Genomic DNA, 144,179 nt, shown 5'->3' on the forward strand with positions numbered 1-144,179 from the left:
CAGATATAGGAAAAAAAGGAGACGTATATCTTTTACAACTATGTCAACTGATTACTTATAAAAATAGGTATTTCTGGAAGCCGGGGTGTCCACAGTATTTGAGAATAACTTTTGCTAAGTAGTTCAGTACCATAGTAATACTCTGTGTCAAATTAAAGTCATGCCCCACCTGACTCCCTCAACAGTATCTCCCTCAACAGTATTTTAATATTAGGGTTGTTAGACATTTTCCATAAACAGTATAAGCATTGACTTGCACATTCTCACTTGCATCAGAATAGATCTAACTTAATAAAACTACTTGAGAAGAAAATAATCCCTTCAGTTCTTAATGGATTTCCAGTGCACCTATTTTAACCAGATAGTTATTTCACTTATGAGGATCTAATATACACAAACTTTTCTGCTCCAGGGGACAGAGAAATATGAAATATGTTCTTCACATTGGATGCTCTAATTAATGTTTTTATTAATTGATGCTGGATTTCTTCTGTGTGCACGTGTATGTGTGATTTACAGTACCAGGGAGAGGAGCACATTCATTGCAGTACAGACTAGTGACAGAAATATCTAACTTGAAACATAGGCAAGTCCTCAGCTTAAGTCTGTTATACTGCAAGGACATCTTTTTTGAAAGGCAAGAGTGCTCAGCTATAGAAAATTTTTGTCTATAGCTGCATAGAAAAATGATAGCAGCACACGAGCTACGGCATAGGAGTGCGATCCAAAACTCTTGATCTCCATCCTCTGTTACTAGAGGTTTAGTGTTGAACCAAAAAGAAAAATAAAGTAAAATGTCTTTTGAAACATATACTTATTTCTAGTGCAAAGCATAGCAAACAAAAAAGTAATCAAGTTGGGCAATTTTGCTTTCCCAAAAGCAAAAATTATTACATGTCAGTCTATCATAGACAATAGGACTTACTGAGTGTGTTTTGGGTATTTTTCACCAACATATTTTCCAAAGCTTTGCAATTCATACCCTGCTGTGATGTTATCCCTCTTAGTGCATCCTCTTCTTGCTTTTAAAAGAAACCAAAGTATTCTGTGCTACATCTGAAATAGGTGTACCCTGAGGGGTGCAAGCAGTCCCTTATCCTCCCTGAGAAATTGTGCTAGTTTATAATTACAGTTTTATCAGCTGGAGGCTGCTCTTCCCACTTCCACATTTTCCCTGTCCATAGTAGTGCAATGTTGACACAGACATTATCTTTCTCTAGAGGTAGTATAAGTTTGCACTTGGGAGACAGATAGGGAAGCTGTGCATGCCCGCCAGGAGGAATTTGTGATAAAAGAACCTTTTACATCACAGATAAACTGCCTGTATCTTGTTTGTGCTGTACTTTGTTTGGAGTGACTGAGGCCTTCTTGTAAGTTCATACTCATCTGATCAAGATGGCAAATGGGCCTTCACTGACTACTGGCCCAAACAATGCCTTATGCTCAGACTGGACAACAATAAATAATCTAGTACACTTCTTAGTTTTGTTTAGGTTTGGAGGGTTTTTTTAACACCTTTATCTTTTAACTCAGGTTTTCTGAGGTGATCAACTCCTTGGTGATTTCATCATAACAAATATGGCTATTTAAAATATGCTCCCCTTGCATATTCGCTTTTTGTGAACAGGACAGCTTTCCAATAGCTTTTGTTTTTCCTGACTTGCAGTCAGTAAATTAAAGCCGGATGTTCAGTAGAAGTTCAGAACCAAACCTGGATTACAGTATGTTTATTCATACCTCTCTCAAGTCATTTTGCTGTGCCAGTCATAATGATCCCTTTCCATGAAGTGCTGAGCCATCCTTGCCAAGGCTAACAATTTGTAGGACTCAGTTGTACTGCATGTCCTACCAATGAACTCAGCCTATATATTGCTAAATAAAGTACTGGATAAGTAGATAAGCAAACTGTAGCTGAAATGGAAGATGCCCCCTGGCCTAACACAAATGAGCCTTTCCTGATTTGTGGGTCACCTCCTGATTAACTGTACAAACTATGGAGCACACAAATCTAATTTGCTGTGACAAAGAACAAATAATGAATTAATATTTCTGGATCAACAACTTAAGCAAGTTACCTGGTATTAGCAATATGAACTTCAGGGAAAAAGAATACATTTTTCCACACTATCTGTTAAAATTTTTCAGTGAATGTTTAACAGCAGCAGCAGCAGAGCAATTTTCGGCCTTTTGTTCCCCTAAGTGTATCAACACTTCCTTAGATTTTGTTAAACATTGCAGCCTGAAGATCAAGTTTCTGCTTTCTGTAATCACATCTCTCTTCCCTGCACACACATCAGTAGAAAGCAAAAATAACCTTGACAAATCCATGCAGGATTTCAGTGATTTCTACTCCCTCCCCAGTCCAGATTTCCTTTTTTTTTTCTTTTTTTTTTTTGCATGATGTAGAATGTCTGTTCTGGATGCGGGAACAGTCCTTTTGCTACAATCAAGTGTAGCAATATGTTCAAAGAGTGAAACAAGGGTTACCTGAAATACAGAAGGGATAGTTCAGTCTGAACAGTTCCACTGTTAGCAATTAAACTTTCTAGTCACAACAGACATATCTTAAAATGTTTCAAAGATGTTCTGAGAAGATTCAGTCATATAAAAATAAATGCAGAGGGAAGACAGACACAAGTTATCCCTGCTAGTGGCTTAGCTGTGAGGCTATATCTCCCTAGATGTTTAACAGATTGTTTCATACTGAGCCTGTGTTGTTTCTGTTTCAGAGCTATGCCCCACGTACTTTGTCTTGTCAGCTCTTAACTTCCAGTTTGATGATGCTTTGTTTGTGCTCCGTCAGAACCTTCATTAATTTAATTATCTACATTGTCTATGTATGAAATCTGTATAGGATGTGGGAGGTTCATTGAACAGGTCTTGATATTATTTGCTTGTTAAATGTGGCAAGAGACAGGTGACCTGCTTGGTGATGAGACTAAGCATCTTTCCTATTAAGTGAAATACATTTGACTTGAAAGCTCTTTTTGAAGAAAAATTTAACAGGAATTGACTAAGGCCCTTTGCAGTAGAGAGAAAGGAGTTTTTTGTGCATTGCACTGCACTGGTAGGTAGAGAGGCAAGAAGGTAACTTTTCTGGCTTTGGCGCTTATAGGATGCTGTCACATCTCTAGTTTCTCTTACTTAAAAGCTCAGCCTGATTTCTTGGAACCATCAGATATAATGGCCCCAGTACTTCCAATGTCTCACAGGAGTACTGCCAGTGGCAGTACTCCTATGCCACAGGATTTCATGTGAAAAACCTCCTGTATGTGTGATGGCCTCACACGATTTCCACTCCTATGCGCTGTTTCGCTAAACCGCCTGTTACTCCCCATGTGTCATAGCTCACTGTCTTATAGAAACTTGTCTACAAGGAAGACAACTTGCATTCGGGACTGGATCAATTATTACCATAATGGCCACGTAAGCAAAAATCTTGAAATGTGCTGTCACCCCAGCACGTGAAGCAGAAGAACCCAGTGATCCATACTCCAAATAAATTGAACAAACTGGCAGACTGCCCAAGGTCATACAGTGAAGCACTGTGTAAATATCATATCCTCTCTGAAACACCAGAAATCAGTTTAGTTTCTTAATAAATTAAGATTAAAATATCCTTTAATACTATTAAAGGACATAGGGTGATGTTCCGGCAAGAATTTTCTTGACAGAGCAATACGTAAAAGGACATCTCCTTTGCAAAATATGTTCAGGCAATGACCCAGCTAGTATAAGGTCTCATAATAATTAGAATCACACCACCAATTAATCCAAACATCTGAACTGGAACTCAGCCGTAACAATGTTCCACCTGACTGACTAAACTTCTTTTGCAGTTGCAGTGAGTCTGATGCTCCTGTCCTAGTAGAGACAGCATATCTACTGAAGAGCCTGATACTGTTGCTTTTTCCCCCTATTAAACAGTAGCACAACTTCTCCTTTTTTCCCCTCAGCTATTACCTAGCAAAGTAACAGAATGGAGAACAAACAGCAAAGCAACGGTGTGATGAAAGAAAACAAGGAGGTGAAGAAAAAAGTGGTGAGTGAATTCATCAAATCTTCTGTCAAAACATTTGTTTGCTATTTGGGGACTGGAGGTAGAAAATAACTATTTGGAACCTGTATGAATACTTTGTGGGTTTGGGGTTTTTTTAGGTGTATAGAGGGTAGCACGTGTTTAGCTTCTGTAACTTACCAATAGTGATTGTAAAAGGTCAAAAATGGTGTGTTAAGGTAAGAAATTATGTATGTGTACTAATCACATGCATATTATTTCTATTTGAGTATGAACTGAATTACTTGCACTGTGCTATTTAGAACGAAACTAAACAAAACACAGGTGTCTGATTCATCTCAAATGCACTCCATGTGTTCTAGAGGCTTGATTCTCCTAACTTTAGTCTTTTACTGCTTATGACCATTCAAAGAGATTATAAGTGATGTCTGGATCATCTATCAATATGTACAATTATTTTATATGTTAATGAGTAGCATCTGGCTTTGTATTCAAACACCTCTCAGTTTTATCAGAGCAAACGACACTTCAAAGTTGCTGCATCATAAACTTCTTCCAAACCTGCAGTGCTCTGTGGCAGTACATATTACGCCTATGTAGCACGTCAAAAGTGGAAACAGCTCAGATTTGCACCAATATTAACTGCAGTCATCTGGGAACAGTTCCCAGATGCACTTAATACTCATCATTGCCAACTATAAGGTGCTGTTTAACTCTTAGCAGTTCAAAATCCCCATGTTTGCAAATAGGTACCTTCAAACATAACAGCTGAAAGCTTTTATCTTCCCCAGGTAGAATGTCTAAACCCCTTCTGTTACACAGCAGTAGTGTGGCGTGTCAGTTCTAAACCTCCTAAGGCTGTGGAAGCATCCCTAACATCTTCATTGGCTACAAACCTTTTGGTATCCTCACTTCTCACCCTCGGCAACACGGGAAAACGCTTCCCTGCATCACTCCAGTGACCCTTGCTTACAGAAGGGTCGCCCAGGTCTCCAGTACGGACCGCGGCACGGATCTGCCCTGCCAGCCGTGGTTCCCCAGCCCCGGTGCCACTCGGCGGGGGCGCCGTGATGGACACCGAGTTGTGACAAATGTCGTGACCCCTTGCCAGCCTGGGCTGCTGGGTAAATCCCTGCTGAGGGATGGGGCCAGCCGGAAAGCCAGTGGCGCGGAGGCGGGCTGTGTGCGCTTGAGTTACGTGCGAGCTCGCGGAGAAGCGCGCTCGGGCTCTTCCATCCCTCGAGCCCTGCGCCGGCACCGACTCTCTCCCCTCCCCGCTGCAAAGCCAGGGACAGGGCCGCCCCCCCGGGCACCCCCGAGCCCAGGCGCGTTCCCCCCGCCCCGCCGCCGCCTCCCGCGGCCGCGCCCCCGCGCCCGGCGCTGCCTGCGGGAGATGCGCGGCCGCTGCGCGCCGGCGGTGGCGGAGGAATGGCCGGAGCGGCGGGGCCCGAGGGGGACACGCTGGTGGCGCGGGGACCGGGGGGCGGGGGCGGCCGCACCCGCGGAAGCGTAAGTAGCGCGGGGCGGCTTTTCCGCGCTGCGGGAATGCCCGCTGCCCTTCCAGCGAAGCGGGAGCCAGCCCGGCGGCGCGGGCGGGGGAGCTCGGCCTGCGCTGCCCGCGCCTTGGGGACGATTAGCGGGAGAAGGGTTGATTCCGACCCTCTCCGGCGCGGTGCGGAGGGAGGGACCTTCGGCTGGTGCGCGGTGGCTGCGGGAGCTGGAGTAAGAGCCCGGAGCTCCCCCGGGAGCCGGGCGGAGCTCAAGTTGCACAGCGGCGACGCCGAGCCCTTCCCCGCTTGGAAAGTTTTTGGTGCCGATGCAGGGGAGGCCAGCGGCGGGCAGAGCTAAAAGTACCGCGGCCGGGACCCAGAGGACGGGCGGAGGGCAGCGGCCGGGCCGGGGTGCTCCGGCCGGGGAGCGCAGCCGCCGCCGCGGGGGAAGCGGCGGCAGCAGAACAAGGCGAGGGCGCCGCTGCTGTTTCCCCGATGCTTCCCAAGACCACCCGTATGGGCAAGTCCTTAGGGCAAGGGCAGATCCAGGCAGAGAGGGCTGCAGGGTTTCCCTTTTTCTCCCGCAGCCCCGAGGGAAGAGCAGCCGAAGGGCGCCGGGTCCGCAGGCACTTGCCGGGAGAGCCAGCCTTCCGCGGTGCGTAACGGGACCCGGGTCCCGTTAAGGGTATCTGGTAAGGTTCTCCGGAGTCCAGCTTCCCTGTATCCATAGAAAGTCTTAGCAATAGCTGTTTAAAAAATTAAAGCTTCCTTATGCATGTGTCCAGTGTCTACTGCTAACGATTGTGTTTAATTTTAGTCTGAGAAGGGGGCTGTGACTGACCAACCAAAGTACAGTACTCTAAACTGTGTTTTGAAGACTGAAGTGAAAACTGAAATGCAAACTGTCATGCATTTAAAAACAAACAAACAAACAAACAACACAAAACAATTTGAGACCCACAGTAGCCAGCACAAATATTACACTGACCAAGAACTAGAGTTGAGAAAAGCACCTTCAGAGCACAGTGCCTTGGGAATTGCAATTAGACCAAAAATGTGGGCTTTCACAAGTAACAGTCCTCGGGTACCTGGAAGTCTTTGCTGTGAACTGTCATGCAGCGTTCCTGACTGAACACTTATTGCTGTGGTGACGGTCACACCTACCTGCCCTTTGGCTGACGGCAGGGACGCATAAGCACATGCATGGCTGTGAAGCCAAGGAACACCTGTGAAGAAGGCGTGGTTGCCTTCTTGTTTCCTGGCTATTGTAAAAGACATTGTCAGTTGGTTTTTTTCTTTCCTTTTTTTTTTTTTAATGTTGCCACAGGGTTAATATTTTTTTGAGCAACAATTTTTTTTTTCTTTTTTGCATTCTTGCTTCATTGTGCTTTCACCTTTATCTGGAGTTGCTGAAACCTGAGCAAATATTTAAAATAGTGAATGAGAAGACAGGTCATGGAGAAGTTGAAGTTCATGTTCCAAGCTCCAAAACCTCTGAATTGAGTGAGTCTGAGGTTTTCTGCAGCAGGCTGTATACTTAAAAAATTCATAGTATTGAAGTAGGTTCTAAACCCAGCTATTCAAAATACTTGAAAATATTATGAATGTGGGGTTTTCTAAGCACTTCTGTGATTTGCCTTGCATTATCTTCCACTTAGCCTTATGTGCATATAATTTGCCTGTGCTAAAAGGCTTAAGCATTCATTGGAATTTTTAATAAACCCTAGGCTATATGTTCCAAATCATTTTACTTGCAGGATTTTTCTGATGGGTCTAATGTTGTTGGAGTAGAGCCCTTTAGAAATATTGCATCGAGATTACTTGTGAACTCACACTTATCGTTTGTGAAACCTTCAGGAGCAGCTTGGTAGACTACCAGGAATTTTCCTCAATGAATCATTCAGAGTAGTAGCAATTCCTCCTGAGTCTAGGAATGCTTGTGCATAGTAGAGAAATAATAAGCACCTAATATGAGGTGTTGTAACCAGAAGCTGAATAAAGCCTCATGTCAAAGTTTCTACATTTTGTTACCAAAGTAATGGCACAAAGCTCTGCATGTGTGTGTGGCACACTCATGTTAAGAAGCTGACTAATAATAAGAAATTGTATTTGCCTTGTGTAGTGATCTCAGCAGGATATATTTCTTACACTAGGCTTTTCTCCCCCTGCACACTTCCTCCTGACCTGACCAAAACCAGGCTAGTTAATGAACTGTGTAATCTCTTAAAAGGTTCTCACGTCATGTGGAAGAAGTTAAAAACACCCTGCTGTCCTACAGGGTGCATTTTGAGCCCTCTGGAGTGGCAGCTATGAGTGTGGCAGATCCCACATGTGCCAGGTTGTACTCTGTAGTCCCTGCCTGACCACACAGGTACCTCAGTCCTTCTTCACAGGTTGCAGTGAGTCTCCACTGACTGTGGAACATGAGCTCTGGCACATTCTAACAGCCTCTTGCCCTGTTGTGCCCACGAGGCTGGTGGAGCTCGTTCCAGTCCACTGTCACTGCTGCTATGCCATGTGCTAGCTGTGAATGTTTTCTAAAGTGAACATACAGCTTTGTGCAGTTGACAGAATGTATTGATTCATTAATCTGTTGTGAGTGATATAACTGAACCTGAGTTTCTCAAGCCTGCTTAAGCAGGTCTGTCTCCTTTTGAAAGGGTTGAAGCTTCAGTGAGTGAGGAAGCTGGGCATAACTGACAGTGAGCTGTGCTTGAAATTCTAGGTTCTTATCACAGTTGTTTTTTTTTAAAAATTGAAAACACATTGAAAAGCCATCCATTTTAACATGTTCAAAGTTATCCTTCATGATCTACAAAACTACATCTGAAATTGAGCAGCCACCAAAACACTAACTTTAATGTCTCCTGGGACTGGCTGGTAGGGGTCTCTTCTGCCACTGTCTGTAATCCAGCAGGAGAACTGAGTGGCAGAAAGTAATACTGGGGTAGGCAGAAAGGACCCTGAAATGCAAAATCTCTCAGATCAAAGCAGTTCTACCTTTTATACTACAGCTGATGTGGAAGAAGAAATTGTTTGCAGAGGTTGGTTAAAACAGTATGAGGAGGATGAAGGGAGGAGGCCTGAGAAGGGGGAGGTACAAATGTGTCATTAGCAAAAAAGGGTAAATGCGTTTCCGCTGGAGAGCATGTGTGGCAGCAAATTACTGTCGGAAACTTGCATTTGGGTTACAAAACATAGTTGGTAGGCATCATTTTAAAATTTTTTTCGTCACAATTTCATCCTTGTGGGACTGGGAGGCACACCATCTCATGAGTCTTCACCCAAGCCAGGTCTACCCATAGTCCTATTGTATCCCATATACACTTCTCCTTGCTTTGCTATGTTAGTGAAATATTGTCAACAATTTCCTTTGCTGAGATTATGCTTCTGCAGCATTTTACTTTTAATAGTGGGGGCTAGTAGGATGCTTGCAGCAAAACTCTGTGAGGTTGAAAGAAGTTCAAATGTTCACTTATGCCTCGGTAGATGTTAACTGAGATGCTGTCACTTCAAATTTACTGTTTCTCAGATTGAGAAAGGAGAAGTGTTTCAGGCCATTATTCTGCAGCAAGGACATCTGCCTGCAGGAACTATGCAAAATAGCAGAAGGAGTGTTTAAAACCTGAGGTACATTAATTTAAGATATGCTAACAGTGGCTGCATCTTTTCTTTGTCTTTCAGAATTGGTCTGGGAGTCTCATTTTAGCCTCTTTAACTGGTGCTTTTGGGTCATCTTTTCTTTATGGTTACAATCTCTCGGTGGTGAACGCTCCTGCAGTGGTAAGTGACTGACAAAAATGGAATTTAATATCAGTAGAGGGCAGCCTTGTCCAGCTATTGCACACTCTTCAGTATCCTGCCTTTATAGTCCTCCTAATTACACAGTAGAAAAATATTACATCTCATACAATAACTTTCCTTTGCCTGAAACCTTCCTGCTCTCCATGAGGTTTTCACATAAATCCAGTAGCTATCAGGAATCTAAATGCCACTGTTGTGGTGCATGGGTGCACATGGTTTGCTTCTCATTCTCCCCAAGCCCAGACGAATACTATATCTCCTTGCACACTTTTGTATGATAAAGTATTTTTAATATCTGCCTAATAGGTATTTGGTAGCTGTATGCACATGTTCAGCAACTTCTGTTCACATGGTTCAGTTCTAGAGGGTTGCACAACATGTCATTCCCGTTGATTAATATTAAAAATAATGCCTCTGGCTTCCCCTTAAATAATAGGCCTCCTCTCCTGCATTTTGTGGTGATGTCTTGTTTGGTTCTGAATTCAAAACTGCTGGGTTGACCATCTGTTGGCTGCAATATGTGGGATAGATTTGATGAATAGAGTACTGTGGAGTCATTAGGCAAAACTTGTGGTGATTTCATTAAAATATCAGCTATCACAAACAATCTTAGCCCCAGGCTTTGTCAACAGTTTTAAGAACAACTTTGACCCGTAGGGTTATAGATGTCAAACCAGGTATATTTATATAAAATGAATTATTTATTATGACAAATGATCAGACAAAAGATCTTAATCAGAACTATTTACAACACCATAGAAAAGCTAAAACTATTAGTAGTGTATAGTATAGTGCAACTATATCAAAGCAATTATCTCAAAGCAATTAGATTAAATCTAGCAAAAAGAAGTAATTATTTAATTAATGTAACAGCTCAACAATGCTTGTGGGCAGATCTCTTTCTCTTAACCTCAAGGAGTATCCTTGAATGGGTGTCCCCACTTCCAGGGAGCATCTCCACACACTCCAGGAAGAGTATGTTAGAAGAACCTGCCATATGAAAGTGGACTGGGCTTTTATACTATAAAGTGGTTGCCTGTCAGTCTCATGTCTCCAGGTCAGCTTAGCATCTTATCTGTCATATCTTTGCCTCACTACCAGTATGCTGGTTTGGGGTTGATGAGCCAGGTTTGTCATAATTCAATACCAAAAGCAGCACCTGGGCCCCCTCTCAACCCACCACTGACAGATTTGCAAATAGGGCATTTTCCTGTTGAGTTGCTTGACTTCATTCCAGGATGAAGAGCCCTGCTACAGGGGGAAGTTAATTTAAGGCTGGAAAGTTGAAGAACTATTTGTAAATTTTTGTGTCCATTTTCTTTTGATGTTGCAAATTGTGTCAGCTCATCAAACTCCAGAAAAATACTCCTGTAGTTCTCACTGGGTTTTGCTACTCCTGTAGTTCTCGCTGAGCTTTACCTCACGTCATCTTATAAGGTAGAGTTAACCCAATTTCCTGATCGCTGAAAGGGGGAAATAAACTGTACAAACTCCGCTCAGAGCTGAGATTGCATCCAACTCAGTTCCCTGTTGTTCTGTGGGAAAGAGCAGTGGCCCATTGCAGGTATGATTCCCGAGAAACCCAGAATTAGAAGTGTCCATGGGCTTGTTCAAAGAGCTACCAAAAAAGATTTAATTGCATATGAGTTGAAGCTGTGTTTTTCTGAGCAGAATTTCTGTAGTTCATTTCATGGACCAATTGTAGGCAAGGCCTGTGAAACAAAGATGTGCTTTGTGCTCTGTGCAAGGAAGCAAAGCCTCTGCTACTTTCTGATTTGCACTTGCCCTCTTCCTGGGTAGGGCTGCAGTTCTGAATTTCTAATGCAAAAATGTACAGCCTGCTGTGTCAGCCAGTTCAGTAGTGGTCACTGTGTGTAAGTGACCTTTGTAACTATGTGTAAGACAAGGAAAATATTTCCCTTATATCTAAAATGTACCCATTAGATTAATATATATATATATAACTATATATATCCCTTACATTCCTCTTATTTTTCTCACCCTAGCACTACTACTGTAATGGACTGAAGCAGTTGAGAAAATAAGATACTGATAATGCATCAGCTACTGTTTCTTGTTGGCTTTGATGAGGGGCTAAAATTTGTGTATACAGGTTTATGACTTCAACATTATTGAGACACCTGATCAAAATCCCAAAGGAGCCTTTCCATAGAATTAAATGGATTAAAATCCAGTGGATTTGTTAGATCAGATTTGTTTTGTTTCATGTTCTTCCCCTCAAAACCTCTATGTGTTACTAGCTTCCAATTTATTGGCAATGGGAATCCAAACACAGGTGCTGTACATGTCAGAGCATCTGTATGTTACTATTGAGTGTTGTAGTTTGTACTTTCTTTTCTTGAATATTTCCAGTTATTTATGTCTCCTTGTAAATAACAAAGCTATGATGAGAAAATTAGTCATAACACAGGGGGAGAATAAATTACATACTATTTTGAACCATTATCATTAGCAAGAAATGCTAATAGTGTTGTAAAAGGTCTTTCAGTATTCATTACTATCAGTAATTAACTTCAAATAAACAAGATCTCTGAATCTAAATATAATCTGAGTATTGGTGTTAAAGAGATAAGATGTACTACTTGATTTACTGGCAGATTCATTTGGAAGCTTACTGTGAGATTCTTATAAATAGACAAAGCATCAAATTGACTTTTTTCCTTTTCTTTTTTTTTTTTTAAAGTGTTTTTTTTTCTATCTGTTTAGAAACACATAAGATAGCTTTGGAGAAATATCCATGTCCACCTTTTAATTCAAGGCACAAGAGGTCTACTAGAAACTCGATAGAAGGAAGACAGAAAGTTGTATGTTTTTACCTCCACCTTTCTTAGGTACCTTGCAGATGGAGAGGTGGTGATTCAAATTAACTGAAGTCCTCAAATCAAATATTCTGTGTGTCCAAGGTTAGACTAAAGTTTAAAATTCCTAGTTTGAATGGGGAAAACGTTGTGGCTTATATTGCTGAGTCCTGTTCCAGGATACTTTAGGAGTTATTACATGCTGAAGGAAATCTGAGAAGAAACTGGGGAAAAGAGCCAAGATTGAATTTTGTGATACCATAGAGCTTGTTGGGAAGCGGTGACAGAAAAAGGGTGAGAGCTTTTCACAAGCATGCTGTGTCCTGCTGTAGTGACTGCAGCTGCCTGGTGCTGTATCCTCGTCAGAGCACCAGGCACAACGGTCCTTGATTTTGGAATGGGAGCAGCATAAAAATGAGGAAGTCTGACTAACAAGAAAGTAAACAGGTAATGTCTCTGCAGACAATACAGAGAAGTTGTTAGAAAGCATCCTTCAAAAACCTGCAGTTGTGCTCATCTGAGGAAAGCAGAAAAAGAGTATAAACTCTATCACACTGAAGGCTAAAAAGTGAGATGGTCCTGGACATTCACGTCTACCGTTTCCCCACCTTTTTTGGGACCACCATGCAGTTATACGTATGGATTTTTTGATTGATTCAGTTTTATTGCGGTTGCATCTAGAATTGAGGGTCCGTTTTTTGGAGGAGAGCAAAGGTGATTGCTGCAAGCAAGCTATTGGGCTGATTTTTTTTTTTTCTAATTCTGTTTCCCTCAGTTGCATTCTTAATGTGTGATTTTTTTTTTTTTTACATGTATTATTACCATTTATTTTCTTTCAGTATATCAAGAAGTTTTACAATGAAACTTGGCAGAGCAGATACGGCTTCTCAGTGAATGAAAGCACTCTGACGCTGCTCTGGTCTGTAACCGTTTCTATTTTTGCCATTGGTGGCCTTGTGGGTGCCATTATTGTTACCCCAATCGTGAAGTTCTTCGGACGGTAAGTGTACTGCAAAACTTGTGTTTTCTAAAGCGGTTTCTCACTTAGTCTCACCAGAAGGCTTTACTTTTATTTTTGAAAAGCACCCTCTTCACTAGAATACAAATTAAAGTATCTTTAAATCATGAAAGCTCATTTCTGAGAGATATGAATTTCCAAGAGTGAAACTGGTACCTTTCTCTCTGGACTTACTGTGTGTCATTTAAGTCAAAGAAGCCATTTGCTCTGAACTGACAGCGGGTTAAGATGTCAAGGAGGTTGCTTTGTCAAGAATGTGAAAGGAAAATACTGTAAAATAGAAAAGATGTCACAAAGGACTGGCAGAGTCTTGTTTCATGAGTCTGCTGAGTACCTTACTGTAAACAAACAAAGCCATCAATATATCTCATTTGCTTCTTAACAATATCTGTTGTCATATAGTAATGAAAATTTGCACATTTTTCCTTCCTTATGTCAATTTAAAATAGAGTTTGAAGAACTAAACTAGGATGAAGTTCATGTTTGGTCTTTGCCAAGCTTGGGGATACTGTCCCTGCTCTATACAATGCAGTATTTGACCAAGTCTTGACCACAGAGAATTATGAGTATTTTAGGAATGTTTGTGCTGGTGTGTGTTTGCATTTTTGCTGCAGGTACTGACTAGATGTTTCTGTCAAATTTTTGTTTCATACAGTCTTCCAAAGAGAATTTTAAAGGTAATTCATTAATTGCCTATAGTTAGAAGAGCATGAAAAAAACCCTTCCACTGTAGTATTCATCATAACTGCTCATTTGGATTTCCTTAATTGCAAATTCTATATAATTTGATATTTTTTTGTCAGTTAAATCACAGGAGAACATCATCATGGAGGCTTAAATACAAGCATTAACTTCCACTGTTCTTACTTTTGTGGTTTACACTTTGACTGTTTCTGTACACTTTGACCGTTTGTACTCTCCTAGGTCTCTTTGGCATTCTCCCAACTCTTCCACATCCCATTTTTCACCTCAAAGAGTATATTTTCAAGCTCTTCCATTTCATGCTTACAGCAAGTCAGTATTCTCTGCTGTTATCCATTCTTCATTAATTTATTCTGTCACTTCACCATTTGATTTTCAATTTTTAAATATTTTTCATAGGCACATTATTTCTTTTTTTTTAGTTTTTCAACTTCTTCTGCCAAATCATCAATTTGGCTTTTACACACTTGTGTAATATATAAAACTATGCCTGATTAAGACAGATTAATTCCCAGAATATTGCTGAGTCTTCATTAAAATAAAGTGAAGTAAAAAATTAGTTCAAAGAAGGCTTGAATTTTCAGTGAAGAGTAGAACAGCTTTGCATGCAATTCGTTAAAGTGGTGGCTGATCTCTGTCATAGATACACCACTTCAATTGGAGCTGGTTGTGTTTCCAGGGCAGACCTTTACACTTGCAGATTCTGCCCCTGTTTATGATGTTTATCTCCATTAAGCCATGAAAACAGCTCTGTTATAGATATGGTGTATGAATGCTACAGTACAGATGGCAAAGGGTTGTGTGGATAAAGGCTACTCACCAAAGAGTGGTTCTTAAGTTTGCTGTTCACACTGCAGTGTGTTTTTCTGGTCTAGAAACTCAGACTGATGTGTCATTATAGTAATTGAGGAGCACATTGTGAAATGTTGACAGAACAATAAAATACTCTGCTGTTAAGTTGCTCAAGTGTAGGTTGGAGGGTTTTATGTATGATGAAGCTGAGCTCCGTTTACACTGACACAGAATAATGAGCTAAGGGGGATCAAAAGCATTAGTCAGAAATAATGTATGACTTTAAAAAGAACACTTGAATCACATTGCTGTAAGGTTAATAACATAATTTCCAAATTACTGGATTCCTAGTCCCTACTTACTTCAAGAGAGATATAGAGTAGTTTTTTGAAAGGGAACCTTCACACACATAAGCTTAAGTCCCCTGTGTCTTTGAAGCTTCATAATTTAAATTCTCTTCTTCTAATGAAGAGCAGCTGCTGTTGTGTATCCTGAGCACCCAGAGCAACGTACTCAAGGGATTGCTTAGACCACTGCTAGGGAGCCACATTCCCAGGCTGAGTATCACTCCAGGTCACTCTCCTTCCTTTTTGTGCCACAGCAGGTCACACCCAGTGCCTTCAGTGAGAGAACGGGCAGTGCAAGGAGTCAGGGTCAGTGTGTAACAACTTCTTTGTGCCGTTCCTTTCTTCTCACTCTTCCTGTTTCTAAAATTTTAAAGTATATTTTTGTGATTTAAAATTTTTTAACAAAGTAATAATTTTCCGTAGAGAATATTTTTTTATTTGAAAAATATTTTTAATTTTTTATTTAACCGTTATAGAATTATTTAAATTTAAAAGTGGGAAAGAAATATGTAAATCTGTATTTTGGTTAATTTGAACAATTTTTAGAGAAGGGTTGAGTTTTACTACTCCTGTGAGCCCAAGTGTTTTTTCTAACTCGACAGGTAGGAGGTAATTTTCCTCAATGTATTTTTTCATTATCATGGATTTAAGGATGAATTATAATGACGTAAATATGTCAGTGTTGAGTAGTTCTCAAAGTGTCAAAAAACATGTAGCATTAAAATGCCTGTAGTTATATCAGCTTGTTGCTATTTAAAGTATATTCTACAGTTCCTCCATACATCTAGACATCATCTACCCAGAGTACATTTGTTTATGTTTATATTCGTATACAGAATCTTGGGCATGTCACTTGTGTTCTTGGGATGCATAGAGTGGCTAATTGCTCTGCTTTTGAAGTATAGCTCTTCAGTTAGCTATGATGTTTTATTTTAAAGCTGTGGTATAGGTTTGAAACTGTATACATTTGGATATAGTCCTGTACTTTGGAACCTCACGACATCTAAGAGGCAGTGTTTGTTAGGAACTCTTTATTCATAAATGTTTAAGTATAACAGCCTATTATGCTTGGAATATGACTAGATTTAGCTGCCATGGTGCTGGTTTCTACATAAACTGTTTTTTCCTTTTAGGAAATGTACGTTGCTGCTCAATAATGTGTTTGCAGTGACAGCTGCGTTGTTGATGTCCCTCTCCTTGCTGGCAGGGTCGTTTGAAATGCTCATACTGGGCCGCATAATCATGGGTGTTGATGCAGGTAAGCTTTGGTCATGCTCTACATGTCTGAAATGCTTGTGCCATACATAAAATTCCTCCTCTCCCCCAGCTAGAACTTTCTTTACATTGAAGAGGTATTTTAGGGACTAGCTGTAGCCACACTGATTTCACTGGGACAAAACAGCAGACTAAGGGCTGAAGGATCTGATGTTTGGAGAAGACACTGGAATGAAAGCCAGCTACTGCTATCCATCCTGGTTGTTCTCCCACTTTTCCTCTTCCAGCCCTGGTAGATTTTATCTGTCTTCATGCCATGAAAACCCTTTAGCTGGGAGGGTATAGCACTTTCACCACTGCGACCTGGGTTCAATTCCCAGCCCCCCGGGCAGATGGAGCTCGTCAGCCCTGTAAGGCCATCCATCTAAGAGAAGGTCACTCTAAACAAACCTACGTCCTGAGACCCTCACTGCCACTGTCCAAGCTTGCTCGGCCCCGGCAGATGAACCTCAGGATTAAAGGGTGGGCTCAGTTCAGTGCACACTGGGTCTCACCTAAAAAATCCACTGCGCAGGCTCGAAGGGTTAATGACCTTTCCCAAATCTTCGCTCGCGAAGACTGGCCATACATAGCCTATTTATTAACACTGCTTGTTGCTGAGTGTTTAGAAGTTGTTGGATTCCATGCTAATACTGGCAGGATTAAGGAAGGTTTGGTACATCTTCAGTTGCTCCTAGCAATATAGTCTTCCCAATTTAAAAGTAAACCATTGAGGCACTGCAGCACTAGAATTGTCTTGCAGCTAAAAGTAAGGGTCTCGGCAACTTCTCGGGTCACTAGATGTGAAGTCCATGAGTCATTTTGGTGCTGATTGCTAATTTTTGTCTAGGTTACCACCAAACTACCAAGCTTCTGGAGCTATGTAAATATCGTCATTGTACTAACTAGGATCACGCAATTGTTTCTTCCTGGCTTTGAGCAGCCACCTCACCCTTATTTTCTGCCTACTATGAAGAGTTCATTGCAGATGTAAACCTATATCGAGAGGAATATCTGCTAATACTGTTTACAGTAAAAATATTTCACCTGACAGTATCTGCTCTATTTGATGGATACATTGGTTTGCGTTTTTTTCCTTACCCACACCAGTGCTAACACAACTTTGTTTGCTTTGGGATGAGCAAATTTAAAACATCAAATCTGTTCTCCTGGTGATTCTCATTTCTGAGTAACCTTTGGTGCTCCTCATCAAATTGCACCTACGCACATTTCGGTAGATCTGTAACAGATAATCAATCCCATGATTATTAAATGGTGTAAGAGTAATTAAACATACAGGGAAGATAATTCATATTGTCTGTGGACAGATATATTTCTGTTCTTTGCATGTTCTTATGCCACTCTAGTGAGCAGATTAGTGCTCAGACTCCTTCCAGTAGACATTTTTTTCATACCTGGCATAATGAAATGAAGTTTTGACTTAATACATGGGGGTTTTTCTTCTTTTGTAGGAATTTCCTTAAGTGCCCTTCCTATGTATTTGAGTGAAATATCTCCTAAGGAAATCCGTGGTTCATTGGGTCAGGTCACAGCAATTTTCATCTGCATTGGCGTTTTCACTGGTCAAGTTTTGGGGCTGCCAGAAATATTTGGGCAAGTAAGTACTTAACACATCTTTTCTGTCAAAGAACACAAGTGTGCTTTAAGTGTCATATTTTTTGTATTTTGACTGAGTTCTTTACAAAAGTGGAAAATAGAAACAATGGGGTTTTTTGTTTTGAAGCACTTTGAAAAGTGGTTTCCTCCATGTGTTCTAAAAGCAGGTACATATGACTAAATTTGGTAGATGTGGTCAGCAGATTTAACAGTTTGAGTGGCTTGTGTGTGTCCATGTGCAGGTCCCCCTCCTTCCCTTTCTTGATGTACATTTATTTTTGATGGTTTACAGTTTCTTTGAGTATCAGGGAAATGCTTAATAGCTTTTACATTTTTGATTTGTGATTTTTCAGTGTGAGATAGAACTGAAAAAGGCTTGGTTAGAGTTTGTATGAGAACCTGAATAGGAAGACCCTTGCTTAGTGATTAGTGTTCCTTTTAATGCACACTTTCTTTTAGATTATGAGGTGGAAAAGCAGAGCTAATATATACCTTTATGGAAAGATTATCTCTTCAGTTAATAGGTTGTCTTGCTGTCAAAGACTGAGATTAACTTGGTGACCACTGGATGTCATCATTGCTCTAAATAAATGAACTCGAGGTTGGTTATGGCTGGTGCTTGGAAATACAGAATCACAGATTTGTTAGAAGGAACCACAGTGGGTCATCTGATCCAACCAGATACTTTCCTTTCAGAGGTGAATCTTCAATGCAGCGTGGAGGAAATATCTGTATCCTCTCACAGTGAAACCTGAACTCAGAATCCCTTCTGACAGCCAGCAGAAGTAGTAAACTGTTGAAAAGTGAGGAGAGCTTTTCCTCCTCTATCCGTCCAAACTCAGCTCCTTTGTAAATACACGATATCATCCTCCCTGACACTTTTGTTTGACCAGCTCTCCTATTCTGTCCCTTTATCCTGTTAAGCCCTCCTGCAGACAAACAGTTTGATGCAATATACCCTTTATTGAATTATAGTTTTCTCCTCTGTCCCCTCCAAAGCAACAAACTTTAGAAAAAAGTTTTAAATGGCTTTTACTGACCTTCCTTGGTGGCTTCTACAGAGTTGCCTTCTCTTGCTTTGGAAATTAGTCTGTTGGAAATGAATGTATGAAATGTCAAGAGGCCAATCAGATTGTTTAGAATATATGTCAGCCCTTATGTAGTAGGTTTTTTTTTTTTATTTGGTTTTTTTTGGGTGTTGTTTTTTTTTTTTAAACATGCATACACTTTTAAAGGTGAGGTGTCATGTGAATTCTTTTTCCTTCTTAGGTCTTTGGGATATTTTGAATAGGAAATACTTATTCTTTGGTTTCAGCTCATTCTTGCTGTTTTTGTTTTTCACCTTCCTTTCATCCCCATTGTTGCTGCTACCAAATTATGGAGTTTGCTTCTACAACCTGCTTTAGTATGAAGTTAATTAATATGACGCTATTAAAGATAGACATTAATTAATTTATGTAAGAAGAAATACACTTTATCTGTAGAATTAGTTCTTTTCAAGATAGATAACATCAGCATGTTGGCTGATGTGAATTAGCATATTTCCAGAAAAATTATTGGAAGCAGCTTGAATTTTCTAGTTGGGAATGTGGGTGTATTTTTCTTTTTATCTCTGTTGGTTTCGGTCAAGCCAGGATTTTATTCACTAGCTTTATGTGGTTCCCATTAAACCTCCCTCAGTGTGACGTTTTTATTTTGTTGCTCTGTGGTTGTTTGTTGGTTTCCTATCAGAATTTGTTGTAAATAATAATAGTTACAAATTCATATCTTCTGTCATGGTTTCGTAAGAGTTTTCTCTTGAGCTCTGTCATTTATCTATTACTTGTAAACTGAGCAAATATCTAAGAGCTTATTAACTGTAGTATCTAAGCAGTGAAGAAAGGAGGGACAAAACCAGGGTTGGGCATCTTGCCAGAAGAGATTTGTTGGAAGAGGAGTGGACATAAGCAGGGCTTTCAGCATGGCTGGGGTTCTGTCTTGTAAGAGCAGGTAACAGGAACATTGCTTGTGTGGTCAAGTAGAGGGAAGGGAGACAAACTGACTGCACCATGTAAACACAAGGAAGAGAACTGCAGAAGGAATAGAGTGGCTTAATCTCAAGGACAATATGGCTACAAGAATGACTTTTATACTAATTGTGTGAATAATTGCATGCAGAAATTCATCAGAGTGATGTTTGGAACAGACTCCCAGCTGAAGTAGCTTGAGCAGAAAATTTAACTTTTAAATTGGAGCTTGATGCATTCTTGTGGATTATATGAGATTGCTGCCTTCAGTGGTTCTGTAGAAGTCTCTTCACAGAAAAGGGAAGTGTTTGTGTCGGCGGGGGGGCATAGTGTCAACAAGCATTTATTAACAACCTAAGCGATTACTTCCTCTAAATACAAAAGTGTTGCTTTAAATGTGGAATTATGATAAAAATAGCTCTGAAGCTCTGAGTGTTATTTGAGGAAAAAAAAAAATCCAATAATGGCAGTAAAATCTAAATACAGGCATTCTTTTAGATTCTGAATATATAGAATTTTATCCTATTTGTCTCCAAAGGTACTAATTTTAGAGTACCAAGTCTGAAGAATGTTCTCCTTTAGCATGCAATGCTTAGCAAGAGTGATTATCTGAAGGAGAAAAGCTGGAGTTGTGACAATGCTGCAGTGACTTGGTATTCTTTCTTTCTTTCCACTGCCTTAATTCCCTCACATACAAATATTCCAGCAGTGCTTTTTATTCAAGATTCTGATTCTTGTAGGCCATAACTTATGGAAAACTGTATCTGCTATGTCTCCACTGAGGTTTGGTAAATTACACAGTCATAAAGCCAGCTGGTGATCAGAGCACAGAGCATGACAACTTTATGTGCTGGTGACCTGCTTCTCTCCACCACGCTGACTGCTGAGAGCTGAGTGCTTGTTTTCATGTGCTAGCATCTTGTTTTAGTGTTCTGTAAGCCAGAGTTCTTAATTCTTCAAGATGCCATGGCAACTATAAATGACAACTTGGTGCAGGCCCACAGGTGTGCAGAGATGTTGTCTGCTGTAATGTGAGCACCAAATTATTGCTACTGGCTACAGGATTATTTAATTTTTGGTTGTATTGCGTGTGCAGTTTTCCATGTATCTGACTGAAGGAAAAAACAGACATTAAGATAAGGAGGTCTCAGATCTGTCAACTCTTCAAACACTGCCCTTCAGGTGTTTCCATTCTCTCTGTTTCTATGATTCTACAATTGAATCACCCAGCCCACTTTTCCTAAAAGATTGATCCCTGCAAAGCAAAGACCAGTGCATTGTCAAATTCAGTTTTGAAAGTTCAAATTTACGCTTACTGTCTTGGGGGAATATTTTGTCTGGCTTGATTATGACATATTACATGTAACTCTAGGTATCATTCTGACTATTTCATCTAGTTTCTCCTGCATGTAATGTCCTGCTCTACAGGTTTTCCTTAGCATGAAAACATCTTTTAAATTTTATAAACCACAAGACCGTCTCTTCTATTGGTTCATTTGTTTAATGAAGGTAGGCTTTAATCGTTCCTTAAATGATAGAGGATTTAGTTTATGAATACTTTTTCAGTAGTTAAAATGTTCATATTTTTTAATATACCTAGAGCCTCAGTATCTCTTTCATCTGTGTATAGATACAAGAAAGGGGAGAAAAAAAAAATTTATGGTATGTGTATGTATTCAGGGCAGGTAAAGCTGAAACTGTTGCCTGTTGCCAGGTTTTCCTCAGACTTCTGCTTTGAGCCCCCTTTCCTGTGCGTGGTGTGTAAAGCTTTGCCAAGCTGCGGTTGTTTTCTCTGGAGTTGGCCCCAGTGGTTGGCTGGCTCTGGCTGCTTCTCTGACCAAACAGCTGTTTGCCTTAGGTAGGCCAACAGAAAAATAGAATTTTTTAGGTTTACTTCAGCAACCCTATTTTATAGACTTCAAGTGTTTCTAGGTAATGCACCCAGGAGCTTGTCTAACTGCAATGTTGCACTGTTTCATAGTGGATAGCATGTCATCCTAAAAACCCTGCTTTGCTTGCATCCTAAGACTTGCTGAATAAACCCTATTACTGCTGTAAGTGTTTCCAGAGGGAAAAAAAAATAGCGTAAACAGAACAACATAAAATTCCTGATGTGTCCATCTCCTGAATGTTACAAGTTGTTTCGGTCATTCTGTTTTAGTGTCAAGCAATACAAGGTACAGAAGGGAGCAGCAATTATCAGAGGTGGGAAGTGGCTTATTGAGGAGAAGTCAGGGTTAAACAGTTCTTATGGGTAACCCCATGCTGGGGAAACACTCAAAGCAATGAAAAACAAAGTACACCTGAGAAGACTTAGAATTTGCCTTAAAGTGACATACTGTGTTTTCTAGACTTTTCTCAATCTTTCTTTAAATACATTTGGAATTTATTATGTTGCAAAACTTTGTGTAAGTGGTTATGGTTATGAACTGTATTAATTAGACATTGTCTTTGTCACAGAAGGAACATGAATTCATTTTAAATTACACTTTTTTGAGGATTTTGAACAGCTTTAATACATATCTTGCTAGAAATTACCTATTTTTTAAAAAAGGAGTTAGCTGGAAATAGGTCCGTGACATATGGTGACAATGGCCAAACTGTCCTCCACACAACTGATTATTTTAGCAAAGAAATTCTGTTAATGATATAAATATCAATATCAATTTCTGCAGTAAATTGAGCTAAATTTGGAAAGGGAAAATGAATTTCACAGACACTGTACTATGTATCTAATAAGGAAGCATCTCTGTGATTAGTCCCTTTCAAGTTAGTTCTTTACATGAGTGGACCTTGCGAAGAAATATTTGTGATTTTTTTAAAAAACATCAACTAAAAACTTCTGTAGATACTGTGTCAGACTCTAATTTTTCTTAACAGACCTCTTAGAAATGATGTGTTTAATGTGATAGATAGTTGTGTGTTTGGGAATGTTTATATAGGAATTTCTCATTTTGCTTTACCACATTCTTTTAAAAGTACTCCTTCACTTGCACTAAAATAGACAGTGATGGAATAGGTAGTTCTACAGCCTGTGCAGTTTGAAGGCTGTTCTGGAAAAAACTTTGATTTTACTTGTCAAAGCTTCATTTTCAGTGTGATATTTCCCTTTTTTTTCTTAACTGATCTTTCTTCCTAAGACTCTTGACTCCGATACAAGGATTCCTTAAGAACTGTCAGCAAATTACAGATGAATAAAGAAAGGAATTCAGAATTGCTGTAGGGACCTGCAGCCTGCAGGTGGACACCAAAGACAAAGTGGTCTGTTGGAGATGTGCTTGAAATGAATCTTATACATTAGCATGATAACACAAAGCATGAATCAGCCATTTTCCTTACGTTTTTCTGTGAGCTATTTTCTTCTGTATGTTTATCTTCCCCTTGAGCCACGATACTGATTATAGTTATTCTTCTTTCAAAATATGAGTGATAATTTATTTCAGAGTATAGAACAGAGAGCTCTTGTGGCAACGAGACAGGTGAACTCTTGCAGCTGCATGGAGGATCTTGGAAATCAAAGCAGCTTATGCCTTATACTGTTTACAGAATATAAAAAAGTGTTTGTAGCTTCCATTAGAGTAGGACAAATGCATCTACTAGTTTAGCATTTTCCAGGGTCACTTGAACTCTTGAAGTGTCCTGTTTGTGATAATTTCAAACATCTGGCTATATTTTAGGATATAAATTGCTAGTTCTGAGTAAAATCTTAAGAGAAAAACTTAGTGTAGGACATGGGAAAAATAAACTAGGAATTTGGCTTATCAGTTCTGTTCCCCAGTTTTTTTGTGGGTTTTTTTTGATCAGGATTTGATCAGGATTTGCCTAAGTTTATAGCAAGACTTTGAGAAGGTGGTTTCAACTACTCCTGGAAACTATTCTACTATCGAGTCAGACTTGCAAAAGGTGGCTCCAAGTTACCCTGGTCCCTACCAATTCATTGGACTGCTGAGCTTGTACAGTGTTTCTTAAGAGCATAGAAGCAAAGCTGCTTTATATTATTTTAGTAAAACGCAAAACTCTTCCCTGAAGAGTGTTTTAAAACTTCTGCTAAGGATACAGGAGACATGTTGGTGCTTGTAGGTGTCTGCTCAAAACCAGAAGGGGATGATGATGATATCTGCTAAGAATTACTCAGAAAAACAGCTTCTGAACGACAGTCTTAAAAAAAAAAACAAACAACCAAACCAAAGTAAAAAAAAAAACCCCACCAAACAAAAACCAAAACAATCAACAAACAAACAAAAAAAACCCCCTGAAACAAACCCAGAAACAGAACAGGAAAATGTTTTGGTGCTTACTCAGACATTGACCAATTTCAGCAGGTGGTTGTATGCCTTTCTGAGCCTGGATTGATTATGTGTGTCTTGATGGAAACCTGCCTGCACTTCCTGCAAACTGGTACTAGGCCTGCCAATTAAAAATTGCTTGAGGTAGCAATTTTGAAGATGGCAATCTTTTTTAAGATATTTTCTGGGTTTGTTTCTTTTCTTGCTGTGGGAAATTTCCTTCCTCTTTTCACAGTAACACATTAGGCACTAAGTTCCTTATTGCTGAAGCAATTTCCATGTCATTTATCAAGGCACTTGCACTTCATACAAGCTGTGAGTTGTTGACCAGGGGCTTGAAGGTCACCTCACCCAAGGGTTAGTGGATGCAGCCAAGGGAAGATGCCATGCACACAGCCTTGGTTGTGCTGATAAAGGTGCAGAAACACTGCCAGGACCTTCTAGATTGTTGCATATTCATAGTTCAGTAGTACCCACAGGAAGAGCTCTACTCTGTTACACCAGCCCTGTTGGTGGGTTGTGGTGGGTGTTGATGTATTTCTAATGGACACATTAAGTGAGGTATTTTGTTTGTATCTGTTGTGGATCAGCAGAGATTATGTATTTACCGGAGATTATTAATTAACTTTTTACTGGTTCCCCAAGACAGACACAGCAGTATTTATTCATCCCTTTTCTGTACAAAACTCATTAAGCAAAGCATGGGAAAACAGATGTGTGTCTTCATATTTGCAAATGAGTTTCAGTCCATTAAAGTTGTGCTGTGAGACTTCAATTCCTGAAGTTTTAACAACACATGGCTGATTGGCCATATGTAATATTGATATACTGCAGTTTTGCATTTGGGAAGGAGAACATCCTGCAGGAGAGGATTTGTCTGAATGTGGAAATGAAAGTGTGGTTATAGAAGAAAGAGCACTATGGAGATATATATATATTTAGACTTCAAGCTGAACAAAAGACTTTATGGCAGATGTTTGGATGCAAGTTAATCATCGGTGAGGACTGCTTTCTCATAGACAGCTGAAACAGTGCTCATATGACTCTTAAGTTTTCTACATAGCTGTTCTCTGCTTAATTCGGTCAGCTGAAAAAGCAGTAGATAAGCTTTCACGGAAAGATGTCCTTCAACAGATCTGAAGGAAAAAAAGACGTCAAAATGTTATGGAAGTTGATAGCAATTGCTTGTAATTTGTCATGCAGCTTTCTCCTGGTCCACTGAAGCATAGTTAAAATGTGTAATTAAGCTTAGAGCATTTGTTTATACTAATATTTAAACTATGACTTTCTGCTTCTTTGTCAGACTTAAAAAGGTGAGCTTTTCCACTTATTGTAGCTGACCTAATAACAGGCAACATCTGTCTATGAACCTTATCTTACCCTGTGTTTGTTGAACTCTGCTTCAAAAGATTATGAGTAAGGGAATGTTGTAAAGTTGCCTATCTCCTTAGTGCTTTTTATCTGATAATATTTATGGATCTATTATTAAGCAATAAATCTAAAATTATTTGACCTGTGCTTTCCTTCTGAGTGTGTTTCACTCACTGGGGAGATAACTACCATTTAAAGCTTTTTCTGGATGATTAAGATTTCAGTTTTAATTTCCATTGTACTTTGTAAAATTGACCATTATTGCAAATTCATGTCCTAAGATGTAAATTTGTCCCTTACAATTGGATATTAATGCTGTAGTAAATTGGTCAAGCATTGTACTATAGCATGCAGTCTATTGAGTATTTTGGGTGTATTTTCTAGACCTGCGTTTCTTAGTTTGCTTTTGAAATTGCTGGCAAAGGGAAAAATCAGGAGGTATATTCTTGATTAGTATTGTGAGGGGTTTTTTCAAACTTGAAGGAAATGTCAAATTAAAATTGATTATGTTTTTTTTTTAATCTAAACAAGAGTTATTGCCATGAAAAAAAGATTAAATATTTAACTCTATCAATTGTTTTTAAATCAAGAAACATGCTTTGGGTATTTTTATGATTGCTTGTTTGTTTGTTTTTCTTAACCTTGATATACTGTAGTCTTTTATAACTTCAGTTTGACAAAATATAATCACATAAAAAAAGATTTGCATCTAATGCAATTTCTGGATGACCTGGAACATTTTTCTTCACCTCCTGCTGCATCCCCAGAAGGATGCAGGTCTCCGGAGTTGTATGTGTCACATCTGTTAGTCCCACAGGGACATTAAAGGTGCCTGAGGATATCAGAATGACACTATATGCTCATTTGAGAAACTGAATCTTATCCTCCTCAATTTTTTTAATTTACTATTTTGTATTTTATTATTTATGGAAGCTAACCTGAGTCTACATGCATTGCTGAAAGGAAACTTTGTCAGGAATTTTGCCTAGTTCCAATCCTCCAATATTTCTTTCTAAAGAAGCTCAAGTATATATGCTGGCTGCTGCTAACTATTTGAAAGCTTATTGTTTCCCACTGCTTTTCTATGAAATTTTCACTTTTCTTGGAAATGAATAAACAACGAAGACAAATTGTGCCATGTAAGCGTGGAGTAAAAAGCTGGTTGTTACTCCAATAAAAAGTTGGACCAAAAACATCTCAGAAACTGGTAACAGGTACTTTAATTCTCCCTCTCAGTATGTACAACGTGATCTAACATGCAATGCAATGAACGGAAAATCATGGCACTCAGATGCCAGCCACTTTCAAGGCTGTTTTAAGTCCTGATTCAAAGGTAGTTTTACTTAATAGCAAAAACCTCCCACTGACTTCTGTGAATTTTACATTAGACTTGTACAGCCTCAAGTCTGGTGTCTTTCTGTACTGTTTAATACCTGGGAAGATACCGGGACTTGAGTAATCTTGTTGTCAGAGCCATACCTGTAGTAGTGACATATAAAAATAAATATCCATGTGGGTGCAGAGCAGAGGCAGAATGCACACATTATCTGGGTTGCCTATGTTTTAGATGAGAAGGTAAGCAATTTGTAACAATGCTACTGAAACACATTTTGTCAAAGGGGGTAACAGGAATGGTCATGCAAAGAGAAAATTGTGTCCGGCAGGGGTGTAACTGTGAGATTAGTGTACTTTGCAACCATGTAACTGTGAGATTAGTGTCCTTCGCAACCAGAGGAGGTTGTAAAGCAGTGTTTGGAGTGGTACAAGCTAAGATGAAGGTAGTTGTTCTGCACCTTACTTGAGTAGCTGGTCTGAAGCCTGAGTTATGAAAGTACTCTTTTCTCAGCTGCCTCATGATCATCACCACTGTGCCATACACTTGACTCAAGGAAGAAAAGACAGTTCTAATGCTAAGAAATTAGTTCCATCTCAGTGCTTTTTCAGTCCTTGGCCCCAGGCCAGTGTGATTGTCCTTTACTTTTAGGAGTACTTTATGTGGCATGGTAGCAGATTAACAGAGAAATGCTGAACTTGTGCAGTCTTCTCAGCTTTGCACACCCAAGTAAGTTTATTCAGTTTGTTCTGAGCAGGGATGTGATTTTCTTTTTTTTTGTGCAAAATGAAATATTTCTGATATAACAAGTTTTCGTGCCAAGTGTCTGTGAGAGAGGACAAAATTCAATTACTTGAATAAAGACACATAATATCATTTTGATGCCCATGGGTGCTCTAAGTGTCCCTGTGGGGACTGGCAGATGTGACGCAGAATATCAGATCTACAGTATCCTTCTGTAGCCACAGCAAGAGGTGAGGCAAGATGCTTCAGGACATCTAGAAATTAGACTAGATGTAATTCTTTTTATCTGTGCCTGTGATTATATTTTGCCTAAAATTTTAAATGTGTTCCTGCTTCTTAAAGAAACATAAAAATGAAGAAACTTCCAAATCACTATTTCCTGGCTATTTCCAGTATCTTGCATTGGATGCCAGAGGCTTTTGTCTCTTTGTTCCCCAATATGAAATGGGTAAAACTTGTAATTTTGCACGAGAAAGGTATAAAAAAAGGTCATTGCTCTTTATAAAGTGTTCAGCACTGTAGTAAGCCCATCACAACTAAACTGAAAGAGCAGAGGTTTAGAATAGATGTTAGGAAGAAATTCTTCGCTATGAGAGTGGTGAGACACTGGAAAAGGCTGCCTAGAGAGCTGTGGATGTCCTGTCCCTGGAAGTGTTCAAGGCCAGGTTGGATGGTTGGATGGGGCTTTGAGTAACCTGGTCTAGTGAAAAGTGCTCCTGCCCAGGGCAAGGCAGTGGAATTCAGTGATTTCTGAGGTCCCTTCCAACCCAAGTCATTCTATGTTTCTGGGAAATTATTTAGAGAGAGACAGAGAGAGTAGAACCTGTCAAAGTTGTGTATTTCCTTACTGAGTCTTTTTGATCCTGTCATCCATCTCATACTGGGATATTTAATTGGCCTCATTAGATCTTTCAAAAAACGTGTGTCCGTGTCCAGAGCAGTACAGCACTTCTTCCCACCTCTGTCGCATGACCCTGCGAACTATTCATTTCTCCCTGTTAAAATTCATCTATATATATATTGTTAACCTCTTCTGTGTTGACAGTCTTCAAATCTTATAAAAATCTTCCTAATTGCTGAAAATACTAAATGTCACTGGTGCTTAAATCAGTCATTGAGCTTGATATGGACCAGTAATTCAGCTGTCAGCAGTGCCTGTTGACATTTCCCCATACCGGTTTCTTTTCCACCTTTTGATGGCTACAGTAAATTCCATCTTCTCTACTTTAGCTGATGATTTTCTGGCATGGTAACATTTGCTTTACTGTATTCCAGTACAGCTTAATCTTGTCTCATTTGCAGTTGATAAATCCATGTCATGCTTTACCTACTCCACTCCCCACCAACATTCTACATCTGCAGGTTTGCACTTTATTATGCCAACCTTTGAATGAGTCTATGGTTGTCAAACTTGCTCTACTATTTAACTGTCTTCTGTTAATACATCAAAGCCAGGGTTTTCATGCTCCAGCCTAAGCAAATATCCATAATGTGACAGTTTAAAATTAAAATTTTACCATCTTGACATGTTATTTGTACCAATTCTGAGCAGGTGATAAATCAGATCTCCTGTAATTAAAATGTTTAATGCTCTTTTAAGTTTTTTCCTGAGATAAAATGGGATGTAGTTGTTTTCATTTCTCTCAGCAGTGCCTGTGTGCTTCTTCTTCTTACTGCTGACAACTGAGGTAAAGTGTTAATGTGTCTTCTAAGTCACACCTGCACTGTCTTTTGCTTGTCTTATTACTGCTTCTGGGCATTGTCCCAGTTTATGTCCTGTCCTAACCTTTCTAAAGAGGTTATGAAACCCTCCTTCTCCCTGCTTCTTTTTTTTCTCTTTATAGGGTCTAATTCAGCCTGATTTTCAGCAATTTTTAATTAAGCTTTTAAATTTATTTTAGTCCTACTATTTCTTTTCTGTAGTGGAATGAAGAATTTGAACTTGGATAATGTAAATTAAGAAAAAAGCAAGTAGAACACAGTTCCATAGCACTGAATAGGCATCACCTGAATTTTAAAATGGATAGAGAAGTTTCCCTTGACTTCAGTGACTTACTGATCAACTCATGCCTGCAATGGCAAATGGGACCATATTTATGAGTGTTTACCTTAAGGTTTTAGAAGTTAGCATGATAAAAAGTAAAACAGAAATCATTCATAGAAGAAATAAAGGAAACTTGGTGTCTTATGTGGTGAAAATAAATGGTTTTTCATTATACTGGTATTTATTGTAAAGGGTAAGTTCAGGGTGTTGTTCATAACTTTTTCAAAATAACGCTTTCAGAAGAGTTTTTGAGCGAATGTGACCAACTGACAAACCATACGCTACGGGAGACTTTAAAAGAAGTTTAAACTTATTCCAAGGAAGTCTCTGTAGGTTGGCAGAATGCTAATAATAATAGTATACAAAGAATACTTTTTCCTTTTTCCTTTAAGAAACATTCTTGACATTGTGGAAAAAAAACTACAGAAAATATGATGTGCTGATCAAGAGCAAGATTTTTATCTGGAAGTATTGTCAAAAATTCTTGTACAGTACATAACAAATGTGTTTATATTACGGGAAATTACTCCAGGCAGACATGGAACGAAGCTGATGAGTTATACTGCCTGTTTTCCTCAGTTATTCTTTACAAACCAGTACCCACTTTGTTTATGTGATTATTGACCATTCTTAAAGTTTTAACTTTAGTTTAGTTTCCTAGTTTTTAAAATAAGATACAGGCTTATTTGTTTATAAACAGAGTGTTCACCTGTATTGGGTAAAATTCTCCACTCAACTTCATTGGAAAAAGAAGAAAAAAGGAAGAGTGTCTTGAAGTCTTCATGGTAGAAGAGGCTCTTAGGATAACTGATTACCTCAAGCTTTAATCTGTTTGCAAAACACCCTTTCTCAAGTTGTTTTCCCATCCCAGGAGATTTTTTTAAAAAAACACCTCTATCACTTAAAGGGTAGTGAAAAGTTTGATTAGGAGGTACCACACATATTCTTCCCAGGAGTTATTTGGTTATCCTGGGCCCCATTTCAGGTTTGGGCATGGATTATATTTCATACTATGCAGTACATGGTGTTTTAGGCATTGCTGAACTGGGAGAGTGTAAAATAAAAACTGTCAACAGAAAATACTTTGGGGCCTTTTGACCTTTAATTTGACTTTGAAAATTATATTGAAATAAAATTTATCCAGCTCTGTTTGGGGAAATACAGACTCTGAATGGACAGATTCATTCTGGTGGAGGGACAGGATCTAAACCACTGGTGCCTCTTGGAGCTCAGTCAGCCAGGATGCAGTGCAGTCTGCCCCTGAACTAGCCAAGCTTTTGAAAATGTGCTAGACATGATGCCTAAACAGTAGACCCACTGAAGTCTCATCAGGCTTTTCAATTAAGTCTCAGATTAGAAAGCATTGAATTGAATAGATGAACACTGAACTTGGAGAAAGTGAAAAAAAAATTTCTTGTTGGTATTCAGTTAGAACAGAAGATATCTGAAGAACATGGACAGATTGAGGGCCTCTCTGTAGAAGAAAATAATACTGCTGACACCTTGCTCCTTAAGTGCTTGAACGAATCCTGTTTTGAGAGTAAGCCCAAAGAACCAGATGAGTTCTCTGCTGTCTTTCCCAGCCTATTCCTGAAAAAGCTTGGGTCAAGTTACCCTCTATAGCTGGTTTTAAGAATGCATTTGAGGATGTTAACAACTTTGTTTCAGTTGATATAAAAGAAAATTATCAAAGTCAAGTTGTATCTGAAATCAGCTAGCAGTCAAGTAGATTCACATCAATAGTGTTGGATAATGCAGAACCTTGTGCTCTATATCTGCACAGCAGTGGGGCTCTGGAAGGTTAAAATGCCTGGCTTCTACATGAGGGACTTACCAGAGAGTCTTCATCAGTGCTTTGCATTGGTGGGGGTGCTGCAGATGCCTCTGGTGTTTCAGGTCCTTGCTGGAGACTTCCAGCAGGTTATTTGCAAGTCAGTAGAAAAAATACTTTCTGTTTCACAGACTTTGGAAAAGGACTGTCAGTGTTTCATGTAAATATCTGAGGTAGGTTAGCTAATTCAGAGTGGGAAACAGTACAGTGTGCTATTCTTAGTTATACTACTCTAAAACCAAAGGACTTCTTTAAGGTCCTGTGATTTTGGGCAGAAGAATAGATGAAACCTATTTTTTATTCTTAAATTAGCATGGAAGCCAGCTTAAGAGATGGAATCATTGGCTGTAAGAGAAAGCATTCATAAACATCACCTCACAACAGCTAGCCAGATACTGTTTTTCTTGTAAAATGTATAGCTTAACTGTCTTTTGCTCTAATCATGTTGAACTGCATGTGTTGTCTTTTCTGAACATATATGAAAACTGTCCAACTATGTGTCAGTTGTTCCTGCAAGGCAAATGTTGTGTTTCATCAAGTAGATGTTTGTGGTGAGACCTGAGACCACCTTGGTTTGTTCCCAGAAGCTGTGAAATGCTGAAAAGTCACTGCCTGCCTTTTGAACCACAAAACTGTGCTAAACTGCAGCTTAGCTCAAGTGTTATCAACATTTTAGATTGATTAGTTTAGAGAAAGAGACAATGTGAAGGTGTATGTAACTATATGAAAACAGTTTTATAGGGTTTCTTTAAAGCTTATGGTTGATACTATTGTGTGTGTGTATGACTTGCAGAATATATGAGTATATATAATATTTTTACCTGTATAATTGTTGATGCTGAAGGAAAGGAAAATATCCTATATATTGCTGGGTTTTTTTCCACAGCTTTCCTGTATCTCTCTTTTCATTCTTATTCGGTTGATGGCTGGAATTCTGCCTTCCTCGGCCCTTGAGTAAGATGATGTGAGGGGGAGGTGTTCAAACCGCTTGCTAAGCTCAGGAAGAACACATCACTCTGATCACTGATATGTTGAATGATGACAAATTGCAGTGTTTCCCATTGAAGCTATTTTTCTTCCTAGTATCACTATGGGAGATTTTAGACAAAGAGACAACATGAAGGTATATGTGACTATACTGACTTAAGTTTGTATCTGTTTGCAGGAATCTCGGTGGCCTTACTTATTTGGAGCAATCGCTTTTCCTTCATTGATACAAGTCGTGATTCTGCCTTTTCTTCCTGAAAGTCCTCGTTACCTCCTACTTGAAAAGCATAACACAAGTGAGGCAGAAAAAGGTATGACATGTTACTTTCTTTCAACAAAGGCTGTTTGTTAAAGGAGTGCAGGCTGGACATATCTGATTCTGATATCACACTAAAAGCAGAATATTCTAATAGGAGAGATTCTCTTGGCAATAATTTTTCTCACCTTTTTGTTTGTCTCTGTATGCGTAAACATAACTGTTGCTTTGAAGTTTTTATAAATTAAATTCTCCAACAAACTAACCTATATAGCATTATATGTGGTGATACAGACCTAACCAAATCATCCTGCTGTTGTGCGTCAGCCACCATACACAGGGGTCATTTGGGAGTGAAAGGTGGTTTCAGTTGTTGTGACTCTCCCTTATCTACAGTCTTTGCAGTTTGATTAATAAAAACACAGTTCCTACTTTTTTTTCCAAGTAGTCACTGTGTTTGACCTTGTGCTTCTGTAACTCAATAACCTTCGTAGATCTAATAAAAACCTCATACATCTGTTTAACTGAAAATTTCCAGTGCTTCCATGTTACTTCTGTTTCACAGACACAGACCAGAATATTTTGTTCTTACTTTAGGTTCTGGGTATAAAACAATTTGCTTGTGTGATCACAGCTGCCCCAGTAAATTTACTATGGTCCCAATACAGCTGAGAGAGTATTGAAAATTTGTTCTTGCTTATTATAGGGACACATTAAAAACAGGAATGTACAAAGAAGGACAGAGTCTGATTATAATACCAAAATATCAAACGTAACTGTTTTACAAATTATTCCTAAAAACTTCATTTGAATGTAACCCTTAACATTTTCAGTCATAAACTAGTTGCTTGCAAAATTACTTGCAAAGTGTGAATCAACACCTGAAATATAAATTTAATAATCTTTTAGCATAAAATTAATGCAACGCTATCCTGTTTCTTTTCTTATTAAATTAAAAACTGGCCTCTTTTGTTCTGATGAGTGCTCTGAAAAAGAAATGGTGCACTAATGAAGAGACTCCCACATTATTTCAGTTTGATGTTGAATGAAGAACTCAGTGATTATTGGAGCCTCAGACATTTGGAGATATATTTCAGTGCTTAAAAAAATAGCACAAAAGCAACAAGGCTTTGGGGACAGTTCTTTAGCTTTACAGAGTTAGCAGAGATTTGAGGAGAGAGAGAACAGCTTTTCCAGGGACCATGAAGGAAAGTGCCGTCCTGCCAGCTGTGGTCAGAGTGCCCAGCAGGGATGCAGGACCCAGAGTGGGGCTGGCTGTTTGGTGAGTAACTTCTGTAGCACCATGGCTGGGCTGGGAAGAAATGCCTTTGGGTGCCAAGTTTAAACTGGCTGATTTCTGCCTGATAAAATTATAGACGTATTTTCAGAGCTATGGTTGGGAAAGAGTCTGCATCTGCAATGCTATTGCATAATGTCACACTTGTTATGAGGAACTATTGCAACTCCTGCTACAGTACCTGGAAATCTCAGCACTGACAGTGAAACTGGGCCTCTCATAGGTAGAGTTTAAAAGCAGTAAAAAAATGGCAGTAAAATAACACCACTTGCCTTGAAATTCACACCATTTACTGTTGCTGTTAATGGCCAACTGCAGTCTGGGATGTTTTCAGCATATGTGTTCTAAAAATAATTTGAAAGATAATACAGAGGTATTGGAGGTAGGTTTTGGAGTAGGAGGCAGTAGGAGAGCAGTTACCCCTGCTGTATTTGGTAGTTGAAGGAAAATGAGCTTTGGATTGCTGATCAGGAGAAGGTGGCTTGTGAAAGCCACAAATTTAGATACTCTGAGAAAAATGAAAAGACTGATACAAAAAACCTTTTCAAAGTAACTGCTTGTCAATAGAAGCTTTTGGACTTGATTAATTCCAGAATAAAAAAAACAATACTGAGATATGTTGTAGTACAGAGTGAAACTCATTTTGAGTGTAGTCTACAGCAGAATTCACAAAATAGGAGAGTGAATCAACAATCAAGACAAGTCATCTGGATGTTTGCATTACCAGCAGAAATGAGGGAGGAAAAGTCTAAGTATTAGGGAGACTAGAGGAGATATGAGTTATTAAAATGCCCTTCTGCTTGTAAGTCATATAATGACAAAGCAGTATTCTCCATTTTAATGATGACTGCAGTAATGCTCTTGAATTATTTGCCTCTTAGCTTAAATCTGCATATTAATATCGGAAATATGCAACTGTTTCTTCTGACTAAATCCCCTTTCTTTCCCCTAATGGATCAAGGCTATTCATGCAAATGTATTTTTCACTGTGGATTATACCTTGTTAGAGAAATATAAAACTGTTATTTGTAAATGGTCTGCTGTATCTAATGAAGATGACTACATTAGTCTTTATGAAATACTCTAAAATGTGCATCTACGTCAAAGCTCCTAAAATGGAGCTGACAACATTAATCTTCTTAATTGTTTTATAGCAATAACATCAAGTGGGATAATGTGGGTCATTGAGTTTCCACAAAGTTTTGCTCCTGCTTTGATCCCCCCCTCTTTCTTCTCAGTCTCAGGAAGGAGCCAGATTATAACTACCAAAATACAAGTGGTCTTTTCTGGCAGATGTCTTTAAGGGGAAAATAACAGACTGGAAGGAGGAGAAGGACCAAAATGTGTTGTGTAAGCAACGAAAAAAAATGAAGAGGTGCAGTTAGATCAGGAAGCATCATGTGTGAGCATAAACCACAAACCAATGAGAGAAGCTGTTCCGTGAACACAGGAGTAGTGAGGCCTCAGCTGAGCGGTGTCTCCTGCGCTCTGGTAGCAGGGATTTACCAGGTCTCCTCCTACCCCCTTTACAGCAGTGCAGTTGGTGCACACTGTGGGCAGCTGAGCCGATGTCTGACCCATCAGCCACATGGATGCCGTGTTCGACTTGTGGTTGTCTGCTATCAAAAGCAGCATTAACAGCTGAGCTTGGCTCATCTTCCTAGGGGTCATCATCCTTTATTTGAACCCCTGAGACCAAAAGGAGCTGAACTCTCCCTCATATTTCTGTCTTACTGCTGAATGTGGGAGAACTGATTTATGCGTTGTGGGAGGAGAAAAGTTAACTGGAGCAACGCATAATCTATAAACCTGCTTTGCTCAAGAAGCTAAAAGTCTGGTAATGGAGAGAGGGTACAAGCATCCCAGCTCTACTCCCAGGTCTCATAACTACTATTCCCCTCCCTTGGTAAGAACAGAAGGGAGGCAAATGCCTAGCATTTAACTGGTGTGATCCTTCTTCATAATGCTGACTGGACAGCGAAGAAGAAATGGGTATTTAAGTGCTTGAAGAGAAGGGCTTTAGAAGGAGATTATGGGAAGGAAGAGTAACAGGGATAGAAACAGGAAGAAAAGGAAAAACTTACTGCTATAGTTACATCAGTAATTTCCCATCCAAGCTCTAGTAGCTGCCTTTTAGTTGCATGGCAAGTGCACCCCTGACCTGTGACTGTCGCAATGATGTAATATAAATAAAATTAGTATTAGTCATGTGATAAAATGGAACACTTTTTATAACATTTTATAACATTTGTTATAAACACTTTCAAGTGGAGAGCCGAGGTGTCTCTTTTGAAGTATACTGTTACAAGGAGGAAACCTACATTTTCTGTGCAGCTACAGGAGCAGGTCTTGTCAATCAAAAATCAAATTCAGCTGACATCCCAGCTTGCTAGAGAACAAGAATATTGTTATGTCAAATAACTTAGATAAAATGTCATGGTAACATCTGTTGGTGACATGCAAAATCTGTTCATCTGGTATGTTCAGTCATACATTATAAACCCTGTGGTTATGAAAGAAGCATTACAATAGGTATAACAAGAAGTGTAGATTTAAATCTTAGAAAGATAGATTAGAGTTGATACCTTCTCACATGATAAGAGAGCAATGCCATTCCTGATTTAAGAAAGCAGGCAGCTAATTTTTTACAAAGCCCCTCATGGGACATGGACAGGAGCGATATTAAAACCAAATTCATACCAGCAACAAGTTACTGCAAATTCAGTGATTAAAATGAACTGTTTATGACTGACGACAAGGACGTATACGATTTATTTTTGTTTATCTGTGGATTTCGTATGTCTGTAAGCATTATAAACTATTCTTATTGGAAAGGAAGAGACAGCTGTGACTCCTACACTTGCTGGCTTATGGTATAGGCTCCGTCTCAGATGGTTGCTGACTGCCAAAAGCTGGAGTGCTTGTGGTGTGTCTGATTTGTTTCTAAACTTTTCTTAAAATTCCTGTCTTTTACAAAAGATATTAGGTTCACTGGACTTTAATACAACTCTGTTTACCAACTGTTGTGTTATTTTAGGGTGGCATGTGGATAGTTTGTTTTACCTGTACATCTTAGCTAGTTTCAGGCGAACCTGAACAGGCCTATTGATAGTCTCTGAAACCAGACATACGAGAAAGGTAAAGATGCAATCCTTAACTCGATGATAACTCATAGAAGATATGTGTGTTCTTTTCTTGGAAGAGGAAGGAGGTGACAAATGGGAAAAGCCTAAAGTTTTTTGCTTGCAGTTATATTTACTGAGATTTAATCTTAAATTTTACTATGGTACATGCTAGTAGATAATAAATATTTTGCTAGATTTAAACAGCATTATTACATTTAAATCTCTCCTAGCAAGATACATCTAAATTATTCTTCTGGCTATCCAGTACTCTAATGAAATTAGTCATATGTGAAAATAACTAGTTTTTTTCATTTTATCAATTATTTTTGTGTTGACATGGAGTTATGACAGGGAAATTTCTACAGTCAATTCAAAAGCATTGAGGTTGGGTGAACCCCATATGTCTACTGCTGCTCAGAACAGCAGCCAGCTTTATAACAGTGTGACACTGTGTTTAATATACTTAATCAGCAGGAAAGCGAAAGTGAATGCGTCCATGGGAAACAAATGACAATAATACTCATGCAGCTTATTTGTATTATTTTTGTTTGATTGTTTTTAAAGACATAAGCCCAAACTACCTGTGACCTCTTCTCTCTTTTTCTGTCTCCTCTTGCCTGAGGCTGGCTCTATTCTCTAAACCATGCAGTAGCATTTTGATCCACTAAAATTTCTTCTCAAAGTTTACGTGCTAATTCTGTCTGTAGGATAACAACTGCTTTTTTGCACAATCCTGGAAGTGCTGCAGTGGAAAAAGCATTCTCCATGTAGTTGAGTTCTTGAGTGTCCATCTTCAGTTAATTTAAAGGACTGATTGGTTTTAAAGATGGTATTGACTGATTTTGTTCAGATCTTTGAACCGCTTTCGAATGTTTCACCTTCACTTAGCCAAGAAGAAAAAAAACTAGTGGTGTAAATGGAAGTGTAAAGTTTCCCTTTGACTGGAACCATCCACTTGTTTTGCTTTTTATAAAGACAGCATCCCAAGATTCGAAAGCTGAGCATCTAGAACCTTCTGATCAAAGGGAATTAAATAGTAATCTGGGAAAGGTCTAAAAGTTGCTAGAACTTCAACTCCTTAGATGCCTTTAAGTGCTACATGTAAATAAGACTTCCCTATAGAGAGAGAAGCAGACAGTCACGGAGGGAAATGAGTCATTGCAGCAAGGAGAGGAACGACTGCCGTGCTTCTCAGTGACAGCAATGCAGGGGTTTAGAATGTAAAATGAATAAACTGAACATCATAAGTTGAAAGACCTTTGAGTTTTCCCATCTCCCTGCTAATGCAGAATTTATTTCCACATTAGTTATGTATAAAATTGAGATTCTTACGGTACTGAAAACGGGTAATGGAAGAAAATTAAAGATATAGCAGGAAAATGTTTTTCCAAGCAGATTGGGTACCATCTACTCAAAACTGTGTATGCATAGCAAAGCATTTTCTTAGCTTTTCTTGATTTGTTGGTAATTTCAGCAAAGCTTTTGATACTGTCTCTCACAGGATCCTTCTGGACAAAGTGTCCAACCCACAGCTGGATAAACACATCATGTGGTGGGTGAGCAGTTGGCTCATGGGTCGAGCACAGAGGGTAATAGGGAACAGGGTAACATCACACCGGCCACCTGTCACTAGTGGGGTTCCACAGGGCTCCATCCTGGGCCCTGTGCTCTTCAAATCTTCATAAATGACTTGGAGGCAGGACTGGAAGGGATACTAAGCAAATTTGCAGATGACACAAAACTGGGAGGAGCAGTTGACTCCCTCAAAATCAGGGAGGCCCCACAGAGAGATCTCGACAAATTAGAAGATTAGGCAATCACCAACCATAGGAAGTTCAACAAGAGAAAGTGCCAGATTCTGCACCTGGAATGGGGCAACCCTGGATGTTTGTACAGACATGGGGAATGAGATGCTGGAAAACACTGCCACAGAAAGGGACTTGGGGGTCCTAGTCAGTGGCAAGTTGAATATGAGTCAGCAGTGCCCTGACAGTCAGGAGGGCCAACCATGTCCTGAGGACATCAGGAAAACCTTCGCCAGCCAGTCAAGGGAGGGGATTGTCCTGCTCTGCTCTGCACTGGGGCATCCTCGCCTTGAATATTGTGTGCAGTTTTGGGCACTGCAATATAAGAAAGGTATTAAACTCTTAGAGAGTGTCCAAAGGAGGTTAATGAGGATGATGAAGGGCCTTGAGGGGAAGCCATATGAGGAGTGACTGAAGGCACTTGGTCTGTTCAACCTGGAGAAGAGGAAACTGAGGGGAGACCTCATTGTGAGGGTAAGAGGAGAGGCAGGCACTGATCTCTTCTCTGTGGTGAGCAGTGACAGGATCCAAGAGAATGGCCTGAAGTTGTGTCAGGGGAGGTTTAGGTTGGATATTAGAAAAAGGTTCCTCACCCAGAGGGCGGTTGGGCACTGGAACAGGCTCCCCAGGGAAGTGGTCACAGCACCAAGCCTGACAGAGTTCGAGAATTTTTTGGATGATACTCTCAGGCACATGGTGTGACTCTTGGGGATGGTCCTGGAGCCAGGCCAGGAGTTGGACTCAATGATCCTTGTGGTCCCTTCCAACTTGTCATGTTCTGTGATTCTGTGAATTTTAAGTATCCATCAAAGTTGCCTAGTGGCATCTCTTGACTTAATGCCACAGAGGGAAGAAAAAGAAATCAGGTGTCTATGTTTTTCCTGCTTTGTACTTGGTAATTTTGGAAATTGCAGGTTTTTGCTTCCTGGTCCCTGTAGAAATACAGCAAGCTCCCTTGTGCAGAAAACACAGATTGCTTTCTTTTTACTTGACTGCACCTATATTTTTGACTTGTGTGCCCTAAAGTAATGCTGAAAATTCCAAGGACAGGAAAAATAAAGAAATTTGTGCACTGACCTAGTTTACACTGATAAACCAGATGCTTAAAAATCTGAGAGAATCTTTTCAAAGAAGAGTATGGTGATATATGTCTGGTTGCTTGCATCTTTACTTGAATTTTTCTTAATCAGTGGTCTAACAGTACTGAGGAAAGTGTAATTTAAGCACAAGACATTTATTTTATCATACCATACCACAGACACACATTGTTCTATTTTTACATTTCCTAACACTGTCTTTAAATACATCACACTCATTTTAATGAGTGCTTAGCACGTTATTTATTAAAAAACAGGCAGTGTCATAAGGACAAAACTGCAGCTTAAAATCTGGGTTCTGAGGTCCGAATTTGTTAACTCATTTCTGATTGTACAGTCTGTGTGCAAAGATAAATCTTGCGCTGTTTCTGAGGGATTTAAAAATTCTGACCTCTCCTCTCACCAGAGAGAAACTTGTTATCACAATATATGAATGTTATGAATTGACTCAACACCCAGAGGTGGTTCGTCCCTCAAAGAAAACCACCCTTCTTGTTAAGCAGTCACATAGGGCCCATTAAAATGCATTAGAAGCGCTAAGTGCCTTGGAAAATATTGGCCCAGAGCACAAGTTAGTTCCCTGTGCCACCAGACTGGGGGCCAGGCAGCATGTGCAGTGTTGTGCATTCACCAAAATGGCAGAGAGGGGTGCTCCAGAGTGGCCACCGGTTCATTTGTGTGACCTATCCCTCAGAACTTTGAAATGCCACTAATTGGCCTTTTCACCTACTGGGTAAATTTAAAATTTTGTAACTTCAAAACCTAAATAGAATCTGGACATTTTAACCGTGACTAGTCAGTTTCTTTGGCTTTCTTCACCACCCAAGTGCTTTTTATGATCCAAAAGGATATAAACTTACTAAAAAATGTAGTCATTTATTTATATGCAGTGTTATGCAAAGCTGTGGATAAAAAAAATTCATTTGGCTCTTAGGAGAACTTAATTAACTTATTCATTTAATAAAAAAAACAATTTTAAGTGACCTGCTGAGTAAGGGATTGTTTTGAGAGTTAGCATCCTACTGGGTTGCAAAGCCTTGTTGCAGGGGTATATGTAACATAATTGTTTCTCTGCAGTCATTGTGAGATGATGAGTATTTTAACCATCTCTTAAAAATCCAGCCCCTGGGGTATGTTGATGAGATTGAGACAAAATATCAGCATATACAGTATCTTTAAAACAAAGCTGGTGGAGATACACCACATGCATTAGGAGGTATCTGTTTGTAGTACACCTAGGAGGAGGTGTGAGATGGAAAGCTTTTATTTTTCACAGTGGAAGGATATCTCAATAAGTCATTGATGTGTAATATTAAATGGTATGTTTCTAGGGAGATGGGGGTTAGTTGGTTGGTTACATTTGCCATGTAAATTTGCTCCTGTGTCTCCAGCATTGACAAATAGAAAGTCTTGAACTGCTTTGGGTAATTCTTTCTAATATTAATCATCTTGACATCTTGAATTCTTGTCTATATGCTAGTAAAAAACAGAAGTAACATGAAGAATAATAGCTCTTTCTTTCAAATGTCTGCCTTTTCTTGGTTTACCAGACTTTCATAAGTTTTTACATCTTACTACTTCTCTGTCCAATCTATCTCCAACAATGAAGTCACCTATATTGTTAGGCAGCAAAAGTAGCCAAGTCAAATAATGTTTGGATCTGCTTTGGTATTAATGTTTTTTTCAAATTACACAAGGTTTTCACTCTGCACTGGACCTTGGGCTATATTATATATGAAATAATATGAAAGATCTTGTAGGGAAACAAATAATTTATATTCTTATTGCAGTTTGAGACCAATAGCAGGGACGAGCTAGATTGTGCCCAGAGCAGAATGATATTGTTGGCAGAAGAATAATTAGGTTGTAGCCCATGTATGTCTCCTGTTTGTGTAACACATTTCCATCTCGAAGAAACAAGTCTGTTATAAACGCACCCAGTGCCAAGTGTCTGGCCTAAAGCATATTCCTCTCTTTGTAGCATTTCAGAGATTCCTTGGGAAAGATGATGTTTCTCATGAAATAGAAGAAGTTTTGGCAGAGTCTCGAGTCCAAAGAAACACCAAGTTAGTGTCGATACTTCAGCTCCTGAGAACCCGTGCTGTGCGATGGCAGGTCGTTACCGTGGTCGTCACCATGGGCTGCTACCAGCTCTGTGGGCTAAATGCTGTAAGTGTCCTTCAGGCCATGGCATCTCCTGGGATGCTTCTTTCCTTTAATACAAGGTTTGGACTATACCATTCAGGAACCTCTGACTTTCATTTCTTGGCGCTTTCTTACTAGTAGTGATTCTGTGACCGTAGCACATGGGAAGGTCCACAGAGATCTGTATTGTTCAGACTTTTTTTTTTTTTGGATCAAAAAAAGCATGAGGGAAGCCATATTGTGTTAACTTAGAAAGAATACATGAAAAGGTAGCACAGCAAAGAAAGTGTGCACAGCTTTCACTTCTGATACTCAAATTCTCTGTTTCTTGTCTGATATGCCCCATGTTTATCCATAGTCTTTTCAGTAGACATTTCAGCTTTCATTGGTTCAGTTCTGTATTTATAGAAGTCAGCAAAAGTTCCTGTAAGTGATTTTAAGAGGTTGCATTGCATGTTTGATTTCGTTGTTGCTTCAGTATTCCTGTCTTGGAAAGTGGAGCAAGAGAGGAAAAAGACATTAAACGGTCAATAGGGAATCCTACTGACTATTAATGTGTCAGAGGCTGATGGATATCAGAAGTCTCCTTTTGCATCTGTCTGAGCCTATTTTACCAGTTAGGAGAGGGTCACAGGACAGTTTACTTTGGAAGATCCCTTCATCTGGTCCAAGCCCTTGCTCAGAGCAGGAGTGACTTCAATGTCAGCTCAACGCTTTGTGCAGTTAAGTTTTAAACATGTTAAAGGCTGAAGAGTCCACAACCTCCCTGAGCAACCTGTACCAGGTGTTTACACCACTTACACAGTGAAAAACGGTTTCTTTATTTCCAGCCAGAGCTATCCTTGCTGCAGCATGTTCTCATGAAGCACCTCAAAGAAAAAGGGTTTTTTGTCATAGTTCAAATGTGCTACTTGCTCATATGCATGAAAGGCAATATTATTGCTGCTGCAAGGACCTCTCATTGTGGCTCTGCAGCTATTTTTTCCCCCATGGCTAATGACTGTAAATGCTTTTGTATCTATATGCACTAGTTCAGGCTTATCTCAGGTATATAGCTATATCTCATAGTCTTAATACTCCAAATACAGTGTAATTTGTCGAAGATCACTTAAAAAATTCATGCAATTATAACTCTAGTATCTAAAAGTTTTTTACAAAATGCTAGAAGGGAATTAGAAGATTTTTTCATTTTGCAGGGTGAACTATAATAACAAATGTATAGGTGGTGTTTTCTTCTAATGGTAGGATTTCAGAGCTAATGACAGGCTATTTTATTCCTCATTGTGGATACTTTTTTTGAGAAAAGAAACAGTTACCTTGTCATCCAGTCTTTTTAAGACTTATCAATGTATAAGTGAAATAAAATGACACATAGTAAGAAACAGACTGTTCAAATAATGAAGCAGCTAAATTTTCAGAGGAAATAGAAGAGTTTTGTGACTTCAAGGATCCTTAATAGATGACAGAAATTGTCCAGTATTCTGTGGCAGAACAAAGCCACACTCTCATAGCTTGACTGGGGGCGTGGGAGAATAGTGAGACATATCCAGTCTGAAACAGATGCCAGAGTTGTTTAAAAGTGGCACTGGGTGGCCACTTTCTGAAAACATGCCTCAGAAAAACTCTGTCAGGAAACCTGTGTGTTGAGTTGGCTATTTCAAGTCTTACCTTTTTTATTATTACTTTGTTTCTCCTCCTGTGCAATGCCACTAAACATGAAATAGTTGTTAGTAATAGTTAATGGTAAAACCAAGCAAATCATGAGAGGTCAAGAGAAATAGCTGGACCAGCCGATTAAGAGAACAGGCTTCAACAGCTTGTCTCTTCTGCTTGGATTTCCTGACTGATCTTACTCAAGTCACCCGAAACTCCAAGATTAGAGGACAGGCCCAGGTGTGACAAATATTGCAGAACCTGGGTCTTAGTTTGCCTGAGTGCATCTGAACCAACCTGCAGGGTGTAAGCCAGCATCAGCCAGGTTTAACTGGCAGTGAACACCCCTTCTCACTCATCGCTCCCATCATTTGCTTTGTCTATAGTGCCCTGTTAGGCAGTCTGGTCTTTTCCACAACTACCATCTGGACAGGGCATATGGGAAAGTTGGAATTCTTTCAGGCGAGAATCTCAGGTCGTTCTCCAGGGAAATTACCAGCTGTAATCATCCTGCTGGTATCTGAGAAACTTGCTTCCTTTTAAGGCTTTTGCTTTAAATAAAAGTTTGTTTTGATTAAAAACAGTACATTTGTCGGTTTGCACACGGAACAGAAACCACAGTGAAGTTCTGATCATAATAATGTTTTCAATTCTAACAAAATACCAGACAGTCTGACCTACATTGACATAAATAATTATTTTGTATTAGTCTCTTTTCATCTGATAACATTTATCTGATATATGTAAGCCATAATAAATTCATTTATATTCTACCATTTTATCTCAGTTCTAAAGAAGAAGTAAAACTATAGTGAAGTTTTCACCGGTTTATCCTTTTCACCGGCTGCATATTACTTTAAGGGAGTCATTCCCAAAGTGGGATCCCTAGGCTTCTGTAGGATCTCCCCTTAAGGCAGAGGGCTGTACTTCAAGTAGAAAGAAATTATGCTGGGGATGGATCTGAGTAGCAATGCATGTTTTCACTATGCAAAAGATGTACCACAGTGTGCTCTTCACAGTTGGTATGGAGAATACCTGGTACCAGGTAGGGCAGGAAGGGGTGAGTATGCAGTATGCCACACTGCATCTCTGTTGTTGCCCATCTAGTTTTTGAACCTTCTGCACCATTTTCAATAGCTCTTTCACTCCAAAACTTTTAGCCTAATCATTAGCTAATTTTGTTAGCTAATGAAATCATTAGCTGACAAAAAGCATGTTAGAAAAATAACTTAAGTGAAAGTAGAACAGACATCTTTAGCCTAGTAAGTTTGCCAATGTATTTCCCTTTTCAATGATACATAAGCTGAAAAACATTCACTTTTTAGTTTTCAAATGTGTCCATTTTGTTAATTTTTATCCTAATTTATATTTGCGCTGTTAGAGAGAGTAGTAAGTCAGTGAATCTTATCCTGTCTTTGTTCTGCAAGTTTTTTAATCTTACCATCAGTGGTCAGTCATACTCTTCTGTAAAAACAATTGCAAAATATCTTGTGTACTAGTTGTTGCATTTTGGCAGGAGTTAACTGCTTGAATGACTCTTTGGCCTTTTGCCTCTCTTTTAAGGTGTGAAAACCTGCAATATCTCTATCATTTTTAGAAGTTCCAGCTGCTATACAAAAATGATATCAATAATGAAATCAATAATGAAATACCTAAATTACATTATTTCTAACTTTATTGCATGAAATCAGTCTTGTAACTTGTAGAACGAAGAAGAAAATTATTTTTATCACAGTTCTTATCCTACTTTGTTGTCCTTATATACTGTGTAGGTATATGGAAAGTGAATGTGTTGTCATCGTACTGGGTCCCCAAAAAATTATCAGTGGGCATTAGCATTTCAGAGAGAACTTGGTTTTGCTTCAGTCTATGCTCTGTGTCAGCAGGCCAATGGTCAGTTAACACCAGCATGTGCTACATGAAGGCAGATTACTTCATATAGAGAAGTTTGCTGATATTATTCTCATCACTGCTCTGGTGCGAGCTGATGTGTCAGCAGTAGGCATAAAAGTCTTCAGTCAGCTTCTCCTTATCTGTAGGGTGATAAGGTGACTTATTCCTGGTGTTTTATTTTGTTTTGGTTTTATGTAGGTTGAGTTGGATTTTCTTCTTTGATCTGGGACAAGCAGCTTTGCTGAAGGGCTAATTTGGAATTTAGAGTTACTTTTTGTTTTACAAAACTCCTGGGTTAGTATCTTGATGAACAGATGTAGCATGTGCATAATATGCTAGCAGGTAGCATGATTTTCCTCATGTGATCATAACACTCCCATTCATTAGACAAATCTTTTGTTTAACCCTGTTAGGGTGTATCTCATGGACAGCATATGGGGAAAAAATATCACTGCTACTTTTATGTTTAGTACCATCATTATCTCTGGCTTTCAGTTTTGTTGTCACTGGTAAATTATCTGTGATTTAGAACTTTATTTTCTTTTGATAATCAGTTGTTTCATTTTCTCTAGTAAATCAATTATATTTTCAGTCTCCAAGGCAGTCTCTCCTTCTTTTATGCTTTTGGCAGCCAAAATCTTTGGCTAGTTCTTTGCTGTCACCTTCAGTCAAACACAAATATTCTATGGTTTTCAAACTTTATTTGTGATGTGAATAGGGCTTTAATGATTACCAGACTTGTTATTTTAGAATATTGCTACTATTCTCTGCCTAGATATTGTCACCACTGGATATGGTTTTACTGACCAAACATGATTGACTTCCTCTAAGCTATGCAACCTGTGTTTCTCTCCATTAGTGACAGCTACTTCTAGTCTATAATTTCTTTCATCCTAAAAACAGCTTTTTACTTTTCACCAAGCAACTCTCATTCTAAAAATAACTTTTCTTTCTGTGGATAATAAAGAAATATTAGGGGAATGACTTGACTGCTGATGTCCACACTGCAGTGACGTTAAGCTAGAGATAAATCTCATACCTTCTGTCCAAAACCGAGCAGCTCCTTCAGTGCCTCTCAACATCTCTTTCTTTTGTTCTCCTCTGTTGTTATGTGCCATTAAAGTATTCCATAAAGCCACACAAACCTGCTGGTTAAGCAGCGTGGCTCAGCCACATGAAACCTATTTGTATCCTCTTGTTCAAGTTTAAAGTGAGTTTCTTTGATTTACTCCTAAAGTGAATTAAGCTAAATTGAGTTAAAGCTGTTTGTAATTCTGCCTGGTTCTGCAAGCAGAAGGGCAGCGGCCTTGTGACTAATCCTGGAATTTGTACCTTCCCTTCATTTGTTGTCCCTTGTCCAGCCCTTGGTCATTTGAGAGCGCTCAGAGGTTTAACAAGTCTGGCCTCTGGCAGATTAGGTGGTTGAATTGAATACCAATATATTGTAGTTCAATCCATAATGATTAATAACTCATTTTATTCTCTCTGATACAGATCTGGTACTACACAAACAACATCTTCAGTGAAGCTGGGATCAGTCATGAAACAATTCCCTATGTTACACTAAGTACTGGTGCTGTTGAGACTCTGGCTGCTGTTTTTTCTGTAAGTATGGTTTTAAAAATCCATTAACATCCTTGATATTTAAGTTACTGATTTTATTTCCTTACACAGGTTAAAAATATAAAGAGAATAGTATATTGATTAAGTGTAACACTTGATAAAGTGATTGAAAATATTATTTCTAATTTTAATCCTAAACCCGGTTTTGCATCTTTGGGATGTTTTTTCTAAGATGCTCTTTAGTTTTAGTTCCATAAAAGGAACATATGAGTTGGTATATCCTGAGGTGCTTTGTATGAGCAAAGAGGAAGAAGACAGAAACAGCAAGGCCCAAAATGTATTAAGTGGTAACTCATAAATGATTTTACCTGGTAAAACAACTTTACCTGGTAGCAGTTTATTCACATCTGAGAGTCTTCTCATGTGTCTGTTTGTAAGCAGACGGTGTTGTTGGAGAAGGCTCAGGCACAGTACAGGTAGGTGCGTTCGCTGTGGCTTGCAGAAACAGCCACCCAGATTGGCGGAAAAGTGAGCCAGCATGCTAGAAAAGGGTGTCCCATTTCTAGGGTGGTGTTAAATTCTGCTCTCTCACTCACCAAGGACAAGCAGGCATCCTTTCGTAACGTGTGAGCTCCTGAGTAGGTTGGGGACCTTCACTCTGCACTGAATGGAGAGGAAACAATAGGAAAAATCATCCATGCACATTTTTTCTTTCCAATTTCAAACTGGAAAAGTTGACCAGGAAAAAAAAATACACTAAATGAGCAAACTTAATCTGAAAGTTTTAGTAGGTGAATGCACGATTAATTGCTAAAGGAAATGCATTTCTATTTGCACTGCAATAAATAAGAAGCAATGGGAGAGGTCTTAGGAATGGAAAGTTGCAAACAAGCAAGTACTGTTTTCTTTCCTTGCTAGAATTTTTCCTTATCTTCATATATTTATACTAACTGTATTTGCACTATACTGGACACACAAGCCAAGCATTTTTAAATGTCAGAAGAATGGTTTTGGAAAAAAAATCCTTTTCTGTGGCAGAGCAACTGCTTATGACCTACAAAATGTTAAACTAAATCTAGCTATCAAGTATATTTTCTTATTGCCTAGGACATAAGGACTCTAAAGGTCATAAATATCTTCTTGATCTTTTTGAATTTCCACAAATCTATTTTTGGCTAAAGCTTCTATTTTTAATTTCTTTTTTAACTAAAGAGACATTGATTAGTAGGGAAATATGGAAGTCCCTACCTGTTACAGTTTCTTCTTTGTGATACTGCACAAACACTCCTCTGTTTAAGATATATGTAAAAACAATTATGATAATTCTGCCACTGATATAAGTGAAGAATACACCTCTTTTATGTGAAAACAGATGAAAATTACATGGAGATGATTCCCTGATATTAAAGCCATTATATAAATAGGGTCTGTCATCTGTGCTGTCAGTTTGTGGGGTTTATTCAGAGCGCACTGTTCATACATAATGAGGTGGATGTGTCTGCTTTGGCTCCTGGTATGTGTAACTTTTTGTTCTCAAGAGAAGTGTTTTTAATACTTTTTCTGTTTAAGCTACCTGCCGTGCTTCTGGAAATGCTGATGTATGGATATCTCTTCTCTCTTCAGATTTCTCAGGTCAAGAGATGCTGCTTTGTAGCCTTAATTTTATTACAGTAATCTTCAGAGATGTTTCATTGCTGCTGTTTAAAGCAACAACAGTGTGAATTTCATTTTTCAGTTGAAGGTTTTGCAGCTTATTTATTCAAGTAACTTCCTCTAATTTTCTTCATTCCTAGCACTAAGGATGGGGCATTTCTTCCCCCTCTTAACCTATCCCAATGACTCTTTATGCCATTTTTGTTTAATCTATTTGACAACATTAAATGTTAAGTCAGATGTGCGTGCCTTTTGTACCACTCAGGAAATAAACAGAAGAAAGCAGAAACAGGACTTTATTTTCCTGGTCTTTTTAATATGTTGTGCTTTCTAGAAGAAGCCAGATTTTACTTACAGTAAACTCCAGGATTTCAGTAGAGATAATCAGTAACAGAGATATAGTTTTTGTCCTTGTAAATTAGATAGGAGAGGCCCACAAGAAATCACGTACCATCTGTGATAATTATGCCTAAATGAGGTGGCTATGAGACTCTGAGCCTCAGTAAGAATACTGAGGTATTGATGAGCTCCATTGATGAATGCCAAAGGAATAGATTGAAACAGACATATTTCACAGAAAAGCAAAGTTAACATTTAGGAGAGAAATACTGAAACTGTGAAAAATTTTGAAAGTCTCCCTTTAATGTGTCTCCTAGGAGCAGCAGCATATAGTAATACTGTTGATGTGGTTCGTGAGGAAAGGCAAATAACATCCCATCATTTTATAGCTCTGTATTGCCTCAGATCGCTTGATATGCCAGCTAGTAGCATGCTTTGCCTACAGCTCCGTTCCTCTTCCCCTCGAGCAAAAGCCATGTTACCAAGCCATTGAAAAGTGAAACACCTGTATCATTATGTTCCTTCCATTCATATAATTTGGCTACAAATTCTGCTTACACTAGCACTTCCTGGTTTACTTCACAAAACACCTCTGTTGTAGCATTGCATGCTTGATGCCCTGGCTTCTCTATAGGGAGAGAATATAAAATTCCTGTATGTTTTTTCGTTAATCATAGAGAATTCCACCCACTGTACTGAACACAGATTCAGTTTAGAGGACTGACTAGACAATCTACTTTTTAATGAGGGTGCCCATTAATTTCAGTTTACTTCTGAAGAAGTTTGGTGTCCTCTGGAATGACTGACTGAATGGATTTGCTACTTGTAGGCATATTACAGCAATATGCCTTATCTAACATGAAACCATTCATTAAAGTAGGATAGAATATACCTAAATAATTCCCTGTGATTATTAGAAGTCTGTTCTATAAATTCTGCAGTAAGGGGATTCCACAAACTTAGTTATTCTTTAGTAAGATTGATTACTATGGCTATTTTTTAATTTTTACTGATTGAGGTTATTTAATTTAGTTGTTATCTTACTCTTAGTGGGCAAAAAGAACAATTCGCCAGTGCCTTTCTTTAGCAAGGCAGCAGGGTGAATGTAAAGAGACAAGTAAGCTTCTGAAAAGGTTCCTTCCCTCCTCCATGAAACCAGCATAGAATAAAAAGGAATGTTATTCAAATTAAACATCCCACATCCAATTTTGCCATCTGTGACACCACATTTGGTCTTTATATAGTGTTCACAGAAAGAGACTAGCTATGGCTATATTGAGAACACTGTGCCTTAAGCATTTCCCATGAGGTGATGCACCAAGGTGTTACTAAAAGCCTGTGACAGAGACAAGCCATATGAAGCCACAAGTGAGTTAAAATACATTTCAGTACTAGACCATAAAAGAATACAGGAAATCCTTTGCAGTATCACACAGAAGTCAAGGAAGCCAACCTTCTTAGGCGAGATGATTTTATTCTGCTTCAGGATCTCGTGAGAAAGAGCTCTTAGACTTGGTCTGTGTTTCTTCTAATGTTAATAGATCTTAACATAGGAGGGATTCCCTGCTTGGGCCATGGCTCATCTTAAAACAAGGGTACTCCACATACTTCCATGGGTATTCTCATCCCCAACACATTTCCTCCATGGTTTCCAAAGGACAATGTAAGATATCTCCGTTGAAACTCTGTGGCTCTACTGGCATCAGAACAGGAAGAAATATATATCAGTGAAAGCCAGTCATATCAAATGAAAAAAAATGGGGTGGCAAATACTTGCATCTCAAGAGTTCTTAGGGAGTTATGCTATAATCTGATTTTTAGTAGGATTTTTAAGGCAGTCCCATGTGAGACTGTTCACACTAGGTCAGAATCAGCCTTCACCTGCCCATAAACCCCAATAGGATGTAAGTAGAGGAGAGTGCAAGAACATGGCATTCCTCCCTCTTTCTCCCCTCACCCGGACAAGCTGTTGCTCAAGGATTACCAGAATTTGAAAGTTATATCTTGGCCTGTAATAGCCTGGATAGAGTCAGCAGTAGAAAAGAAAGATTGGCCAACCAGCATCTCAGATCATGGTATTTGTTGATGGACAGAGGCATACAGGCACATTTTCACTGCAGGGTGGACTACAGAGTGTGACTGTGTTAATGCACACTGCATTCATCCACAAGTGATCAATGGAATTGCTGTTAGACAAAGACGTGATTCCTTTTCAATTGTTTTAATACATGCGGACTTATGACTAGACAAGGCTTACATGTGTTGAAGTAACCATGTAGTGCCTTCCAGGAGAAAAAGTCTCATTATGAAGGTCTACCTTATGATGCCACTCCTAACACCCAAGGTGTACATGATTAAAGGCTGAGTTTATGTAGTACAAATCCTTTTGCAGGATATATTCAGAAATCGAAACTCTTAAAGATATTTCCTGCTGCTGAGGATTAAAAAACATTGGTTTTGAGTAATGTTTGTATCAATCTGTTCAAGATGATCTTCATCAGGACATTCAAATACTATCATTAGAAAATAAAGCACCAGCCACAATAAGCTGTCATAGATTAAGGTTGGGATCTAGTCTAGCTTTTATAGCATGAACATGGCATAAGACAAAACTTAGGGCTTTTAACAGCTAAATCACCAACAGAAGGAGTTTTGATTCAGAAATATCTACAGTTTACTGAAGGGACATCATAGGAACAAGGAAATGAGGTGCTTTTGTGTTGCCCTAGGGGCTGTTGCCAAGCACTGCTGAGGCAAAAGCATCTGGCTAGATGAGTTCCTGTCTCAGTCATGCTGGTCTGGCAGGCATCGACTATGGAGAGCATCTTTAGTGAGTAGAAAATTTCTCTTCCGACTGAAGCTGATTAAGGATGCCTTACTGCAAAATACTTCAAACTGAGCTTGGAAACTTAGCAATCAATTCTACCCTTTGCTGAGAGTAATCTCCAGCCTGGCAGCTACAGAAGGTGTGTAGGATCTTATCCTGTCACGACTTTAACACAGATGCAGGCAAATGCAGCAATTTATTTAAGGCTTTTGCTTATGTGGTCAAACTTGATACTAGGCCTGTAAATTCCAGTTTAGGTACTTAAATACAATAACCCTTTTTTGTTTTAAAATGTATAATTCATAGAGTAGACTGATGGACATACATCAAAATACAAAGCAAAACCCCTCAATTTATAATGCTCAGTCTGCTGTTCTGCTCCTTTTCCTGGATGCAAGATACTACACATTGTGTCATAAAGTTACAGAAATGAGATTATACTTTTTCATCCTGATACTTAAAATGGAATTAAGAGTATTAGCTTGCTACATTAAGTCTGAAACCAGTCATACAGTCTAACTCAGACCTTTATCCAAAATATGTCAGAAAGAAAGTGTGGCTACTATTGACATTAACATACAGAGCAAACTTGTTCACAGAGCTTCACATCAAGAAAATCTGACAGAGTTTTCTTAGTATAATCTAGGGCCAGGATATAAGTAGGGAATAGTTTTCAGTGACCTCCTATTTGGGCTGTAAAACTTGCCTAGACATTCATTTTGTCCAGACGAGCTTGTCTGATCTTTTTTTAATGCACTCTGCTTTCATTATGTCAGCCTTGGTATCTGCAGCTGACTCAAGTGAAAAGGTTGACATTTGCTTCTTTAACTTTATTCACAAGTGTTTCCTGCCAGACAAAAGTAAGTTGTGTGAAATGTTAACGTAGTTTGCATATCAGTTGCCTTATTATCACCAAACATTTGTGCTGAGAGAATTTTGATTACAATATTTTTTTACACATTTTCAGTAATTTCAGCTATGTTAATTATCATGACTGGGTATAGGGTTCTGCAAAGGCATGTTTATGATCACACATAAACAAGTATCAGCCTACACAATTTGGCACATAACTCAGTGTGCTATCACTGAAAACAGTTGTAAGGTTCTTCTTTTGTCTGTACTAGAGCATATACTGAATTTCTTGTTATTTCATTTACTCTACTGTATAGTATATTTTGACTTGTTATAGGTCTTCAATAGGTAACAGTTACCAATGCATAGCAGTGGAGCATTCAAAACTATAAATACTTGAGAACTCACTGGTGAATCATCTTCCACTTCTTATGAGTCATAAGCATCTTAGTGGGTTTTGCAAGTTAACAAGTTTTGAATTAGTATAATCATAACTAAAAAAATTAATTGCTGTCTGTTTATAACCTCAAAACCAGCATTTTTTTCACCAGGGAAACTTGCTGTTGTGGAAGATGTGTTAGACCTTGCTTTTCAAGTATTGCTGAATCCTCAAAGTAGAAATGATTATAGGATTCCCAACAATTCTGAGACAACATAGTGTCCCTGTGAGTAAGGACAAAATTCCTGATTATTTTTCCTGTGAAGGAAGTTGGTCCATTCCGTAAATGACCAGAAGCGTAACGAACAACAGCAATTATAAATTGTTTGGGTCAGAAACTACAGCTAGTGCCCAGAAGCTGAAGCATCCAAGTTCCTGAATGGTTCTGTATTAAACAGATAGCATTGATGAATGCTTGGGAAACCTGGCATTAGCTCAGGAAACAGAATGTCATGGACTTGCTTGCACATGTATTTGCTTTATTTCTTCCCAAATTATCTCTGAGTAAAACAGAATTCAAATATATTAGAAACTACTGTTATGTTCTGTAAAAAGGATATAGAACCCACAGATCTGCTGTAACTGTATCTGTGCTTGGTTGGTCTCAATTAAAACGGGGAGCGCCTCACCAACCCACCTAGTTTTACACAAATATGTCCACAGTGTAGGTAGACATAACTGCATGCACATGTTTTTTTGAAGGACTTGTCCAAGCTGTTCTCCCTTACTGGAATTTGATTTGCTTTGAGCTTTACAACTGAAAACTATGTATCGGATCTTCACCATGTTTTGTACGAGAGGCATCTACGACCCTTTTTGCCTCTAAGAAAAGCATAATCCCTTCCCCTGTTTTAACATAAAACCCACCAGCTGGGGAACACTGAAATTGTTTAATCATGACCACCAACCCAGTATTGAAAAAAATAACAGAAATTGCCCAGTATGTCAAATTACATGTGCAGCATTTATTGCTGAATGTTTAATTCATACCAAATTACATGTGCAACATCTGTTGCAGAAGTCTCTGTCTTACAGACCCATTCATCCTTCAGATCCATAAAAGATGTCTCTTGGTTAAGTGTATGTGTGATGCAAGATATTTCCATTGAAACTCGGTGGCTCTTACTGGGGTCAGAACAGGAAGAAATATGTTCCAGTGACAGCCAGTCATAGCAGGTGAAGAAAATGAGGTGATAAATACTTGCATCTCGAGAGTTCTTGGGAAGTTATGTTATAATCTGTTAAAATCCGTTGGCAAGATGGATTCATTCATCATAATGGAAACTACTTACCATCTTGTAAAGGTTTCAACAGTGAAGCAGTTGTAATTTTGAAACATTTGGTCCTCGTGAGCACAATGTGAAATCTTATTAACATCATGCGCATCTTTTTGAAATTCCATAATTCTATTCTGGAAGCTGTGGAAACTTTCCAAGTGAGTATATTTCACCATTCAAAGAAACGAGGAATGCTAAATCTTGCCACAGAGCTGCTTTCAGTGTTCTGCAGTGTAACAGTGCACATCTCTGGTGTGGAAGTTCAGCTCAGGGTACAAGGTGAACACATGTTGAAGCCTGTCCTAACATCTGATGGTCAACCCCACACTGAAGAAGTTCTTGCCACTTGAGGCAAGTCTCTCGGTGACTTTGTACTTTCCTCCAACACATTTCATCTCAATGCTCACAGGGGAATGGTGTGTCCTGTCTCCCAGAATTAAGGGTGTTAGTCCAGGTTTCATTTTAGTTGCTCATTTTATCTTTTGCTCAAAGGATATGTGGAAGATGGATTTCAGCCTATAGTAAATAATCATATGACAGTCATGTGAGTCTGACTCTACCTTATTTGAAATAGTACATTTTGGGCTTTGTAAAATTGTTTTATTTTTCTCATAAGAAAACAAACTGTAATTGTAATTTTAGTAATTATCAGCATGAAAATGACATCATCCATTATGACCTAAAATATGTATTAGCCTATTTTAATGAGTCAGACTAGCAAAGACAGTTTCATGTTACAGGTTTTCAAGCAATTCTTCATTTTGTTCTTCTCTATTCATATTTTTGACTTATATTCAAGTGTTAAATAGAAATTTAAAATGAACATGAGTGCACAAGTATCAGTGTTACAATCACTTGTCTGAGCAAAGTTTTCTTCTGGGTGGATTTCTTTGGTCTGGATATTCTAATTACACTATCTGTCTAAAATCATGACTCAAAAAATTCTAGTTTAATCAAAATTTAATCTATGCTAAAAAGCTTTAAGACTTAAATTTTAAATGTTTAATCTTAAATCCAGAGAGATATCAAAATTATGAAGCAGTCAAAATACAAAAGCAAGAGACTATCGTTTGCTTCAACATTGGCATTTAAAAATTACATATTGTAAGAATGTTATTATAGAAATTTGGTGCAAATTTGTAAGCCATTCAATCAATCTACAATTATTTATGGCTCGTAAAAAAAAATCAAACTTCATTTAGTTATCATCATATTAATTATTTTTATATGGCTAATGTACATCACTTGTTTTATTATTAAATTGTTGCTCAAAAAGGTAAATGTAGCAATAACTTTGAAATCTACTATGCTAATGGTGTTAAACATGAATTTACCCGTTGCACATTTTTCTATCTATATGGTTATATTTGTTCTGTAGTAGGAAATTTGGACATAACACAAATGCCAACTACTGCTTTGATGGTTTCCTTGTCTTTTCAGTGGTCTCAAATAAGGATGCCATGCTGGCTTGTGTTTTCAAAGAGGCTAAATTGTGTAAACATAATTGTGAGCACAATTACGAACATGTCATAGCTTATAAATAGTGTAAAACCAACTCTCATGCTTTTATTTTTAATCTTCACGTTTACTGGGAGAACATATCACATGATCCAAGTTCTTCAGTGCTTTATCAAGAAAGTCAAATGCCACCTTTTGTTTTCCAGGGCTTGGTTATTGAACGGCTTGGGCGCAGGCCTCTTCTCATTGGAGGTTTTGGGTTGATGGTTGTCTTCTTCTCTGTACTTACTGTCTCCCTGACTTTACAGGTAACGCTTCAGTCACTATATATTTTTACTCTCTCTTTGGCCTATTTTAAATATGCTTGGTACTGGTTGGCCTCGACATTCCTACATAAGTGAATCCTTTTAATCAGTTTGGCATAAGGATTGAACAGTCTCTTTTGCTAATTTATGAATCTCTTGACTTGAAAGTGCTATCATTAGTCATAGCAGCTTTTGCATTAAAAAGCAAGAGGGGCTTTCTCACATTCTGTCTCTTTAACTCAGAGATTTATTCATATTGTGAACTATTACGAAGACAATTTTACCCATAGTTGAGTAAATAGTTTTTACACATTCCATGAGTTTATCTTTGTGATTCACTCTCTCTGAGATTTCTTTCTTACTTTATATGTCATCACTATTTTAGGTTTGGATTTTTTTTTTCCAGTAGTGAAAAAATTTCATGTTTGCTATTTCTTCAAGTTACTTGTCTGTTATTTGTATAGGCAATATAAAGATTTAGCCTTTGGGGAACATTTGCACTTAGAAAAAAGAGGAGAATAGACTTTTTATCAGGGCCTGTTGTGATAGCACAAAGGGTAGTGATTTTAAACTAAAACAAGGCCAATTTAGATTAGTTATAAGGAAGAAGTGTTTTACAATGAGAGAGGGTCAAATGATGGAACAAGTTGTCCAGAGAGGTGATTGATGCCCCATCCCTGGAGACATTCAAGGTCAGGTTAGATGGGGCTCTGAACAACCTGATCTATTTGACAATGTCCCTGCTCATTGCAGTGGGTTTGGAACTAGGTGAGCTTGAAAAGTCCCTTCCAATCCAAATGATTCTATGACTATTTATTCTAAGTTCTCAGATCTTATTAGCACTCAATTCCCCAGCTGTTTCAAATGATCAGAGGAGGATTATTAAAACAGTTTAAATTCTACCCATGAGTAATTTTTCCTTTATTGGCTTCCATTTACATAACAATGCAGTTTGTTTCTCTTCCTGAGGACTTTTGAGAAGTAAAACTGGCATCTGCAATGGCATGGGTTTGAGTGGTCTTTCATCAAGTTGCTTTCCTGCTGTTATTGATACCTGTGTGATGCCATTAATCTGACTTTCAAATCTCCTTTCTTGTTCGAAGAGAGTCATTAAGTCAGTGTGACTGGCAGGTGTACACCACAACATTACAAAGCTTTTGTTTGACTTACCTGTACGTACAGCACAATAAAGCTTTACTTCACATACTGCAATCAGGACAGCCGTAAAACAGCTCTCCTCCAGAAGAGAGATGCTATTGCAAATCTTGTATGCTGAGTGAAAAATTCTCTTCTAGATCTTTTGAAACCTAGTTTGATGTGTGAAGACCTTCAGCTATTGTAAATCCATGAAGTCTGAATGGCTTTCAGTTTTACATCCTTTCATCCAAAGTGTCTCAATCTGTTAAGTATTAGAGATTTGCTTTGAACAAAAGACCAGGATACAAATAGGCTTGAGCCCAGAGGAATTTGTCTACTCTGTATTTGCACCTTCTCTTTCTCAGAGACCTTGGATTTCCTCCTAAACAAGAACTCCAGATTGTGTAATTTTGATAGATTTACAAACCTTTTGGTTAACGTTAATGCCTAGGAGACCATGTTTTCAACAGAACTAAAAGAATAACTCAGACTGGAAGAAAAACCACATCACAAAATGAGGGTCTTTACTGAAAAAAAAAAAATTAAAATGAATTTTTATTTATTTATTTTATAATTAATTCTCAATAAAATATTTTAGCAAGCATATTTTTACAGTGCCATACGAGGTGATATTTTCTGATAGTACAGTTACATGTATCTTAACCAACTTTTCAAAAATAGTAAAATTCTAATAAAAATATCATTCACACTTTACTGGGGAACAAACCTCTCCTGTCGGAGAGAGAAAGAAATGGGGATCCATGGTTTTTTCCCATCTTAATGGTATTAGAATCAGGCATACGTGATTAAGAAAAGTGTTCTGCTAACTCCATAGAAATTGCTCATCATGTTTCAGGTTCCTATCATTTAGAGGTCTGAATACAGAAAAATCTACTTAGAAGTAGAAGAAAGACTGCCTTGGGAGGAAAATAAGTGATGCTATTTACAGTTCCCTTAAAGAAGCATTTATAGTTTGTTCTGATTTTACCTCTACCTATTGTTTGCACACATGGCTCTCCTTGTCTGCAAAGTAAGATTATGGTTGAAAAATCCCTGGGCTGTGGCTTCCCCAGGGGCAAGGTTCAGATTCAGCTCTCACACCGTCTGACAGGGTGTCGTGTCTAGTCTTCAGCCCAGGCTTTGACTGGTGAACTTTGAAGCTCTATGGGCCATCGTAGTCGCTCTTTCTAAAAATGACTGAAATATCTGAGGAGGATGGAAGTGCTTAATCTGTTCGTTGGAAAGAAAACCTCTTTTCCAGATTGGCTTGAACTTTAGCACAAGAAGTTGCGAATTTTTAGAGTTCTGACTTCTGTGGTGCATGAGCTTGTCTAGTGTTTCTCTACAGGGATTCCACAGAGACCAAGATTTTTAATACAAGTCATTGAGTAAGGTCCTACAGAAATACTGTGATTTTCTAAAGTAACCCTAGACTAAATTCTGAAATAGATAAAGAATAATGGAAAACATTATCTGTGGTTTTCTAAAAAATATTTTTGTAAATATTTGTGACACATACAATATGCTTAACATGAATGTCTTTTATCTACCCAGAACACTGTGCATTGGCTTCCTTACCTCAGTATATTTTGCATCCTTGCAATCATTGCATCATTCTGCATTGGACCAGGTATGTCTTTATATATTTTTTCATGTTTCTTTGCACATCAAAGCACAGATATTTTTTCACTGGCATTATGTCAACAAATCACTTGTGTGGAATTTCACTTTACCCTTATCTGAATACTACAATGGGTCTAAGTCAATAAAAGATAGAAACACAAAGTGATAGGAGTATTCTTGACAAAAAAACCTGTACACATGTGTTCTCATTTAGGTGTCAGCATAATTGAGAATTAGGGCCTAAAAAATTAAAATCTTGACTCTTATTGTAGGATCACTGTGATTGTTCAAGATCTACAAAAACACTCAGACTGGAAGCTGTGTTTTATGTAAAAATTGTTGTGTTAGCACCTCAGTGCTGGTGGAATTCAAATGGGGCACTGGTGGAGAGGGAGGAAGGGAACAGCTGTGTGTGTGGTTCCTTTGTTCTCTTCCTTTTCAAAGACAAAGAAGCCCCAGGTGAGAGGGTTTACTCATATTCTCTTTAGGAATATGATAGAAAAGGTAGAAGTCCTTATAGTGGAGCTGCTTCTTTTCTGTCAGTTCTCTAGAGATTGTATGCATTTCAGAGCTGATACCCTCAGATAACTGCTTCTGTATGTTGTAGTGTGTTTATCAGAGCTACTTTCTCAGCTCAACTTTGATTACTTAGAGATGAGTAGAACTTTATAGACAATCTGGTACTCACAGGTTGTAATTTTGGTATTTCATTTTCTTTAACAACGAACATGTTTGTGGTATAAAAAATTGATAAAGCCAGACCTTCCTCAGAAATGTAGACTAAAAAGACAAGAGCAACAGTCAAATCTCAGCAAGGCCTTCTCTGACTGGATAGAGGAGAAAAAAAATTATACTGAGATGTCGTGGTTTTGGAATGGTATTCTCCAATTTAGTGTTCCCACTGAAATTACTCCAAACCATACATCACTTGCTCACTCCCTCCTTCCCCTCCCCTTCCCCTGCGGGATGGAGAGGAGAACTGGAGGCATAAAAGGTAAAGATTATGGGTTAAGATAAGAATAATTTACTGGAAACAGCAATGAGGTAAGAAAACGAATAATAACAGCAACAATACCAATGACAGAGGGTACAAGAGAGAGGCAAACAATTCACATGGAAACCCCCTGACGATACCCAACCACTCCCACTGCCATGCCCTTCCCCTGCCACTGGAAAATAACATCAGATGGTATAGAATAACCTCTGAGTCCTGGCCATGCCACTCCTGGCTACTACAGATATTAACTCTGTCTTGGCCAGACCCAGAACACGACAATATAAAGCACTGGAAGACTTCACTGAAGAAGGCCTTGAAATGTCTGCCCTTGGAGCTATTCAAAACTCAGCTGCACAAGTTCATGAGAAATTGCCCCTCCTAAGACCAGCTGAACTCCAGAAGTCTCTTCCAGCCTAATTTATCCTGGGATTCTAATTGAATCATATCTTTGGAAAACATATTTTAATAGAGATGCAAATACTTGTCTGAGTGTAGTATTTATCTAAATAATATTGCTCTAGCCTTCAGATACTTAAAGAGAATTGAATTCTGAAGTTATCAAATAACGAAATGTTAATGAAAATTATTTGCAGATAGATAAAGAAAAATGTAATCCAAATTCAACTGACATACAAACTAAGATGTCAAAACAGTGCTTAAATTTTCAAAGATTCTCTTATAAGTTGTCCTCCACAAAAAGGGGAAAAGTCAGCTGATTTTTAGGAATTTTTTCACAGTTGCTCAGCGGTAAACCAGAAAGTAAGACTTCTGTTCCCTTGAGTTCTCAGAGCTTTTTTCATGCACTATTTATTGCCTCTTTTTCTTTGTAAAGAGTTTGACACTAAACATTAATCAAATGTTTATACATTTTCACCACTGGAATGGTTTAATTGATTGTGGTTTATTTGGGGGAAGAAAGAGTTGCTGATGTTTAATGTGACTCTAATGAAACATTGTTGTCATTCTGTGGATCCTCTTTTGGAAAGCTCAGAAAAAAATATGCCGCTTTAGAGGAAAAATTGGGAGAAGACCAAGATATTCCTTTTCCCCTTGTTTTTGGGAAAAGAGTTTGTCACTAATTTCTGTGCAAAATACTGCTAAAATACTGAAAAAATATTGCCATCCCTTTGTCCTTACATATCTCAGTTTCAGCTACGTCCACTGTATTGCTGACATATATTTTGTAGACTGAGGTTGGTTTGGTTTTTTTTTTTAAGAATTCTGTGAAATAGAACTGTCCTTAAATTTTGAATACCATAAAAAATGTCAAATGCTGAATTGAAACTTCTTGAAAACTTCCCTTCTAGTGTTTTAAGTAGCTCAGACAGTTTAAGTGCACCTACTTGCAGCATCTAGTTTTGGGTTGTTTTTAAAAACTACAAATTAGAGTTTGAAACAAATTGTAGTTTTTTTCCATATTACAGATACATTCCACCTAGAACTTGCAGATTTGCAGATGTTTGTACGAGTTATGTTTTAAGCATAATGAAGATTATGTGTTACTCCTTCACCACACCGTTCTTCAACATGAATTCTGGTTTTCTTCATTTAACTTCTTTCCCTTTACTATTTTAGCAGACTTTAAAGTCAGATTTAAAAGGCAGGTTTATCTTCAGATTTAAATTCTCTGTTCTCTTTAGTGGGCCCTAGGAGATCTGAACTACTTTACTACCTCTTAGCTGGGCAACTTCCAGTATTAGCCACATTTAAAGATGGTTGAATGAGAAGAGAGCATTTTTTTTTTTCCGAACAAAGAAAATATTACCAAAAATGAGACTTCCACTTTCCATCCACTGCTTTTTGTAGCACAAGACATAACTTCAACATCTGAGTGCAATTACTGTGTCAAGTTTTGACCCCCCCATCCAAGACAGGAAATGCATCAGTAGCCTGTGGCAAGTCCATTGGAGAGTAACCAAAGCAGTGTCAGGACCCCTGTGAGAAGGGACCGGGTGAACTGGACTTGTTCAGCCTGGAGAAGAGACAGCTTTGGGGACATAAGAGCAGTGCCACTACCTATGGGAAGGGTGTTGCAACGCTGAAGTCAGTCTCCTGTTGCTGCGTGGTGAGATGCTCGAAGGCCAGAATGCACGTGTTGAAATGGGAAAGATTCAGTGAGGCTGTAAGAAAAAGCTTTTTGCTTATAGGCAGTCAAGCAAGCTACTGAGGACATTGAGTCTTTAATTACTACACAAAGATCAAAACTGAGTAGTTAGTACTTCTGCTTTTTTCCAGTGCAGTGGCTGTAGGAAAGTGTCTAGAGTAAAACAGAAACAGGGCAAGTAGGTGAGACACTTTTCCAGAACCAGAGCACATCTTTTTCAGTTTAGGGTCTTCCTGAGTCATAGCTTCTAACATTTTCATAGTCTTCCATGGATTTGTTAATTCTCTGTCTGAAACTGCAAAATTTCAGCATTTCTTGACAAAGAAAATTACATGTTGATCACCTCTCATGCTCATGTCCTTTGTTGTTCTTTGTGTGATGCCCTCTGGGTCTTGCAGAAACAGAGAAACTTATCCCTTTTCCCCCTCTCCAACTTTCTTGTGATCTTGTAGACTTTTACTTTGTCACCCAGATTTTTCTGGACTGAATAGCTATTTCTTATTGCCACTTTCTCAGCGATATTTTATGACACCCCTTTAGCAGGAAAATTTCACACTTCAATATCTAGTATTCTTTTGTAGCACTTTGGTAGCTTAATGAGACAAGATTCAAGTTCAGGAATAACTTTCCCACCTTTCTGTTCAGTAAAAGGGTTTTTGCCTAAGAGAATTAAAGCATGTTCTTTATTATAAATCTGCATATTTTATATATATTTAGCTTTTTGTAGAAGTTTTGCCATTTGTTTGTATTGGTTAAACAGGTACTATTGTCATGGTGTAACTAATGCTCAGTATCTTAATTCCACCTGTAGTTACTCAGAGCATTTCAGCATTCTTCAGAGTAAAAACACAAGGTTTGTAATTACATAGGTACAGAACTTAAGCAAGGATGAATTTAGTTTGTGTTCATTGAGTTATTGGTGCTTGGAAGAATTATCTCATCTGAAGATGGTAAATAACATGAGGAACCGAGTTTATAAAAATACTGCTCTAACTTTCTAGAGCATAAAATTGCTTTTAAAAGTACAACATTTTCTCTCCTGTTAGAAGATCTGATACCTTCTCCATAGTTTACGTCTTGTGTGGTCTTCCACTTTCTGATAGCATACGAATGACTCCCATCTGCTCCTGTAAAGCTAGGGTCAGCTGTTACTATAAACTGTGGAGAGGGTTTATTTGTTTCACTTTTCTGAACTCGGCTTTTCAGCTTGCAGATATTTTTGAGGACTGAAACAGTAATGTTAGCAACAGGTATGTTCAGGCATGCATGTGGTTCAGTAAATTAAAATTAAAGGGACCCCTATGTTCAAGATAATCAATCCGTGATCTGACAGAAAAATACTCTTCAAAATTGCTTATTGTTTTATAGATTAGGAAGCCATGCTGGTCAGACAGTCACTTCATTGTGCCTATTTCATTAATTATATACAAGTGAAGATATTGGTTTGCAGAGAAATATACTGCTTTCCAGTATTACTTTTGACTATGAGAAAAGGTTATTAAATAATTTCAAGTTTTCCTTTCTGTAAAATGGCAGAAGCTTCATGGAAATGTTTTTTCTTGGTCTCACAGTTGACCTGAAATAAATATAGGATATGTTTCAGCTGAAGAATTGTCATCCAACAAAGAATAAATAGAAAGAACTGAGAGTGTTGGTTCTAGCTCCTAAGGATACAACAAACAAAAAAAACAAAAAAAAAAAAAATAGAGAAAACAAATAAAAGAAAAATAGTAAGAGAACATTTTCCATTTCTCCAAAGAGTATATGTGTTGTTCAGGTTAGGCATCACGAGCAAATACATTGATTTGTAATGCCCTTACTGAGTGGGTAACAATATGCAGCTCCTTGGAAATTTGGATAGTGATAGACAGGCTTAGGTACATGTGAAATGTCTTCTTTATTTAACTTTGCCTTAGACAATATTTAAGGAAAAAGGAAAACCTAAAATTTATCGCCACTTTCTCAGTTCAATTTGTGTGGCTGTCTCTTCGTGGACACTGAACACTGTCATGTTAAACTGTGCCTGCAGAATCAATCTCTTTCTGGAAAGCAACTCTATATACTGACTTAAACAGAAAAAAGAGAGAAGGTTATGCTTATTTTTAGTTGTTATCTTGAATTCCCCATTCACCCACTGTGCCTTTGCAACAGTTGCTGTGCCAACAAGTGATTTTTAATTTTTCTGGGAGAATTGAAAAATGTGCATTGTAGTTTTACAAAAGCTGCTGCAGATTGGCCCCTTTTATCTACCAGCCAAATAGTTTAAAACAAACAAATAAACAAAAACAAATGAACCCTCCTCTCTGACCGAGAATGTGTGCAATCCAGTTTCCTGATTTGCCTGCAGGGATGTGACCCCACCTGTCAGTGAGTCTGTTATGCATTTTGAGATGAGGCACTTGCAGTCCTTGTTTTAGATGTTTTTTTCCAATTTGTATAAAACAACTGAATGTTCATTCTCTGAACCAGAGAATGTTTTTTCTGCCATGTGTCAAGATGTGCCAGATGGTGGAACATGTGGAGAAAACAACCCCATCAACTGACTAACTGGGGATTACAGCAACGTTGGCATGGACTTCTAGATAACCTTCTTAGTGAAGCAAGCATAACAAAAACACAGTCAAGGCCTTGAAAACTTGAAAACTTGGCATAAAGCATTTCCATGCATTATCTTTGTATGAAGAGATTTATTGATATTTCTTTCTTAGAAGCATATGCTGTTTAAGTCTAACACCTTTCTATGGAGTTTTGATAAAGGGACAAGGCACTTCTGTGGAGAAGGGAAGGAAACCAGGGTGAGGGAGGCTAGGTATGATGACTGTCTTTAACTAAATAGAAAGATGGGAAGAGGTGGACTGTTTCAATAAAATACCTTGCTTTGAAGTAATTTTCTTTTAACAGTTTATTTCAGAAATTGAATAAGTACTGTTGCTTTCAAATCTTTTCACATTTTCTGGCCCTGGTAAACATGGTGAACTAGAGCACTGGACTTATTTTATCATTGGAAATAAGCAGAAATAACACTCAACCCTATTGTGGCAGTAAGATCTGTAAAAAATGTTTGTGCAGCACAAGTGTGTTGCCAACTCTTCAACCACTGTAGCTGAGAGGGAGGTCACCCACATATGTGCACAGCAAAGTTTCCAGCAATGTTCCTTCTTTCATCAAACATTCCCCAAGAGTTTCTTGGAGTCTTCTGGAAGGAAAAAAAATCAGCTTTTATTACAACAAGCCGTAACACTCAGGGAAATTCCAGAAATCTGAGGATATGCTTTTATATCCATTGTCTGATCATGGTAACTCAAGCCATCTTTGTCCTGGAAATTTGTGTTATTTTGGTGGCAATTCAAGTTTGAGATCAATGATTTTGTTGAAATCTGACTCAAGTGTTTCACATTTTGCCCATTTCTAGTAATGGGACATATGTATCTGTATGAGTTGGAGAGGAAAAGAGGCTTGGAGACTCAGAACAGGGTAAGAATTTAAGAGTGTCTGAAAATGCCAGTTATCTAAGAGAGAATATAAGAATAACACCTCTAAGTATCACGTGGAAGTCTTCCTTATAGCTATTTATATTTTATCTAAGTAATTTGAAAGATTTTTCTTTTTATATTAACACTGTACACATTCTTGCACATGTTTTCTCAGACCTAATACATCATATTGTCATGCATTGTCTCTCTGTACTGTAATGTGAAAAATGCTCATTGCATTGTCATGTATCATGTCACCATTTTTGAGATGATGACTTAGAGCTGAATGTTGGAGCACAAAACTGTTCATGCAGTAGTTAGCACAGAAAAGCTGCAAAGAAGGGCTACCATGAAGGTGAAGAAAATAGATTTTTATAGGAAAAGATAGAGAATAACTTCATAGTGTCTAAAAGAAAAGGCTGAAAATATTATTTCTGTTTCTAAGTACATGGGCAAAAGGGAAAACAACACTGAGAAGGGAGAATAATCTGAAGGCAAATATTGCTACAAAAAATAACAACAAAGACCCAAACTTAAATGCTAGCTGGCCATGAATAAATTTAGAATGGAAATTGGAAAAAAACTCCTAGCTGCTACAGGAGACAAGTTCTGTATCAGCTCCTCAATGGAAAGAGCAAAATGAGACTTGAAACAAACATATTTTATAAATTAAATACTGTCTGAAACAGCTGAGGATTGGATTTGAACCACATGACCTAATCTGATCCTAGATTCCTTTATTTTTGAAGTCCCGTGTTCTTCATTTATCTGTGAGATGCTTGATCCTCTCTATAAAGTCTTACTCTGTTTCCATTGTCTGAAAGCCCACGATGTCTGCAGAGATGTGCAGGTGGCCAGAGAGATTTTCTAGATGGTCATTGCATAAAGCAGATCATCATCTGACTTCATTTCTATCACTAGCTGCTATTTTTACATCACTGGCACTAGAGTAAGAAGAAAGCAGGAGTCTCTGGTTAAGTGGTTTCAGGTATTCTGACTTTTCTATCTTATGCCATGTAACATCTTAGACGTAGTTATTCTGGTCTCAAATCCTGTAGAATTCCTGCTGAGTTCAGTGGGACATGGCTAAGGCTGAATTATGTGTGATCAAACTTGAGTCTGTGTGATTTTGTCTTGATTTCTACTTTTAAAATAGGTTTCTATTTAGGGTTGACAAAATCAGATCAGTGGTATGTTTCCAGTCACACTCTGATCATAAGAAAGGGAAATCAATAAAATTCACACTCAGATGGAATTTGAAAAAAAGTAATTTTATGGTAGCAAGATCTTTATTTTTTGATTGTTGTTTTTTATAGCAATTGTATTTTCAGACACATCTCAAAAACCTTAACAAACCAGGCCATTCCAGAAAAATATTCCACTTACGTTTGTCTCTTTTTTTTTAGAGTTTTATCCTATAATGGAGTTTTATAATATTTGTCATGGCTTATGGAATGTGAGTGAAGCCTTCCCTAGCACAGCTGAAAAAAATAGAGACATAATAATAGTATATCCAGCATGTTAAATTGACATTATAAATTAAACAAAACTTAGAGGAAATCATTGTTGTGCCCCGAGGTGTATCAAAGATATTTTGGTATTTAAAGTTTAAATCAGTCTGTGCTCTTGCCCTGAATGCCAGCGTGCAGCTGTATTGACAGCAGAGCTGTTGTGATAAAAGGGTCACTTTGAAAGTCATGAGGTTTGTTCAATCTGAAATGTCATGAGTGAAGAAAATAAAAATCAGCTCTTGGATGTGAAACACAAACAGAGGTGTGATAGCACACATGTAGACATAAAAGTACTGAAATGAAAGGCGGCGTTGGTATTACTGCCTGAAACAGGCATTTACAGAAGCTTTGTGTGAAGTTTTAGTTTCTCCACTTAGAGATGTAAGAATTTCTAATGCTCATGGCCTCCCACAGAGGCATTATGCTAGTCCACTTTGAGAAAGAGTTTGAGCTTGCTTGAGTTAAAAAACCCCCACCTTTTTGTAACAGAAAAGTCTATGATGTTAAAAAGAAACAAACCCATGTTGCTCTATATTTAATTAAAAAGTAGTAGATTTGAAAGGTTAATTTTCAAAATTTATTTTATTCTCTAAACAAGAAGCCTTTACAATCTTTCCAGCAGACAAACATCCTCTGATAGTGCCAAGTGGTTCCTGCATCGGATATGGAGAGTATTTTTGTAGAAATACCCTTTAGTTTTTCACAGGTATTTAGGAAAATGTTTGGTTTGTTGACAGTTGTACGGTTTTTGTGGACACAACAGTAGATTTAAAATATGCCATTCTAAAATCAGTTAAATACTCCAAATGTGAGTTACAACTCAGCTCAGGAACTTGTAATAAACTGAAGACAGCACATACTCATCTCAGTCGAAGATTGGCTGAGGGAACTCCGGCCCCATTCCCAGCCCTATTGTGACTCTGTTGCTGCAGACTGCCATCCATCCAATGCAAGTATCCCTAGGACTGGTGTTTTAGCCTCCCAGCTGCCAGCCATCATGGCCTGCCATATTAATGCCATTGTCTTAATCTGTGTGGACTGTGAAGCACAGCCACAGGAGGCCTGATTTACCTTTCCTTTCCTTTCCTGGTTTTCTCTAGCAATAGAAAAAGCTTCTGCCTACGCATGGGGGCAGAAGTATTTTCAAATACTTCTATTGAGTCAAGTAGTTGAGAATTTCCCTTTTGATTACCTTTGAGGGAACAAACTGAGTTTTGGGGTTGTTAAGAAATAAAACTAGAATTGCTTTAAATCTGGCCACATCTTCATTGATTATTTTTTATTTTTTTTTGAGGGGGAGGATAGCATGACCCTTGAATATATTAAATACAGCATCACTCAACATATATTTTGGGGTTAATACCTGTTTTATATTTTGTTTGAATTCTTCTCCAAGAGCAGCATAGAGTAAATGTGTAACTTTTAACAGTTCTGTAGCAGAGGTGTTTTCAATTATTTATAATTAGTGGCAGTTCTAAGGAAAAATTAACCCCGGGTATTTGAAAGGTAATTGTATCTGTTGGATAAAGGAATTGCTGGAGGTGACACCTGGAGTTCTTAGCAGCAGGAAAACTTACAAACTTTATCCCTCTAACAATAGATTCCACAAATTATCTTAATTGAAGCTTTCAAAATGTGAATGCTTTGACACTTGACAGTGCTCCTCCTACCAGAACTAGCAGCTTTTCCTGAATAATCATGTATTACTTGCTGATGGCTCACAACTGAAGAAATTTACTGCTGAAAAAATGCACCCATGTGTTTTAAATCTTCATGTAACCATGAAAAATTAATTTATTCTGAAGCTGTGTAAGTGACCTAGGTACATTATTCAGATTAATGGGGATTGGATATGGAAAGCCTAGTAAAAGAAAATATACTGCTTCTTCTGTGAATTAGTATAAAATATTTATACTTACAAAAGTGCAAACTAATAAATTTATAGAACAGGAGATGTAGAACTAATGAATGTAAGACAATAAAAATATTTTATTTTCCTTATGCCCAGGCATCGTGCACAGCAAAGAAAAGTTCTCTGTTTGTCTCATCTGTTTCTGGTTAAGCTCCATGGCTGCAATCTAAATGCAAAAGTTTATTAGTTTTATGTTGCAATTAAAGTTGGTCTAGGGTCTATACAGTGTTTCTTGGTAGCCAACATACTGCATAGAAAGCTAAATAAGTAAGAGACCAGTAAGAGACTTCCAGAGCAAAAAATAGGTCAGAAGGACAACTGCATGACCAAGGGTGGTCAGATGGTGTCAGTTTGACCGAGTAAGCAGTTGTTTTCTTTGAATCTCCAGATGTTATCTGTCCTACTCCAGAAACTTCACTTTTTTGGGAACACTGTTATGCCTTTGGATACTTCTTTCTGAGTTTCATCAGAAAGAAGGCTTATATCTTTTCACAGGAAGACTGTCACTTTCTTTCTTCAAGCTGGTACTTCTAATCAAAGGGCTTCTTATGACTCACCTCATTTTCCTTTTGTTTGGTAGCAAATAGATACTGCTATTTGCTAAATTTGTTTTGGTTATCAGCCACAGTAAGGAAAATAAAATATTTTTATTTGTCCTACATTCATTAGTTCTACATCTACTTCTTTTCATACCCTGTCTACCACCTTGTGGCAGCAGCCAGATTCTTTAATTACTGGCATTTCAGGCCATGTGTCCTAAAAACTTCCAACAGTTTCCAGAAATCATAAACAAAAAATGAAGACATGGTCTGTTCCCCATCTTAAACAGGAGAAGGACAGGGAGAACTCTTCAGTCCCGGCTTCTCTGAAAATTTTGTCCACTATTTTTACTCTTGGGGCCCTTCAGGATGAGTGCAGCTACACAATGACATAAACTGTGCACTGCTAGTATGATTGATTTGTTTGTTAAAATATTTCATGAGGAAAACCTGACATGCCACACTGAGTTTTCAAGACTGTTTTAGCTTTCATAGGCTCACAATCACTAGCATTCTGTACTAATGGACTGTCAACCTGAATTGCTGACAGGGAAATCACATCTGATGGCTTTTTATTTCTTTCAGAAGATTATTGTAGAACTAATAAGCCTAGACTAGATAAGGGTTGGGATTTTTCCTTCTTTTCAGTCCTGACATAGGGATGCAACTGTATGAATATTTCTCTTACCTAGGACTGAACACACTTGTGAGTCTTTAATTCAGGCATTTCCACAACACTGCCATCTCTGTAGTGGGAGAATACATATGGGACACTTCTGTGCTATTATTGAAGTAAAAACTCTCATCGTGGTACTTGTCATTGAGATAATTGTTTTTAATAATGCAATATGAACAGAAATCATGTTAATCATTATCGTTACTGAGAGTAACTATAAATTTAATTCTGTCATGAAGACTCATAGCTCAGTAAAAATTTTTTCCTCACATTCGGATAGAAGAACAGAAAGCTGGGCTGTAATTAGGGTTGTGATGTGATGAAGTGAGTCTGAAAATATAGCAGAAATGTTTAAAAGACTATTTACATGTAGTTACAAGTTGAGTGTATTTATAATTGTATTTTATTCTTCAGTAGCTAAGCCAAATTATAATTGCAAAGCAAAAAGAAATGTTGCTAAGTACCACAACAGAAATTTAATTCTGATGTTCAGTTTCTACAAACAAAAGCCAACACAAAAATAATCAAACAGCAACAATAAAAAACAAACAAACAAACAAAAAATTTAACCAAATACCCCAATAGATTGAAAGTGTTACCAAAACAACAAAAAAAGAATGTATTCATTTTGTCCAAAATTTGGTAGAATGGCCTAAGCACTGCTGGTTTTTCTTACAATAAAAAAGGCAAAAGAGGAAAAGCTATGAAAAATTAAATACATTCCTCAGGCTTCCAGGAAACAGCTGTATTTAAAATGGAATTGTTATAGGTCATGTAAAAAGCAGTATCTTAAAAGTACTGAAATTGTTTGGGTTCACCAGTTATTCAGTAAATATTTTGCCTTCACTGAACAGATTTTCAGAGAAAAATGATTCAGTCAGTAAAGGACTGCTCATAAAATTCTGCTTCAGAGCACTGACTTATGGAAATAAAAAATATAGGAAAATGCACTAGTTAGTATTCAAGAGGACAAGAATTTCACTGAAGAGGAAATTATCATATGGTTCAGATAAGTGTATTCTTGTGTCATTTGCATTACAAAGTTGCAGGGAATATCTGCAGTAGAAATAGTTGCCTAATGGACCTAGAAAGAATGTTGTGTGGTTTTTTTATGTAATACCCTTGTTGTATTTCAACCATTTTAGTGTGAATTACCTGAGAACAAAGAAATAACATTTTTGCTAATGATTTTATGACAGAGCATATCAATATTTTTGGTTTGCATAATTGCTTATTTTGTTTTTTTAATTTACCCTGAATGATATTGGGTTGCTTTGCAGTAACAAAGTTCAGAATACCTCCAATCCTTCTATATGCTGTTAGAATAACAGGTTTTATAGATGCTAAACCAAAGGGCAGTTAATCAATGCAATAAGTCTTTCACACAATATTGTATTAAAAATATTTTAATAATTATAGGTACTAATTATTATATTATTGGGTTTTCCAAGATTTTGTATTATTTGTGTGTTTTAATTTGATCTTATGGTTTGTACTTTTGGTTTGCTATAGACTGACACAGCTTTAAATGTTCTTTATCCAAGCAGCCTTTAAGGCAGAAAAGATTCAAATCAATGTGGTTAATGAACTATACCTTTTCCACGAGCAAAGTGCCTGTTTTGCTTAATTCTCCTGTGGAGAAGAGCTAAAGAGAGATAGCAGAGTCTATAGTGTGAAGCTGTGACTCAGTACATGTCTATCACACCTTCTGCTCCCAGTTCTCAGCGGGATTAGCTGGGCAATACAGTTGTCATATCTGACTAATGTTGTGATTTGGTGGCGTATTATTCTATCAAATACAAAGTACAAGTTAAAATAATCTCAACAGGTGACAGAACACCTCTATAAAGACTGAGACACGCATTTTGCAAAATTCTTCTCCTATCTTTAGACCCACAGAGATGTAAGAAAATCAGTAGTTGCATTGCATCCCTCACTGGCAGTATTCCTGCAGCATATTTTCCTATGGGATTTGACATGGACTTTTGGGGAGTTTGTTCGTTGGTTGGGTTGGGGTTTTTTTTGTTTGTTTGGGGTTTTTTAATAGCTAGGCTCTGGCTGGAAACTAACAGCCTTTTGCTCTTTCACTGAAGAATATTGAGTTGTTTTTCCAGCAGTTATCTTCCAGGATTTTTGCCTCACTTCCATTGCTTCTTTCCCACAGTTGCACTCTAGAGAGCCCTTACAAATAGCAAAACCTTTAATTGAGACTACTTTATCTTCCAACCCTATTAGGATATACCAGCCTTCCCTGCATGCCTTGCCTTGCAGACAAAAGCCATTTTGCTTGATCATATCTAGAGCTGCACAGACTTATTTTTCCCCCAAAAAACATCGGGGGGAACGTTGTTGCAAAGTAGTTGTCTGTTTTCTCGAAACATCTCCCTTTGAAGATTCCTCTCAAAGCATGGAATTGGAAGGTCTGGGGGCTCTTGCTCTAATCAGACTCTTGGGATTCCCAGACTCCTTCCTGTATGGGCAGGATTTGGGGTGCTGAGTCGTGCAGGGGGTCACAAGGCTGGGTGGCCGTGGGTGGTCCTGCTGGTGGGACTGGACGCCCTCTGGCTGCCACTGCCTGAACACACAGAGGTTTGTCTTGGGTGGGTATTGAAAGATGAGCTGCTAGCTCAGGGATAGAGTTCCGTTCTCCTTATTGGTTCTTAGAGCACAAAGTTTCCAGCACCTTTAGAGGTGTTTTACCACTGTGATAAATCTCCTTGGTTTGTATTAGGCATTTATTCTTTTAATGGTCTCCTTTCATAAATCATATATATAACCATAACTTCAATTTCCACTTAGGTACTAGATAAAAATAGAATGAGGAGTTCAGCATTTTCCTTCCTTTTTCATGCTTTCTGTTTTCAGATTTTTGCACTGATTCATGTAACTTCTGCTAAGCAGTATTTATTTGTAAATGCTCACTGAACAAAACGGTAAATATGTGTACTTAATTCTTCGTAAGAAAATACGTTGATACTTTTGTAAATTTAAATAATATTTGAAAATCTGTAGTATGGATACCAAGAATATTTTTTTTGCTCTAACATTCCAAATTCATACATAAAGAATTGCTCTAACATTCCAAATTCATACATACATAGAGAGCTTGGATTTTTACCAGTACATGACACTGATTCTATGTCACTAGACTAATTACAAAGAGAAACTAATAAAATACACAGATTCAGAAGTATTTATTCATGTCTAATTGTGTCATGTGCTTAATCTCCTTTCATTAAACAGTTTATTGATATACAAGTCCTGCAATAAGACATTTGTAGTTTCCAATAGATGTAGTTTGCTAACAGGTATAACAATCTTTCTTTACTGCCACTGCTCTATGTTAAGATCTTCTTCCATTATATTCTCTGCAATGCTGAAAAGAACAAAGTATTAGAAATTAATCACTATAATTATGGGGTCAATGCATCCTCTTCAAATTCTTGTTTGGAAGCTACCTTGCTGAAAAACTCCTACAGGAAATCTTAATACACAGTTTTGTTTCTGTGATCAGAGCTAAAATAAAGCTAAAATTGTTTGGAAAGCCTTCCAGAGGAAATGCCAATGCCAGGTTCATCCTCCGTGAGAAAGATCGTCAGGTAGCTTTTTCGGTGAATTATTTCACCCACATTCAAATACACATTAAAGCTGCAAAACTCATGAAAAAGTGTTTAAAGACTGTTCCAAAAATACAGTGGTTTGGTTGGATTGCTTTTGGCAGTGGTTTCCAAGCATCCATGTTTGAACACAGGCCAGTACAGACCCATCTGGCCTAGTGATTATACAGGGTGCCTTGCACAGAGACTGACTCTGTAAGGAGTGGTTGGTAAGATGCCATAATATTGTGATTTCTGCAGCCCAGATCCAACTTATGCACTCAAAGCATAACAGAGCTTCTTTCGACCCCATGCACTCAGATTTGTATCTCAAAGAACAGTAAGTTCCAGGAGGAAGGAAGACCTTGAGCACATCTCTGACAGGCTGAAATGGCTGAGCATGGAATCCTGGGGCTGTAGGCTCAGCTATCTCAGGTGCCTTCACTGGCTGTATCTTTCCTTCAGCTCATCCAAATTTCATTTTCCACTTCACTCAGTTGCAGAGTGTGTTCTTCACAGTGGTATGGTCCTTGGCAGGCATTCACATGCCCTCCTCTTCATCCTCCTAAGGTCAAGTCTGTACTCTTCCAGGTGTATAGCAATATACAGCAATGGCCTGGCTTTGTCCAGTTTCTCACATTTCTAGACCTGACCTGTCTTTCACATAACTCAAGTATTGCTTTTCAGGCTCCTTGGTTCATCCATGTGACCTTTTTAAGTCATCCCTACACAGAAACTGACTTCCTCTATTTTGTGATGCTGTGGATAGGCCTGTCTATGCCATGAGAAACTCAGAAGGTCTGTCTGTGCCAGCCTTCCCATTCCTCCACAGAACTTTTGAAAGTTAGTGATGATTAATATGTTCTTAGAAATTACACTGGAATTTCAAGGAACCTTTTCAAGGACCCTTTTCCAAGATAGTGCCCATGCATTTTCATTTCCATAATATTTATGCTTTCTGATAAGTTTCTGTTCTTTTGTACTTTTCTTTTTTTTTTTTTCTGCCTCTGGCTTTTTTCCTCTCTTGTACAATGTGTATTTTTCCAACTGCATTTTCCAACAGCATTTTTTATTATACTGACAAGAACAGCAACACCTTTGTAGATTGTCCTACAGCAAAGGCATGACAGAATAAATGATCATAAATAAGTCATCTTACATGATTTCTGTGTTTCTAGTCCTTCAGTTCCTCTCAGCAAGGGATAAGGGTCCTGGAAAACTGCTACCACATGGCATTTGAGACCTAAAGCAGATGCTGACAGAACATGTGTGACTGCTGCCATTTGAATCAAATCCCAAGTATATGATAGGATGGCCAGTGGAAGCCATCAAGGATTGCTAGACCAAACGTTGCTTGAATTTTGTTCAGTTATGCATGTTCAGCTGCTTATTCTACATGTTCAGACTGCTGCTGGGAGAGGTTAATTTTTTTAGTCACAGAATTCTGATACTACGTATGTCTTGTAGAAAGACACAAAGCTGCAGTTTGGAAGGCTTAAACTATCCATATTTCAGTTTCCTCTGTATAAAGTAGGAGTAAATACATTTGTTTGCTCTCTACTTTTTTGGTGTAATCTGTACTGGCAGTCTTTGGGACAGAAAGTTCAGTTGAAGCTTTTTCTAATACTTTATATATGTTCTCACAAAAAGTCACATTAGCTCATGAGAGAGAACAGCTGTTTGCTGCATCACATTGCCTTTCTTTTATGCACATATTCATGGTCTCTGCATCTGAAAGATCTGGAATGAAAGAATATCTGATAACGTGTCATCTTCACGTCATGTTACGTGTTTATAAGTGCCCATCTCACACTGATCGTAGGACAGCTTCTGGTGTGTGTGTTTAAGCTCAGTGCCACAGAGCACAAGGGGCAATGCATTGCTATAATGCACTTAGAGATGTATTCACATATGTGCAAGAGTAAGGGCTGTGTAAAAGATGAGCATATAGATCAAGCAAGGACATGCAAGGAGAAGAACCAGTGGTTGGATAAGTCTTTGGTGGTGTTTTCATTGTAATTCATATATGTTTTGTAAATCAGGATTGTTACAGAGGTTTTTGAAAGTAAATGCTTCTATAAGTATATTTTTGATTGTTCACACTAACTTGTTAAAATGCTTAAAACAGAGAAAGGACTTACATAGTACATGTGTACATGGATTTTTCCTACAAAGCTAAATGGTGAGACAGGTAATACCAGCACACATGAGGAGGCAGAAACTGGTAGAGGCAGAATACTGATGTTACTAGGTTTACAGTTCTACAAACCGTAGTGAGACAATTCTGCAAGTAGATACATGTTAATATGTATCTACTGAAATATGTAGCCAATCAGCAAATACAATCCATGTTTTATTCTCTAAAAATAGAAATATTTCTATTGAAATATCCAGTGGGAATGAAAGAAGACAAAGATCATAAATTGAGACTTCCATCTACTAGACAGCTACTCCCTAGGGGTTACTGTCAGGCCAGCAATATGCCAGTGCTGTACAAAATAGTCCACTGCCTAAGTGGAAGGAAACATGAGTGACAAATGTGGTATTAAGCTGAGCTTGTTATTATGGAGGTCAGAGTCCTTGGCTGATGGGAGAAACAGACCTTGCCAGAAGTGCCAGCAGTGTATCTTAGTAGGAGAATGTATTAAATAAGCATCAATGACAAGTACACTCAGAGAGAGGCAAATGTTTTGTCTTTTTTATTGCTGAAATAAAATGGGTAATAATTGTTAAAAAAATACTGTTTAGTTTCTTTGGAGCCATCTTCCCAATTGTTAAGGTCTAAAAGTATTTTGGAGTATTTCTGAATTTTCAGAATTTCAAGCATTTTAGTAGAAACAGGCATTCTTATTTTTACTAAACAGCAGGTCACATAGTACTCTGGAAGCAGTTGTGTGGATTCACTGCTCTGTTACCTGCTTGCCATCCCTGAAAAGAATGTAAAACATGAGATGTTATGGCATGAAAGAGAGAAGTGTTACTTCTCTGAAATATGATTTTGACAAATCAGATGTTACTGTCTCAGAAGCCCCTGCATACACCTGAGCAGAGAGCTGCAGAGCAATGCTGGTCACGGGGGTGTGCAACACGGAGCACATTCATCTCTGTAAGTCAAACTGCTGATGGCAGGGGGAGTTTACTAAAACCACTGTATTGTTGGACTCTGTGTTTCAGGTGGCATTCCATTTGTCCTCACTGGAGAGTTTTTCCAGCAGTCCCAGAGGCCAGCTGCATTCATGATAGCTGGAACAGTCAACTGGCTCTCCAACTTCGCAGTTGGACTGCTCTTCCCTTTCATTCAGGTACTCAACACTCCCTTCTTGTCCTGCTAATCCTACCTGACAGATCACCTGGTGAGAACTGTTTAAAAAGACCCTCAGTAAATTCAAATAAAAAGGAAAACTACATTCTCTGTGCATATTAAAGCTTTTTGAATGATTTTGCATCCAAATGAAGTAGCCTTGGGGAATTTATCATTATGTGTCATAAAAATATCCTATTTTGTGATTACAAAATTAACCAGTTTATTTTTAATGAAGGTAAATTATATTTCTGGCTTGAAGGGGTTTTTCTGTTTTTTTGGTCTTTAGAACATAAAAAAGAGAAAAAGTTTAGAATTTGCACCTTGAGATGAAAGCAGTGTTACTCAGACTTTGATTTTAAAGCTTTTTCACAAGATCAAACTAGAACGTCTTCTCTTTCCTGAGCTTTCCCTTTTTTCTATTTCAGTCAACCTTATTCTCAAAATTCAATTTATGAGTCACCTGTTTCTTTACAGAAAGGTAATATCCTCTTCTTTACAGCAAGGCAATATCCTCTTCTTAGCTCACTTTATAAATCTAAACCAGGAAAAAAACCCTTCAAAATTCATTCACAGAATGAATGCCTAATCCTGTCTAAGTATTTAAATACTAACCTGATTGCTTGAGAAACAGCAGCCATTTTTTTTGATCATTGGTGTCCTTCCACAAAATTATCAAAAATGTTTGAGAAACAAATCTGTTAACTTTAGAGTTACTAAAAAAATCAACCAGTAGTTACTTCTCCAAATGTCACCAATTAACGAATTTGAATGCCTAGATTTTTGCCCTTCAACCATCTGTAGATAAATATAATAAAACTGTGCCTTGAATCATACATTAAAATGTACAGACAATATTGAAAAGCTAGTATACAGATAAATTTTTGACAAATAAAAAAAAAAAATAAAAGAAATTAAATGTAGCTACTTTTCCAGCCCTCATAACTACCTATCTGAGGTGCTGAGGTTTGACCAGGGACACTTGATAAATCAGAAATTAGAATGTATGTATATAGGTGCAATGAGCTGAAGCAGGCAGAGGGGACATCAGCAGAAAAGTGTAATCTAAAAGTCTGGAAAACCTCTGGTGCAATAGAATAGGCTTGTGATAAACTAGTACTCTTCATTAATGGTAAATTTGGAGGGACAGATTTCTGTAATCCAATGGTGTAGTGGGACCATAAATTAATTACATGTTATCTAGAAAGAGGTTCTGTTCACTTTTTGTAGTGTATTGCATAAATACAAAGGTTTACTAAACAGTAATAATTAAATAATTTCACGTGTTATTTTCATTACATGCTGATGTATTCTTATCTTATATTCCAGGTTGTTCCATTAGATTCTTAGTCATTATACTTGTTTCAGGAGGCTCTGCTGTACTTCTGCTCTATTTCTTCCTTATTTTTACACTTGATATTTTCCTTCTCATGCCTCGAGTGTCATTTACTCAGCAAGATTGTCTTTTGGTTTTCTTTATTATTTCCTTACTGTATAATAATATCCCTTGACTTTTTTATTATGCAGTATAAGAATTTGAATAACAAGAGTGTTCACAGAAGCCTATGCATAGATTCCCTCAGCCAAGCTATTTTAAACTTTTTCAAATACATCAGATGTTTAAATTAACTACAGTGCCCCCATATTAAGGTAAATGGCTAAAGTTCCCCTCAAAGATGAGAAAATGAAATGTAGGCTATCAGAAGATTAGATGTGAGAAAAAAATGCTCTTAATTAGAAGCAACCCACTTCAGGTATAAAATATAAGGATCTGTTAACTTTTTTATGAGGAGATAGTGAATATGTGAGGGTCGTGAGGGTCGTGATTGAAATTGCAGTTCATGACTAAAAATGTATCTATTTTTTACTTAGAAAATATGTTTCATACATTATACTTTAGTGCTCTGTCCTTCATTGTCCTGCACTTTCAGCAGAACCTTAAATTGTGTCTGGAACTGAAGAAGGACAAGGGGTAAAGGACACATACTCTGTCATCCATTTTATTCACTGGATTATATCAATTCAAAGCAAAGTCAAGTTGAATGCCTACATGAATAACAGTTTTGCTGCTGATCATTTTTGTAAGACATCTAACCATTATCATTTGACCTCAACACTTCAATATCCTGTTTGACCCCCATCTCATGATTCTAATCTTCATGGCAACTTCCAAATGCAAGCACCCATTGCCAGTGCCAAGGGGCTGTGACATTGCAAGCTGAGAATTTAGGATCACATCTGGCATTTGCCACAAGTTCTGTTTTAAAAATACTAATGTGTTAAGTTTGTTAAATTGATTCAGAATTTGTTGATTTGCTCATTAATTTCTAGGGCTATATCTGCCCTAGAATATCTATTTTGCTGTTTCCAGTATCACAGTCCTGCTTAGAATTTAACCTTTGCTATAGAATGTGTTAAGTCTGTAAGCAGCCATCATTAAATAGCACGTCATGATGTTCCTCTCAACTACTTTTAGATTTTTCCAGACTATGGTGTTCACAGCATGTAAGCTATTAGCAGGAAGACTGTTCTCAGCTAGATGACTTTAAAAGTGGCAAAGTGTTGGGTTCTTGAAATCAAAATCAGAAATCTGATCATTTCAATGTTAGGGTTTTTATTTGTTTTAGTTTACTTTTTAGCTTGAAAAAAAGTGAACTCTTTTGCTTGTTCATTCTGGGCACTTAAAGTCAGTTCACAATAGCAAAAATCAAGTATTCTTTACCATTTTCTTTAAAGGAAGGTGGAGGAAATGCCTGTACATTCTGCCTAATGTGCGTAGCAGCCACACACAAGCTGGGAATATGTTTGTTAACCTTTTCCTTGTGAAAATGTGGCAGAGCTGCAGCTACTTAATCATATACCTTCCTTATGCAGCTATATCTAACCCTCCTCAAAGTCAGGCCTGATTGCTTGCCATGTCTGCAGTCTGATTTGAGGGGGTTGCCCAGCTCCTTCACCTTTCATGCTTTTTTGTGGTAATGGTATGTGTGTCTTAGGTAAATCACTTCTTGGTTTTCCTTTTTCTTTTTTTCCTTTTTTTTTTTTTTTTTTTTTTTTCCAAAGCCTTGATAAGCTGCAGAAAAGAGAAGATAGAAGAGAAAATAAAAGTGAATAGTTCAGGATTCAGCTGGCTGGACATTTGCAGAAATGCTGTGTTTTAAATGGTCTCCTTAGAAAGCTGGTATGCAAATAGAAAGTGAAGCATTTAAAAGTTTATGCTTAACTATTAAATATCCTGTATAACAACAGCCCTCATCAGCCTTGAAAAATCCAATGTAAATCCTGCTTTGAAGGGGTTTTATTAGCCTGCTGAGTAAGTAGGTGCTTCCCTCAGGAGATTGCATCAATAAGTGTCTGCTGTTCTCTTGCCCTCCCTGGAGGGGAGGTGACCTTCAGTAACCCATCGGAAGCCTGGCCTTTCAACGATCTTCACCTGTGTATCTGACCTTGGCTCTGAATGGTTATCTATCAAGAGACAGAGCTGTTGTTATTTAGGAAACCACCTGAAACTTCAGGCACCTTTGAACCTTGGATGTTCCTGCAGGAGGTCATGCTTAAGGAAATGTTAGGTGAAATTGGCTGCAAAGCACAGTGTTGTAGTGCTTTATTCTGTCTTCCTTCTGACCCTGGGGTTTCTCACGGTGCATGTAAAATCATGCCTTCAGGTCTTGCTAAGAAAATGTGTTCCTAGCTCTGGCAAGCCTTTCTGGTGTTGGGGGAGGAGAAGCAGCTTCATGAAGGTGGCAGCGTGTTCTGAACTTGAACAGAACAGGTTGTCTGAAGAGACTTGCCTGAATGGATGTGGCAGGGGGGCATGGATGGGGCTGGCTCAGTGCTTCTCACGTGGCCAGGGTTGATGCTGCTCCTGCTGGGAACTGAGTGTGAGGAAGTAACCCGTCCTTACATGAGAAAACAGAAGTAGCAGAAACCGCATACTTCCCTTGTATTCATTGTGTGTTTAGTTACAACTTCCATTCAGAATTGGCTTGCCTTTGCTTCTTCCCCTGCCATTCCCTTCCTCTTTTAACCCTTGGGTGTGGTATATTTTGTTAAGGAGTCAAGTTACTCTTCTGGTGGATACAAGTATTCAAGTTTTTGAACGCTGAGGATTCAACTCCATGTAGTTAGTGAAATGTCACAGAGCATAGAAACAATATTTACCTTTTCAATTTTATCATACACGTTGTCATTATTCTTGTATCATTGACAGTGCACGTGTCAGAAAAGAATCTTGAGACCACATCTGTTGGCCCAAACACACAGAGTTGCAGTATATCTGGACTTAGTCACGGAAGACTTTAGTTGAAGTTCTTACTCAGATTTTTTACTCCCACCCCAGCTCAAGATCAGTAAAACTCTGGGGTTTTAGTTCCAGAGTAGCAACAAGAGAGTCTCATCTCTACACAGTTGGAAGGAGTAAAATAATGAAGAGAGACTGTGGATTAGTTAGGAGACTATGGAGGTTACAGATGTCAAAGAATAAACGAGGGATACAGGTTTCTTGGGCATAATATGAATAATATCTAATATAACATAAATAAGAGAAAGTATAGTCATTTCATGGAAAAAAGACAGATCCATTTTTCTGTCAGATCTGTGTATCAGTACCTGTTCTGTAGTAGCCATTGTTCAATAACTCAGCATTTAATGTTTTTCCATCACATCATCTTACCTTCTGAACCCCCTGATGGGCACATCCAATATGCTTTGGCCAATCTACTGCTTGTTCCAACCCCTCAGATCTTTCCTCCACCACCAGGCAATTCAAAATATATCAGAAATAGATAAAAATGAATTAAACATCTAGGCTGAACTGTATACCGCTCATGTCCCGCTAAGGGCTTTTACTGAGTTAGGATTTGTGATTTAACATTTTCCTTCCACTTTATCCTGTACTTCTGTCCTACATCCTTTATCAGTGTGCAGTGCAGGTAGAAGGTTTTGTGCTTATAACGAGTAATTTAATTAACATATGATGTTCTTCTGTGCCAAATGCAGGTTTGGGTGATACGAGTTGAACTCTGAATGAGTTACAAAAGTTTTATGAATACAAGTGGTTTCCTTCCCTGTGAGTGTAAAATAATAACTAGCTTTAAGGAAATACTGTGACTGAAGACTGGCCGGTGAGAAAAGGGTTTTATGTGCAACACCCTGCAGTGCTGCTATCTGGGAATTATGGCTTCGTTGGGCAAATCCTGCTGGCACAAGTGCACAGTCTTGTATAAATCCTATAATCTCCACTTGTAGGATTTAAAACAAAATTTAATTTTTATCTTATTCTCTGTGGAAATTCATTTAGAGGTTCTTGAGGACTACTTCTTAAGGGATTGCAGAAATTAAGGAGAGTATATTTATTACCAATAAATGTAAAATAATTGCAAATAAATCACACATTCGTGAGACTGTTCAGTTCAATTAGAAAATGTTTACAGAGACGTGAATCAAAAAAGATAATAAACACTAATTTATTTAGATCCTGGAGAGCAAAGAAATAAAGAGGGATAAAAAAGGTGGAACGAAGTTGTGGCTGCACCACCAAGAGATGCAGATAACTTATTGTATTTGTTTGCCAGGCTTATTTGTTCGAGGCATTAATTGTTCGTTGTCATAATGGAGAATATTTCATTCAGTAAAATTTTAAAAAGTGAAAAACATGATTCTGGATTGAAACTCTACCATCCAGCTGAACTACAATTATAGATGCAGAAAATCCAGATGTAAAATTTGCATTCTTAGCATAACAGGATGATTTATGAGGCACTGCGAAATCATTTTTTTCNACTATATCCATTTGCTTCTGCCTCTGTATAAGCTTGAAAGTTCTATCTGTTCCCATGCCAGAATATTTTCCCCCACATCACTCATGCTGTTTGTCTTGTGATTGTCAGGTTGCTCAGAACTTCATGCTTCTAGAATTTAACGAAAAAACTTTGATGATCTCAAGAGTCCATAGACAATATCAGAGCATGCACTTTTCAGCTTTCCTAATTACAGGCAGGATTTAAAAGGCTGACCTAGGTAGTGAATTATCCACAGAAACAGAAAACACTTTAACTAGGCAGGCTGGCAATCAGCCATGGTATTAAAAAGCAGCTGCAGGAAAGGTTTTTTACATTTTTAGTTTCTTGTTTCACACAGGAATTGATGTTCTTCTAGCACACCATGTATAATGTATACTGAGCAAATGAAACACAAAAGTAATGCTGGGAATTGCATACACCATGAGCACCCAAAGCAGGGAGCTAAACCAGCCTGCAGTGTAGGACTGGTGTAACCAACAATGATGGCAGTGTGTTACAAAAATGTGCAAAATCAGGGTTGCATCGTTGTCTAGTTCTGCCTTAATTGTTTCAGTTACATACCTCTAATGGCATCTATAAAAATGTATGTTTAGGAAGCCACATCTCCTTCCTCTGTCCCCACTGAGGAAGCAGTGGGGTAACCTCAGCCTTGCAACACCTGAGGTTATGTGCAAGGAATCCAGGTCTCCTTGGGTTTGCTGTTCATACAAGGCACCACAGAAAGGTCACCTTATTTTTGGAGCTGGAGATACCCTTTTTGGTTTCATTCAGGCTTGTTACTAAAAGTCAAATGGATTTTTGGTTTCAGGACAAAAACGGAGTGTAAATCTATAGAGGAGGAAGGGAGGTTTCCTCAAAGGCTGGCAGTTCAACAAAGCACAGCTTTGTTGAATATTGTAATAATCAAATGTTTTTTTCGCAACTGTACTGTTGAAAGGTAATTGAAAGCTATTGAAACGATTTAATAATCACCGGGCAAGAAATATTTACGTTTCAGTGAAGTACAACTCTCATTAGTTGGTTGGAGCCTTTATAATCTATTTAGAAATTAATTTCTTTGTGCCTTCTCTCTTTATTTTTGCAGTGAAGTAAAATCCAAAACATTAAAATACGGTCCATACTTTGTTTTCACTTAATTCTTAGACTTTCTAACATGAAAGTAAACGCATTTTAGGGATTTCTTTTTTCCTGCTGTAAGCTCCCATAACCTTATGAGTGATACAAATGTCTACCATTTGGGTTTTTATCTTGTTCATTTTGCAAATCTCAAAGCCTGTAACTACAGTGATGAAGGTGCCCCTGGCAATGGCAGCTTTTCGATGGGTTGTGCACAGATGCCCAATATTGCAGAAGCATGCAGCAGTTTTTGTACCTAGGAATTGTGAGGCGGTGTGCAGAACAACCCAGTGAAACATCTGCCTCAATTCCACAAATGCCACAGCAGTTCCAGGCTCTGTTCAGCACATTTTAGGAGCCCTGCTGCCACCCCGCGCCCGCAGTGCCTGAGCTCAGTCTGGTGTCTCCCGGCATTGCCCAGATTGCAGCTCCACATGCCTTTGCCAGAAACCTGCTTTTCTGTCGACAGGCCACAGGCAGTGTTGGAAGAACCAACAATTCATGCATTTTTATGAACTTCTCAGCACTCTGACTTGCAACGAGTGCCAGCATGTACTCTGCTTGGTTAAAAATTGCTCCATACACCCCATTTTTTCTTTCAAATCACTCCTGATGTTGCCTTTCTTCTGGATTTTTTTCCCTTTTGTCATGACTATCTCCTTTGTTTTCTATTCACAGGCTGGTTTACAGACCTACTGCTTCCTAGTGTTTGCTGCCATCTGCTTTGCGGGAGCGACCTACCTGTTTTTTGTTCTACCTGAAACAAAAAATAAGACATTTCATGAGATCAGCCAGGCATTTGCCAAAAGGAATAAAGTAACTTTAGAAATGCAAGAAATGAACCATTACGCAGGGGAGAGGAAATCGAGTGCAGAACAAGAATCTGACTTCACATCTTCAGTGGACAATGGGGAAACCAAAAAAGAGATTGTGTAAAATCAGGATACTCTCTCAGGGGATGAGGGCAAACATGCTCTTTTCATTCATAGTGGTGCACAACCTGTATTTTTTATGTGGCATCATGAACTGATTCCCCCTTGAATATGGTTAAAGCGAATATGGGTAAATTCATTAGCAGCTGGGGTGATGGTTGAGGCAATGAGAGGCAGGAGTATGGAATCAACTGGCTTGGAAAAGACCTCTGAGATCATCAAGTCCAACCCTTGATCCAACTAGACCATGGCACTAAGTGCATGTAGTAGCAGCAACAGATTAAAGAAATAAGAGACAGGGTTTTCTTGGCACCTGTGAAATTGGTGCTGTGGTGAGTGGGATGGGGAATATGGACTTGTAGAAGTGAAGTGGCAGTGGGGAGCCAGGGTTGTGAGCAGCAGCTGGCTGAGCATCCCCCTGTGCTCACAGGGAGGTGTGTGTGCTGTAGCCAGCAAGAGGAGGAGGTAGCAGGGAAGAGATCCCAGGGGGGGTCTGCTAAGGATCAGTGCAAGCGAACCTGAAATGTCACCAGCATATATTTCTCCACGTTTCCCAAGATATCATTCAGGTTGCACGTGAGAACTGAGGAACTGAAAGAAGACTCATGACACTTCCCTGACCTCCCGTTCCTTTTCCAGCTATTTTCACCTTCAGTTGTATTTTCTGAACATCTCCCACCTTACCACAAACAGGCAGCTCTGGGTCCAGATGAGTTTCCTTGTGACTCTTGCAAATCGTGATTGACTAGTAATAGTAATAGTTTCTGGGTTTGTTGGCACTGCATTTCTCTGAAGATATATACTTAAATAATTTTATTTTTTAAGAACAGACTCAGAAGCTTTACTATGAAAAGAAAAAACTAAACCTCATGATGAAGTGAGAAAACTCTGGTGCTATGTGTAGGGCATAGTATTAAAACAAAAAATCAAACATGCAGTGTTCAAAGGGTTGGGGTTTTCTGAGTTTTTGGGGCGGGCTGGGAGGGGGTTGTGTTTTTTTGTTTTGTTTTGTTTTTTGCTTTACTTTTCAAATTCCTTTTAAAGTAAGTCTTAGGAGCCAAAATTTCTCTGAGACCTGTTAGTTCTTAACACTCAGATCTCTCCAAAGGAATTTCGGTGCCTATTTCTTACTTAAACACTAATTTTTATTTGGGCATTAAATTCCGAAGCTCCAGGCCTAGTTCACATTAATAAGTTTCTAAGCTGTGTAGTGCTTTGTAAAACTTCTTAATTTCATGACAGGAAAACTCAGCAGGCTCTCAGTGGTTAGGTGAACCATTCATGGGACTTTTTTTTAAATGAACATCATCTTTGCAGTTTGCAATTTTGATAATAGTTTTTCTTGATCCTTCTAGGTACCTGGATGCTGAGGGGTAATGAGCACTTTTAAATTAAATTGCTGTCTTACATGAAAAGTCAGTAAGTCTTAGAGCTGCTCTCAGGTAGGAGTAAGACACAAGAAGAAAGTGCAGCATGTAGGCAGAGCCAACTGCTTCCACAAGTTATATTTACTAATCCAGAAACCCATACATTTGGAGCGTTTTTTATAAGAACATATACATATGTATTCATATGTATACATATATGAATATATATATATATATTCCAAGTATAGATATATTTTAATAATTAATGGGTTAATATTAGTGTCTTTGAAGTGAAAGAGGGTAGATAGAGATTGGATACTAGGAAGAAATTCTTCACTGTGAGGGCGGTGAGGCACTGCCACAGGTTGACCAGAGACATTGTGGATGCCCCATCCCTGGAAGTGTTCAAGGCCAGATTGAACTGGGCTTTGAGCAACCTGATCTGGTGGAAGGTGTCATTGCCAATGGTGGGGGTTGGAACTAGATGATCTGTAAGGTGCCTTCCAACCCAGGCCATTCTGTGTTTCCATGATTTATATTTATATATTTATATTTATACACACACAAGATGGAGAATTGTTTTCCAGTATCTGGGGTTTTTTTCATACTTCCCCAAGTGATAAGCTGGTTTTTGTTTTGTTCTACACTTTAAATTACACTGTAAATTAAAATCAGAGATCCTAATGTTTAGCTGTTACTACTAAATTATGTATATAGTTTTATACTGTGATTTATTTGTATGTGGCATATTTACTGCACACATTGTAAGCTGACATAATAGGGCAATTTTACTGCTAGGTAATAGAAAAAAAAATTGATGTAAGCCTTTATGCCAGAATTTATGCTTTTTTACTGGGATGGGGGTACAGCAGTAAGAAAATGAAAATATATACAAGAAAGAGAATTAAGAATGAAAAAATAAAATTTATGAGTTTGGTGCTACTATTAAGAGAGAGAGTGAATCAGGATTATACCAACTGATAATCATAGATAGAAGCTAATTGTGGAGAAAACTGAAGAAAAATGTCTGTTTAATAAGCACTTACAAAATTTTATATATATCAAATGAAAATATTATCTTTCAGTGCCTTTAGTCCCCTATTCCATGAGTTACATCAGTCTTGCTAAGTGAATGGCTATTGAAAAAATGAGTGTGAATGCCACCCCTCCAGACAGTTTTAGGAAGAAATTCTTCCTTTTCTGCCTGCAGGGTGAGACTGGCAAATTCAGACCTTCTCATTCAGATTGACAATTACATTGCAGTTAGGGCTACTGACATGGTATGATGTAATCTGGTTTGAGTCAAGGTGGCAAGATTGGAAACCATTATTATTAGAATTAGAAGAATTTAGCACTTAGTGCTGTTCATTAATGTTCATTATAGACATTTTAAAAAATGGATAACTTCAATTAAATATCATGATGACCTGATATGGCAGTTTTATGGGGCTTCTACAACAAAATAAAATCATCTTACAGTTGCTTACAGTTGCATTTGGAGCCTAGGTCTGAATGTGTGGGTAGAGATGGCTCAACAGAATTTCCTGTTATACAGCTCAAGGGGCTGGTACAACATTAACAACAAGGGGTTATGTTTTTCTCTTCTGCCATCCCATTTGCCCACCTCTTGCCCTACCTGAGATGGGCACACGCTTCCTGTGTGGCTGCAAAGAAAGCTGCTACAGACTGAACGAGCCATGGGATGATGGTTCCACATCTCCTCAGTGTTTTGTTGCCATCTGTGGTACAAGGTAAAAGCAATTCCATTCTCCAGACCGAGCTGGTGCTTTGCTCACTGGCCAGGGAAGGTGGCTGCAGTGTCCTCTGCCTTGCGTTGTGGAAGTTTCAGATGTGCCAGTACTGCAATAACTTTCTCATCTCTCACCCTAATGAGAGTTTCGTGTTGTTCTTCAAGTTGTTCCATAAAGTTTTTTTCCATTGTTGTGTTGCTGTAGTTTCTCCAGCAATGAGAGGATAAAATGGAAAATATCAGCAATTTATCATTTGTTTTTTCTTGTTGAATGTATCAAATTGTCTATAGCGTGTGTGTTTGCCAGCGAGTGTTGTGTGGTGCCACGTTCTCTTCTCCTGTCTGTGACACTGGGGTGAGGTACTGCAGTGTGGTGTTTGTATGAGTACCACAAGTGTGTGTGATCAACTATGTCTGTGCACAGTGATCGCAAAATAAACCTTTGGAATTAAAGTAAAAATTATGTAGATTTTGTTCTGGGTAAATCTGAACCTCTACAGCTGCACGTTTTGATTCCCTGGGGTTTTGTGTGTCCCAGTACAAGTCTGTTCCATCCTTGGGTCTGGATGACCCAAGTCATTGTAGAATCTACAATTGGGTGGTTGGGAGTTAAAGGGAAGAAAATCATCCCTGAATCTGTATATTTTTTTAAGCATTATTTAAATTTTGCTTCTCAAATCAGATTCCACACTTCATTCTTTGGTATATTATCCTCAGCTTTAAACATCAGTGTGAGGAAAACAATTAAAACTGGTTAGTGGTAGTAATAGTTGTTTATAAGAATTGTTGAATCTGGTGAGGCTTTTTTGTAGAAAGCTGTCTTTTGCAATGTATAAGTTTGAGTTGCCAAAGGTCTACTTTCTGATGAGAAATTCAGTCAAATGACTATTTCTGCTACATGGATATGCAAAACCTGAAATCTGAAATATGTATAGAAAGTTGAATTTCATACTTTAGTTTTTTAAGCCAATTTTCATTCCACAAGGATCTGCTTTCTAGTGGGGGAAGATGTGAGTAATAATCCATATGGGATAATTTTCATCTTCAGAGTAAAATGAAAAAAAAAGTAAAAAAGAACCCACACTAAATCCAACTCTTTGAAATTTGCTTTCTTTCATTTGACTATTTTTATGTGCTTTTCCTTAAAGACATCACCATATAAACTACTGGATCTGCCATCACCTCACACAGTAGGAAGAACAAATCCAAGTAAAGCATTCTTAGGAAACACATGTGGACTTTTCATTTCAGTCTAACTCCAGTAAACAGAGTTCAGATACAACCTCAAAATCTAAAATAGAAAGACCCAGACTAAAGCAGGTTTGTTAATGCAAATATTCATGCTGTTAAAACATTCAGGCTTGAGTCCCTACTTAATTGTCTCTGCAAGTGGTTTTATTTGAAAGTGAGCCCTGTGAAAAGGTGAATTTCCAGGCAAACACTTGGTACTTGGACTCCTAATCAAGTTATCACAGCTCAGTAAGCAATCATGCATAACCTGAGTCACTACAGCCCTCTTCCTTGCAGGCTAAGCTGCATTAACCTTGCTTTTTCCATGACCTAAGAGAAACACAGGCAGTGGATGGTCGAGCTCTTTCTTAAGATGTTCCCTCTAAAGCTTCACTACTGTTAAATTCTTTTAAACCTAGGATTTTGAGTTAAAACAAAACAAAAGCACTGAAGAAAAGCTCTCAGGAGACACGTATGCAGTGACTAGTGAAGTCCATAGAAATCTTCTCCAGTGGTTACAACTGCACTAATGTACCCAAGAAAGACATGGTATACTTACAGGAGTTGGGAAAACCAGCACATTTTTATCTTCTTTAGTAGTAAACTAATGGCTTATTTCCTCAATCTGGGAAACAATATTATTATTCAGATGCTGTAAAAGCACTAATCTGATGTTTTTCTTCTGAATTTGGGAGCGGGTGGTTGGTTGGTTGAAGATTTGTTGCGGTTTTTTTATCTAAGTGAGAACACTAGTAGTCTGGTTCATACACCAAAGAAGAGTGCCAAGAGTGAGACCCCTGTAGTAGCTGGCTGTCTTAAGATGATTTACAAAAGGTAAAAAGCAAAATATAACTCTGTCAGACCCCTGAAACACAATCCATTAAGAGCATGATCTTGTAGAGGTAGGAGATAATTTGTCTGTTGCTATGTAAGCTGCCATGCAGAGACATTGACTTTAGTTTCATTTTCTCTTGTTTCTCTCAGGACAAAAAATCAGTCAAACTAAATGCGATGCTCACCTCTACATTTGTTCCACTTTTTTTTTCCTGACTTGTTCCACCCAATTATATAAAAATTTTTACAATTCACATTTGAAAACCAGAAAGCAATAGCTACTTAGGAAAAGCAACCATGCCAAAGATTAAAAAAGTGATAAATACAATTTTCTCTGCAGGCTGACATTTTCAAATATGTATTCAAGAATTAATTAATTAAATCCAAATTTTGTATAATTTCATATGTTTGGATTAAACTCTACAGACTATGTATATGCATATGTGTATATATAGAGATACTTTTATGTTATCCCATGGAAAAAATTCAGCGGCTTTAATTCTTAGACATAAAAGAAATTGGACCATTTGGAAATTATGTCAAGTTCTGAACTAAACAGGTCAGACACACAGGGACTCAGATGCTTCCATAAACAAACTTAGCTAAAATTTGCATGATCTTAGGTTTGGAAAAGTTGTCTAGTAAGGCTGTCTCCTTTTGGCTGGCCTTAGATTTTTCATCTTGCACCTTTCTAAACAGTTAGGTAGAGACTACTCTGCTCATTTACTTAAGTTTATTTTGAGGCATCAAAGGAAAATATCAAAACTCTTTTCATTCAATTAGAGAATAATTTTTATTGAAGACCCTTGAGAAGCAGGATGTATCAGCAGAATGCTCAGTCTGGGCCAAGCCAAATATATTCTTGTATATACTCTAGTATATACTCTAGTATATACTCAAATATATCTAGTGATATATTTTGTACACCAGTCTCTCAGCCTTTCAGTGGGGAGGTTTCATTGCCACCCACTCCCTTTTTAACCCTCCTCTATCCCTACCTTCCCCCTGTGGCTGCACTTGGCCTCTAGTGCCAGCACATCTTTAGAAACAACTTGTTCATCAACTGAGAAGTGAAACAGAAAGTGGCAGAAAGGAGAAAGTCACTTCTCAGCAGGATAAAAGGATGACACTGTGCAACCTGTGGCCCTCTTGCAGACAGATGCGGCTGCAACTGTTAAACTTTTTTGTAGATTTTGGAGGGGACATAAATGATGCAACCACAAGGAAGGTGGAAGAAACTCTGAGTTTTTGACTGAGCAGCTGCTGACAGAGGAAATCTGTGTCTGAGAAATCATCCAAGTGACTTAGACATTGCCGCTGCTGATTTAATTCATATAATACATAGGTAGGTATCTGAGCTATGACTGAACTAATGATAAAAGCACTGCTCACTTTGCAACAGTAATCAAAGAAAACAAAGGACCAAAGGGATAGGAATGGAACAACAAAAGTATTGAAAGTCTTCTCCCCCTCTATAAAAAGAGACTTAGGAGGAGGCAGATTATAATTATTTTAAGTTTTCTAATGGAATATGAAAGTCAAACAAAGTTAAGAAGAAACATAACTGAGGAAAACAGGATGCAAGACAGAAGGATGACTTGGTTTTACAGTACATGACACAGGATTTATTCAATGAGCAATTAAAAATTAATTTTAAAGTAATAGAAAAATTCAGAAATGCAGAACCAAAACAATGTAAAACCCTAATTCATTGGCACAAATTAGAATTAATTAATTTTTTTTTGGAGTAGATATTTAAATTGATGGTAATTGTCATATTTAACTTAGACACCAGAAATAAATAAAAGAAAAGCTACAGCTAATAAAATGTGAGAAATTTCTCTAAGGAGCTTAGTTGCCTATAATTGGACATTAGATCCTACTTTCACCTTGTTTTGAAATGTACAGATAATTTATGGACATAAGCCAACACTTTGTCTGGACCATTGCTCAGACATGCTGTTACAATTCTTGCAAGTTGCAGTGAGCACTATTTGCTGACCCAAGTACAATAGAAGTGGGAAAATCACAGCACTATCCAATAAATAAATAAATCAGACTCTAAGTCTCACATTGTTTAAAAAAACAACCCCCAACCCTAAGTTTTTTCCACACAAGGGAGCATTTAGATTAAAATTGAAACATTATGCCTACTGATAATCATTGGGAAATTGTGTGCTGAACTTTCTTTACTCTTCCAGGAGGCTTGCTACATTTTATTAACTCAATTTTGCATGGCTGTTACTTGGTACAAGTTTCAGCCTCTTCTCATTGTTGACAGACTGGGCTAATAAACATTAGAAATGAATGTTAGTAAGACAGAAGGAAAATGGGAACAATTCAGCAACAGTAGGAGGAGAATCAGCCTGTCTGGCAAGCTCGTGTGTTTGCTATGAACCAGGACAGCTGGCTTTGATTATTTAAAAAACCTAATAAGTAGCTTTTTTAGATATTCTCAAACTATTTACTAAATGGGGTCAACTTTGCAGTCCAAACCACCGGCTTGAAGAATTGGAGTTCAAACAGAGTAGGTGATGTCGGCACCTGGGATGTAGGTGGTGCTGAAGAGATGATCATTCTGGAATTCAAAACCACTCACAGCTCTGACAATTTTTGTTTTAAATTTAGAAGTGACAGGAAAATTGTAACACATGATACATGCTTTCACTGTCATTAAGTTACTCAATACTACTTTAAAAATCAGAATTTGAAGGCAAAGACGTTTCTTTTTTCTTTCAATTAAAGGATGTTGACAATGCTTTCTTCTGTACACAATATTAGACCGTGGATGACTATTTAATGGCCATTTTTGATCAGTTATACCATGAGCAGTTTCCCCAGACCAACAGTGGAAAAGTCTTTCCTGGCCCACTTGACAAGGAGATGTCTTTTAGGTTGCTCGTACTTCAGGATCAAAAGAAAAATGCCAAAATAGTCAAATATAAAAGCCATTCAGTTCTGGAGCTCCAGACCACAGTTCCTGGAGAAGTTTTACCACTAAATATTGGAGGTCAGATCTGAGGTAGGTAATGGTGGGCATTTTACCCTTGCCTTCCATCACAGGTCAGGATTTTACTCAAAACTTTTACACAACGTTGACTCTTCACATAAATGCTTGTAGCAGTGTGAAAAGTATAGGTTATCAACACAAATGAGGGCTAGTCACAAGATTAAAAATTAACAGGACTGGGTCCTTGTTCGGTTAACAGCAGATATGGCCAATCTCCCCAGTTTGTGGTCCTATAGATTTATTATGGAGCTGACCAGGATACTCCTGCTGCCACCTAAGAGTGAAATTAAAACCATCTCTACAATTTGCTTTCTGCTTTGAGAATCTGCTTGGTAGGACTTAGTACAACAACGGGATTGGCCTGGGCATTTATCTGTAATATTTCATCTGACCTACACGCACAATTCGAGCAGTGTGAGACCTGCCCTCCTTACAACTGATTGGGTAGGACCAAGTTCCTGCATGTTGTCACTGCTGGCAGCAGATCAGAGATCCAGTCCCTCTCCCTCAGCCTGGCAGAAGTGCTTAGTTTAGTCCTTTCACAGTTACTTAAAGGACAAAAACCTTACAACCTATTGAGCTGGTACATGATAAATGCTTAATCTGCTCTATGACCTTTTGTGGAACTCGGTAGTTGCTTTATTCTGATCATTTTTGGTGTTCTCTTCATTTGTGTATGTGTCTTTCATAGCCAAAGAACTTCTGCCCTTGCCTCTTTTTAAGCTGCAGAAACCCAGGAGATCAGATTCTCTTGCATTATAAAACAAAAAATAACCTTGCAGGGTATTTATTTAATAACTCACCAAATAACATCTTCACAACCCCTTTCAAAATCTATGCTTTTGTTAGCTGGATTTACTGGGGACTAACAGAGAACAAGGATGAAGCACCACAAGAACAAATGTCATAAAAGTCCATGAAGGTGTTGAAGATGGAAGAGGGAAGAGTCCCTCTTCCTCCAGCTGCCGCTGTCCTGCAAGGAGCCAGTTCATCTGCAGGACAGCTTTGGGGGCTGTGAAGTTCCTGCCACATGACAGGAGAAGGAACAGCACCGCTCTACCTCGCTTATGTTTCCAACAGCTTCTCAGAAAAAAAGCAGACTGTGAAGGGGATGTGAGAAGCAGAAATAGCAGCTAAATACCAGGCTCTGCCCAGCCAGGCTCTGCCCAGCCAGGCTCTGCCAGCTGACCCTCCGACCTAAGGTGCATCCTTAGCCCACTAGATTTAACACACAGCACAAATGTCTATAAACCTTTCTAGCCCAAGGAAAAATCACTGCTTGGAAAAAAAATATACATAATGCTCAAAAGTTTGCTTATCTTCAGGTGTGACAGTCCTCTGACAATGACACGGCAATCAAATACCAGTTTGGTTAGACCTCACTCTCACTTGGTGGAGTAAATACAGTTCTGTCACTGTAGTGACTAATGACTCCGCATCAGATGAATCCTGGTGCAAAACAGAAGGAAAAATATACATTAGACAGCTAAATATTAGTCAGTTATTCATTGTGTATATTCATCACAGCATGAAGAATGCTCATGGACTTTAAATGTCTTGTGTTGTTATGATGGTAATTGCTTTTTTAAAATAATTATTAAAATTAGATAATTGCTCTTTCCAGCTGTTTCTTCTGCAATATATTCAAATAACAGTTATGCACAGGGAAACATGCACCTCAGACTCAAGAGAAGTCTTGCTCCTGGGTCAATAGTACAGCTTTGTGATTCATTTCCAAAATTACAAGTGCAGAGATCTTTTTATTCAAAATGGGGAATGTATCCAAAAATGTCCTTTCATTGCAGTAATTGCTTTCAGTTACCAGATCCATTCCCAGAATAATGGAAGCTATATGCACAGTAGGGGATATATATGTATTTTCATGCACAGTTCTTCATACTTAGATGCCTATAGATGTAATACAACTTTATCTGCCCTACAACATTAAAAAAAAACCCAAATTTCATATTCTAATAGCAGTATTCCAGTAAACTGTATCTCCTTGAACATGTGGATTAGATGTCTTCATTAAATTGTACAAACTGAAGCACTTCTCCAGACCAGTTCACAGATTTTTAAATTATTTATGTATCTGTAAAGAGTCTAGTGATTTGCTTTCTTTAGTTAGTAAAGAGAATTTCTATAAATCATCACTTGAATAGTTCTAGTCCTTGAAATATAAATGCAACTGTGCACAATTAGTGAAGAGAGATTCCAGGTCCCTGCTGGTTTGGTTTTCTTCTGCATTCATTCCCAGTTATTGATGCAAAGTTTGTAATAACCATCAGTGTACTCCTGTGTGAGCTGTGTGTGCAAATCCAGGACCAAATAACAATACGCTGTGAAATACAGCTCTTGCCAAACTGAGAGCAGTTTAAAAAGCCACTGAAACTAAGTTTTTGTGAGTTATTTTCAGTCTGGTCCTACACTGAACATGTTCAGAAATTCTCACACAGCTTAACTAACAGCTTTGAATGCCTCATGAATTTTTATGATCTTGTTAATACTGAAATAGTGAAGTTCTTTCTGTATTGTTTAGTTTATATTGGCAGTAGAATGGGGAGTTATATTAATCTATCGATGCCTGCATCTTTTTCTGTATTCCAGCACAATGTTTATAGAAAAAAAAGTTGTGTGATATAAATCCAGAGTCTTTGGGATTTGACAGCTAAAGCCTAGGTTTACACAAGACTAGATGGCTCAGGTACAGTAAAACATTTTGTAATTTAGTCCTCCAAAGCAAAATCCACTGTTTTTACACAAACTGGAACTGTTTTTCTTGTTTGAATTGCCCAAACAGCTTTACAGCCGCTCAGTGGGTGCTCTTAGCCTGCCTGACTGGGTCAAAGTCCTGGCTCCTGATGAATGTTTTCAGAGGAACTGCTAAGGGTATGGAGGGGGAAATCACATTCTTCACCCTACATGTTGACTCCATTTCAAAATGACACCAAGCCATTGAGAACATGCTTTTTCTTAGTCTCGGCGTCTTCTTTTAAGCACAATTCCCCCAGCACCTTCAACTCTCACACAGTTCCAACCCACTTCTCATATTGTCCATCAATTACATTGTTTTCTACTTTCTATCAGCTTGTGCCTCATTGGTGTAAACAGTGTTTTTACAGTCTGCAGTCCTGCAGGTTTTTGATGGGAATTGTGATTTACACATTTTCAGTTTTCAAGCCCACCATGCATGTTTGATTCCCTACTCAGGGTTCATAATGAGGTGCAGTTCAGTCTTGCAGGTCACAAAACAAAGCTGCGCTAATGTGAAATCAAACCAATATACAGAGTCTGACAATGACAGAATTACTTACATTGGAAAACACCCTTAAGATCACCAAGTCCCACCATTAACCCAGCACTGCCAGGTCCAACACTAAACCATGTCCTTAAGTGCCACCTCTACACATCTTTTAAATACCTCCAGGGATGGTGACTCTACCACTTCCCTTAGCAGCCTCTTCCAATGCTTGACAACCCTTCAGAACAGCCTGCCCAGCATATTAACTGAGTCTCATCTGATAGGTTTTGAGGAAGAAGGTTTTGTGGTGCTGGCAGACATCAGCCTCTGAAGAAAGAATGAAAGAACCAGGGCTCAGCATAAAGAAATCCACCACATGGAGAAATATATATATTTCTACATCTATATATAAGAGGTTGCTGCAAAAAGGGAAGACATAAACTGTGCTCTTGCTGGATTCAATAAGAACTAGTGGGGTTCAATTGCAATTTTTTTCTTTTTTCTTTTTTTTTTTAATACCACTAAAGTCAGCATGACAGTGGAGTAGATGTCTGTGGGAGCTGGGGAAGGTTTTTCTCTGGTTGTGCCAAAAAATATATTGTAGAAAGTGATTTAGATGCAATTAATCCCTTTCTAACAAGTCACTAGAATATTTCCATAGTTCTCCCACGGCCATATGCAACAATCTTCTAGTGCTCACACAAGTTCAAATTTCTGGACTTCAATCATTGGCAATGTGATACAAGGCAGGATGAAGCCAACTGTAAAGACTATGAACAGCCAGAAACCACACAGTGAGCAGGAATGTAATGACAATTTCTCTTACTTTCTGAAGTGCCCTGAATCCCCCTGACCCTGACTGGGAATGAGCTGTGAACAGGCAACTCTCAAAGACACAGATCAGACACAGGTGTTTCTAATTCCATGTGGAATAATCTGTGCTCCAGCTCCTTTCATCTTTTATCCTTTTCTCTTTTTCTACAACATAATCAAAGCCTTTCAGTGCAAATTTTTTAACTGACAGAATACAAGAGATAATTGTTGAATTTTTGAGTGACTTCACCCAGAAAAACCTCTCTCCTGATAATCCTGATAATATATTTCTGTCTCCAGCAGAAGCATGCAGTATTGATTATAGTTTTTTGACATGCTCAGAACTTATTTTATCCTGAAATTGTTTTACAGTGCAGCAGAGAAAAAGCCATCGCCATACTGAGTGTATCACTTTTAGCTAACAGTGCTGCAAAATGTGGCTAGCTGCTCTCATCTATACATTATCCACAGAGCCAGGGTCTAACTGTGCTCCTTCTGAATGTGATGGGAAAAGTCAAAAAAAGGAAATCAATAGGAATAGGAAAAGCATTTTAATTAGCATCTCAAATTCAAAATGCTAAACATATTGATCTGGAAAGTCTCTGATAATTGCAGCTGAGCATCACAATATAGAAATGCCACAACACTCAGTTACACTGTGTTTTAAAGCCATGTGTCAAAAAAAAAAAATTGCTGCTGAATAATTTTATTCTCTTGGCTCAGCTTTAGTGGAAGCAGTGATTTGTGTTGATATTGTGGAGTGAAAGATTTCAGTTTATGTCCTCTGGATGGAACCAGTGGGTGATGTAAATGCACTCCTCATTAAGACAATGTGGTTAAATGAAGGAACAAGCTCTACCATAAACCATCTAGAACTTTCCAGGCACCTTGCTGTGCGCTAGGAACTTGGTAGGCACAAGTTTAATCTTCCCAAATGAGTCACGATAATGCACACTCATGTTGAAAATAAACAGAAAATGGAGTCTCTTTGGTATATATACCAAATCCAAACATCTGCTCCACAATAAACATACACTGCACAGTTGCTGAATATTAGTGGTTTCATCAGCAGAGATAATCAACTTTGAATAGCTGACTACCTACTTCCAGTAGTTACATAGTGCTTTACCTTAAATAGCTCTCTCTTGGGAGAGAGACACCCTGTAAAGAATGTTTTAAAGATCACCTTCCAACAGCGTGCTAACATCAGCCCAGTCATAGCTGTAATGTCTATACTGGGGTGAGCTATGACCCATGACCTCTCCCAGCATCTCACAGTGCTTCTGGCTAACACCACAAAAGCAATGCAGTTGCCCTGGCATGAGACCTGCTGCAATGGCAAAGGGTGAAACATGACTGCAGAGAGGTTGGGAAAACTCAGGGACCCATCTGCAGATCCTGCTCGTCTTCTGAGAGCAGAGCTGTGGGGCTCCCAAGGAGCTACTCGCGTCATCTTCTCAAGGTCTTTTTGTCCTGTCAGAGAGGGCATTTGGAGACACAGGGAGACCTGATGACTCTACCCCTTAGAAAGACTGTCAGATTAGGCTGAGAGGAGGCAGGTAAGCTGGCCATGCCTATCACAGCCAAAGTAAATCAGAGTGCTTCTCAGCAGCAGAATAAAACCAAAGGCAACACACTCTGCTCTCTGGCAACAGCGGTTTGAGGCAGAAAGGACTCTGCATAGTTCTGGTCCCACTCTTAACTGGGAGCACAGTACCTCACCAGGACACACAAGCAGGGAGGGAGGAGACCTCTATCTTACTTTTTGCCACGTAAATCTCACTATAATCTCCTCTCAGGCTTTGGAAACTGCTGATGCATGTATATAATTGCATGCTCAATTGCGAGAGCACGTAATTGTCAGAGCCAGAACCCCTTCTGTTGCCAGTGACCCTGGGGCTGGAGAGGACTTTCTTTCTCCATACTGTCATCTCTTTCCACTATTACTGCTATAAAAGACATTTTGCAATGCAACAGTGGCAAATCCACACTTCATGGCCCATGTCTCATCCCGGGCAGTTAAAACACAGCTCTCATCCCTGGGCTATTTCACCTCAGAGGCAGCAAGGCTGTGGTGGGTCAGGAGCTCCCACATGTGTGACCAAGCCAGCCAGGCAGCATCTCCTATGAGATTATTCTACCTAGCTCATCCTACAGCCAATCATATCACACACCAAACTCCTCCACAGCAACTGCAAGAGCCTTGGGTAGCTGCCACCACCTCTTGCTTGTCAAACACAACACTCTTCCTGGAATACCTGATTTATGCCCGTGTTCTTGGCCATTTAGAGGTATTTACAATGCTGTTGTGGTCGGTGGAGCTCCTGACCCTCACAACAAAAGAAACAGCTGTAGTTTAGGGATTCAGAAGAACTTCTGAAACAGGCTTGAATAAATACCTACAGCCTGAGGGAAGGAAGTGCCAAATGCTGAGGCACCTGGCCATGCTGGCAGCATCCATAGCCCAGATAAGGAACTAGAACATCCTGCACATGAGAACCAAAGGGTCCTGGAAGTATCAGTGTAACACTGAGTATATTGGGGATGCAGGTGTGTGTCAACTATCATAGGTATAGCAACCTCCTATTGCAGCAGCTCTGTTACATAACAACATACCAGCCAGGAAAATCATCTTTGTCTATGAGAGGGTAGTCTAAAAAGTCCTCATGTTGATGAATGTGGTGAATTACTGGTGAATACTTGGAGTTATCTGCACTCAACAGTGTCATTTTGCCAGCTGCTAAGACATTTGAATGACTGAAGAACTTCAGAAAAAAAAAATAACAGAACTTTGACTGTATAAACAGAAGAATGAAATGTACCACTAAAATCAGGGTAGTGCCCTGAGTTTTATTGCTCATAAAGTCTAAAGGTGTTCTTCTACCAGCATAAGAAAAATAAGGGCTAGTTTTAAAATTGCTTCCTTCCACCCAGAGCCCAAATCCAACTGCTGAACACACAGTTCTTGTGCCCACTTTATCCACTGCCCACAGAATGACATTACTGATTGGCAACCTTTAATTTGTTGGATTTTTCTTTTTTTAAAATACTAGTGATAAAGGACGGGCTTTTCAAGAGACCTTGAAATGCATATGAGCAATAACAGAGGTGGCTAGACTTAGACATGAAATGAGCATGGCAAGTTGGGCCATGAACATCTTTAAAAAGGGCTACTCAGTCAGCAGCTGAGCACTGGGAAAAGGTCTGCAAGCAGAATGATTTTGAAATACATTGCTTTCAAATTATTCAAAATAAATTTTAAATGTTTTGATTTGAGTTGCTCTTTAGGGAAGTAAACTGAAGTGCCAGCTTTTTGTAACAAGTTTCCTGTAGATATCAAATCTGCCTCACTCAAATTCCTGCCCAACTGCTCAGTAATCTAATCATCACCTTCATCTTTTACAGGTTACAAAATTAATTTTAAATAGAAAGATATGATAGACAGGGAGAGAAATGAACCTATGAATTACCTAAATTATTCTTACTTTGTCTATCTTGACATTGCTTATCTTGTCAGAGATACCAGGGTTGATGGACTCACACATGGGCAGGGACATCTTCCACTAGACCAAGTTGCTCAAAGGCCCATCCAACCTGGCCTTGAACTTTTCCAGGGTTGAAGCATCCACAGCTTCTCTGGGCAACCTGTTCCAATGTCTCACCACCCTCACAGTAATGAATTTCTCCCTAATATCCAATGTAAACCTGCCCTCTAAGCTCAAAACCATTCCCCTTGTCATATCACTGTATCTTCAATCTATTCTAAGGTATTTCTGGGAGTAAATCAGCCTAAATCCTGACCCAGATTTACATCCACACAGCACCACAACAAACTCTGGGACTCTGGTCCTATATGATGATCAGTTGTTCCTGGGAATCCAACATTCAAGTATTTCAGAGCTAGAGCCTTTTTAAAAATTAAGGTATGCATTGGATTAATGTACATGCAGCCTCTGAACCACCTGGAACAAACTGACATCCCAGCATTTCTGAGCTCCTTTAGATGTATCAGCCAGGTATCTGGAACTGATTAATTGTAACATTACAGCTGCCAGAAAAAACCATATTTTTCTATGAGTTCATACAGCATTTTATAGCATGTAATCAATGTGCACTAAGGTCCAAAATTTATTGCCTACAAAGGCTTGAATTTAGCTCCCAAAGCACACCTTGTTACTACACAATGTGACACAAGTAATTTCTGGAATCATTTTCCTGTCCTTTAGGATTAAATTCAATGTTAACACATTCCCTACATGCTTCAAAACAAAAACTGTGTTAAAGATGGTAAATGCTGCAGTGGGGCCCAAGTCCATTACTAAAATAATAAACAAAAGCATTTGTTTTGGAAACTACTTTTCAGATCACTCCAGAGAGGAGATGAGCCTATTGTGTCAACAAAGAAGATAAATGTCTCCCTTACTGTATATCTCACTTTTCACTCCAGCAGAGTAATAGGTTATATTTAAACTCGAGAGAACACCATCACCTTGCTGGTGAAGATACTAGGCACTACATTTGTTCTTAAACAGGTCAATATTTATTAGACTCTTGTCCAAAGCCTGACATTCATGACAATCCGCACACAAGTCCTGTATAACTCTCTAATTTGCACCCTTCTTGCAGAGCCAAAAGTTGTGTTTCAGTTGAAACTCTAATAGGTGATGTTCATACCAGCTGCCTAGTCTCTCCTCCTGCCATACATCACAGCACACTGCCTGGTCCTCCGCACAGTTTTACAGCAAAGCTGCTGGTGGAACCAAGGGAGCGATAGAGCTGCTCCCTCTGTCACTGCTGCCTCTGGTCCTGGTGCACAGCAGGGAATTCTCCTGGTTTCATGGCCTCCACAAGCAACCTCCTGCAAATCCCATGTGGTTCAAAGCACCAGAGGTGGCAACAGAGGTGCACAGAGGAATGGCACCCATCTCAGTGAGACCAGGTGGTCCAAAAAATAATAATATTCCTTATGATCTCTATGGTTGAGTCTTAGCTTGTAAATCAAAAGGGCACGTGCCTGGGCATTCTAACCTTACAGTTGTCTAGCACTGAATCACTAAAGAGGTCCCTGGCTCAGTTTTGGCCCATGCTGACTGGCAGCCTCCTAAAAACTTCCCAGGCAGAGTCTGGGAGTTGGGACAAGGCAAGGACCATTTCTGATAATTAGTTTCTCATTTCTCTGTAATTTCTTCTAGTAGAGCACTGAAATGAGTTGATGCATCTAGGTAATAGGCCCAATTTCCCTATTTTGTGGAGACAATACCTGTGTAGCATCATCATATCTCTCAGCAAAATGTTATGCAAAAATTTCTGGGGTTTTTTTTGTGGATTTTTTTTTTTAATATGGATTAAGAAAACAGAAAAAATTTCCATGTTCACACTGTCAATGTTTTCCTATTTACTGGTCCCTAAAAAGATTCCACTGGTTACAGATTCCTGCAGGACACAAAGCCCACTGACAATAAAATTGCTTTTCTTAGGCACTTCTGTGTACCTTCCAAAATAACAGCCAATGCCCCAGTGACCAGCCAAAGGACAAATCCAGTTGTCCAAGCAATGTACTGCAGTTCTAGGCTGAGGAGAGCCACCCCTCTGTTCACCATGTTTTTTATACTGTACTTAACTTCCTAAAAGACAATGTCTGCCTTAATTCTTTGTGATTGTTAAACAGCAGGAGATGACTCACTTTGAACTAGCAAAAAACAAGAAAGAAAATGCCAAAGTTCCCAAGTTCAGCATTCCAAAAATGACTTTAATTTGACAAGCATGAGTGGAAAGAGTTCTTCACCAGACTCTGAACTGCAGATCTGTTTAGCTCTGGAGCGGCAAAGCACAGGTCAGGCCAGTGAGATAAGCAATGGAGAGCAAAACAGAGAACTGACAGGGCATTTGACTTCACAGAAGAAAAGGAGAGGAATCATTCTGACATAAATCTAAAAAGCCTGATGAACATTTTGTTCCTAACAGGAATAATAGAGGGATGGTACACAATTCAGTCTGCTCCCTAGGAATAAAGCTGTTGCCATTCTCCAGAATATGTCCAATAAGGCATAAATCAAAAGCCTGAAAGTAAAATGAAATTATTCATCTCTCAGATGGACACCCGTCTTGCTGAGAGCAATGCAGAGTAACCAGTTAAATTCCTGAAGAAGGTATTCTGAGGAAACAGATTTCTGAGTAATCTATCACCAGCTAAAGGTACTGTCTGCTGACAGTGAAGTTTTCTGCGTCTTGTAAGATGCAGTATACTCCCAAGCCCTTAATCAAATTATTACATTCTTGTATTTCTGAAAACCATGATGTGGACTCATCACATTTCCAAGAACATTTCCTGCTTTGATTTAAAGACCCTAGTAAAGAAAAATCAACTTTTCTAGAAAGGTCAGGCAGTTTTCTCTTTTGGGGGGCATTACATTACTGCTCAGGTGTAGTAAAAAAAATCATCCGCATTTTGGGCAGAAACAACACACAGCTTTAAACCAGAAATGCAACATGACAGCATTCAGTTTGGTTGCATACAGCAGGTATGCACTTTTTGTACCACAAGAAGCCCAAAAGAGCACGATATGGAAGAATTTAGGGAGTTACCTGCAATATCCTCAAAGAAGCTATCAGCATGAAGGTAAAAAGCTGTAGCTTGAACTACACAATATATATAGCTTACTGGCTGTCTGGGAATTTTTGTCTTCACTTAATAATCTATCTTCCAACGGGATCAACACCAACACTTCAAAATGTCAGCAGCTTTCAAAGAACCATTGTGTCTTTTAAAGTGATTAGCTTAAAAAGAATGTCTTCCTCAAAATTCATTAGTAATGCACTGCTGTTGCAGCAGTTGATGCTTCATGCTGATGAGATGGAGGCATTCTGAACTAGCATATTTTTATTTTATCCTAAGTTAGAGGAACCACCTCATGAGGGCTCACTGCAAGTTAAGGACAGCTGTCCAAGATAGCAAAGTCAAGCCAAGGGACATCCCTTCCTGCTGCAGACATAGCAATGAATAAGAGACCAAGGCCAAAGAATTTACAGAGAGATTCATTAAAGTTAATGAAAGTTTTGCATGAATGAGAACAGCTCCAGAGCAAATGAATGAATGACATGATCACAACTAGATTCACAGAAGTATTTCTTTCCCAGATACCATAAAACGCTGTGATACAGGAAAGGCCAGTAAAACATGCACAAACAGGAACCTAGTGAGCTCTCCTTTTAGCTTCTCCACAGTCCTGAGCTGGAAATTCATGCACTTGTATGCAGCCAAGTGGTATTTTGTAAAACAGGCTGGAGGACAGAGACTAATTTATGAGGTGTATGTTTTCTCCCAGTTGCTTGTTATGGAGCTGGTAAGGTAACTCATGAACCTATGTTTTCTCCATCCTTGGTAGAGAAGTCTTTCCTGCAGGGACAGTTTAATGGCTTTAAACTGAAAGATAGTAGGTTTAGACTAGATATTAGGAAGAATTCTTCCTAATATCTAATTAGGATGGTGAGGCACTGGAACAGGTTACCCACTGAAGCTGTGGATGCCCCATACCTGGAAAAGTTCAAGGCCAGGTTGGATGGGGCCCTGAGCAACCTAGTCTAGTGGAAGATGTCCCTGCCCATGGCAGGGGGTTGGAACTAGATGATCTTTAAGGTCCCTTTCAACCCAAGCCATTCTAAAACTCTGTGACACTAGCAAGTGCCTGTCCTGGCCTGCAAGAGATCATGGGATATTTGACCAAGAGCACTCAGGAGCACAAAGGCAGGGGGCTTCTTTCATCCTCTGTGCTTTCCAAGCTTTCCAACCAATGCAAGACTGCACCTCAGCAGCAATCCCACACTTTTCAGCCCTGATTTTCTTCATTCTCAAGATCAAAAATCCCAAACACAGTTGAAAAAAAATGCATCATATAATGATTTTCCTAATGGTCACCATCTGAGTCTAAAATATCCAGGCTAGCCAGAAGCAAGCATCCAGGCAGGAAAGCCACACCTGCTATGGTCTAAGGCTACTGAAGGACCTCAGTGCCCACATGTAAGAGGACAAAACCTGGCCTCCAGGCTGAAATACAAAGGAACAAACAACTGTCTGACTTCCATACTGTGGGAGGACTCCCTAAAAGGGATACTGAAAAAGCCCTCAGCCCATGGAAGAAAGCTGTCCAGGGCTGGTGTCAAATACACGTTCTTGGATTGGAGCTTGGACCTCAACTCAAGACTGTAAGATGCGTGATGAGCTTTCAAGCCTCGAGGTCCAGAGACTGAAATCTGCTGAGAACATTCCAAAGACATCCTCTGAGCTCATTGCCTTCTCTATCACTCATCTGGCATACAGCAGCCTGGTGGTTAAAGCACAGCAAGAAAGAGACATGGATTTATTGCTTTACTTTTGTGTGGGATGGGATGTTCAAATTCTAGCTTTCCAGAACAAATTTAGACAAGGCTGCTAAGCCTTTCTACAACATTGCTTAGGCTTATAGGGACATGCCCCAGGTATCTTTGTGATCTTTAGCTCTTCAAATTAAAGGAAAAAAATGTGTCTTTCTAGCCCTAACTAGGAATTGCTGTGTTGCCAGCTCTGCAGTTCAGATCATGACTCAAACCTGACAATCATGAGACAGACAAATCCCCTTCTAGTCTAGGGGGAGCTGGCAGGGGGAAAAAAATATTGAATTTCATCACTAGTCTCTGTACCTTTCTATTTCACCTCTCTTTCCCACATAGCTGTGATAACTGTTAACATGTTTCCTTGCTACTTGCACAGATGGAGAGTTTACTTTTATTCTCTTCCAAAGAAAATTATAATAATTTCCCATCACTCACTTGATTAGTTTCTTACCTCTAGTGCATAAACATCCTGTTCATTATCCCCCTTTCTTCCTCCATACTCTTCCTTTCAAGTGAAGAGCCCTCTTGCAGTGCAAATCCAACGGCAAGTCCCTCGGCTGAGGGCCACGCTCTGCTCTCTCCCACTCCTCCCTCCTTCCTCCAATGCTGCTTCACAACCCTCACTGTCCAGAGGTACAATCCTAATTTATACTGAAGATACTTTAGGGAAAAAGAATCACACTGATTTCCAATGCCACCGTCCTTTGTTGTCCCAAACAGCAGCCCTGCCTGCAGCCACAGGACCAAGGTCAGTGGGATGGCACTCATGTAAAATGACCATGTTTGGGAGTATTCCCAAACCTCAACTTTAGGGTGGCATCCTGCAATCACTTCCATTTTTCAGAAGCTCCTGTGATGGAATATGACCTTTCTGTTTCTGTAGAAATCTAAAAGAGTAGACACGAATGAAAAATTGATGAGGTTTTCTACCATGGCTGCTGATTCTCAGTGTTTTTTTAAGAACCAGTGCAGGATTTGCACTTCACTATGAAACTGCATGATTGCAGAGGATGTCTGAGCCTGTTCACACCATCACCTCTGCCCCAGTACGGCACACACGTGCTTTACCTCCTCTACTGTTCTGTAAACTCACCCACAGTGATGGCTATAGAGTGACCAACAGGCAGGGGAAAACCAAGGATATCATCAGGGAATTAGTGCAAGCAGAAAGACAAACATTATCTGGAAATGTGTCTGCTTTTACTCACCTATGCCATTTTTATCTGAATTGGAAAGAAAATTGTGAAAAGAATTTTTGACTTGCATTGAAAATGGATATCTGAAAAACAGCTTCTAAATATGAACAAATGTATCTTAATAGAGTGGTGAGTCAAATCGCTGGAAGAAATAGAGATTTGTTTTTGGAACATAATGATTCCACTGGCATTAAGTATCTCTAAATGCATGATTGAAGGTAATACTCAGACAAATGTCTGCATCATTAAAGGCGTAAAATGACCTATAAATTTAGGGCATATTCAAAAACTTGAATTTCATCAGATCATCCCCCTAAACACCAAATTTTTCAAATCAATCTACCTTCATCTTGCTGTTTCCACCTACCAAAGGTACCAGACAGCAATCAGCTCTTTCCTTTTTCAGTTTTTTTTTGGTTTTTTTTTAAGGCAACTTTCCAGTTCTGGCATCCCAGAACCAGGCTAGAATTAGATACGCTGTGGTACAAGCAGGAAAGTGACAGGGGCCACCATTGCCCACAAAGAACCGGCAGGGAACAGGTCCTAGAAGCTCAAGGTAAAAGACCCTGTGCCCTGTCCATCCTAATCACAGCTACCTGTGACTGAGGATCACAGTGGGAGATTCTGTAAGCCCCACCTATTTCACACAGTTCCCTGGCTTGGGACCATCCCACCCAGCTGCAATTGCAGTTCCAATCCAGGCCTACTGGATTTTCTTTCAGCTCTCTTCCTTGAGTTATAACAGACTAGAAAAAGAAACACAGTCGTCCCCCAGTGGGATGGGGAAAGAGAAAAAGAAGAGTAGCAGTAATAAAGCTTGTGGGTCAAGATAAAGACTGTTTAATAAGTGAAGGGTGGAAGGAAGAAAAAGCAAAACAAGTGATGCAAAGGCAATCATTCACCACCTCCTTTGTGCAGACCAATGTTCAGCCAGTTCCTGACCAAAAGATGACTAACCTACCTAACCTCACTCTTCTCTGTTTTACTGCTGAGCACGACTTTATAGGGCATGGAACAGCTCTTTTGTTAGTTCAGGTCATCCCCTCCCAATCATCAGTCTATTTGGGTGGTGGGCAGAGTGAGGAGAGAAGGTCTTGATGCTATACAAACACTCTTTGCACAACATTAAAACACTAAAAACATTATCATGTGTGCTATCATTAAAACATAAGTGTGCTATAAGCATTGTTCTGGTCACAAACTGAAACTGCAGGGCCATATGAGCTTCTATGAAGAAAATGAACCCTACTTCAGGCAGAACCAGTACAGAAAAGCTGATTTTCAGAGGAGATGAGCAGCTCCAGTTGTAAATAACTACATTAACAATACAGAATTCATAGCCAGAAGCTGATCATATTTTTGTTATATTTATCAAATTTGTCTCTGCATCTTCAGAGGCAGATTTAATGTAGTTGGGTGAGCTAGCCACTGAAACTATTATGAACACAATACAATTTTTGATGTCAAAATTGTTTATGTAGCACAAATTGCAGTTTTAATATGGATGTGGGTTTGTTTGCTTTCTACAGAGAATGTAATGATACTTCTCTTAAATTGCACCTAGCAGACTTGTCTTTAACTTACTTTTTTTTGTGGGGGAGGAAAAGAGCTAGCAGAAATAAAATACTGCTGCTGGAATTTCCTAACAATTTGGCAATCAACTGGAAAAATACAAATTATTTTAAATGCATCTGAGAGAAATATTTTGACTTGAATACACACATTCCAATGTCTTTTGGAGTTCGAGTTATCGTGTTTTGGGTTGGGAATAGGGAAGAGAACTTCTAGACTTATCAGATCTCAAGTGTCAGCTGCATCTCAGAATCTGTGGATGCATGACAAGTTCACTTTCATTATACATCATCAACTTCAGAACCAAATTTGTCCAAAGAAGGATATGGAAATGAAAAACCCACTCAGTTACAAAACTAGTCAGTTACTCCTACCCGTGCAGGATGCTGCAGTTACTCTTTCGTTGTTGTAGTTACCTCCAAATTTTAACGCTGAAATATATATATATAGGATTCCACATTTTAATTGCGGGAAGGAAAACAACAGTTGGCCTTTGCATGCAGCCCCACTCCTTCTCTCCTGTCGTACACATATGGCTCCTGCCGTTACTGCCACTCACACACCCACAAATGCAGGGTGGGGGCTTCATACAACAATGTCTACACCACGTTCTGTCACTTAAAAGCATTTGATTTGCTTCCTCAGTCTAATACTTCCTGTTTTTCCTACTAAACCCTGCATATGAAAGCAGCTATAATCCTCCAGGCAAGGAAAGAGCACCAACTGAAGATTTTTTTATTGCCATGTTATCTGCACAGCCCTGACTCAAATAGTTAATGATGTATGGGGATGCTCAGTAAAACCTGTCATTTCCTTTTATCCAGCCTTCCAACCCTTAGATGTATAATTTAAAAAAATAACTTCAATATTTTCGCAGATCTGCACAGGGCAATATAGTCAGTCTCAAAACTTTTCCGTAAGATGGAAAAAAGATGGAAGAAGTCGGCAATTCTCTTTCAAATGCCTTTTCGAGTTGCATCAGTGACTCAAACTCTTCTTTTGAATCACACTGTGCTTTTACTGAGACAATACATTAAGATGGTGTAAAAGTGCCATAATAAATCCCTGAATCAGGCCTGCAGTGATCACAGGATACTTTACATACTAAGGAGGCAGAACTGTACTAGGGCACAGGTTCTGCACAGGAACTATAAGGGTCATAAACTACTCCACCATAAAGTGTAACTGAAAAGTGTAGAACCTTTTACCTTAAAAGCATATAAGCTCAAAAATACACTAGACTGGGAGGTTTCGTTCTCTTTGCCACATGAGACAAGAAATAAGGAGGCATTAGATGAAACAGGGATGCAGCAAATCAAATGCTGACCACAGGAGCCAATTTTTGAAACAGTTGAGCACCTTCAGTTTTGAAAGTGAAACTGTAGTGAACTTCTAAGACTAAGGTGGATATTAACACAATCTTCAGCGATATCTAAAATTAGTTGCAATTGTAAAGGAGTCGCTACTTACCAAGGCTACGAGCACAGCACTATTTGTTGCAGGTGGTAACATCTTTTATTATCCTCCATGACAACCAAAGAGACTTTCAAGCATACACACTTTGCTTCACCAGATATAGAGGCAAAATACTTCTGACCTGGAGAAAGGCTTTTGTTCTCAGAAATCTGACTGTTTCTTGTATCAGTTAAATATAAGATATCATAGCTTTGAGGGTATTTATAATACTCAATGACAACAAAAATCAGGGATTGAGTATAAAACATCATGCCTCAGATACCAGTATTTTAAGCACAATTTAACAAGGAACAGCTACAGAAAAGGCAATGCCTTCATTTTGAGCTACAAAATGTAAAAGGGTTAGACAAACCATGCACACATCTTACCAGGTATTACAGTTCCTTTTTTTTTCTGGGATTTCAGTGCAAGATCTTCCTGAAGACCTCAGCGACCTCCCTCCCTGCTTCAGGAAGGAGCTACTGGCTTATTTTCAAATACCTTCAATACCAGACTGGTAAATAGGACATACACTTTCTTAACTGTGAAAGAAGTTAAAACTAACACTTTGCCATACCCTTACTAGGGCTTATTAAAAGTTTGACAAGATGAATTTAAGTCACTTTTTGGTGCTTTTTGTCCACTTCTCCCTATAGGAAGAAATTCGTGCTGTGGGACTACAATGATTTACCTCGCGTAGGTCGCTCAATGGACTTCATTGATCCTGTAATCACTAACCAGGTCTGGATTCCAACCAGAGACCAAATACAGAGACACTTTGTATAATCCACCTTCTAGGTGTTTTGTGTTGCTGTATGAAATATTGGCAGAGGTGGGAGTGGGAGAAAGCAGCAGAGGCTGAAATGTAGCCAGAAAGAAATCCAATTACTGCTTGCTAACCATAGAAAGTTTTTTGTGTGGTTGGTTTTCATGGTTTTTTGGGTTTTTTTTTAATTTAACTTTCTAAGTGTAGGTTTGTCAGCCTGGACAGCTCATCTTTCCTTCTAATCAGATTTATTTAATTCTAATCAAATTCAGAGGTTTACCAGTGGCAAGCAAATTAAGCCAGTGGTCTGGCACAACATGGGCTGCAGATCACATCAGTCAAGAGAGTACAAAAGCACTTCAACTCCTTTTAGCTCTCAGTTTTGGAAACTCAAAAACAAGTGGAAGCTATGGGATGGGAATACCAACTAATTATATCAAGGACCTTTGATCTGGACTGGGCCATTTAACAGGTGAGAACCATATCTGGGCTAAAATTTCCAAGGACATTATTTACACCAGGACCAGACCAGATAGCATTGGTGCAGACCCCACCACCTCCAACAGAGTCAGAGAATTAACTGAATGGATGAGAGCAGCAGGAACTTCATAACCTGACACAAGCAACAAATGAGACCTCCAAGACTTACGACAGTGAGAGGGGAGAGGAGGCAAAGGAAGGGGAGGGGAGGGAGGGGAGGCAACAAAGAAGACAATTTTAGGATGGCAAAGTCATCCCTTTTAAATCAGCTTCACCACTGAATGATCTGTCCTATTGGATTAAAGTTATAAAGTTTATATTGCTGCCTCACTGTATTCATCATATTTGCTTTTATACCCAAGGCACTGAAGCATACCATCTTTTAAAAAAACAACTGCAATTCAGCTGTGCCTCTCTGAGTCACAAAATAAAGCTCTCAGCCTAGAAACAAAGTGAAGTTCAGGGCATCTTTTAGCTTCCCCAAGGCTGCCTGAATGCTATACAAAGAGGCACAGATGTAACACAAGCCATTCTTTGGCCAGCTCAAGCTGGGGAGCATATCACATAAGATGGTCCTCTTTTTACATCTACTAGTCCCAGTGCTGCAAAATCCTGCTCCAGGGTGTTTTAATATCCCCTGTACAGGATATCCCCTGTACAGAATGGAGTGTCTGGGAGGCAGTGGCTTGTTTCAGCTCACAGTGAGAGAACACAAAGCAGATGCTGAACCAGGTGATGTTACAAGTGAGAAGGGGTGATCCTGCTTAATATGGGCTTGCCAAGTCATCCAGTTTACAAACTTTTATGCTGCATTTAAAAGCCTGTCCAGCTGGGATCCAGATTCATTTGCAACATGTACAGGTATACTTGGATAAATAAATCTGTAACCTAGAACATATAAAAATGCTTGCATTTTCACTTACATGGAATTTAGGTGCCTAAGTTTAAGACATCAGTCGAAAAAAATCTCACTTCCACGCCTAGCTGATTTTTAAGGCAATATTATCTCCATATGCCTAAATCTGTGCCATCACATACACCCCACTGGTCTTCATTTTGGCTGAGGCATATTCCAGCCAACTGTGGAGGGCTTGCACCCACAGACTAGGTGTTCCTGCATTGCTCCCACTTTGCTTGATTTAGTGAGCACACTTAGAACCTGCCATTTAGCTTGACTCAGAAACATTGAGTAAGGAGAGTATTTGCAATGTGTATCAAAGTTTACTGGTTAGAAATCCTGATGAAAACAGATTAAGTTTCTGCAACCTACAAGGAGAGCTGCTGAGCAACAATGTGAGCAGGGGCACTGTCTCTCCTTCTCAAACCTGGGGCACAATTGGACCAAGTCTAGAGTGTGCATGGATCTACGGGGAGGGCAGGTATGAGGTATTGAACTGTACCTGGTGCAGGTCTTTGTGTTAACATGAGAACATATTCAAGCAGAGGTATCATCACTTCTCATCCAAACAGTACATAAGCAAAACCTTTAAATCTTGGAGTTTGCTCTGCAGATCTCTGCAGGCTGTTACCATCACCTGGGTATCCCGAAAGAAGCCACTGAAAGGTTTAAAAAAAAAAGACACATTCTGCAAAGATGTAAAACAGCATGAGCCTTACTACCTTGTATAGTATAGAACTGAATATTTTCCTATTAGATATTACATGATACATAAATATATATTTATGAAGTTAAGCTTTCTGTCTCTTAGGCCCATTTCCGTCTGTCCCATCACTGTACAAAACTATCTGTACTCAACAGGCAAGCAATGGTAGAAGTTGGTACCTTTGTATTTGAAAAATATATTGCTAATTCTCACTTTTATCAGAAAGCAGAACCCCCACATCTTTTGTATTTACACATTGGCTGATTTAGGCTTGAGTCAACTCCATAACGTCATGTTACAAGTCATCACAGGAGACCAGATTTTCACAATGAATGAGTGCATTCAATATATAGCACCAGGTTATGACTATGTTAGATACCTTATTTGCACAGATTAAAGAAATCATAGTGCTGACGTACTGAGGGTCATTCTACCTGAGATTTCAAATGGTTCCTTCAGGAAGTTTCTGCAAGACAGACTTGCTTCCAGCAATCCAGCAGGATAAACATGTAAAATGCTCTACCATCACACAGTGAAAACAGCACTGTACAGCATGGTGGGAAGATGATCTCAAAGTCCTCTTTGCTCTCCACTCCTTGACTAAGCATTCCTCGTAGGATGACATAGAGGGTTTCTGTGAAAGTTATTTTCTGAGCTTTAACGCAATAGAATAAATATGACAGCTCTGCATCTGCTGCACAGTAGACAGACACTTGACAGACACGTTTAATGATAAAACGTAATGGCAATACTGAAGTTATTTAGAAGTGGTAGGAGGGGATTGCACAGAGCAGGAGGATCTGCAAATCCTAGAAGGTAGACAGGCAGTGAGTTGCCCACTCTCAGCCCTCCTTCCCCATGTAAATCTCATCCATCTCTGTATGGCCTCCCAGAGTCCCAAAAGCTCTTAGGGATGCTCGCTGCCCAGCCCCCATCCTGACCCCTTTCAGACCCCTTTCACCTACTTGCTCCGAAATTTACTGACCTCTATTACCATCCCTGCCTCAGACACCAAGGACCACAGTGATTCCTTCTGGTCCCTTACTGTCTTCAACCACAACCAAATTTCTGGATTGCTGGACCTGCAGCTGGCTTCTCTAATTCCTCCTTAAAATTCTCTTCCTGCCTTCTACCCAGCTATTTTCTTTCCTGTGCTCAGACAGGGCTCTGCTATTGCCAGGATGTTCAATCCTGCTTGCTTTGTCCAGTGCTGCTGAGCCAGTCCTGGTATTTGCACTTTTATATCCCATTTGACCTATGAAACCCTGACCTTCTGCAAATACTATTTTTAAGAGAAGGGCATTATTTGAATTATCAAAGTAATTGTTTAATACAGAGAATACTTTTACCTAAGAAGCCATTTAACATTCAGACACTGCATTACCTAAATTGGATGTTTTGAAAGGTTATGCCAAGCATTTTATCTTCTGATGAAGCAGAAACTCTTTGCACTCTGTCAAGAATTTTGCATCTTAGTTTCACTGAATTGGAAAGACAAAAATGTTGTCTAATATCCATTGCTAAGAGACATCCAAGAGGTACCTCTAAATCATCACCTCTTCTTGCTATCTGTCTCAAAATGCTTATATAGATCAATTAACAAATCATTATAAAACTGCTTTGAACGTAAAATAGTTGAGAGAAATTTGTACATTCCCTCTCACTGTATAATTCAAGTTTAGATTTTCAAAGATTCTCAACTTTAAACAGCCAAAATGCCCTTTAAATATGTGGAAAGACTGTGTACTTGTATTTTATTGTTGCGATGAGAGATAATAATAAAATTTTTAATATGACTTGCTTCATTCTGGATGAACTTGCACATTTTGCATTTATAGAGAGAAAAATATATTTAATTACCCTACAAATAGGATTAAGTATTTTTGTTTATATAAAAGAACGTATACATGCAAATATATAAATACCAAACATGTATACTCCTCAAAAATTAAAATATTCAGCCTTTATTTCTATAAAAGCCTAAAAATCAAACCTCTTGTAGAAAAAAATCTGTTATCTCTATGTCTAATACCAACCAATTCTCACTTTGTATTCTCAAGCAAAATCCCCAAGAGCTTTTAAAAAAGTCTATTTATGCTTGTCCTCTAAATTATGTTTTTGGTGAATAATCTTGTGTTGAGAAGGGAAATGTTGTTGCTTGGGAAAAAACCACAACACCAACAGAAAAAGAAGATCTAAAAGATTCCCTGTGGGTGGACACATAATGTAATTTAAGTGTAGCTTGAGGTAGTTCCAGATTTGGCGACAATGAGGTGCTCAAGCAGCTAACTCCATGCCAGGAGCTTCTGTTCACTGACAGAGACTAATTATATGAAGCTAACAGAGACAGCAAAAGGTCGAGGCCAAAGGCTAGAAATTTAGGTTTTTAATCTTACTGAAAACATTTCAGATTGGAAATTTAGGTCAGAGGGTAAAAGAGGGCATGCTGAACTTCCTGATTAATATTTTACTCATGGGACCTTTTCAAAACTGCAGCAGGTAGGCTGCAGACTAGACTTCTCCAATTCCTCGGAAGCAACCAAGCTCAGGCTGTGGTCGAGGCTCACTTCTGCTATGCAATCACCAGGCTCCTCAGGGGCTCTGGAAAGAACTATAAGAATTTAGAATTTTTTCAGCTCAATATTAGGCCCCTAAACTATGGCCTACGTGCAGCTCAGACACTAAAACCCCGAGCAGCTGTCGTAGCCACATCCGTTCAAGCCACAGCCAGGCACCAGCTACACTGGAGAGGCTACACCAAACTGAGCTCGTTTGCAACCACTTTTTTCAGAGCGTAACCTCACAAGAGAAAAGTGTGGTTTCTCTTTTATGTAGTAAATAAAAAGCATGAGTCGTTTTAAAAGTTCGGATTTCCTATGCAATACAGGCAGATTTTGAGCATCCACCTTGGGAGCAAGGGGTCTACCACAGAGCCCAGATCCAGAGAGCAGGCATTTCTGGTGGAGAGTGAGGTTCTTGTGCACCAGGAATGGCTCACTGCCCTGCAGTCCCCTGCACCAGCTGGCTGACACTAGACCAATTTCATGCAAACTGAAGCCATCTGTACATGTTATTGCTATTTCTTTCCTTATTTTTCAGACCTCCCTCCTAATGTGAATCAGCAGATTAATAGTAGCAGGTTCAGGGCACTCTTCTGGTAGCAATGAGGGTGAAGAACATGATACAAACAAGTATTTGCTGTTAACTGCAGGGAATAAGTCACAGGAAGAAATTTTTTTCATGGACTGGAATCTTTAATTATTTTTGTATGATTACTGCATTGTATTTTGAAAACCTCAAAAATGTGACTGTGATGGCTGTGATATAAATGATGAAGCCAACAAAAATACCCTCCTTAATTAGCGTCTATTCACTACAAATATTATTGAACATTATCTCCAGTCACAACTAAGAATGGATTTAGACATATAGCAAGATACAATCATCTTGTAAATTTTCTATTAAACTAAACTACTCTGAGAGAGACAGTAGGCTCTCTGACAAAAACAATCCATTATCTGCTTCAGATGATAATATTATTTGTATTTCCACTCCTTACACCCCTTATGACATTACTGCTCACTGCAATCTTACCAGTGCTACAATAAACAAGAGATTGAAGAAAGAGGTACATCTTTGATGCCCCATTAATAACAGAAATGTCCTCATTTGTAGTTGGTTTTGTGCATATCATTGCTTTTAGACTATAAGTAAACTTAGAGGGGCAAAATCTTGTTAGTAAATGCATAGTGCCCTATAAAGAGAACAGAACACTAAAAATGCAACAATTGTTGCTGATCTAAGATATCAAAGTAGAGATGCTCCACACAAAGTGTGGACTTCATGAAGCTCTTGGAAAGTTTGAAAAGTCTTACAAAGTTTGAAAACAAATAAGCAAATCTGAATAAAAGAATTATTTCTGCATTTCAGGAGGTGAAATATTTTGTTGAGTGTGCCAACTTTAACATGTCAGCATCTGCTGGCAGAGAATTCTGGTAGTAATATTCATAAGAAGCCAAGAGAAATAATTTCATTGCTCTGTGACCCAAGCACACATTCATCACTGCAGTCTTCTGCTGATTTAAATAGGCACTGAATATATTTAAAGATCTCATGAATTCAATTAAACAGTAGCGAAGATGGCCTCAGAGGAAAGAAAAATCTCTGCATAATTACTAACACTGACATAGGTGTCAGTGTTCTGTACCCTGTGTTCTGTGTGACAGTGACAAAAATGCCCTCCTTATAAAGAGTGGCGATTTTGGCACATACAAACAGCTAAGGAACTTGTGACCTCTCAAACCTCCACTCTGATGCATGTTCTGAACACTGCCTCCAGTCCTGTCAGTCTTGAATGCTGAGTTTATACATGATTGACTCCTAAATGGTGTAGATTGTGCTTAGTGTTATTTCTACAAGAAGCCTTTCTAATTTTGAAGCCTTTTTTATTATATGTTACAAAAATACGAGAGTTCTCAGCAGGAAGCCTCCCTGAGACACACATCATTTTGTGTCTGGCAAAAGTAAAAAACACAATGAATGCAAAAGGATAAAGTACCAGACTTACCAAAAAAATACTGCAGTAATTTTTCTTCCTTTGGAAAGTGTTTTATTTGCGTTCATCTCTCAGAAAGACATCTACATTTCCTCAGCTTGGGAGCAGAAAAAACAAACCACTATATAACCCAACACCCATTGATAAAGCCAGAGTTGTTAAAAGCTCTTTCGGCATTTGAATAGTGAGTGAGTCTTCATGGTGTTTGCAGCATTTTACACAAAACACTGTACTTCTATGCCCTCCACGTCCCAGATTCTTAAAAATTAACTGAGATAGTTCCACATGTTCTGCTCTTTCACTAAAATGACCCCTCTGTAATTACACACAGAGATACAGACTACAGATACACTGCCCCTCTTTTGGTATGGTGTTATCCAGGACTAACAGAGAAAAAAAGCCATAACACAAGATTCAGCTGCTAAGAGGTAATTTAAAAGTGAAACATTGATTTCTAACAGTAACTCAAAACAGAAACTGAAAACAATCTGCGACCTTGAAGGTCAGCAATCACTCAGGACTAGATTAAGCCAAAGCATTAAAATACAAAATAAATGAACAAAAAAAAGAATAACAAAAACAACTGAGCTAGCAATAGCAGTAAGTGATCATGCTTAATTGACGAGTAATGTGGATGAGAGGCACAGAACCATTGGCACAGATGAGTTCCAGAGAGACACCACAAGGATATGGGGATTATAAAAACCTACTTGCACTGCCAATGAACTCTGCTCTACGGTTAGGCAGATGCATTAGTCCTTAAGAGGGAAACCATTAAAAAAGTAGGGCAGCAGTTTCATCTGAGAGAAACAAGTTAGAACAATCCTTTTGGGAATGTTTTCATTAAAAACGGCTGCCCCTTTTTATAGTTCAAGGCAAAATACACATTTCTTTTAAAAGATTATTTTGTTAATTCTGAATACTCTAGCTTTGTAAGTACTTATGACACATTAAAAAGCAACAAATTTTCCCTATGAGTTAAGAAAAAGGTTTTCTTTTAGATCCGTAAGGTCAAGCTCTGCTTCCAGCAAAAAAAGTACCTTCTGTCTGTCTTTTGAAGCAGAAATGTTCCCTTTCTGATGCTCCCAGGCTGCAAAGGATGAGGCTCCCTGACAGATACATATTCCAAGAGAGATTACATCATAGAGCCACCCTCAGAAATCATTTACCAGATGAAGTAATGAAAGGCAAATTACTAACAGAAAGTGGCAACTTGACCAGCTTTCTGTATTGCCCTAATCACGCTCACAAAATCTAGGGGCAGGCAAAAAATGCCTTCCTTCAGATCTAAGATAAAGATTGTTCTGACCATTCTGCGCAAAGCTGTTATATAAACCCACCAATGGAGGTATCTTCTTGCATCCCAGAGTTAGCCCACTCACTTATTCCAGAAACCCAGGCAGGTAAAGCCTCAATAAGGAGAACACTGATGACGGTGATGCACCAGCATCTTCTCGTGTACATCTACCCCTCTGCCATACCTGTAGTGAACTGGATCCAAGGGAACTGTCACACCACCCACACAGGGATTATTGTGAAGCAGAAAGGCTACAGAGGGAGGTGGGGGGACACTCTCTTTGCTGCTACTACCCAAATTGTTCCGCTGCTCTGTACTGCTGCTGGAGCAGGGGGTAACACCCTGCATCAGGCTGCAAGCCTGCTGGCACGCAGGTGCTCAGGAAGAGATCATGATTTCCCTACTCCATTTCCCTGGGCTGTTTCTGGCTTACTGTGGACTAAACTGGACAAAATACAGGCATTGCCCTGAGAGCTGGAATCAGCACCAGGTGTCTGCACCTCTTGCATCTGGATGTCACAGGCTTTTTACACAAATCTAGACAGTTTAACATGCTGTACTAGCCTCAAAATTTGAGTAGTAAATAGAAAATTCAAAAAAATCCAAATTGTGGTTGGGATAATTCATGACTGCACCACCAGAAGCAGTTTCCTTCATTTTCATTTGGGAAAATGGTATTATTCTGGTCAAGTTTATCTAAACAGCAGGGCTAGAACTATAGCTAACTCCTGACAACATATGATTGCTTTAGCAGAGGAGTGGTAACATACTCACCCTTGATGTCAAGCCATTAGTAGGTTGAACCTCATTATGGGCATAAGATTTGTTTTCCAAGTTTCCCTAAGCCACAGTCACAACACCCTTTCCTAAGGACAGCTGTAAAGGGATATTACACTGAGATTTCATATCAAGAGCAAAGAAAATGCTCAGGTAGATGTCAATCTTCAGTGACAAGCAGTTGAAAAGATAATCCAAGATGATATAACTAATTAATATCAAAGACTACACACATAAAACATTGCTTGCAGATGAACCTAGATTGCAGCAGAGGCAACCAAAAAGAGATTTAAATCACATGCCTCCTGTGCTTCTTACATCCCATATCCCAAGGGGAAGACAACCTCCAAACTGGTATTAAGAGTTTGATTACCAAAGAGGCTCAATATTAAGCCCATAACGTTCACAAATTCCAGCATCTGGTTAAATGATTCCCCTGAACCATGCTGCCTACTGCAGATCCCACTTTTCCTCCATACACTATACCATACAGGGGCCTTCAGCTCACAGTTATGCAGGACTGGGAGGCCCCAGGTCAGGGCCATTAGGAGGGAGGGCTGTTTAATCCACACCTACAGTTCAATTTCAATCTGCTCGGCTCTTGGCATGGTTATTTTTAAAGGGTAAATTAATCCAAGTGTTGCTCATTTTGTGAGCCAAAACTTGAAACAAATACTGGTATTGCTTTTACTACCTTTGATCATTTGTTTTAGAAATAATATCACTTTTGATTTCTGAGCTGAAAGCTTACAACTGTTTCTAATATTCCACTTGGTGTAAATGATTCAATAGCAACAGGGCTCAAAACACTCTTTTACAAATTTTAAAGACTGCTTTAAAATGTTTTGTATAGTCAAAGCACTTACAGCTTATTTAAATTCTGGTTAATAAGTAAGTAACTAAAAAATACATCAACAGCATTTTTTTCTTCTCTCGGAGTGAATGAGTTCTCTAGTGTCTACACCGGGAAATGCTGATTATTGATATTGTTGTCAAACATAATTATTGTTTTTAGACACATCCAGCTCCTAACTCTATCACTAAACTCTTTTCATCGACATCATTTAAAAAAGTAAGTTCAAGTACAGAATAAAGTGGAAAGTTTTAATAGCTTATATACATGTGTACTTGATATTCTTAGCTGCAGCGAGGGATAACATCAGTTATAATACTAAAGAAAAACAGGCATAAATCTATCTGTAAGGGCCATATAAATGAGTTCATTTAATTCAAGTGTTCTGTGAACCTTGCTTTTGTTCAAAAACTGTATTTTCTATACCAACTATTTTGCTTTTAAAATAATAGGGTTTAGCTGTTAGTCATTCTAATCATTCAAATAGAAATGTTGTTAGTTTGAATACTTGTTGTAAACCTTTCAGGGTGACAAATGAAAGATAATAAACCCTTGATCAATACAACTTTTATTTATTCATCTGGGAACAGAGGATATCATAGGCAACAACACCGCCTAGGAGAACAAGGGTTTCACATAATCTGTTTTGGCAGAAACACACATTTAAATAATCATCCAAATCACCACCTCACTATTTCTATCTTTAAACAAAAATCAAAACAAAAACCAAACAAACAAAAATAGAGAAAAAGAAACATAAGATCTGAACAAACAAACAGGCCAGAATTTTTTTCTATGTAATGTCTATGCCAGCCACATCCATCCCTGATTTTAGAAGTCATAATACTTAGCAGTGACAATGGCACCGTTCATTTGCAAACACATTATAAACATGAACTGACTGTAATTATACCACAATACCTCACCACAGCTAATCAACATGACTGCCTGGTCCTCTCTCAGCCAGGGGAAGTGCTGATTTAAGTTTGTGCTGCCAGTCCCCTGTATGACAGTGTCTACATCCCGCAAAGTTCTACACACAGAAGTGAGTTTAGTATGAAGTGACTGACCAAACTACAGCAGGTTTTTCCACTCAGTGCTAATATTTTCTTTTCTAATCCAAAAAGAACTGATCAGAGCAGGATACAATTTAATGTAAACCATTTGGAGTGAAAGGTGTTATTTTGCCTAGTGAAATCTCCCCCTCACAGTCCAGGTCACAAACAGAGTCAGTGGCAACCTCATGGTCAGGGGAGATCTGGGACATCCTATCAAAAGGGTCCTCGCGATTTTCCTCACAGTCAACCACATTTGGGATCATGTTAACATAAGCAGTCACTATCTCCTTATGGAAAAGGGTGTCCTGGTTGTAAGAGATAAGCTCATTGCTTATATTAACAGTCTCCACCGGAGTACTAGAGCAAAACTGACCGCATCCCAAGAGGTTGGAGAAAACCTTCCTGAAGTCAGCATTGAAGGCATAAATGATGGGGTTGAGAGAGGAGTTGGCCCAACCAAACCAGACAAAGATATTAAAGGTGGTCTCACTGACACAGGGAAGGCCAGCGTGGGGGTCACTGGGTGGCCTCTCGCAGAAGGGCACCATGCAGTTCAAGATGAAGAACGGCAACCAGCAGCAGACAAAGACGCCCATGATGACAGAGAGCGTCTTCAACACCTTGGTTTCTTTCCTGATGGAGGACTTGAGGCTTGTGTGATGGTGGCAGTCAATGTGGCTGCTCCGGCAGCTCTGTGCGTGCTCAGCTGCCCTCTCCAAGGAAGAGATACGACGAATCTGCACCTGGGCAATGCGGTAGATTCGAGTGTAGGTAACTATCATGATAGCCACCGGGATATAAAAACTGATCAAGGAGGAGGAAATAGCATAAGTCCTGTTGAGGCTGGAGTCACAGCTCTCTGATGGTCCAGTGAGGGTATCATTGCTGCCAGAGGTCGCATCAGAGGGTCTCATTGCTGCTAATGCCACCCATGTGGTGCTCATATCTTCTGCCCAGGTAGTGACAGCACCTGCTGCTGCCCAGGCAGTACCAAATCCATCTCCAATATCACCAGCAGCAACAACATCCCCACTTTTGTGCCAGTTGAGCTGGACAGGGATGAAGGAAATGAGCACAGACAGTGCCCATGCCACACTGATCATCACCAGAGCCAACCGCTGGGTCATCTTCCTCTCATAGCGGAAAGGGCTGGAAATAGCCCAGTACCTGTCCACACTAATCACACACAGGTTCAGGATGGAGGCCGTGGAGCACATGATATCAAAGGCCACCCACACGTTGCAGAAAGCCCCAAAGGGCCAGTACCCAGCCACCTCAGCCACCGCCTTCCAGGGCATGACCAGCAGGGCCACGAGTAGGTCCGAGACAGCCAGGGAAACGATGAAGATGTTGGTGACCTTGCTCCGCAGGTGCCGGTAGCGGACGATGGCCGCGCACACGAGCACATTCCCGAAGAGCGTCCAGAGGATAAGCAGAGCCAGTAGGCTGCCCGCTGCCACCTGCGCCGCGCCGGGGGCGCCCGCCGGCCCCCGCACCCCGCCGGGGGGCCCCGCCGGCGGAGGCAGCGGGCTCCGGCCGCCCCGCAGCATCGCTGGCGGCTCCCGCCGGCGGCGGGGCGGCGGCAGCCGGGATGCACCGAGCAGCCAGCGCCGCCCCGCCGCCCGGCCCCATGGGGCCGCTGCCCCCCCGCCCCGCCGCCACCCCTGCCGGATGGCCCCGCTCCGCTGCCCCGGCGGCCCCGCTCCGCGGCTCAGCGCGCACCGCGCTCGGGGCTCCGCGCCTCGCCACTGGCGCCGCGCTCCCTTCCCGGGATCCCTGTCCCGCGCTCCGGGGACCCAACTGGGGTGCCCGCCCCGCAGCTCCGCACGTCCCCGTGCCCGGGGTCTCCGCCCGCGGCTCCCTCCTGGTGTCCCCTTGCTCGGGGTCCCTTGTCCCGCGGACCCCGGTCTGGATACCCGCCTCGCGTCCTCTCGCTTGCGCTCCCCGATCCGCGGCTCAGCGCGCTCCTCTCCTCCTCGGGCTCTCCGCTCCGAGGCTCAGCGCGTCCCCTGCCCGGGGCACACGCTCCGCGCCTGCTCCTCCTGGGGCCGCTCTGCGGCCCCGCGGCTCCCGGTGTGTCCCACCTGGACTGGCAGCTCCGCCCGCCCCGTGCCCGCCCGGGCTCCCAGCTCGGCGGAGCGGCGTCCCCGCCTTGCTGCCCGCCCGGGATCCGCTCCCCGCTCCCCGCGCCGGCCCGCCCGCCCCCGCCGCCCCGTGAGCATGCTCTGCAGGAAGGGACGCCCCGTCCGGGCCGGCACCGCCGAGGCTGGCGGGGGACGGGGCGGGAGGGGACGGGACGGCCGGAGCGGCCGCTCTGCGCGCTCCTTCCCTCCCTCCGAAACCGAGTCACCCTCGCAGTTCTTTGGTGCTGTCACCAACTCTGCGCGACGTTTTTGCGCAGCTGGAGGGAAGAGCGCGGTCCCGCCGCGGCGAGCGGGGAAATGCCCCGTCAGCAGCCCCGCGGGAAGCGGTGCTGTCGAGGATGGGTATGGACACAGTTCGGTCTGAAAGGTGCGGTGGGGTGAGCGGGACAGGCTGGGTGTCTTCCACAGGGATAGAAAACGGAGTCTGCATTGGTACTAGTTCCAAAGGGTTCTGCCGGACGACTGAGATGTATTACAGGCAGCAAGCCTGGCAACCGAAAATCCTGTTCTCTCTTTCCAGCTCGTTTATGGGATGAATCATTCCTCTCGGTAGGGTTCTAGCACAGCTAGAAGCGGACTCTGACCGTGAGCATTACAGGCGTGAATGCTGTGCTCTCGGACTTGCCATGTGCTAACGTGCCTGTTTCTTCACAGAATATGCTTTTGTGATTTTTATTCAAATTATGATGGATTAAAAAAATTAAACTTAATTCCTTTTTAAAACTGTTGACAGCGATCAAACCCGTTCTTGATTCAACAGCCTGTTTTGGCACTGAAAGGGCTGAGGAAGCCACACTTTTCAGGGATGTTCCATTACTTCTCCAGGCAGATGGGGAAGTACAAGACTCACTATACCTGAATCTGCAGTGACATGAAGGAAGATTAAGTGCTAGAGTTGCTAAATACAGAGGGAAAAGAAAAAATAAATAAAACTCTGTAACCTTTTAGGTAATTTTCTAAAATTGTCACAAGAAAAACTGGAGCTTCACTTTAGCTCTCACTTAAGAAATTGGCACTACTCTTCCACGTTTAAGCATAGATATATTTAATATTGGAGGGAGAATTTAGCTTTTGTCACCACTGAATTCTAAACAGCATGACTAAAGCTGTGATGCTGAGGCAGTGTGTTGCTTGCACAAACTCTGCTTTTCTAAGCAATGCCTCCTACAATTTCTCTAAACGAAGGACCAGATTGCACAAGTACTTGTGCACGTGCTTGTTGAAGCTGCTAGTCCAGAAATGGAGATATTTGTTGTAAAAAAAGAGTTATCTGGTTTGCTTGTTTAGGTTATATTCATTGCTTCTCCATTGTAGAGGTGTGTGCACATACTTGTAATGTGGTGTCTATATGCATATATGTATTTACATGCATGCAGTCAGTACACATTAGCGATTTAAATAAACATGTGTGTAGGTAACTGTCTTCTTAATAACAATAGTAGCTCATTAATAATATAGCCTGCCCAAAACTCAGCAGCACACATTGGTGGCTTCGTACAAATCAGCACCAGTGTTGTAAGCAAAGACTCTGGGCTGTGGCTGGGAGCAGCAGAGGTGCAGGTGCATGTTCATCTCCAGCTCTGCCTCATGTAGTAAAGTCAGGCAGAGATGCAGTGCAAGCAGCCAGGAAGACACTTTAACCCATTGAAACAAAAATTGTAAAAGCTCACTTGTCAGATGTCTAAAGAATGAAAATTTGCACTGCTTTTTGCAGTACTTTTTGCAATAGGTGGACCCAAAGTATCCCGTTTATTGGCCAAGTGTTGCATTTGGCTATCTGGCTCCTGAATAGCTCAGAATTCAGGGGATATAATATATCCTCTAAAATATCCTCTCCCACCCATTTAATATTTAGCAGATATTCTCAATTTTCAGCTAGTGTGAACTGATGTTGCTCACCAAAGATCCCTATGGAAGAAGACCTGTCATTGCGTTGGGGGCAGATTCATCAGCCGAAGACACACCTGTGCCAGTGGGTGCACTGGTGATACAGTCACCAGTGTTGATCCAACATTTTATGCGTGCATGTTCAAAACTTTATTTCAAGGGAAAGCAATGCATTAGGAGATCAGGAATTTTTTCAATGGTAACAGGAAAAGATATTGGTTTGTGATGAGGTGGCATATGAGACTAAAACCTCCATTCCTACAGACTCCAGTGAATTGTGAAGAAATGGAGAAGGAGCAGGCAACAGGACAACTGCTTTGCACTTGTACCAGATCATTCATAATGGCATCAGGTCAGAGAAGCAATCGTGTAATGGGTATGTTTATGGTGTTCGTAACATTCCATCCACTACCATCAACATTTTTTGAGCCCAAGATAAAAACCTTTAACATTTATAGGTTATTAGCATCCTTTTTTAACTTTCTGTAGGCAGTTTGCATATAAATCTCATTTTAAGAATAGTCCATTAAACCCACAGCTGTCACTTGCTGAGAGATTTGGGTGTTTTTTTTTCATCCTGAAATCATCTTTGTAATGGCTTTTGTGCTTTTCCTTCAGAGCTTTGTCTCATTTTTCTTTTTTTTATTCACCTGTTAAAATTGCACTTCTCTCTCACAGCTGGCAGATTGGAAGTAATGGAATTTAACTGCTACTGCAATGGTTCTGAGTGAAAAAAAATCTTTGCAGTTCCTGATTTTAGAAATGTATGTTTTACTAGCTCTTTTCCTTCATTGCCACATTTTCTATTTTGATTTCAAAATACACAGACCCACTGTTCTGCCTAATATTTTTTATTTAAAAATAGCCAACACTCAGAAATTCACACATTCTCTCAAGAATCAAGTATCAAGAGATACTTGATGCAAAAAGGTAAAAAATAATTAATTCCAAAAGCAAGTTAAAATAAAGAGACACAGATGTACGCTGAGGTTTAGGCTATAAAAGCATCCCATCAAAAAGCTCCCATTACAGTTAGGCTCTGAAACAGAAAAGAAGAGGTAGTGGTAGAGGTGGAGGAGGCTGGAAGTCACTGCACATCAGGCCAATTTAATGAAGTCACTGAACATGTTCTTAACTGTAGAAGTATGCTCAAGTGGAGCTATATTTAGGAGCAGGGTTGAGTGTTTGCTTAAGGTCCATCAGTCTTAGTCAGTGAAGCTGAAGGCTTTATTGAACAGGGGTGGACAAAGGTGCAGGTGTATTTATAGTCATGAAAATATTGAGGAAGGAGGCAGATAACTCATATCACCAATTTATGCAGCACAGAAAAATCTTTGCAGACTAGGTCAGGTTCTGCTGTTCATGTTTCAAACAAAAATAAATATGAGCAATTGGAAAATTATCAGAAATGCATTGCAGGAATTGTGTCTGGGAAACTTCTTCAGTTGAGTGGAGGGCAATGGGAGGGTTAGAACCAGCTGATGATGTCTAACAGGGGGAAAAGTTTTCTATAACAGATTACTTTTAATATTGCAAATAAGGTTAGAAAAACTGCAGTGGCTAGAAACTGAATCTCTGAGAAATCAGGGTAGACATAAGGCAAACATTTTTAACAGCGAGGATGAATAATGGCTGATGTGATAGATTTTGGATTGTAATAGATTTGCTATCATTTGCAGTCTGAGAGCCAAGGCTGAACGCATTTCTCAGAGACTGTGTCTCAGCTCATCCTTCAGCTCTGTCTTAACTTGGACAGTACCGAGCAGCACTCTGTAGTTCTCAGGAAAAGTAATTTTAGATGGCTACAGTTACCCCTGCTGGCCTTAAATCCTATTTAGTTTTTTGTTGACTTGGGACTGTGATGGATAGTATTAATTAACCATATGTAACAGGATGAACAATTCTTCCACTATTTCCGTTACTTTTTCTCTGTGATGAGTGTGATATGGTTCCTGCATAGCCATTGATCACTCATGAAATAATTGATGTTACCAGAAGATATTTCCACATATTTTCCTTTTTTTTGTTTTGTTTTTTAAGGGTTGTATAGGACTAGCAGTAGATTTTGTAGTTCAGGATTTATTTGGGGGAGGAATTCCAGTTTCAAATTTTTAAACTCTAGTGGTAAGCATGAGCAACTTTGTCATTTTAAGATAAACAGCAATAAATCACTACTTTTACTTAGTTTTGCTCTTTTTTTTTCCCCCTTAAGTAATACTTAAAATTACATGCTCCTTTATAATCAACATGTCCCATTCATCTCTGTAGCAGAATATCAGTAATAGAGATTAGAAAGTTCTTTATTCAATACCTACTGCAATAATCCTGAGGACTATTAGTGCTACTAGAGAACACAGTGGAACAGCTGATGAAGACTTCAGTCTGCTGACACAAGAGTTGTACTGGAGTTGATAAATTAAAACTAAGGTATATTCTACTGACCATCTGTAAGAGAGAAATAGCTGTTTCTTCTGTATTGTGAGTAGCCCTCTGCATGCCAAGCAGTGGCATTTCATCCTACAGTGTCTCTAGATTTGTCATCCTTTTCTTTCTTCAAGGAGAGTCAAAGAAGAAATATGCACTTTTTCAAGTGCAGAGAACATCAAGCACACCCTGCAATGCCTTTATAACCTCCCATTCTTCTGGCTGACACTGCAAATCAAAGGAGAGAATATACAGGTTGAAAAGCATATGCTTCAATAAATCAAGGCAAATACCCCAAATTCAGCACAAAGTCATAGCCACAGTGTATGGCTGTGCACCCTTAAAACAAAATCCATCTTTGAAAAGCAAAGAGCTAGGACCTTGACAGCATCAAATGGGGCAGGCAGAGGACCTGATCAGTCCTGGTGAATTAGTCAGTCTGGAGTTCATTTGAGGAATGGTGCAGCTTTCGAACCCCTCTCAGGGAAGGCTTCTGTTCAAAGTCACAGTGAGACATAAGCAATAGCCATGATACTTACGGGAAGTCAGCAGTTTGTCCCAGTAATCCTTGCAATGATAAGCCAGTAACTCTACCTGGTGATATTTTCTGTGTGTTACTTTGGCTGAGTTGGTCAAACAGAAGACTCTTATGTATATTAACTTTCCAGATACTTTAAAAGACTGTTTTTGCCCTGGGAACTCAATAGAGAGAACACTACAGTCTTCATGAAACATAAAATGTGTATTGGTTTGAGATAAAAAGAGTTGCCGTAGGGACCAGCAGTTTCCCAAATCCCAGAGCAGAAAACAGGACAGAAACTATCAATTGAAATATTGTCTAGCTGCTTTCACCAAAGAAAATATTGTATATTGAATTATCTGATATTTGTGATTTGTTTGTTGTGCATGGGTTGTACTGATTTTGCTAATTACCTGCAGTAGTTACAACTATTGTAATTTTGGAATAATTTGCAAAGACTTAATGGCTGCTGTTGTAGCCTTAATATTTAAAAATAGTTAATGCAATTCCTTTTAGTACTGTTGACTGAGATGTGTGGCCTGAAGAGGGGTGGGCTATTTTATTTTAGCTGTAGCTCTATCCAAACACAAAAGATAGTAATGAGAACTGTAGCTGCACAGAAGTTTAACATTCATTTCTGCTTTGACAGAATATGAGGGTGTTTAATTTATTGTTTATGCCCCATTAATTTCTGTTGTCACAGTGCCAGGTCTCCACTGAGCAGTGTGCAGAGTGGCTTGCCCCTGCCAAGGCTTCCCTGCACTTGATGCAGTGTTAGTGCCACACCTACACACAGAGCTGATATCAAATGCAGGCGCAGTCAGCTCTTCTTGATATAGTGAAGTTTGGGTTCTTGACTCTTACTGCACTGGAAAGGTTTCCCAAAATAGACAACAAAGAAAATAGAAGAAAGAAATTCCAATGCTTGAAAAAGGACTCAAGAATGCTTTCAAAAGTCTGTTTGGCTAGTGTAACAAATTATTGCTTGGTAATGAAGCTGATAGATTCAAGCAGGCAGTGGTGGAAAACCCTACCTGGGGAGCACTGCAGACATGCTCTTCATACCTGGGAGAGGAGCAGACAAGGAGGGACAAGGAGGGGGGTTTATGTAACCAGCTACCATTAAGATGTTGTTACAAAGCTATTGCTTTTTGCCTCATTGCTGTGGGTTGCTGCTTTCATACAAAAGTCATTGCCTGCTAGAAGGGAAATTACTAAATTCAGAAAATGATGGACTCAAGTCTGAAACAAATATGAATGTAGATTTAGCCTTAGGTATGTTATTAATCATTTCTGCACATTTTAAAAAGCATTCTGATTTCAGTTTAGCCTGGTAAATACTTGATTGCAGAATAAGTTAAAGAAATTATGATATCCTTAATAATCCTGACTAAATGGTGTCATCATTTAACCCAGCAACTCACTACTCCCCACTGCTGGGACGGAGGAGAGAATTATAATAGTAAAAGTGAGAAAACTCATGAGTTGAGATAAAGACAGTTTAACAGGTAATGCAAAAATCGTGTGCACAAGCAAAGCAAAACAAGGAATTCATTCACCACTTCCCAAGAGCAGGCAGGTGCTCAGCCATCCCCAGGAAAGCAGAACTCCATCACATGTAACATTGTCTTGAGACGACAAATGCCATCACTCTGAATGTCACCCCCACCACTTCCTTCTTCCTCCATCAGCTTTATATTTTGAGCACGAAGCCATATGATCTGGAATATCCCGTGGCTCATTTGGGATCAGCTGTCCCGGCCATGTCCCCTCACAACTCCCTGTGCACCCACAGCCTCCTCGCTGGTGGGGTGGGGTGAGGAGCAGAAAAGGTTTGGGCTCTGTGCAGGAGCTGCTCAGCAATAACTGAAACATGCCCGAGTTATCAACAGTGTTTCCAGATCCTGTGAAGAAAATTAACTCTATCCCAACCAAAACCAGCACATGTGGAGAGGAGCTGTTCCTCACTCTGCTTTGGATAAAATGCTGATGTGGTTCCCTGGAATTAATGATTCTATGTGTGGTTTTCACAAGCTGACTTTTAATTCCAGGTATATTGCAGTGACATTTAAGCAAAGATTTATTAGAAAATAAACATAAAACGCCCACTGCTTTGTTAGAAGTGAAGCAGAGAGACAACAGCTGGTTTTCCTGCAATCCCTGCTCTTTAAGAGCTTTCCACCTACTGCATCCATCTTTATTTGTACTTCGGCATGAATTGTGGTCCCTTTGCTTCTGGCAAGAACTAGGAAATGTGTTGGTAAAGATTTTCAGTTCTCTTTTAGGTGAAAAACAGCAGTAGAAAAAGGCAGGAGACATGCCATAGACAACTGTGTTTTACTTTAAATCTCAGCCAAATTAATATTATGGGACATAACACACCTCCTAAAAAAAAAAATAAAAAAATAAAAAAAGGACAACTGACATTAAAATGAGTCTTCCCACTATCATCAACATCAAGATCAAATTAATGCTTTAAAGCTAATAGAGCTAACCCTCTTTTTTAAAGTTCTCCTTAACAATTGCAGCTGCTTCAATTCTGTTAAATCCAAACCTCATTTTATTCATGCATGCATAGAATGAGGCCAAATACTTGGGGAGAAGAGTTCCCAGGGAATAAGTGATCCAATGTGCCATCTGTACATACATCATGTCTAATCAGACAGAGTGAGGTAGGAAAATTAAAAAAAAATAGTGTTTGTAGTAAGATCTTGATGTTTGGGTATCTTTTTTATTTCATGGATTTTCGGTGAAATTTACTGAATTATATAAGCCAGTGAAAAGAAGCATGCACTTAAATTACTTGGATAATTTCCCTCTCTGCTATTCTCTGAAGCCATCTGCTTCTCTGCACTGATATAGTACACTCAAAGTCTATGGAACACAAGTAGGCAATAAGACACAAAAATATTTCCAAAATTATCAAAACAGTAATTGGAAATTATTTTTTAAGTGATTAAAAGAGGAAATTCAAAGTATTGTATTGAGAAATGCTAGTAAAAGAAATTCACTTTTAGAGATCCTCAACCATGACTCCTCCACTTCCTTCCATCTTAGAGTTTGTGTCACTGACGCTAAAAAATACCTGGAAAATCTATGGTCATGCAAGATTGACTCTTCAAGTAAATTGAGGATTGTAGGGATCTTTTTGCACCTTACCAGCCTTTATTCTTGTATATATATATATATATGAGTTTAAATGCAACCCAAACATGTATTATTGAATAGATAAAATTATCAAGGGAAGAGAGGGAAGGAGTGGAAGACTCTCAGAGAAGGATATGATAAACATGAGAGAATAACTTTCTGGTTAAGATTCCACAGCAAAAATTCAGAATCCTTTGCATATTATGTGTATTTTGGAGTTCAATAAAAAAATTTACTTTAAAAAAAAATCTCTTTTTAAGTAATACTAAATTGGAGCACCTCAGGAGAATAGCAATGAGCAGCTGTTAGACCTCTCTCCTGGGTAAGCCTGCTCTTCTGCCTCCTGTCACATGCTTCAGCAGATAGGTAGGCAGAAATAGGGGAGCTTTGTGCTATTTCTTATCTTTTCAAGCCTGTCATAAGTTAGTATTATTGATACACACTAGAGAAAAACAAAAAATTTGGAAAACATTTGTTTGAGAAAGCCCAGGTTTAGCATTGACCAGAGAGCTAGAAGTCACACTATGATAAACAATCTGAGTATTGTTCCTTGTCCAAAAATATATATTTCTTAAAAATGTATGTTTCTCAAAAATGTATGTTTCTCAAATATTCAGAAGTTCATGACTCACCACTTGCTTCAAGAGTAGTTACACTAAGAGCTGCATCACATAAATACTCTATGTTTGGATGAAACAATATTTTTTGACAGTATTCCTGTTGTGAAAACCTCTTAATCATCTTCAGTCAAAATCAAGTCTTTGGTCCTGAGACAGAACCATTTTAGTCAGTGGGGTTTCATCAGTGTAGCTTGGAATAGAATTTGCCCATTAGCATGTTTAAAACATTTGCTCTCTGCCAGTGCTACCTTAATTCACTTTTCTGAATAAACTTCAATTTCAGCACTCAGAATCAGTTTAATATTGTGGGCAAATCAAATTATTTCAATCATAATGTGAAGAAGCCGAAAGAGCTAAGTAATTGCAGATGAAATATAACTAAATAAGGATGTTATTTATTTTTGAAACTTCCAAATGTGTGCAACGTGTTTGTAATAGAGCATATGGCCCCTTCTTGGCCTTGGGGATTTAAAGCTAGTTCTGCTTTTGCTGGAAATCAGCTAAAGAACACCAGTTCTAGCTGAAGAATGACATGGGACCCATCCCACAGGAGCAGAGGAAGAAGAGACAGGCTTGCTTTAGCCATCTTTATGAACACATAAAAGATTAAGTAGAATTTTTGTGCCTACCTAGTGAAATGGATTTTTTTTTCTGATACCAGAATTAGCTGGAGACTTTGTCCAGGAGTTGATTTGGAAGGAAGGTTGAAGCTTTATTTGATTATCTGGATGGTCCTATTTACTCTTCTCAAAACAGAATCAGTCTGGGAGACAACTGAGTGGTTAGAGCTGATATTTGCATGGAAGTAGATGAGATCAAGCTACTGTGTTCAATGGGAAAGAAAATGTTATTGTCTAGAATGAATGTAAGAACTAACAGAGATGTTATAAAAGAGCATGACAAGCAGCCATAGGGACAGGCAGGGATTACAGTGGTGTGATTAGATCATGACTCTTTCAAAAACCACTTAAAATCAAACAACTGAAATTGCTTTGCAGGGAGATATGAGTTCTCATGTTCAGTTTCCTGATGCTTCATATAATTCAGACTTCACCTGAAACTTCAAACAGAAGTTGCTTTACTTGATCTAGGTTTTGCAACAGGTAAAGAAGGTAGCAAAAATTCCTAAGCAAGTTATGTCTGTGCGTACCACAAAACAGAACTGAAGATTGATTATGATGTGAAGCAACTCCTGGAAGCAATCAGGTAATTTATCGAATGGTCTGTGTTTGCCATCTAGTGGTACAAAGCCAGCATTTTTGTTCTGATGCTTGAGAGCAGACATGACAGCTGAAATCTTGCTCAGAAGCAGACCTCTCCCACACAGAAATATGCCTGCTCCCAGGCAGATGGCGGTGACAACTGTATAACTGTCTTTTCAGGAACCAGGAGCAGAAATTTTTCAGCCCTTGATCCATCAGATTCAGGACTAGATTATCTGTCACTCCCTTTTACTATTCTGGTTATTGTTCCAGTCTTTCAATTTTACAGGTGTAAATTCTAAGAATATTCAGGCACCTAACTTTTCACCGCTTTCTGTGAAAATTCAATCAACTAAATATCACAGGGAGTTGAAATTATTTTCTAACATCTTTTAAACCATGCTTATAAACCCCTCACCCAAAGGCCCTCCAGATTTCTAGAGGCTTCAGCTTTGCTTTACAGCATCCTGTTTGAAGATATGTGGTTATCTTCTGACCAGGAGACTGATCTACAAAGAAATTAGCAACTCATAAAAAAATTGTACAGAGAATATACACCATCCTGGCACTGGAACACATATACCTGAACATAAGCTTTAAGACTGGTTTTATCTCTTTCAAGAATATTTGAATAAAGAATTAAGTAAAAAGATTAACTTTATTTGTCAGTTATGCCATATAGTAAATACAATTAATAGAAATATATTTTATCAGAAAAAGTTATATACAGAATGATACCTAATCATACATGTTACTTACCTGGATTTCTTGCTATGTAGTTAAGGAAATAATAATAATAATAATATATTGATTTTTATCACTATTCAGGAAGTCTAAATTAATTCCCACATCCCAATTACATGGTAAATGTTTTCGGATTTTACTATTAAAAAAACCTTAGGAATTAAGAATTGGAGTTTTTCTAGTATCTCCGTGATTCAGGAGCATCATTCAGTTCAGCTCTTCCTGGGATTTTCCCTCCTAAATCATACAGAATTTTTTGTAAATCCCTTTTACAAGTCACAATGAATGAAAACAAAGCTATACAAACCATACAGAAGACAAATCCCAGATGACTAAAACAAAGATTAATGAGATCGAATTAACTTTATTATGTAGTGTTAATCCTATTAACACTAATATGATTCTGAAAAGTGTACCTATACAATAACACCACATATATAACAAAATATGTGGAAGAGAAATAAAAACAATTACATGCTATTAGCTATGGTCCCTTCTTTTAAAGGAAATATTGAATCTTCTATTTATTGAGCAGCTGCTACATTCTTTCATTCATTCATCCACTCCTTCAACTGTTATTTATTTAATTAATTATTCAATCAATTGTTCACTGAGGGACCGTGTATGATCTATGTTTTACAATTGACCTCAAAGAGCGAGGCAGCTGAATGCATCCGATAGAAAATGGAAAAAGGCATCGCAAGGTTCACAACAATTATCCAGGGTTCAAAGCCAAAAACTATTTCTTCCAGTCCATTGTCATATTCCGGGCGGCACCCGAATGCCGGAGGTATCCACAGCTGCAGGGAAAGAACGCAAGGCCAATATTAATCACCAGCAATACAAGTCAATAGCCCTTAATGACTGTGACTCCACCGTACTGCAAATTGGTTTCAGAAATCCCTAAGAAAACGCTCCCTGTTGCTACCGGAGCACACTGGTGGAAGAGGGTTCCAGCTTCCACTGCTGCTGAAGTTTTTAGACTGTGACTGAAATGAGCCTAGGCTCCCATATTCCACGTTTAAATAACCTTTGTCCCCCCAAAGGCATATTCACTTCTTCCAGAAAAAGTAAAATGTATTTCCTACAAACTATAGGTCCATGTAATTTTAATATACTTATCAGACTTGAAAGGCTGGGAAGCTTTTGGATATTAACTTATGAATTATGTTCAAAATGTCTTACCGAAAGGTTGCAAAGGAATAAAAATGCAGCAATGTTCTTCAGAATTCTCCTCTTGTTGTTAGTAACTGAGTTTCTACTGTAAAATGAGAAATCTGAGGCCGCATGCATGACCGAAGTATTGTCCTGACTCGTTTCTTCTTTGGCAACACCAGCACCATCGTTATCTCTCCCACAGATACTGCCCTTAAACAGGCAGGGCACCTCCCCAGTGTCACAAGTGGCTCTGCCATTGTAAATCTCTTTGTACAAGGGGGTAAGGGACAAAGTGCTCCCCCGAGATATAGTCACTATTCGGAGAGTTTTAATGTCATCATTAACCTTTTCCTGCTCACGGTGTATGGATTCAATGATAAAGAGATTCTGAATATATTTCTCAATGATAACCAGAACAGAGTAGGGCAGGTTATACCAGGTATATTTTGGATGAGCTTGGGCACAGATAATGGCGAGGATGGAGCCCCAGGAGAGCAGCCAGGACCCTGCAGCTGTGCCCACCAGCAGTTCTGCATCAAGTTTTCGAGCGGGATTCTTTGAATTATCCAGCGATCTATCTTCCAGTCTGTAGATGAGAAGGGCGACAATTCCAGCTGTACACATGAGAGCCAGCACAAAGATAGCATGCAAGTAGAACATAGTGAGTGCTAACTCGCTTTTGATTTTTGACCCTCCAATCTGAATCAAATACACAACAACTATGGCTATTGTGCTGGTTAACACGATTAGTCCGAAAATCATTCCGACAGTTATGCCGTGGAATTTGAATCGAGTTTTGTTTTGCTGGTGGTGCTCAACTTTCCGGCCAACGTTCTTCCACAGGACATAGAGCATTGTGGATGCCAGGATGTGGTACTCTATATTAAAGGGATAGAGGTAATATATTCCTTGAGAAAATATAGAGCAGAGAGTTGTTGTTGTGCAGTTGCATTGAGGTGCATGATCATCTAGAACTAAAGGAGAAAGAGAGATTAGTTATGTGCATTATAAAGATTTCTTGTTTAAAGTGAATAAATAAAACATAAATTTAATAATAAAACACAAAAGATAAGATTTCAGTCAAACAACACCCAGCTACCCACCTAACCACTATTAACCCAGCAAAGCTTTTGCTGCTTCACTAGATTATGATCTCCAACTTCACTGCTCACTCACTGAGTAATAATCACACAGTGAACAAATATTGCACCAAAGTGTACAAAACTTCATCAGGTTCTTGTTAAAATTACTTTTTTTTATAACATGAAAATCCAGATGCCAAGGGCTTTGAGTCCTCAGCCCTTCAACAGAGAAGATTTTATAGAAGTTCAGGGATTGTTGATCAGATCAAGAAGAAGCTTAACAAGGAAAGGGCTCAGTTATACTCTCATTTTTATCAGTTATTTACACTAGTGTAGTGTCCAATAGCAAAACCACTTTATTAAAAAGTCATTTATGTTTAAGAAAGAGGTAAAATAAACCACAGATACTTTGAGTCAATGTCCCAGAATAGTTTTAAAGTAAAAACCAAACCAAACCAAACAAAATAAAAACAAACAAACAAACAAAACCACAAAAAACCCACCACCAAAAATCAATCTTCTCCATTTGAGAGGAACTTATGAAATCATTATATCTCTGCTGTGAGTTACCTGCAACGTAAACCGGTAAGGCATCTCAATGAACAACTGCTCATATTTGTAAAATAAATATATTTAATGTGCATATATAACCCAAGCAAATAATGTCAGAAATCAGAAATTTCCACAGTGGTGGAAAAAAAAAGACACCTATTTCCAATGTATTTATTTATAAATATATAACCACACATGCTTAAGAGCACATTTTTAGGTGTGGATTTTAGATCTGTGCCTGACAATTTTTCTTTTGTTTTCTGCAATTTCAAGACAGAAGAGAAGAGGAGAAAGTTGGTGTTGTTTTGTTTCAAATACACACTGTTAAGAGGTGGAAAAAATTGCTTTTGCAGTGGACTGTATATTAATGCCAATCTGGCCTTGTGGATCACTATTTCACTCCCCATTTTTCAGATGCTATTTCTGACTCTTCACATTGTATAAAAATTCTGGCAGCAGAATAATGGGGAAAAATATAAGGAAACTACTTTTATTTAACAAGTAAAGATATCAAGAAAAGCCATCAACTTCTGATTTGCCTGTTGTCTACCTAATGCTCCATGATTACAAAATCTCTGGACTGTCAATTCAGCTACCTGACTATTAATGGAAACTTGATAGTTTCCATGGATACATATAAAGGGCAATAATTGCCAACAGATGTAAATGGTGGTCATAATTTTAGACACAATTATAGTGAAATAGTATTTTATAGATTTTAAAGTTGTTTTCACTTATATGTGAACTTCGGTAGGAATTATTAAAAATGCCTAAAATTTTTCAATTTATAAAAATTATAAATAGGCCAAAAAGAAATTAGTTCAGGATTTGGCTTTATAGAGGCAAAATCAGGAGTTTTTGTACACAAGCACCATTGAATTCCTTGGGTGGAAAAACATACATTCTCGCTTTTAAAAACTGTCTGTCTTTTCCTTTGTGAACACAATCAAAATTTATCATCTGCACTGATAAATTTTCATGGGAAGAAAATTGCTTACAGCTACTGAGAACTTTTATTTCCTCTTAAAGTTAAGCACTCCTAATTTCCCCATGCTTCACTGGAGTTTGAAAGCAGAAAGTATCCCCAGAGGTTATAATAGAATCATAGAATGGCCCGAGTTGCAAGGGACCTTCAAGGTCATCTAGTTTCAACTTCTTGCCATGGGCAGAGACACCTTCCACTAGACCAGGTTGCTCAGGGTTCCATCCAACCTGGCCTTGAACACTTCCAGGGATGGAGCATCCATAACTTCTCTAAGCAATGTGTGCCAGTGCCTTACCAGACTCATAGTGAAGATTTTTTTTTTTATATCTTCCTTATACTAAATATTTGCTGACTACAACTTGCACCATCTTACCAATAGAGAAAATGGATTCATTATAAAAAAAGAACACCCAGTGCAAAATCCTTGTCTTGTAAAGCAGCACTAATGGATAACTCCTGTTCTTCTGAGCCACCCCACTGAACCCCGTAGGACCACAGACCACATGCAACCACTCTTCTGGGAAGGTTATCCATGCTTGTTTTTCTCTGAATAACTTAGTAAATAGTAAAGTCTCATTTTAAAGCCGCTGTGTTCAATTTACTTCTATGATTTACTAATAAAGGGGTTCTTCAATGATGTTGTTCCTGAAAATAAATGTTTTCAAAAATCTGTATGTTTGGAATTTAGAAGAAAACAACAGCCTTTATCACATATATGCTAATGATCATGTAACATTTTAGTTATGATTTGAACTTACTACGTACTGACTACCATTTGCTCCAGAATGACTATGCTGACATAACCATAAATGACCCAGCTCCAACCTACAGTGACACAGTATTTTGTATGAGTGTGCTAGAGCAGGAATTCCAAAATGTACCAACCCCTTCACTTACCTATAGTTATGTTCCCAAAACCAAGCGTGATTAGTCTTTCCTTATGTTCATTCAACTGATGTTTTGACTCTGCTAAGACTCCGTTTGTCCACAGGAGCAAATTTGTGAACACAGAATGGATAACCCCAAACCTACAAAATAAAGTAATTATTGAAGGAATCTGCACAAACTGTATCTCCATGTATTTTAGATGAAATGAATTAACTTTCTGTAGACAAGCTACATGGCACTATTTATTTGTTGGTGCAGGGGAAAAAAAACAGTCATCACCAATCTCTAAAGATGTTCTGCAGTGGAGCACTCTGAATATTAGACCTGCAAAATTTTACAGAAACGCATTGGCTTAATGTATTAAACTACTAATAGGATGCTGCTATTATTTGTTATGCTCTCTCATTGGGCTGAACAAGCTTCATGTTAATGACAGTGATTGAACAGTCTGAACAGGATTAATTGTTTTGCAAACTATATTTCACAGCCTTCTGCTGTGCTCCTTCATATTCACTGTATCTGGTCTGTCTTTGCAGAGACCGCTGCCTTCTCTAACTTCTAGTTCATGCCTTTTTGTCTCCTGGAGAGAGCTGAAGCTAACAGAGGGCTTTATTCCATTCAAAGTACTGGTACAATGAGGGTAGGTCTCCATGCATTTTTGAGACTCCTGGTCTCTGAGAGGAGACCATTTCAGACTTGCTGAAACAAAATGGCATTGGGGAAAGAAGTGCATTAATGGTTCTGAACTTTCTAATAAAATCCAGACAATAATGGTTTTCTATTGTCAAGCACTCCCTTTCTTTGTAGATGATCACAGTACCTCTTTCTCAGGCACAATCCTTTCACCTACCATTCTGCCAGGCATCCTCCTGTACCTGAAGCTCTTCATGTTCTTTCACCAAGAAAAAGTTCTTTCTTACTGCACTGTTCTCAGTGCTGAACTTGTAGTTAGGGATTTTTAAAATCTACTTATAAACAGAGCTGATATCACCAGCTGACACTGCAAAGCCTTCTGTGATAACTTCTCCTCATAGCAGCCTTCCAGTACCTAAAAGGGGCTTATGTGAAGGATGAGGACAGACTTTTTAGCAGGGACAAGGGGTTTTAAACTAAACCAGGGTAGATTCAGGTGCAACCCTGGAACAGGTTGCCCAGAGAGGTGGTAGATGCCCCATCCCTGGAAACGTTCAAGGCCAGGTTGCACAGAGCTCTGAGAAACCTGATCTAGTTGAAGATGTCCCTTCTTCCTGCAGGGTGGTTGGACTAGATGACCTTTAAAGGTTCCTTCCAACCCAACCTGTTCTATGTGTCTAAGATCTAGTTATAAAAAGGTGCTTTCCATAAAAATCAATATAAAATACCTCAGATACATTGCACTGACTGCAGGTTGCTGATGCAGATTCCATTTCAGTAGCTAAATAAATAAAACATAATATAGTCCATAGTCCTAAAACACAGACGTGACCCTTCCTTCAAAAAAAGTAAATGACACTGTGGTATCATACATTGCCATTTCCCTCTCTCATGAGAAAAATACATCTATTCTGTGACTATTGTATATTAAAAAATGTAAGTACAGTTTAAATAAGGGTAAATGGAGTTACTTTCTGTTTAACTATTCTATTTCTTTCTACGTAACACAATCAAGAAGAGAATCAACCTCTGTATATTTTCACTGTCTCTAATACAGTAAAAATGTAGGTGTTAAAGCCCTGTACAGACCTACACCTATTAACATGCCAGAGGAAGATCAGGTACACTTTACCTTTCAAGTGTTTTGAAAGACTGGATAACATCCTTCGCATGACACCACAGAAAGTAAACCTAAATGAAAGGAATACAGAGAAATATTATTACACTAATGAGCATGTGTGACACTGAGAAAGGAAAGTGCATCTATAGACAGAAACATTGCTAATTAAAATCTCTGATGATTTAAACTGATGCAGCTCCATCTCTGTGCATGTGAAAGAGCTCATGATTTCCTGTGACGTTCTCCCAGAACCTGAAGTTTCTTGTACACAAAATCAGTGGCTTAACAGTAGAAAGTCTCAGTATCACTCACAAAAACATATTTTGCTTCTGTATCTGAAGAGACTTTTATTTCGATGACAAAGGAAATAAAGCTACTAGCTGCAGATTGCAGTATGATTACTGTAGGGCATGGTCATGCTAAGTTTGAATAATTTATTAAATACATTAAATTCTATGGAGGGACAGAGATAGGTGAAAGGATGCCAGACTTGACTAATAAAACAGCAGACTCTCAGGAAGCAAGAGAAAAGCTTGTGCTATCAGCCTGAGAGACAACTCCATTAAGAACACAGCAGTTGCACTCAGTGATAGTGCAGAAAACTCAACTGGAGAATAAAAGAGAGAGATAACAACAATGAGTTAGCAAGTCAAGGTAAAAGAGGAATAAAATTAAGACTCTTTGTTTGTGGGAACATAATGGAGACCTCAGAAAGAGATTGCTGCTGATACAAAACTGGTTCCAAGTGCTGACAGGTTCAAGGAGAACTATACCAATATTTCTCAGGGATGTCAGGGTGAAGCTTGGAGTCCTGTTTACTCTCAGTAGTTCCTAGAATACTGAACTCAACAGTAGGTGAACTATCAGGAGAGAAAGAGTCCAAAGATTTCTCTTAGAAACCTGCCTAGTTTAGTGGTTCAGTAACGATCTGAAAAGTAAAAAGAATTTTAAGTTTTTCTTCAGCAATTGGAGTAACTGGAAGTCCATTTTACCACAGTTTCCATAAATGTAGGGTGCCTTCATAGCTGCTGTTGTCTGAAGCATTTAATGTCTAATTTTGGAAAAAGCTAGGCAAATGCAGTTCTCTATGGCTCACCTATGCTACCCAGCAATAACATTAATTCCTCTAATTGAAGCATTTATAAATAAGAGGTGTGGCCACTGTAAAACCCCAGTTTTGTACAGAGTACAAAATTTCATGCAGGTTTCAACTAAAATCAAATTGAAATTATCTTAGTCTCTAATGCCACACTCAAGTTCCCATTCTGGGCTTGATGCAGTAAAATCTGACAGCAGATCTGAAAGCATTTTTCAAAACTTAAAAAAAACGTAAGTTTTGAAGATCTGTTCAGACACAAGAAAGCGGGAGGGAATAGGAAAAGTCAGTAAAGAAATAGCATAAAATCCATTTTTTGCTCACAGAATACTCATTTCCTCAAAGGGATTCCTGCCTGTGAAAGAGGATAATGCACAGCCTGTCTTGGAAGGGCAGGTACATGTTAGTTCATACACAGGTGCAGTAAGTATATATTAATTTAATGGCATATATCAGGATGCCTCATTTAGAGTAAAACACAACAGAATCTGAGACATATTCTGGAGGAAACAAATCCTTTGGCTTTTAGGTGTTTTAGGGATGTTCTCTGCTGTAATTTCATCCTCTGTTTCAAAGACATGAGATATGTCTTAGGTAAGAGTTATCTGGTAAATTAGTTTTTAACTTTTTCTTTGATTGCTTAGGCTAACATTCAAGCTTTCATTATTTTAAGCTTTGTAGATGATAAATTCAGCAACACTGGGTGATGTAACATTTAAATTAGCATTCTTGTTCCTTTTGTTCATCACACATTGTTCTTCCACACTCCAGTTCATGGTGACTGGAAACCTTGTCAGCTCAGGGTCACTGGATGCAAGGGAGAATGCTGCATGCAGATCAGCAGGGCAAAGGGGCTTAATTTCATTGGTTTGTTTTTCAGAGGTAAAGCAAAGAGGTTGCAAGACCTGGAGAGTGCATATTACAAGAATGTGAAATTAAGATTATTTAAACCAAATCAGGATTTCACTCCCCAGAGAAAAACATTGTAGAGGTCAGAGCTACTACTTGTATGGCTATGCTTTTTTTTTTTTTTTTGTTACAAAAAACAGGAAAGTGTAGGTTGTTCAAAAGCTCATTTACATGCAACCACAACTGCTAGAAAAATCTTTCTTTTCTTTCTGAATGACTAAATCATCTTGGAAAGTGCATACAAGTACCTGGCTATAACTAAGAATCTCAGTTGAGTGGTTTTTTCTTTCCTTCTTTCCTAGAAACCTGCTGACAGGGGCTCAGAGGAATTAATATGAGAAACAATCAGCTATGGAGTGTCACCACACACTATGGAGCCAAAGCCTTACAACAGGCAAGCAGCTGGAATATTTTACAGGAGTCACTGACTGCTTGCTACTGTGCAGCCACTGATAAGCATAACAAAATGCTTCCAGAAGGAATATCTGTGTTCATTTGTTATAGGAAAGTTGTGCAAGTGTTTTTGAACCTGTTAGGAAGGGTTTTGTCCCTTTGACTTATCAGGCTCCGCTCTTGAACACAGTGGGACATCAGGAGAGACAGACTGAATTGAACTTGTATGACAAGTCTTACAAACAGAATCAAGGGAATTGTCTTTAGCTGAGCTACTCATTTCAGCCTGAAAATTGTGAAAATTACATATGTAACTCTAATTTAAAATACAATGTAACTTCAACTGTAGGAGAGTGTTTCCATATGATTTTATGGCTGAGCAATTCCAGGTTTGCAAAGCAAAGCTTGAATTTACACATACTTAATACATGCACAAGCATTTAGTCCTCCAAAGTATTCTGTGATATGCTTAGAAATTAAATTAGTGTAAAATCCACTGATAACAAAATAAAACATATTTTTGGGAAGGAATAAATTTGTAATATAAAACTGCAACCAGTGACTTTTACCTGTAAGATGGTGTGCACAGCATGTGTAACAGGAAAAATGCCTTCAGTTGGTGATAAACAGTTTGAAAAATCAATGTAATATCCAATTTTAAAAGAGTCCAGAATTAAAGTAATCACTGCAAACAAAGTAATCCCACCTACAAATGAAAAAGATACAAGAAAATGTCAATGTATAATTATAGTGTCTAGAGACAATTTGTACAATACACTAAAAGCTGTTTAGGGAAATAAAAGTCAATCAATATCTGTGTTCTTGGTTAGTAGAATAAAAGTAGATCGATGTTCATGAAGTTAATTGACTCAGTGTAATAAGTGCCTTTAATTTGTGAAAGCCTCTGCCCAATATATTCTGAAAGCAGATCACAGTACACACCCTTATGGCCAGTGTAGCACTGGCCAGGACCTGGAGACACTCAGCCCCGTTCAGGTGACTCCCAGCTCTGAGCAGGGTCAGCCTCTCAAGTACAGCTGCCACACAGGGCATGAATTAGTGCTCTAGACAGCCACACAGCAAACTGTACAGTTCTGGGGAGCTGAACAATCACCTTACAGTCTCCAAGCCCAAAAGCTCGACAGCGGGAAGTAACACAATCACTTGGTGTGCCCTCCCCGTGGCTCGGGGGTTACACTTTAACTGAGAGACCACAACTACAATGAGCTGTATGGTTTGTTCTCCTAGGAAGGAACTAAAGATTTAATTTCAGTATCTATAT

The 144,179-nt window shown here is 39.0% G+C and overlaps 3 protein-coding genes across 4 annotated transcripts in view; 1 reads left to right on the forward strand and 2 right to left on the reverse strand.

The window, feature by feature from the left end:
* Nucleotides 1-3,979: 3,979 nt before the first annotated feature.
* Nucleotides 3,980-89,266, forward strand: SLC2A9 (solute carrier family 2 member 9). Of its 2 annotated transcripts, none has more exons than XM_017824558.1 (12): nucleotides 3,980-4,042; nucleotides 9,193-9,291; nucleotides 12,971-13,131; nucleotides 16,124-16,248; nucleotides 17,717-17,862; nucleotides 32,642-32,774; nucleotides 42,025-42,212; nucleotides 47,229-47,339; nucleotides 56,349-56,450; nucleotides 59,139-59,214; nucleotides 77,190-77,317; nucleotides 84,912-89,266. In XM_017824558.1, exons 1-12 carry the CDS (start codon nucleotides 3,980-3,982, stop codon nucleotides 85,167-85,169), a joined length of 1,590 nt encoding a protein of 529 aa, XP_017680047.1. In that variant the 3' UTR covers nucleotides 85,170-89,266. The 2 variants fall into 2 exon arrangements, with proteins under 2 accessions (XP_017680047.1, XP_017680046.1); XM_017824557.1 differs by lacking the exon at nucleotides 3,980-4,042 and adding an exon at nucleotides 5,434-5,527.
* Nucleotides 89,267-120,889: 31,623 nt separating this feature from the next.
* Nucleotides 120,890-122,943, reverse strand: DRD5 (dopamine receptor D5). Its single transcript, XM_017824492.1, has one exon. It carries the CDS (start codon nucleotides 122,941-122,943, stop codon nucleotides 121,486-121,488), a length of 1,458 nt encoding a protein of 485 aa, XP_017679981.1. The 3' UTR covers nucleotides 120,890-121,485.
* An 11,559-nt stretch (nucleotides 122,944-134,502) lies between these two features.
* The window catches only part of OTOP1 (otopetrin 1), a 15,597-nt gene continuing 5,920 nt past the window's right edge, over nucleotides 134,503-144,179 (reverse strand). Inside the window, exons 2-6 of the mRNA XM_017824494.1 lie at nucleotides 143,467-143,603; nucleotides 140,512-140,570; nucleotides 138,756-138,886; nucleotides 135,267-136,213; nucleotides 134,503-134,881 (exon numbers count right to left, since the gene is read on the reverse strand). Of these exons, the coding sequence (XP_017679983.1) occupies nucleotides 134,711-134,881; nucleotides 135,267-136,213; nucleotides 138,756-138,886; nucleotides 140,512-140,570; nucleotides 143,467-143,603 (1,445 nt within the window). The 3' untranslated portion in view covers nucleotides 134,503-134,710. The remainder of the gene's footprint in view (nucleotides 134,882-135,266; nucleotides 136,214-138,755; nucleotides 138,887-140,511; nucleotides 140,571-143,466; nucleotides 143,604-144,179) is intronic.

The sequence above is a fragment of the Lepidothrix coronata genome, unplaced genomic scaffold, assembly GCF_001604755.1.
Source record: "Lepidothrix coronata isolate B3197 unplaced genomic scaffold, Lepidothrix_coronata-1.0 Scaffold111, whole genome shotgun sequence".
In the NCBI taxonomy this organism is placed as follows: Eukaryota; Metazoa; Chordata; class Aves; order Passeriformes; family Pipridae; genus Lepidothrix; species Lepidothrix coronata.

Excerpts from the sequence above, each read along its gene's own strand:
- SLC2A9 (XM_017824557.1), top strand. The coding sequence starts at position 5,447 with ATGGCCGGAGCGGCGGGGCCCGAGGGGGACACGCTGGTGGCGCGGGGA. Across the intron at positions 5,528-9,192 it reads GCGGCCGCACCCGCGGAAGC|AATTGGTCTGGGAGTCTCAT; the intron begins GTAAGTAGCGCG and ends TTTGTCTTTCAG. Across the intron at positions 17,863-32,641 it reads TGCCAGAAATATTTGGGCAA|GAATCTCGGTGGCCTTACTT; the intron begins GTAAGTACTTAA and ends ATCTGTTTGCAG.
- DRD5 (XM_017824492.1), bottom strand. The coding sequence starts at position 122,943 with ATGCTGCGGGGCGGCCGGAGCCCGCTGCCTCCGCCGGCGGGGCCCCCC.